This window comes from Limanda limanda, chromosome 13 (assembly GCF_963576545.1).
Source record: "Limanda limanda chromosome 13, fLimLim1.1, whole genome shotgun sequence".
NCBI lineage: Eukaryota > Metazoa > Chordata > Actinopteri > Pleuronectiformes > Pleuronectidae > Limanda > Limanda limanda.
The window spans coordinates 8,588,716-8,732,894 of NC_083648.1; the positions used below are offsets into that span (position 1 = coordinate 8,588,716).

At 42.0% G+C, this 144,179-nt stretch overlaps 7 protein-coding genes, 1 non-coding gene and 1 pseudogene across 11 annotated transcripts in view; 3 read left to right on the plus strand and 6 right to left on the minus strand.

Annotated features, from left to right (window-relative positions):
- Positions 1-7,824: 7,824 nt before the first annotated feature.
- LOC133018276 (voltage-dependent L-type calcium channel subunit beta-2-like) lies at positions 7,825-13,121 on the minus strand (annotated as a pseudogene).
- Positions 13,122-20,998: 7,877 nt separating this feature from the next.
- On the plus strand, positions 20,999-32,219 carry LOC133018088 (macrophage mannose receptor 1-like). The gene is made up of 31 exons (XM_061084391.1): positions 20,999-21,101; positions 21,503-21,859; positions 22,175-22,345; positions 22,576-22,731; positions 23,175-23,285; positions 23,433-23,570; positions 23,693-23,869; positions 24,023-24,174; positions 24,403-24,516; positions 24,806-24,921; positions 25,033-25,181; positions 25,275-25,474; positions 25,609-25,718; positions 25,861-25,936; positions 26,067-26,232; positions 26,755-26,778; positions 26,917-27,080; positions 27,186-27,247; positions 27,452-27,552; positions 27,700-27,842; positions 27,966-28,068; positions 28,348-28,475; positions 28,771-28,815; positions 28,910-29,003; positions 29,297-29,529; positions 29,849-30,014; positions 30,305-30,466; positions 30,575-30,691; positions 30,950-31,105; positions 31,450-31,479; positions 31,584-32,219. The coding sequence occupies exons 1-31, from the start codon at positions 20,999-21,001 to the stop codon at positions 31,829-31,831; spliced, it is 4,272 nt and encodes a 1,423-aa protein (XP_060940374.1). The 3' UTR covers positions 31,832-32,219.
- Positions 32,220-34,151: 1,932 nt separating this feature from the next.
- Positions 34,152-58,335, minus strand: cacnb2b (calcium channel, voltage-dependent, beta 2b). The gene is made up of 15 exons (XM_061084520.1): positions 58,288-58,335; positions 42,058-42,123; positions 40,767-40,889; positions 40,495-40,634; positions 39,959-40,020; positions 39,834-39,859; positions 39,441-39,521; positions 39,221-39,279; positions 39,009-39,118; positions 37,719-37,727; positions 37,171-37,322; positions 36,889-36,984; positions 36,188-36,361; positions 34,450-35,051; positions 34,152-34,269 (listed from the first exon to the last, which is right to left on the minus strand). Exons 1-15 carry the CDS (start codon positions 58,333-58,335, stop codon positions 34,152-34,154), a joined length of 1,866 nt encoding a protein of 621 aa, XP_060940503.1.
- A 4,758-nt stretch (positions 58,336-63,093) lies between these two features.
- tmem236 (transmembrane protein 236) lies at positions 63,094-65,843 on the minus strand. Its single transcript, XM_061085172.1, has 4 exons — positions 65,584-65,843; positions 64,731-64,803; positions 63,874-63,997; positions 63,094-63,734 (listed from the first exon to the last, which is right to left on the minus strand). The coding sequence occupies exons 1-4, from the start codon at positions 65,835-65,837 to the stop codon at positions 63,094-63,096; spliced, it is 1,092 nt and encodes a 363-aa protein (XP_060941155.1). The 5' UTR covers positions 65,838-65,843.
- A 1,207-nt stretch (positions 65,844-67,050) lies between these two features.
- LOC133018277 (collectin-12-like) lies at positions 67,051-101,165 on the minus strand. Its single transcript, XM_061084597.1, has 23 exons — positions 101,150-101,165; positions 100,388-100,438; positions 85,894-86,016; positions 82,668-82,754; positions 81,537-82,580; positions 80,531-81,112; positions 80,280-80,422; positions 80,030-80,139; positions 79,770-79,912; positions 77,175-77,276; positions 75,718-75,802; positions 75,453-75,528; positions 74,567-74,662; positions 74,324-74,470; positions 74,118-74,208; positions 73,704-73,893; positions 73,101-73,195; positions 71,982-72,070; positions 71,614-71,701; positions 71,435-71,489; positions 71,168-71,321; positions 70,646-70,767; positions 67,051-70,391 (listed from the first exon to the last, which is right to left on the minus strand). Exons 1-23 carry the CDS (start codon positions 101,163-101,165, stop codon positions 70,163-70,165), a joined length of 3,918 nt encoding a protein of 1,305 aa, XP_060940580.1. The 3' UTR covers positions 67,051-70,162.
- Positions 75,062-75,174, minus strand: LOC133018798 (small nucleolar RNA SNORD89). Its single transcript, XR_009682854.1, has one exon. It is a non-coding gene; the product is annotated as a small nucleolar RNA SNORD89 (small nucleolar RNA).
- Positions 101,166-108,103: 6,938 nt separating the features above from the next.
- clul1 (clusterin-like 1 (retinal)) lies at positions 108,104-111,308 on the plus strand. The gene is made up of 7 exons (XM_061085178.1): positions 108,104-108,206; positions 108,367-108,515; positions 108,600-108,770; positions 109,587-110,022; positions 110,202-110,324; positions 110,413-110,627; positions 111,126-111,308. Exons 1-7 carry the CDS (start codon positions 108,104-108,106, stop codon positions 111,306-111,308), a joined length of 1,380 nt encoding a protein of 459 aa, XP_060941161.1.
- Positions 111,309-111,767: 459 nt separating this feature from the next.
- On the minus strand, positions 111,768-136,854 carry yes1 (YES proto-oncogene 1, Src family tyrosine kinase). 3 transcript variants are annotated; one of them, XM_061083827.1, is made up of 12 exons: positions 136,642-136,854; positions 126,896-127,183; positions 125,603-125,702; positions 123,976-124,074; positions 122,934-123,037; positions 122,291-122,440; positions 120,260-120,415; positions 118,137-118,316; positions 117,329-117,405; positions 116,377-116,530; positions 115,632-115,763; positions 111,768-113,635 (listed from the first exon to the last, which is right to left on the minus strand). In XM_061083827.1, the coding sequence occupies exons 2-12, from the start codon at positions 127,173-127,175 to the stop codon at positions 113,427-113,429; spliced, it is 1,641 nt and encodes a 546-aa protein (XP_060939810.1). In that variant the 5' UTR covers positions 127,176-127,183; positions 136,642-136,854; the 3' UTR covers positions 111,768-113,426. The 3 variants fall into 3 exon arrangements, with proteins under 3 accessions (XP_060939810.1, XP_060939811.1, XP_060939808.1); XM_061083828.1 differs by having other exon boundaries at positions 136,630-136,854; XM_061083825.1 differs by having other exon boundaries at positions 136,462-136,854.
- Positions 136,855-142,390: 5,536 nt separating this feature from the next.
- Positions 142,391-144,179, plus strand: part of adcyap1b (adenylate cyclase activating polypeptide 1b) — a 2,660-nt gene continuing 871 nt past the window's right edge. Inside the window, exons 1-3 of one of the 2 annotated variants that reach the window (XM_061084797.1) lie at positions 142,391-142,494; positions 143,454-143,588; positions 143,986-144,090. In XM_061084797.1, the coding sequence (XP_060940780.1) occupies positions 142,391-142,494; positions 143,454-143,588; positions 143,986-144,090 (344 nt within the window). The remainder of the gene's footprint in view (positions 142,495-143,453; positions 143,589-143,985; positions 144,091-144,179) is intronic. The other variant, XM_061084798.1, reaches the window with a different exon arrangement.

Genomic DNA, 144,179 nt, shown 5'->3' on the forward strand with positions numbered 1-144,179 from the left:
CTTATAGTCAGCTTTATTCATCAAAATTTATTTTATTTTTATTATTATTATTATTCTACAAAATGAGTGGTGTGAATAGTAATAATCAAGGCAGGTGTGGTTATGGTCAAATAAAATGTCATTAAACACATTGTCTTTTAATACTTTTAAAAACATTTTTCTAACTCTGTCACGCAGCCGTGGGTCTGTTGGAAGGTCCGACGTAAATCCAACCTATTATTATTATTCATCAAAATTAGGGCTGTCAGTTTAACGCGTTATTAACGGCGTTAACGCAAACCCATTTTAACGCCGTCAATTTTTTTAACGCGAGATTAACGCAGAGCTGCAGCTTCAGTATCTGTGTTCGCCTCCAGTCTGACCTGCTCTCGCTTTTTGTTTTATTATGTTGCCAACTAAAATATATATTTTTTAGCTATTGTAGCGTCCCAGCTTACACAGGACACAGAACTTCTTCGTGGTTTAGTAACTTGTATTTTCCTCTACACGAACATGTGCACTTCTCTCTCTTACTCCGTCACTCGCACACATCAACAACACTTCACTTCGTCATTGATCCCCGATCCCAAAACAACCCCATCCTATTGGTCAAAACAGTCACATGTCCCACCCCGACCCCTTCACTGACCCTCAGGATATCAGAACGCTCCTTCAACACAGTGTTTTACTGAACATACGTCAAAACCAAACATAAACATAAACCCAGTCCTACCTCCCCTGTTCATTTCATTTAACCATATCAATAGCATCATATCCACGTTCATTTGGGCAGGTAAACGAGCCAGAGCCAATAAATCCTTGCTCGAGAGGAGCAGATCAGAGGGTGGCCTAGGACTGCCCAATCTCCTTGGGTACTATTGCAGGGTATATGCAGCAATCCTGAGATTAAATTCAATACTTTTCAAGACCCTTCTAATATTTTTCAAGACCCCAGCGCCACTAGGAGCTTCAACCGGTTACATCAGCGACACTTGAGTTTGAGATTGCAAAATTAAAAGAAGTTTGCAAGAACTTCTATTTAGCACTGTATCAACACAACAGAATTCAGATAGGCTGGGAGGGAATAAAGCTCAAAAGAACAAATTGAGGTACCAAGCCAAAAGGCACAATTTATTTATAGAACTCAGAAACGTATGTGTTTAAACATTGAACACGGACGAAACTAACTAATCCTTACAAATAGGATTCATGGCTTGTGCCTCAATTCAGTTGCTTTGTTTTCCAACAACGTTTCAGTTTTAACCAGCTCAGTGCGTTTTTCCTTTTACCTTCTCCTGAGGGTGTTTGACTTTGTTATCAGCTGAGCCATTAGCGATCCAGACTTTCCCTCTGCCTGCTCTGCCAGCTGATCTGCATCTTTTTGCAGGAATTCGCAAACCTCTGTTAGGACTTTATTTTTATTTTTCAGCTCTTCCAGCTCATCCACGACTGCTTTCCTCTTGAGTCCCTGCGTGTCAGTCTCTCTTTTCTTCCGTTCTTGTTCCAGGTGATTCCTATATTTGGACCTTGTGGAGGCTGCAGAAGCCAGGAGTTCCTTTGTGATGGGTACCTGCAGAAACCCCCCACAGACACTGACCTTGTTACAGATCAAGCGCAGAGCTTCCATCGACTCTTCTTGGATGTTGCAGGTTTCAACATGCTTGTTTATCGAGAATCCTCTCTCTACCGTGGCTTGTCCATGGGACAGAAGTAGCAGGCTCTGAGAGAAATTTAAAAGCTCAGGATAGGACTTAACTACTGAGTGCAAGAACACATCAACTCGATGCTTCAGTGGCTGAAAGGAGAGGAATCTCTCATCTCTACCCTCAACAGAAAGAAAGCTCTCGAACTGTTGGACGATCACATCACCTACAGAATTGACAGGGAAAAGAGAGAAGTAAAAGAAGTTATTATTCATAGGTCATTAAATTTCATTCTAGTAAACTGCTTCATCATTTATTTGACAAATATATTTCTCACAGCATCTGTGCACATAAAAAGGTAAATAGTGTATTGTAGATTTCTTCAGAAAGTTATTTCAGTTTCACAATGTTTACGCAAGAATAAACGCAAATTAAAAGGTCATGCACATTGAGACTATTCAAATACAGCCTTGGTAAATTGGAATATCATATTTCCTCAAATAACGTCTGGGGACGTGGTCGACAGAAACAAATAAAGGCTGGCCCTAAGTACAGGCCAAGTGGGGGCGAAAACTATACTGGTAACTCCTGATGCCTGTTAGCCTTGTGTGGTACTAAAATATAAGCAAATCTACTTATCAAACAGAGGGAATTATAAATAAAGGCATGTCTCTTTGACCCTGCTTTGAATAAAGGACTGGTACCCTAAGTCGTTTAGGTAAATAAAAAAATGGGACAATATTATAGGAAATACAGTTACGTATCAACTTCTACTGTCCCTAGACCATATTTTTTGTACCAGCTGAAATGCCTCCAGCCAACTGCTTGTCCTGCAGGAATGTTTGGACTATATTCTTCATCTTTCTGATGCACCACTCTGGATCTGTGTTCATCTTTGTGGGATCCAAGCAGGCGATGTTCCTGACCACTGGGAATTTCAGGGGGCTTTTCTCCTGCACTTTCTTTACCATGTTAGCCAGGCCCTGCATACATTCTCTCCTGAAGGTGAGCACAGAAAGCTCACTGACCTTGCTTCCTGGCTTGCTCTGAAGTGCCTGATTTATTTAAGGAACAGAGTGTAAATGATGCAGACAGTTAGCTTTTTATACTATATATACACTCATTGAACTTTAAGTAGATATTTATTTGAAACTACCCCGGGGGGGAGAGAGTGGCATACATGCAACCCTGAAAATGAATATATCAAAATTACCTTGATGGCGCATTCTGCACCCAGGCCTATGTCAGCATTCAAAGTGGAGACCCAGTTTTCCTTATCAGCTGCATCGATTTTGGTCAGCTTCAGGGGCGAGAAATCCTGTAGGAGTTCCCTCTTAACAAACCGCCTCAGTAGACTCTTAAAAAGAAATTGCATGTAATGAGTGACAGAACAATTAAAGAAATGTTCTGCTTTGTATCATTACAAAATCAGTAGTATATCCAAAATCTGTGAAGAGTTATGCAGTCATTCATTAAGTATGCCAGTTATTGAGAGTTGATTTTAAGTTGTTTACCAGTGATCTAATTTGTGCATGTACGACATCACTGTTACAAAACGTAATTCAAATCAACTCTCAATGACTATGAAACTAAAAGAATGTCTGCAAAACAGTTTACACTATTTGGATGTAATACTGATTTTGTAATGAAAATTGGCTGAGTGTTCCTTTTAATATAGATTAATCCAATTCAGTTAAATTACTTTATTAGTACCTTCAACAGCTCAGCCAAGTCTTTGGCCAAGAAGGGCAGCACTGGCTCATCTGTTTGGTATTTTGTCAGGAAGGGGTTGAAGGTCCTGGAAATCGCCAGGAAGAAATGTAGCTTGGGAATGATGAAGTGATCCCCTTGTGCTGCCTCAATGGTGTCATACGAGGCAGTTGCAGGGTTTGGGACCTTCTTCTGCTTGACAGCATCCACGTACATCTTCAGCATTGGCCAAACCTCAACTGCTCTCTCTGCCACAGGGACATTTTCGACCCATCTGTGGCCACAGAATGGTAGTGGGAAGCTGGAGGACAGAGTCAGGCTAGTGAAGTCCTCTCTCCTTGCAGGAACATTGTGGAAGAGGTAGTGCATTGCTCTAAGGAGCTTTTCCAGATGCCACATGATGAAGCCTGCCTTTACTGCATTGTGGAGGGTGTGAAGACCACAGCTTCCAACCAGGACCAGCTGAGCACCTCCATAGAGCTCAGCATGTTCTTTTTGCAGAAGTTCCACCAACTTAAAGTTTACATTGGGGCCATCCATGCTGATGGACATAAGGTGCCTCATATTCAGTTTAGCAACACATTCCTGTGGATGACAAGGCAGTAAGTTTATTAATGACAATAATCCTTGAATGTTTATTCTTGAAAGACACTGACATTCAGACAGTAAGGTACAACTATTGCCCAGATTTCTAACTTATTATTACATTAAAATTAGTTATTTTAAATTAAATTGTTGTAGCAACCATTATTTTGTGTTGCTCTAATTGCCTGAAAAGAAAATACAATATAAACCTAGATTTTGCTCAAACAAATAACAAGGGTACTGAACAATTATTGTGAAATTTGTGCAATTATCTTGTTTGTTTGTCTAGACCTATTGACCAAATGTGATAATATTTTACATCCAGGTCATGTTACTCTGGCTACTTCCAAACCATTCAAGTCAATTTTAATTACATAATTAGACAACTGCACTCCCAAAGAGTGGAAAAAATTGCTGACATGCAAAATTGTAACTTGAAAGCAATTCTAAATCGAAGAAAAAATGGTCAAATCTGTAGCTCCTTGCATGTGCGACCGGAGCGCATTAATCCCCATCGAAGCGATGCTCATCTTCTTCTTGCAGACCGTACAGTACGCCTCCCGTTCATTTCCATCGACGGGCTTCAGCCAGAGTTTAAACTGTTCGTGTTGCAGCCACGACCCCGCGAATTTGCACTTCCCCATTGTAGGAATATAAACAATTTAAAGCGCACTATTCGCAGGTGGCCGTCCTCTCCAGGCAGATTAAACGACTCGCGCTCTGAGCCCCCTCGAGCCCCGTCCCCGCTTGAACGCCAGGTATTTTTTTTGTTGCGCTGTTTTGAGGTCTAGAATAAGTGAATTCACATAAACTTTTAACAACTTCTGACAAATATGCTATTCACATCGAGAAAACAACACATCTGTAAGCTATTTTATTTAGTGGCTTTATTGTGGAAGGTTGATGAATAGTTCCTGTTACAAGCAAGGTGCTGGTGCGACTCTTGTTTTGAAGGGGGTTCTAACGGAAGGGGTTGTTGTCCAGAGAGAAGTGCGAAGGAAAAAGGAAACGGCTGCGATCTCCCGATTCAATAACCATCTCTCGTGTCATTTTTCGGCTGAGGTCTGACAGTTTAAGAGGGGAAAAAAATAGGCTAAACAGAGTCTTGAATTTGAAAAAGATTCAAGACTTTTTAATACTTTTCAAGGGTCTTGATTTTCCCTAAATTTATATATCAACTTTTAATACTTTTCAAGACCCCGCGGATACCCTGTATTGGGCGGCTAACGCACAAAAGATTTTATTGTGGTTCACCTCTCCTCAACAGGGCTGGTGCCAATTGGAAGAGAGCTCATGTTCCACATCCCTTCAAGCACTAGTATGTAGTACCCTCCCCCTCTCTCTCACAAATTTCACATCCAACCCCATTGTAATTAATACATTAAAAATCTGGACTCAAATCAGGAAACGGTTTGGATGGCTCTCCCTCCCTCAGACTACACCTCTTCGTAATAACCACTTATTTATACCAGCCAAGATTGACTCACGCTTTGCAACTCTAGAAAATAAAGGCCTGAGATGCCTGGGAGACTTGTACATGAACGGACTTTTTGCCATTTTTAACCAACTATGTTCAACCTTCAGACTAGGTAATACAGACTTCTTTCGCTTCTTGCAACTTCGCGATTTTGCTTGAACCTGCTCTTCTCAGTTTCCACAAGCCCCACCCCTCAGCGGCATGGATCTGGTACTCCAGGCTAAGTCGTTGCCTAAGGGCCATGTCCCATATCTCTATAATCTCTTATCACCAACAAACGATTCATCTGTGAATAAGAGCAGGACCGGCTAGGAAACTGAACTCCAGATAAGCATCTCCGATGCTCTTTGGAAAAAGGTGTTGAAAGCTGTTAACTCCTCTTCTAGCTGTGCCAGACTTTCTGTTATCCAATTTAAAGTACTTTTTAGGCTGCACTATAGCAAAGACAAACTCTTCAAACTTTACCCAGACAAGACATCTGAAACTTGTGATAGATGCTCTCAGACACCATGCAATCTGACACATATGTTCTGGACATGCTCCAAGTTGTTTAATTACTGGCAATCAATTTTTAAATCTATCTCTGACATCCTAGGTATACCAGTTAGTCCTTCACCACAGATAGCTATTTTTGGGGTGCCTCCGGATGAACTTGTAACCACATCCCTGCAGGAAAATGTTATAGCTTTTGCGTCCTTGATTGCACGTAGAAAAATTCTTCTCTTATGGAAATCTTCCCAGCCACCTTCCTTCAAATCCTGGCTACATGATTTATTATTTCTATTGAAACTGGAGAAAATCAAATTCAGCCTTAGAGGCCGCCCTAAGAAGTTTTATTCGCACTGGCAATCACTTCTGGATTATGTCGATAAACTCCCTGCCACTGAAACGTCCCCCTGATCCTTTGCTCACACCTTGAATAGTCCGCCGACACCCACCCCATTTGATATGACTCTTGGTACTCAACCTGACCCAGGAATAGTGGGCTGATCAGTTAAGCATGTAGAGACGCAGGCAGCAAACAACTTATATTACACCCCCCTTCTTTATCTATTTTATATTATTTTATTTATTTTTATTACCTTATTATTATTGTTATTGTTTATTATTTATTTATTTATCTTTTTCTGTATGTCGTGTTATCTAAAACCGATCTGGTATATTATACTGTTGTTAAAATGTTTGAAGATCTCTGGGATGGGTGGGATGGGCATGGGGTTATACAAAATGGAAATGAAACTGTCTTTGATTGTATTGTCCACTGCAAATGTGAAATCAATAAAAATGTTTATAAAAAACAAAACATAAACCCAGTCCGCTACACTATTAGGCTGCAGCTCTATGTTTTTATTTATTTCAAAATAGGGTACTTCTTATTTCATACATTTTCCACAAATATGGGGAGGACTCAAATAGCCCTACAAAGTTCTTTGTTTAATTTAATTTATTTAAGTAGGCCGACACTTGCCTGTGTATTTTGTTTGTTTGTTATTTTGTTGCTTGTCTGTTTGAGTAGCTAGCTGAAAGCAAAGAAGTAGTACGCTAACCTTTTATTGTTAACCTTACTGTTACGGTACATTGTTTCTGAAATAAGAGGCCTGACTGCTATGTTCACAGCAAACTTGAAACAAATAAAAATTTAAGCTATGGTTTAACTGCACTATAGGCGGAGTCCTTGTTTACCTGAAATGTGCACTTTATCATTTTATTTTGTATCGCCCTGTTTGGCAATGTTGTTTTCAATAAAATAAAACATTTGCATAAAGCAAGCCAATCCACTTTTCCATGTTGATAAGAGCATTAAAACGAAAGTAAAATTATGGGAAAAAAATAAATGAAGGGACATTTAGAATAGATAAAAATTTGCGATTAATCGCGATTAAATATTTTAATCGTTTGACAGCACTAATATTAACCTTTTGTGGCTCTAGCTTTTCCAATGTGGGAATATACTGGCGTTTTCTGTCATATGTGATCATATACTGAATATCTTTGGTTTTCAGCCTCGGTTGTGAGACATTTGAAATTTCTCACTATTTTCTGACCAAAATATAGCAATCAAACAATTTGAAAGGATTCATTGATAGTGGAAATAATTACTAAATGTAGCCCTTTTTTTAAACCAGAATACTTCAGGAGCTAACAGATGCAGCATAATTTTGAATAATGTTTGTGCAAAAATAAATACAGAGACAAATGGATTCGATGAAAACAATTCAGACCAAACTGTGCCCTACAAGTGCTAAAATCTATTTTAGCAAAGAAAATGAAAAGGGGACAAAGTGTGTGTGTGCGTGTGTGCGTGTGTGTGTGGCAAACAACATCAGGAAAAACTTTTTCTACAAAGATGACACATTCTGCCCTGTCCATTAGTGCATTATAACTTGAGCAGCATAAAACCATGCACCGATTCACAGTCGAGACTAACAGTCAGGAGTGTGTGTTAGAATCTTTGTGCCATTGTCTTCCGTCTCTGTCTCTACCTCGATCCCTATCTCTGTCTCTTTCCCTGTCCTTGTGCCTTTCTCTATCTCTCTCTTTGTCTCTATCTCTATCTCTATCTCTATCTCTATCTCTATCTCTATCTCTCTTTGTCTCTGTCTCTGTTACATTCCACCGAGGACGCACAACGCGGGGCACTATCCCGTACACAATCAACACAACTACCATCATCACCACGGCAGAGACAGAGACAGAGACAAAGACAGCCGATTGCGTTCATTGTGCTCCTGCTCATAGTCCTCTTCGACGTGTGGCTGACTGTTGCCACGGTGATGCTGATGGTGGTGACGCTGGTGGTTGCTGTTATGATGCTGGTGGTTGTGGCCCCGGTGGTTGTAGCGGGCCTCCTCCTTGTCCTCCTCCACCAGATCCTCCGCCTCCTCCTCCTCTCCTCGTGCAGGGGCCTGCGGGGGGGCCTCTGGCTGGAATCCCTACTCGGCTGTACCTCCAGGCCGCCGGGTGTCTGGCTGTGCTGGGTGTTACTGTGGTTCTCCATCCGGCGGTGGTGGTGATGGTGATGGTGGTGGGTGTGCTGGGGTTTCTTTGGGTCATTCTTAAGGAGCCGCTCCTCCTCCTCTTTTTGGCCCACCTCCGCCCTCTGCTCCTGGGCCTGGGCTGAAGGGGGTTCGGGGTCTAGGTGGTTCTCACGGGTACCCTTCCTCTTGGGGGCTGCTGACTTTTTGTTCTTCTGCTCATCCTGGAAGAAAACAATGCAACATATCATCCACCTATAGTCACACCACATACGTACTATACATGTTTCACATTTAAGCTGTCACACATTTGTATTTTCAAGTCAGTACACACAAAGTCAGATAGACACACACAGCGGCTGTTATGGAGGCAGCTGGCCCACATGTGCTTATTGGCAGCCTCACCAGAGGCAATTAGGATATTCTTGGTTGATAATACTCAGATTTATCATGGGACCTTGGAACGAACAGAGCAGCCTTTCTGCAACCGCGCTCACACAGACTCATTAGCTGCCTCAGGCTTCTCTGGATCAACTGTTTATTCTTTTTCTATTTCACAACATAATCAATATAGCTTTTTCTATATTGATAGATGTTTAGATGTTTTGATGATAAATGTAATTAATACATTTTGCCAAAAGGTATTTAAGGTCATAGAGGACGATAAGAAAATAAGACAAGCTTACATTAAAGCAACACTATGCAGCTTTTACTGAGCAACAGTGCCCTCTGCAGCCCTAAATGGTGATTGATTCTTATAGGTGGAGAGCGAACAAGTGTTTTTCATGCACAGAAAAAACAACAATGTGTTGAGTGAAGCTCTGACTGTGTCGTCCCGCTCTCTGAACTGAAATACCAAAAACCATGATCCCCGGCTTCCTGAACCAGAAGAGCTGCTGCTGTTGCATATGCATATCAACTCTGTTAAGTTTCCTCACTATATATAGGAGATAAATGCTGGTTTTTAATGCCTTCTGAGTTCGCGTTACTGAAGTGAAGGATGAAAGTTCAGCTACAGGAGGATTTGAAGGTATCTCACTCACCAGAGGTAGATTTATCTCCTTTCAGCTACTTTCCAGTGGAGTAGGATGAGGAGAAATGAAATGAAAATGTTAGATGAAAAAAATGAAAACAAATACAGACGCAGCACACTGCGATGTTTCTGTCGTTAACATTACTTTTCCGGTTTATCCATATTCAGCGGACTCTGATACAGATGATGTGAATGGGATGAGATGAGATGACAGTATGTAGGACATAATATTCTATAACTTTATTTGTGCACGTAGTTTTCCCACTGCATGTGTACAGCATGTTTCTGTGTTTGATCTACCGGCATTCCTGTAGGATTGGTGGGCAGTGTATTCTCGGCCAGCTGGGCCACCAGTGAGTTGGCAGCCTCCATTTCTGGTGGATGAGTGGCTCTCCACTAAGACTCCAGATAATCAGCAATGTGCTCACAGGCGTCTGTTAGCTGGTTTTCATCTAAGATGACGTCAAACATGTCCTTTAGAGAAACACAAACAAATAAAATAAAATAAGTAGAAGACCAACAACGAACCAACCCGTAACTGGCACAGTATTTTAAAATCAAAGTTCTTGCAGTGAGACTCAGATAAAGACATGTAAGAAAATTAGGTAATTTGAAAAAGGGGAGAACCAGATGAACAGTGACATGAACACTCAGTGAAGACTTTGAATTTGGAATCAAAGAGAAATATGTTTTTTTTTTTTTTTTTTGTAAAATTCAAATAGACTGTCACTGAAAATACTGAATTCAGCGTAAACACAATATTCATCACGTAAAGCTGCAACATCCTCTAAATTACCAGGAAAGAAATCTATTGTTTTGTCAATAGTAGCTACGGCTCTTCGCAAAAGTTGCATCTTTAATTGAAGAAACAAATCCAAATTTATACTTCCAGACATGAAGTGAGACATCAAACATGATATGACACACTATCGTTTCATCCATCTATTCATTCATTCAGCGTTCATTCACTCCCACTGCACCAATTTGATGCAGGAGCCACTAGATGGCACTCACAGGCGGACACTGGGCGAGCTTGTCTGCTGCCACCATCTGAACGTTAAGATGTTTGGTCTGAGACTTCCCTCTCGTCTTGATCAGTCGGGTCAACACCTACACAGCAGGAGTGGACTCAATGAAATGAAAGAAGGAAAGACCAACTCCTCGTATTCTACAGGAACGCAGGATTCATAATACTGCGAGAACTGAGGAACCAAATCAATCCAAAAGAAGGTGGTCGCTCACATTTTGGAAAAACGTTTTGCATCTAATTCTACAGGGCTCTCAAGTTAAGCTTACTTTCAGTGAGGAGATCTTGAGGTAGATGAGGATTGGAGCCAGGGAGGTCTTAGCCACCTGGAGAGGATGATTGACTGTGTCTGCATCAAGAATCACCAGCTGCAGGCTGCGTGCCAGCTCGAAGATACGCTCCACCTCGCCCTGGATCTGAGCTAAACAAGCACACAGTCAAAGAAGGACGTGAACATCAGGAAATCTGTCAGCTGTGCATCTTTCATTTCCTTGTTTACATGTAAAACTGGACGACACATCACATATGAGCATGTATTGATAACACACACATTGTGCAACTGCATGTCATGTTTAACTACGGGTACTGTACAAACACCTTTAAACATGTCTGCATTCAAGAGTTGATGGTGTTGTCAAATTGTTTTGTTTGAATCAAGATCCAGAGATGTGGATTAAAACTAAATAACTCAACTAAACAAAGTTTAACTGCCAAACAAAATATTTGGTTGGCGATATTTATTTAAAGTCATGTGTTGAGAAATGTCAATCTCAAGTTATACGATTTTCTGTAACTTCCAAGCACATTTAACGATGTTCTTCAACGGAAGGTGGAACTTATGATGAAAATTTCTTGTCAACAACGTCACATGTTGGTCTCTTCAACATAAAGGACACTTGAGATTTCATTCTGCATTGTTTCTATGTATGAATTTAAGAAAAAGTTGGTAATATTCATGTTTCTGCTGAAAAATTACTAAAATATCAATCTAAAAGGACAGCAACCAATATGACACAGAATGAATAGTTCATAAAAATATGTAGTGCCTCATTAATAAGATTAACAAATTAAATTGTGTGTAATTCAAGGATAGGCCACTAGAGGGACTTCAGTGAGGAGTTTCTTTATTCTAGTGTTTAAGAAATATAACAGACAATTACATCTGACATATTTGTAAACCCACTACAACAAATAATCTGGATCAAAGACAACAAGTCAAAACCGTGGCATGGCGATGGATGTTGGTGCTGGTATGAGGTGATGAGAGGAGGAACAGGGAGGAAGGTGAGGATACTCAAACACACATGGACTACCAGAGCTTTCAGTCATATATACCGGCAGCATCTGGGATGAGAGAGCAATGAGAAAGACAAGAGTAGAGAAAACCAATTAAATCTTTTCCCCTTTCATTCTGTCTCCCTCTAACCAAGAGGACCAGTTACGACTATACTACTGAAAGACATTCTTCAATTAAGTCTTTAGTGAGCTCATGTGAGGCTACAGCAGGATGACCTCTGTAGAATTCACTGTGAGCTAGTGGGCACGTAGATGATGTTTCTATCACGCAACAGACATAAAACTGATAAAAACAAAAACAATACAAAGATCTCAGGACTAAAAACTTGTCATGTACACACAAAAATGTCAACTCCATTTCCTGCAGCAGGATTTATACTTCATGCCCTGACTGACGTATATCATTTTCCTAAGTCCATGTCAGAAAACATCTTTGCAGAGTTCAGGTAAAATAAATCAAATCTTGTCAACCTAAACAGTGTTTCAATAAGATAAAGAAAAGGTCTGACACATTAATTTATTCCAGTCTGATTTAGTTTCTTGTTTCGGCCTAATTAGAGTTAGAGGTGTGTGATGTTTGCCACTCGGGAGAGTAGAACGAGTACAAGACAATTAAAGTTACTTTGCAGTAAAGTCCGACCATCTGGAAACTGTGTACTGATAAAAGACAGGCTGCAGGTTAGGATGAATTAAGGCATCATACATCATTGTTCACTTTCTCATCTAGGATCTGGTTTCCTTTTTTTATTTACCTTTAATCAAGCTCAGCATGATCTCACCATATACTTAAATGATTTTATATATTTTAATTGTTAACAATTCTCATCTGTAACCTTTCTATTCTTTAATCTGTGCTTTAATCATGTGTGATCCTCGAGTAACTTTTGTTTCCTATTTGTTTGCTTTTGCTCCGCCCTGGTGGTTCTATTTGTTTGTCTATTAGTTAGAATGATTATGATTATGATTATTACAGTTATTATTATTATCTCTTTCTTCCTGCTGCTGTGGTTTTCCCTCCACCAGACGACTGCTCTACCAGAGTTTGCTCAGCTTTGTCTCACTTTGTTCCCTGGTCATGAAATAACCTGCAAAAATCTCTTTGGCTTAATGATTGTGTCTCCCAAGGAGAAATCAAAGCTCTGATAAAAACTGCAGAGTGCAAAAGCTTTCTCTAAGATAGACTTTGTCTCATTTATTGTTTGTCTCTTATCTGTTTTTTAAAATGCTTTATTTTCCTTAATTGTTTCTTGTCTGATTTGATATCTTGAAAGTGTCTTATCTCGGGACTTCCTGGTTAAATAAAAACTTAAAGTGAATTAAAAATAAAATCAAACGTACCTAAATGGGAGCGGGTGTTGGACCGGTCCATTAAGGCCTTTTTAAACCTTCCTGGCATTCCTCTGTCAATTGGTGAATATGCTCAGTGTCTTATATTTGTCCATACACAATAAAAATGTTGAAGAAGATGACTGTTTGTATTTCTAAAATAACTGAACACAAACACATAATGCAATAGCTAAAAGACTTTGCTAAGATGAATCCAAATCTAATGTTGATATTCTAAACACAGGGACCGTGTGTGGTTTGGTAACATAAGCTTAGGAAAAGTTGAGACTTCATACCACAAAATGCTTCATCAGAGCTGTCTTTACAATCCTCATTAAAATCACAGACAAGTTCTGGAGGAAGACATTCTACTGATTTGCAGACGAACCCCCCATCAGGACAAGAAGACACAGAGACCAACAATACTGTGAAGAGATTATTTCTTTAGATTAAAAGAACTGTGACCATAATAATCAATGTACATAAAAATTTATATGAGTGCAAACTCTGGGGACTTCTTCCTCACCGTTACAACATTTGACCAGTCTGGCCATGAAAGGATGCACACAACATTGAAGACAAAAAGAGATACTGAAATGTGTGTGCTGTTAAGATTTGAAGACTCTTACCTGAAAGAATAAACAGCTGCTTCATATTCAGAGTCCAAAGAAAATCTGCAATCCTTGATGCATTACAGTTAATCTAGGTTGCCCTCCTATATCAACAGTTTCTCTCCCAATAATTGAGAGTGAAAGTGTTTCAACATTTGAGCTACAGCCAGGAGTCATTATCGGTAGTGATCAGCTTAAAGTCCAGTGGGAACTGCATTACATTTCCGCTTCTTGCCTTTATGGTTTTTCTTGAACAAAGTGTAACACTTACTACTAGTTGCAGTTAAGTTAACAGGACCAGTTCCTAGGTTCGGAGGAGCAGTAAAATATTTAAGCAATGGAAATAATAAATATAGTGAACACACCACAGACAATAGAGTAAGTTGAAATGCCGGCTTTTATATAATAATAGAAAAGTAAGTAGTTTTAGATAGAACAACAAAAAGGCACCATATAACACATTACAATACAACTAACAAATAACACACGTTACATACAAATCAAATGAATTAAATTCAAGTTCAATGTTTTTCTTTTAGGAAAAGAAAAGATTTACCGTTTCCTAATTTTGGTTTTAATAATTCTATTTTGACTTCTTGTTTAAATTGGTTTTTAAACTGTAACTTAATATTATTGTTTATTTTCTATTTGAGTTTTCTGTTATATCACTACAACAGAATTTAACAAGTTATATTAAGTTCTCAATTTATCTTCAGGCCTATTTAAACATCTAGTTTGATTTTCCTATGTTATACCTCAGCTAAACCAGTGAGTTGCTGAATAGCATTAGCACAGCACAACCATATGCTTAACCAACATACACAGGGAAAATACAATCAATATCAAGTATCACATTCAAATGTCAAAAGAACACATTCTAAACATACTGTGAATGTAATGATGTTAATCCAGTTCAGTGTGTGGTAACTGACTTGTTACAGTTCTTTCTTAAGACCACGTTGTGCAGTTTGTATATTCCACTCAGGGTAGAAACAGTCTGTAGATCTGAGATGCTCACTCTTACCACGAAATGTCCACGTGCACTTCTAGTTGAAGTAATGAAGGTTCCAGTCAGTCCTACCATCAGCTGGACTGGATGGATGCTGGTGAAGAAAAACAGGTGCTCTCCTCCGATGGAAACAGGACTCCATTCAGGGTGGTTACATCGCTGGGAAGGTGTGGTTACTCGCTGGGAAGCTCGCCATCTATTCCTCTGCATGCGTGGAGCTAGGTCGTTAGCTCGGATGCTGCCACATGGATGCTCAGCTCCACGTGTTTTCTCAGTGACTCTCAGTAACTTTTCAAATGTCAAACAAAACCACAGTCCACCGACGTAGACAGAAAACAACTCAAAACACTTTCAGAAATAAAATAAAAGTTTACCACAAAACAAATCCAGTCTTTTCAGTTAGTTTTAGCTCACTGGTTGCTAGGGATGGGAATCGAGAACCGGTTCCCAGTGAACCAATTCCTTGGAATCGTTAGCGAAATTCTTTAACGATTCTGCTAACGGTTCCCTGTGCCGTTGCGCATGCGCGAACTTTTTCATTCAGACGGCAGCAAACATGTCAACCAGGCAGAAGCGATCTAAAGTCTGGTTGTATTTCACACGACAAAATGACAGCAACGCCACTTGCAACGCGTGCAAAAGGGCTATTTCGTCGAAGGGAGGAAATACCACCAATATGATGAAGCATTTGAACACGCATGGAATGAAGTTACAGGTGTGTCATGTGTTTGATGCTTGCAGCAGCGCAGCTAACGATAGCGCTGCATCTCTTTCTATCCAAGGTTGTAACAAATCGCCCTGATCAGACCCCAGGGAAAAGTTACGCATTAAATTTTAAGGACACGGGCGGACCCGACCCGCTGTGTTCGTTGCACGCTGCCTGAACAAGTTAACATAAACGAAAAATCACTAATTGGACCGATAACCTTGTTATCGGTCTTACCAAACATTAACTAAATATATATATAAACGAAAAACACTCAAACAGGTTGCTTATAATATCCTGTATTCACACAAAACACAAATTAAACCCCACATACCCCTGTGTCCGCAAACATTGGCGGACCCATGAACATAAACAAGCTATTTACACACACTCAAACATCAATATTTTCCCACCCCAAGTCCATACATAATCCCCAAACAAACGTCCAAAACAAAATATCTGCAGGTGTGGCGAGGTGAGTGTCGCAAACAAATCAAAGTCCACGCTTTCTCACCCCCTTCCAGTGCCCAGAAAAATGTTCAGTCCACGATATAATCCCTTACAAAACTCCCAGGCAATAATCCCGTTCCAGAGAAAAATCCTTGCAAGTTGTAAATGATATCCAGTTCCTCGAACCTCTGGCCGCATCGCCAGCCCGCAGCTCCAAAAAAAAACACCCCTTGTCGGGACGTCACTTCCCCATATTTAACACATTTCCTTTACAAAAACCCCATATATACATAATCACACAAATAATAAACAATCACACAAATAATAAACAAATACATACATAGATCCATTTCCTCATTCCTATAGTTTTAAGGTGTCTGACCCATGACATATGTAACGTTTTCGTTCCATAAAGTGCACTGCGGTGACCTTTACAAGGTAAGCTCCTCAAACTTGTGTGAAGCAATTTGCCTTTATTGTGCGTAGTCGATCGAGTTATCTTCTGTCCCGTCGTTTGAAGCATACATTTTAGCTCCGGCATTGGTCTCCCATTATCAGTGATGGGCAGTAGCGACGCGACAGTGTCGCTCGGCGGCAACCCGCAGTAGCTCGCCGGCTACTGCGGCTTCGCTCGGCAGTAACGTCGCAGTAGCTCGGCGGCAACTGCATCGTCGCTCGGCGTAAATAAACCCGTTTGTGCTCTTTTTTCCCCCCCTTGCCCAAAAAGAATCGATAAGAGAATCGATAAGGAATCGAATCGATAAGCAGGAATCGATATGGAATCGGAATCGTTAAAATCTTATCAATACTCATCCCTACTGGTTGCAAACTAGAGTGTTTTTTCTTTTCTCTCTCTCTTCCACCTGCCGTTCACCGGTGCAGGAGAATCTACCTTGTTTCTGATTGGCTCTTGCAACTGTGCTTTCTTAAAGCAGCAGTGCACTTTATATAACTTTCAAAACTAATAATATGCAGAAGTATTGTATTACTTTTGATATTCATTATAATCTGTTAAACAATTTAATCAGATTAAATCATGGATTTTATAACTAATATAAACTTAACTCAGGTAACTTTTTATACTATTTATTCACTTATTTAGTGTTGTACTAAATCATGTTTCTTTTAACCTGGGTTACAAAAGCACCGCTTAAGATTACAAGAATGACCTAATGTCAAAAAGAAATGTCCCAGCTGTTGGTACAGATCTAGAATTTTACCGTCTCCTGTTGTAAATACAAGCATGTAAAAACTGAGGAGATGGTCAAGTAAAAATGAGGTTTACAGAGGGGAGTTAGTGTTGTTGTGAAATAGGAGTAGACTTGACGTTGGCTAATTATTAATAATCATGAAATATGATGATATAAAAGATTATTTATTAAAAATAATTAAAAAAAATGATAAGGCCATAACTTATCGTAGAGGGGGCACCACCCTGGTTACAGGGACCAACGAAATCAAGCTATAAATATCAGTCTCATATGATATGGGTTAAGTTAATAATCTTAATAGTTAATACTAATGATTATTTAATAAACAGTGAACGCTTCTAAGTTCGAGCACAGGCAATCATAATCCAGCTGTATTCACACACATATGCACAAATAATCACAGACTACAGATACTTTAATTACAAAAGCATTTATTAAAAAGGGGAAATAAAGTTAATGCTATTTAATGACTCATCATTTTTACAAACTCCCATATTTCAAAGATAACCACAGCAGCAGCACTTATCACAATTCAGAAAATACATGTAAAACCTTCGGTCTACCTATGTATGTCTGTCTCTGTGTGTGTGTGTCTGTGTCAAAGTGTCTCTCTGTGTATGTGTGTCTATGTGTGTGTATGTGAAATAAAGTTAGTGTTATTTAATGATTCATCATCTTAACAGACTCCAATATTTCAAAGATCACAACAGCAGCAGCACTTATCACAATTTAGAACACACATGTAACCTCTGGTCCATCTATGTGTCTCTGTGTATGTGTGTGTCTGTCTGTGTCTATCAATGTGTGTGTGTGTGAGAGAGAAAAAGAAGGGGGCGTGGCGATGACGCAGTCACGTGGTGACGTCACCTCTAAGATGGAGGCAGACAATGACTCAAGGAGTCATTAGGCCAAAAAAACTCTCAAAATGGTGGTGACTACAAAACAAGATGGCGGAGCCGCTTTGGAAGTGAGAGCCAGAATGGGAGGAGAGAGAGAGAGGAGGCGTGGCAATAATAGACTCTGAAAATGGTGGTTTAACTTAACGTTTTCCAAAATGGAGAATATGTTAACGACCATGTGGCCTGAACTCACAATGGTGGTCGCTATGTGACATGAACTGTATTATAAATACATATCGGAACGTTTGTGTAAAACAGGTTCAGGAGAAAAGAGAGAGAGAGAGCGTGCAAGGAGAGAACGAACTCTGAAAAATATGCCATAGATAAGTTAACAGTGGTTTCAACCCTCAGCCCTCAGGCGAACGTTGTGGGCTGAGGTTCTGATCGGTAAAATCACTGCAGACTCACACAGACGTTAACAACGCGGCCGGAAGCTTTTCTCGCGGCGCTTATTCACTGTAACACAAAACATTGCCGTCAAACCGGAAACCGGAAGTAGCGGCTCGGAGTAGCCGGCTCGTCACGGCTAAAACAATGAAGAAACACGGAGGTTCCGCAAACAAATAACAAAACGCTACGTATTAAAACTAACATCTGCCCAGACAGTTTAAGCCTCTCTTACTGTAACCATGGTTTCGTGGGGTGCATGCGCGTTCCGCGCGAATATCCCGGAAGTCCAGTGAACAGCTTGTGGTCTCTCAGGCGCTCTCCCGTGAGCACCGCAGCTGGGCAGGAGCGGATCAGTCATGCTCCGTGACGGGATGAAGCTTGGTCTTCTTCTTCAGGGATGTGCGGCTGCGTGGAACCGGTTGAAGAACGTGTGGGAAAAATAATAAAAGTCCGTGTCTCACTCGTCTCGCGAGTGAGATTCCTGTTTGGTCTTTTCAAGTTAAAACAGCGAAAATGTCCTTTCAAAATAAAACGCTTGCTGAGTCGTGTAGTAAGACCTCAAGAGGCCTAGTTGCAACTTGAGCAGTGGAGTGGAAAAGGGGACAAAGAAAGTCTCTTAAAAATACCGAGTTAACTAATAAAACCCCTAGGGGTTTTGTTGTAGCTTGGGCATCTGAGTGAAAAGAGAGAGATTTCTGTGGGCTCAGCCCTTTTAAGTCATGTTCCAGGTGACTCCCCCCTGGGAGGAGGGGTCAAGGGTTAGTGTGGCCCTCGGCCAATTGAAAGGTCAGAAGTCAAGTCTCAGGGAGCGGCTTACAGTGGGGTCCTTCGAAGGATCCAGGAAGTGATTTGCTTCCACATGGAGATAAGATCTCCATGCTGGAATTTTATGTGAGGGGTTACCCGACGCTGGTCTCAAGCTTTATGACCCATTGTCTGATGGTCAGCACACTGGGAGTCTCCCCCAACAGTGTAGATAGTATTTTCTCAGAAAGACACAATCAAACAGAAGCCACTTACTTCAATGTGTGTCCATCAGAAATATAAAAGGTTGAAAAGCTGTCTGTGTATCACATATACACACTAAACTGCATCTTATCTGACATTCCAGCTCCAGTATAAAAGTACCAGGAAAATTCAGATTCCATTTTCATAGTCTCGGCTCATGGTGTAAATGTTTGCCAGGCCCAGGGTTCAAAAGGGTGGTACTTAAACTTTGAACTAATCATGCCGGTGTTTTATGTGTAACATGCAATAGAGCAATCTCACCTCCCATTCACTATAAAGGATAACCTATCCTATCCACCACCTGTCCTCTAGATGGAGGATGAACTCACTCTGTAGCTGTGACGACAGTCATTGGCTAACCCAATTCTAACCCTGACCATAAAACCAAGTCTTAACCCTCAAGCAGTCCATTGAAGTTGTGAAGACTCTGCAAAATGGTCTTACAAAGTCAAAATGTCCTCACGATACTGGTATTGAACCAAAAATTGGCCTTCATAACTACAGATAGACATGCGCACACACACATGCACACTCACACGACAACAGTGCAAACCAACACCAACAATGCTTTATCATTTTGTACTAATCGGTTCTCTTCCTGTATAAGATAAGTTTTTGCATTCGCTAATTTTTATATTTCAGCACAGACCTCTTAAGCAAAAAGGAGAATAACCAAAGAGGAAGTGAGAATACAAAATGCCTCTGCCCCAAAACAGGATATTGTGTTGCTACACTCAGGATGCACAAAATGTTCCTAATCAGCAACAATGAAATATCACTCTACTAACCCGGTCTCATAACCCCACAACTAACCAGTGAATGCTTACACCGACAATAGAGCAAATACATGTTATCAGTCACACTTTTTGTCTCTTTATGTGATTGTAGTTCCTCCACAAGAACACATTTGTATTACAGTTTCGATCATGTTTTAAAATATAATTTAGTTCTGGACACAAACGCACACAGGGTAACAAAAACTGAAAATACGTTTTTTGCAATAAATGGGTCTTGTGAAGAAAATACTTTTCTTAGTAGAAAAGAGACAAAATAAATTCTTCTTCTTTGTTCGGTTTATTGGCAGGTGCACTAACGTCAAGGTGGATTACCGCCATTTACTGTGTCTTCTTCTGCAGATATTTCTCGATTGTCCTACTTTTACAGCATAAAATTTGAGAAGTAGAAAACGTGTATTTCCTCGGACTGTCTGGCTCAACAGTCATTGTATCATAAACATGCAACGGTAGATTCAATGAGACAAAACAACCAAGACAAACAAGTCAGTGCAGTTGTAGTATTCACCGTAAGCTTTAAGTGATAAAAGTCTATACAGACGTTGGTCTGGACAACTAAATCTGAAGAGTCATGCTTACGACGGATCTCTTCAAAACTTCTTTCTTCCTTCTCCACTGGACAGGAAGTGAAAGGGGCAACTTCTTGTCCTTTCTGGAGTGTGACATCTGTGCGAGAAAAAAAAAGTGAAAGTGTCTACGTTGCCCCTACTTCCCGCCCAACCCTTCCCCCCCTTTTTTTTTACTATTAGCAAAATGTTGAAATGTGCCAATCCGAAACATGACACTTTCTCAATGAAAAGGGAGTGCTATTAAGATTCCCTCCTTTTCATGGTCACGCTCATTAGTCCTCTGCTTGCAACACGTGGACGATGTCTGCTGCTGTGAGACTTACCAGAAGAATGCTCAACCCAAGGATAACGCTAGGAGCCTTCGTACTCTTCGTCCTAATATCTCACTGTTCAACAGCAAACGGTACAGTATGAACTCATTAGTGATTATGTATTCTGCATTTTATGCGGAAACCTTTGCACAAAACGAAATTGGGTTGATGATAAATTGATTTCTTATATCAGCCCTTTGGTTTTATTTGTATCTAGGATGCCACAACTGCACTGATAGACTGGTTTGTTTCAAGGATGCTGTGAATGCAACTCTGGTCTGTCAAAGTTGAACAGGAAGCATGTTTTTAAAGAGAGAAGCTTCACTATCTTTCTATCTGTCGTCAGCAATTCTTTTAGATTTATTACAAGGCAAGTTTGAAATACAAATAGCAAATAAACCTATGCATGTGGTGCATGCTGGTCCAAACATGATGGTGTGGAGCTTAATTTTAACAAATTGTATTCAACTTTATAAGTGTGTACTCTCCGCAGATTCCCAATTCTCCCTCACCAACAAGGCCACTGGGTTTTGCCTGTTGAAAAAATTTACCCGTTGCCTTGACATCCGCTGGACGACCGCTAATCGGCTTTTCGCTGTCACCACCAAAAAGTGCCTTGGAGCGCAGGGTAAAAGTGTTGGGAGCGAAGTGAGCCTCTACGACTGTGATGACAAAACCGACCTCCAGAAGTGGGAATGCAAGAATTACACACTGATCGCCCTGAAAGGCAAAGAGCTCTACATTGAAGTCAAAGCTGACGAAACAATTGCCCTCTCCAAAACGGTGGGGCCGAATAACCACCTCACAATCCCGGGGACATCCAGTGGTGCTTGCTCAAGAACATACAGAGGTATAGTATGGAAACCATTGCTTTGGAGGGCACTAGTATTGTAGAGCCATGACAGTGAAGACCACAGTTTCAATTTGCTCATATGAATCGTATTGATTCATACAGAACTGTTTAATTTTAATCAAGCACAACAATTTATCAAGATCCTTAACATTAAACTTTGTCTGTGCATGTCTGGAATTAATCAATAGTGAATGCAACTAGCAAATGAGTTAAGTATGTCCTCAAATAATGGCTAAACAATACACCCATGCAGAAATAGATGTGGCAATTTAAGCAGATGTTATTTGACCAAACTCAAATCTTTTCTTTTAGAACTTTATACACTTGAAGGAAATGCGTTTGGCAAAGTCTGCATGTTTCCCTTCCTGTACAAGGACCGGTGGTTTGGGGAGTGCACCACGTACGACTCTTCACAAAATCGACTTTGGTGTTCAGTTGAAACTAAATATGAACATGAACAGTGGGGATACTGCCCGACTTCTGGTGAGTACTGTTTTCAGGACCCAAATCTTGCGACAGTGACTAGGAAGGAATTAATGAATCTTGTATATGTAAGCATTATATGCATCTTAAGGAAGACTATTTTTAAATCACCACTTTGTTAGACCCCAAGCCCATTTCTTTATACATTTTTTGGTTTCTTTTGGATTATTCATTTAAATGTTAGAATAACTATAGCTTGTCGTTTGCCATATTTCTGTATCAATCATCAGTCACGGACACCTGGGCGAAAAACCTGGTGACAGGATCATATTACCAGCTCAACACTCAGTCAGCACTAACATGGCCGCAGGCTGAAGTCAGCTGCAAACAACAGGGCGCCACCCTGGTCAGTGTCGCAGATCCCAACGAACAAGCTTTTATCTCAGGTAAGGTGCCCCCCGGTGGATTTTAACAGATATTAAGGGTTTGTTTGCTTACACGCAAAACAGCTATTCTGGTGTAAATTGAAATGTTCTGTTAATTTAAAGAACCCTTAATCATCACATTGTGTTGGAAACACTTTAACTTTGACTTGAACTGAGAGAACAGCATAACAAAGAAAAAACACAAATGTTAAAATTTTCGTTCCGTTCGTTCCTGCACTGACACAAAGATCGTGTCTCTTGATTTCTAAAGCCGAAACACACAAAATGATATTATTCAACCGGACAAAAGAGACACGATTCGCAGGCCTATGATCGTTTGACTTTGATTTTGGTCTTTTTGTGGATTTGTTATTACGCAACAAAAAAAGGAACAGTGTGAAAAAGAGGAACAATTTCTTTAGCCTGTCTATTTCTTTTCCGTCTTCCCTCTCTACGACACACAGCACTGGTAGGATCTGGGAAACATAAACTCTGGATCGGGGTGGTTCTGGACCCAGAGCACGGCTGGCAGTGGTCCAATGGGAAGCCTTTCCGCTACTTGAGATGGAGTGAAGGTAAGTCTTACATGAAATCAGTTATCTAATAACATATAGTGAGGATACAAGCAAAGCATTAGTGATGTGATATAATGTATGTGAATGTCCACTACTCTACAGAAGCAAACTCAAGTTAAACCATCATATCTTTTTTTCCTTCTGAAGGAAACCCACTTCATAATCCAGGACACAACTGTGGATTTCTTGAAACTGTCGGCCAGCACTTGTGGCAAAGTTCATCCTGTGTGAAGAGACTGGGCTATGTCTGCTACAAAGACATGGTCCCACCCACTCCCCCCCAAAGTACACACGCATTTCCATCCCTCCTCTGGCTACTGGCATTTTGTTGTGATAAGCTCACTGTACAAGATCAGTCATTCAATCCCTCATATTTGTATTCCATCTATGTTCTTTTTAATCATCAGTTGAGCAAGGATTTTGTGCAAGCCCATGGATTCCCTACAGTGGTCACTGCTTCCACCTTCAGCGCTCTGTACAAACGTGGTCAGATGCACAGAGAGAGTGCCGCAAAGAGCGAGGGGACTTGGTCAGCATCCGCAATGTGGAGGACCAAAGCTTTGTCATCTCTCAGCTTGGATTTGGTAAGTGAGGAGGCCACGGGTATGAAGACAGTCCAATGTTCTCAAACCATCAAGATTGTGCGAGTACATTTTTTGCTGTGGGATGATTTAAACCAATAATGATCAAATTCGAAGTAAAAAGCATATACAACTCTTGGATGTCCATGTCTATAGCATCCGACGAGGAGCTTTGGATTGGACTGAATGACAGGAGGACAGAGGGGCTGTTTGACTGGAGCGACCACTCTGCAGTCAGCTTCACCAGCTGGGAGTATGGGAAACCGATGTCTACTGAGACAGAAGACTGTGTTCTCATCAGGGGGGAGGTAAAAAACATTATGTGGGTATAATGGTGCATATAAATCCTTCTATTCTTAAATGTGTACATGAACACATCATACATGGGGGACGTGTCAGCTCACATCATAATTTGTACTTATTCGGTTTGCACCAAAAAACTCTAAACATTAACGTATGAGGTTTAAAAGTGTATAGATTATCTACCCAGTAAATCTAAGAAATATTTATGTTTTAGTGGTGCTTTCTTCTTTCAGAATGGGAACTGGGCAGATCGATCGTGTGATGAGAAACACGGCTTTATCTGTATGAAGCAGAGTGAAACTGAACCCACTGGAAAAGAATTAGATCTGGACATAGGCTGCAAAGCGGTGAGTGAAGTTTACATGCTATATGAAAAAGCATGTGGATAAAGAGGGTGTGTGTTTAAGATTCAAATTGAAATGTAAAAAGTAACTGGTTGATTCAGTCATCATCTGTAAATTCTATATACCTATATGCATCTACAGATAATATAGCCGATTAAAATAAAGTAACCTTTGAACAACTTTAGAATTGTTTTAAAACACCTTGACTGGTGAACTGCAGATCAATGTCTTTAACAACAGAATGGATATTCAGCCCTTAAACGCAGTTTGATCCAAGCTCGATTTCCAACAGGGTTGGAAAAGACATGGTTCCTACTGCTACTTTGTCGGAGCTGAGACCAAGACCTTTGATGAAGCCAAAGATGGCTGCAAGAGCTCAGACTCCTACTTAGCTGATGTTTCAAATAGGTAGGACATTTTTTTTGTTTTTAGGAGTCATGTGATGCTAGTGCAATCAAGTGTTTGTTTTCTACAATTCAATCCCAAAAGAAACCTATAGACTTGTGTAAATATTTCCAGGGTGGATAATGCCTTCCTTGTCAGCTTGGTGGGGTTGAGACCAGAGAAATACTTCTGGCTCGGGCTCTCGAACCAGAAAGACCTTGATGAGTTTGTGTGGACCAACAGAGACTCTGTGATGTTTACACACTGGAACGCCGAGATGCCAGGTATGAACAAATATGAAACCCATCTTTAGTTGGTTGAGATGAACGGCAAACGCCAAAATTTACATTAGATCATTTTTCAATCAAACACTCAAGGTTACCGGCAGGGTTGTGTTGCCATGACAACTGGGATTTTGGCTGGACTCTGGGATCTGCTGCCCTGCACCAACCATGAAAAATACATCTGCAAACACATGGCCGAAGGGGCAGTTATAACCGCCCCACCTCCCACTCAAACTGCTCTTCAGTGTGCTGAAGGTTGGAGACGAGCGGGCACAAGAAACTTCTGCTTTAAGGTACATCAACAGCTAAATACAAAAGTCAGGCTACGGTAGACTAGTTAAATGATGATCCAACGATATAAATCCTCCACGATACTACTGTCCTTATCTGGCCGACTTAATTTCAACATACACTTCTTGTCTTGAAGTTTTTTACAGGGCCCCGAGCACTTGAGAAAACGTGGTTTGAGGCCAGGGATTACTGTCGGGCCATTGGAGGAGATCTGCTCAGCGTCCACAGCCCAGCGGAGCTATTAGTGTTATATGAGTCGACTAAATACAATTCGAACTCGATGATTAACACAACGCTGATATCCATAACATTATTTCAGCAGTGAATGTCACACTTTTTCAAATGTTAGATGGTCAGATTATTGATGTGTGTTTTTTAAATCGTACAGTAACCATGGAAAGGCCTGGATTGGGCTTCATGTTCCTGATACAAGCACCGGTTATACATGGAGCGATGGATCCCCGGTTAGTTGTGTTTTACAAGTTTTAGAACTAATTTCATAACTCAAACATATTTCAGCATTTTTTCTGTAGATGTATTTTATTCTTATTTACTATGAGTATGTATTTTTGTTTTGTTTTGTTTTGTTCACAGTTAAACTTCCAGCAGTGGCAGGAAGGAGAGCCTAACAACTTTAATAATGCAGAATCATGTGCTGAATTCAGAATTTATTTGACGAAGTCCTGGTTCTGGAATGATGTGAACTGTGAGAGTTACAATGACTGGCTGTGCCAGATCCGCGCAGGTAAAGTTGAGAAAGAATATGAACTAAATTTTTATACTTCGTCTCTTCTGAAGATAAATTAATTGTAAACTTTGTGCCTTCTCCCATTCTACTGAGCTTCCCACATGCTACATATTTCATGAACTCAAACATGTTAAAGAAAGGAAACAACAACCCCAAAAATAAACATACAATTAACCTAATACCTCTCTGACAGTGTCGCTCAAAAGTAAACATTATTATAATTGTAAAAAAAATAATTTATGGCACAGCTGTTTGGATTGCACAAAAGGTTACTATTGCTATACTAAACCAAATACTGTTACCCATAGTAACTCAAACCACGGGGAACCAAACTGACAATCAAATCCCCAATTCATGCTAATGCTGCTGTCATGGGCTTTATTGCCCCACAGGGCTAGATCACACAGCAAGTGTCATGTTGAATATTAATAAGTACTGTAGTGGTAAGAATGGTTGCTTTGTTAGCTTTGTTTTAGCTTTATTCTGATTGACATTGACAGCTGTTTGTGTCTGTGCAGGACGGACTCCAAAACCCCCCCCCGAACGCCACTGTAGTGGGTAAGTTGACATCATAAAGCCACCAACCCACAAAACATCTCGCATGAACACCTTTTCAAATAATTCTTGCTTTCTAGGACGGTTAATTATTTATTATGGAGTGAGGAGGCAAAAAAAAAAGTTCAATGTTTCTTGCAGATAACAACACCACTTCAGATGGATGGCTTTTGTGGAGAGGGAGTCAGTATTTCCTCAACAGATTGTATATGCCCATGGAAGAAGCTCGTCACTACTGTCAGCAGAGGCATAGCGACTTGGTATCTATCAGCACTAAAGAGGAAAACACCTTCTTATTGAAACAGGTCAGTATTTGGTCTGTTTGGTAAACAGCACTCAAATTTGGCATTTTAATAACAAGATTTTTTTTTTATTAAAGCTTCCGTGTATTTCTGTGTGTGCTCTCACAGATATCCAGAGAAGATTTGCAATATTATATTGGTATGTCTGTGGATCTTGACGGATCATTTTGGTGAGTATTAATAAACCCAGAGAAAACTCTTGGGCCGCCATGTAATTTTCAATGATTAAAGTCACAGTAACATTAAAATATGTTCATCCTTAGCTTCAGTAAGGTGACTTGATATTTACATGAATGGGGTTTATGGATGAAACATATCTGGTGTCAGGTGATTGTTTATGTGAGTACAAAATACATTTTTGTATGTGCCTAAAGGTGGATGGATGGCACTTCCCTGTCAGTGCAACAATGGGACGAAAATCAACCTAGTGCTGATGCCTTTGATGAGAACTGTGTATCCATGACTTATTATACGGGTGAGTACTCCAAAGAGAGCTTCAGAGCAAAAAACAAATGAAAGGAAGTCAAATTTAAGTTATCATAGTATATGAATGAAATAAATTAATGACAAGTAAAATGCTACTGGTGAAGTGTGACTCATTGTATCTCGGCTATGCTCACAGGTTTCTGGCGTTCTAACAATTGTGGCCAAGAGCAGCGGTCCATTTGTAAACGAGGAGGCTCAGCACCTGCCAACACTACCGTGGCCCCCACAGTTTCTCCTGTAGGCGGCTGCCCACTGGGGTGGACTAAATTTGACTCGAAGGTTAGAAATCACTGTCAGCCTTAATATAGTTTGATGGTGGAAGAAAAATGCAGACGCTTAATCAAAGAAACCATTGCGCTTGGTTGTAGAGTGACAAAAAATGTGTTCATTTGTTGTCTGCAGTGCTATAGTATCAATAGCCAGAGCATCAACTGGGAAGAAGCAAGAAAACGTTGCATAACCATTGGAGGAAATTTGGTCTCTATTCCTACAAGACGTGTGCAAGGTTTGGTCCATTTCTGTTTATATATTTGTGATGATCACAATCATATACAATAAAGTGTGAAAGTTCATTCTCGACCTGAGAAAAATAACTCATTCGGGGGGGGGGGTCTGCTAGAAAAAGGATCTTGATTTATGCTGTTAATTAATCATATTCCTGCTAATTGTACCCTTCTATTAGGTTTGCTAACCCTAACCCCATTGTCAGCTAACCCTAGCCGGGCCTCTAACTCTGACTGGAAAACAGAAACCTTACCTAACTTCTACGTTTGAAATCTTTCAGCATTTCTAATCACTACAATGGCTAAAGTAGAATCTGCAGATCTGTGGATAGGTTTGAATAGTAAAAAACATGAGGGATTTTACTGGACGGATGGAAAGCCAAGGCGATACACCAACTGGGGATATGCTGTAAGTATGTGTAAAACTGTCATGTACATTACCAGCTATAAATCCTATTTTTCTCTTAACTACAGTGGCTTAACTTCTCATGTTGCTGCAATGATGAAGAAATGGGCTTCAGGGTGTGTCAGTGCATCATTACAGTTTGGGTGTGTGTTTAAGGTTGAAATTGAAACAAGAAGCCCATTTTTAACCAGAGATGGCATTGAAACACTGGTTATTAGTTTAGTATTGATGTACTTGACAGATTAAGCAGTTTTTAACAGCATGCTAATGTATTCATTTTAAAAAATGTCTCCTGTAGAAACTTCAACGTCCTCCTGGGTCCTTTCTCCAAGGATTGACTAAGGTATAATTTCAAGGACCGAAAAACACTAATTTAAAATGTTCATGTTGGACTGAAATAAAATTGACATTTTTAAAACTCATCTGTACTCTACCAGGAAGACTGCGTTGTGATGAACAACAATCCTTTAGGGAAATGGTTGTTTAGGTCTTGCAATGACTCCAATGGTTTTGTCTGTCATCGAAATCTGGGTGAGTTCATCCGTGTTTTAAAAGTGACGATGGCCTAAAAGCTGATCATGCAACATTTTGTTTTAGTATAGTACGTCTTGCATTGAGGCCCCAAGTGCAAATGGTCTACAAAACCTTTCGTCCCCAAAAGTCAAGGTTTACTTTAGTTGCAGCCCATGTTTTAAGAGTAAAATTTGGAAGCATTATTTTGGAAATTGTTAGCAGTGATATAAAGACAAGTTTTGTAAATAATTGGCAAAATTCTTACGTGAAAACATAAGCTAATCGCTTAATTTCTGTCTTGCTCTCTACAGACCCAAATAGCCCGTCTAAACCAGAACCAGTAGTTCCTAGCATCTACGTAGCTCTGGGAAACGACAGCATCAAGGCTGTGACTCAAAATCTGACCTGGGACGATGCCAAGAGACATTGTGAAGGTGAAAAAGCCAACCTGGTTAACCTGCGAAATAAATGGACACAGGCCTATGTTGAACTGCTGGCTATGAATCTCAAAGCTCCTCTTTGGATTGGACTGAACAAGCAGCAGGTACAATGCTGCAAATGTATACAATTTCTGTACTATGGCAAAAAAACTCTCAGTTCCAGTGAAATCATACCTTAAAAACATCTTCTAGTAATATAACTTGAGCTACATCACAGATTTGATTAAGCAAGATTTTTAGCTTCATGACAGTCGGCATAAAACCTCCACAAGACATATGACTATTCTGCTACAACAATAATATAAAACTGTACATTTGTTTAACCTGTTGCTAGTGCTTTATAGAAGTGTATTTCAAACAGAAGTACAAACGTTGTTGAATGTTTGGAGCATGCTGAATAATGTGATCCGCACTTGCTTTCAGACGGGGGGGTATTTTAGGTATATTGATGGCTGGCACTTGAACTTCGCCAGCTGGGCTGAAGAGGAACCAAAAAAGGATCAACCTTGTGTGTACATGGACTTAGATGGAAAATGGAGGACTGCTTTTTGCAATCGGACCATGAATAGTGTGTGTATTCAGTCCACAGGTACATTTTGACCGGAAACATTAATTGATACAGTCCACCACTCATTTGAAGACTCAAACTGTGCAGGATTACATTGTAAATTCTGAGTTACAAACTATATAGGTAAGAATGATGTTTGCTTGTTCACCTATCCCTTAACTGTTACTGTCATGAGGTACTGTAGATATGTTGTTGTATGACAATGATCAAGAGTTACAGTATATGAAGCTTTTATGTTCACAACATCGAATGTCACTGTAAGAAATCCTGTTATGTGTTGATCTCATCATCACCATCTCTGTTCCTCACAGATGTGGCACCAACAGAATCCACCAAATTTCCCGGAGTTTGCCCTGAAGAGAGTGTGCAGTACCACCAGAGCTTTTCCTGGCTACCATTCAGGGGCTACTGTTATTTGTTTGTCTCAGAGGAAAGTTCATGGGCAAACGCAGCTAGCAGTTGTGTACGGCATGGTAAGAGACACTCAGTTCAGAGAGAATGTCACTTTCACAAGTATAGACTGAGAAAAAGCTGCAATATTTGCCCATTAATTTCTTGAATCTGACTCTTTTTGTGTGAAGGTGGAGTCCTGGCTAGCATTGAAGACCCCTCTGAGCAACAATTCCTCAAAAGCAACGTGGAAATATTTCTAGACAGCCACAGCTCGTTCTGGATCGGCCTGTATAAAACTCATAGAGGTATTAACACACTCAGAAAAAGATCGTTTCAAGAGATTCTACTAACTAAAAACGGTTTAGGAAAAGTAAATTAGACAAACCAATCATGAAAAACTTTCTGCTGATCAACGTGAGCTAAACTACGAAGTCACCAAATTGACTGATTGTAGCTCAAATACAATGTTTTCTAAAATGTAATTTACCTCTTTTATTTTGTTGCCTTGTGTAGCTAGCAGATACAGCTGCTTAATGATATGGATATGTTTGTGTTGCACACAGGGACATGGATGTGGTTGGATAAAACCATCTTGGACTACACCAACTGGGCTGAAGATGAGCCCAATTCTGACTTCGGATGTATCGGAACCTCAGATGGGACTTGGCGATCAGGTCGCAGATGGTATGATCGACCATACATCTGTAAAACTCCTAAAGGTATGATCATCACACCCACACAGTTTAAAATACAATATTTTTATAATCACATTACACAAGCTAATGCAGTAAGACAAAACAATAGAAAACACTAGCAGAAAGCTAATAAAAAACATATTTCAGTTTTTAGAAGATATTTGCTTTTTAGCCAATATTGGAGGATATTGCTTTCTGAGCACAGAGGATGTGTCAAGGTTGCCCCTGAATTTATATGTGCAGACCCTCACTACTTTGCCCATCTTAATGGAAAAAATCGACCTGGATGTAGGGGTGGAATAGATTAAAATTAAAAATATTCCATGAGATATTCATTATGTTACCATTCCTCTCCTCTTCCCCATCAGTGATGCCCACTGATCCAGGCACAAAACCTGGTAAGTTTCACATGTTTCACCTTCATTTTTACAGTGAGATAAATTCAAAGTAAAATTTTGTCTTGAATCGTTCGGACTAATCACCTTGGACTTAATCTGTGCAGAACCACACGGAGGTCAGGATCCTCGCAGTCGTGTCCACACCAGCTTGATTGTGGTGCTGATCATTACCATCGCCTCTTCACTGATAGCCGTTGGATTTTTCATCTACAAGAAGGCCCCCCGTTCGTTACCCACCTTTGACAATCCACTGTACTTCAACCGGGAACGATCTCAGCCAGATGTGGTGGACACCAATAAACTGATAGAGAAAGCAGAGGAGGAAACCCCTGAGCCTATTATAGCTCTGTGATTTATCGAGTAGCATAATCTAGTGGGACATACATTGTACTGTATATCTCCGACTGATGTATTACACATTGATGCTTCCTTTATGTTTCGCTATAATTTCTTTTTTTTTTTTACTATATACGGTCTATATTCAGTTATTTAACAGTTTGTCACTAAATGTGAGTTTCAGCTGAGTTGGCGATGTCTTACCTCATGGAACAGAATTTAGGCTCTAGGATGTCTCAATGGGAATAATTAGTATTTTACTTTTTCTTTTTTGATGTATGACTGAATGTATAGGAATGTCACGTTATGCTTATGCCCACCAGATGCTGGTCAATGCTTTTAATTTGAAATCTCCAAGCCTGTCACTGTTAAAATGAACATTAAACTTGGCAAAAAACAATAAATCTTCACTTGTTGCGTTATTTCTTATTCATTTCTTATCAGGTAACCAATGAATTCACTTTGGCTAATGGTTACTGACTGGTAGTTACTCGCATTTCAATAAAACCTCCGCTAGCTCAGGTGCACAGATACAACACATATCCTCTCCTTCCTCCATTTGGCCTCCATGTCATAGAAACTCCTGTTGCCATTAAAGCTGTATCATTGACAAATCTCCTGTCAGACTCCATTATTAGCATCACAGCGAGCTAAGCTAACGTTAACTCTCCGACGAAAATCCAACCTATTATTATTATTTATCAAAATGTGTGGTCTGAATAATATTTAGTGTGGCAGGTGTTTTTATCTTAAAATAAAATAAACTTAACACATTCTTCGTTTAAAATTTTTAATGATTTGCACCAACAGAATGCATATTTTTCAAAATCAAGGTCTGAATGCCGTACAAAACACACAAACAGAACAAAAAGGAAATGAACTCGTCGACTCAAAGCAATCATACACAGTCGGTCAAGTTGAGACCAGACAGTGCAGCCAGCTCTCTGCTTATCCCTATATTTACCTAACAAGGCAATAATGAAGTATGTACAAATGCATAGAGATTGTATTCAAGCACTATATTTGATCACAATTAGATGCATAGAGGATTCAGCATATGACACAGGTCAGTGTCACTAAAAGATGATTCATGCTTCCAGACACAGCAAATGCAGGTCAATAAATATGATTGAACACCAGTTTTAAAAAGTAGGAAGCAAAGAATGACTTCCCTTTGGAATCAAGTAGAAAAATAGTTTGACTTTCAGTACCAATGTTTAACATAAACAATTCACTTCTGAAGAGATGCATCTGGTAATAAATACACACGTAAGTTGATCCCACATATGTGACTTTCTAGAGAGAAAAATCCTAAAATCAATGTACGGAAGCCATGAACAGACTGAATGATTTAACTTTGTCATGTTATCTTAAGATGATGATTTAATTATTTGATGACCTATTCTGGGCTGCAACTAATGATAATAACATGAATGATAGAAAATGTCCAAAAATTCGGAAACGGTAAACATTCATGATTTGTGTGACCAGCAGTCCTAAAACAAAGTTCCAACATTTTATAGTGTTTAGCATTTGTGCTTGAAAAAAATCTATTTGATTTTTATTATCATAGTATTATTTTATTTTACTAAATAAAAATCTCCAATATAACACCAACAAGAAAATCTACTTGCGATCCTCAATAGTCGGTAAAATTGAATTATTGCAAGATTGACTTTTCAAAGCAAAAATCAAACGCTTCTTGATGGAGCTGCGAAAATTGTCGATCAACAGAATAAGAATCAACAATCTGATCAAATCATCCTTTCAGTTACTTCACGTTTAACCTTTTGTGGCTCTAGCTTCTCCAATGTGAGAATATACTGTTCTGTTTTCTGTCATATGTGATCATATACTGAATATCTTTGGTTTTCAGCCTCGGTTGTGAGACATTTGAAATTTCTCACTATTTTCTGACCAAAAAATAGCAATCAAACAATTTGAAAGGATTCATTGATAGTGGAAATAATAGTTAAATGCATCCCTTTTTTAAACCAGAATACTTCATGAGCTAACAGATGCAGCTTAATTTTGAATAATGTTTGTGCAAAAATAAATACAGAGACAAATGGATTCGATGAAAACAATTCAGACCAAACTGTGCCCTACAAGTGCTAAAATCTGTTTTAGCAAAGAAAATGAAAAGGGGACAAAGTGTGTGTGTGTCTGTGTGTGTGTGTGTGAGTGTGTGTGCGTGTGAGTGTGTGGGTGTGTGTGTGGCAAACAACATCAGGAAAAACTTTTTCTACAAAGATGACACATTCTGCCCTGTCCATTAGTGCATTATAACTTGAGCAGCATAAAACCATGCACCGATTCACAGTCGAGACTAACAGTCAGGAGTGTGTGTTAGAATCTTTGTGCCATTGTCTTCCGTCTCTGTCTCTACCTCGATCCCTATCTCTGTCTCTTTCCCTGTCCTTGTGCCTTTCTCTATCTCTCTCTTTGTCTCTAGCTCTATCTCTTTCTCTATCTCTATCTCTATCTCGCTCTTTGTCTCTGTCTCTGTCTTTGTCTCTTTCTCTGTCTCTGTCTCTGTCTCTGTCTCTGTCTCTGTCTCTGTCTCTGTCTCTGTCTCTGTCTCTGTCTCTGTCTCTGTCTCTGTCTCTCTCTCTGTCTCTGTCTCTGTCTTGCTCTCTGTCTCTGCCGTGGTGATGATGGTAGTTGTGTTGATTGTGTACGGGATAGTGCTCCGCGTTGTGCGTCCGCGGTGGAATGTGCTGGTGATGCCTGTTCTGCCGGTTGCGTTCATTGTGCTCCTGCTCATAGTCCTCTTCGACGTGTGGCTGACTGTTGCCACGGTGATGCTGATGGTGGTGGTGGTGATGCTGGTGGTTGCTGTTATGATGCTGGTGGTTGTGGCCCCGGTGGTTGTAGCGGGCCTCCTCCTTGTCCTCCTCCACCAGATCCTCCGCCCCCTCCTCCCTCTCCTCGTGCAGGGGCCTGCGGGGGGGCCTCTGGCTGGAATCCCTACTCGGCTGTACCTCCATGCCACCGGGTGTCTGGCTGTGCTGGGTGTTACTGTGGTTCTCCATCCGGCGGTGGTGGTGGTGGTGATGGTGGTGGGTGTGCTGGGGTTTCTTTGGGTCATTCTTAAGGAGCCGCTCCTCCTCCTCTTTTTGGCCCACCTCCACCCTCTGCTCCTGGGCCTGGGCTGAAGGGGGGTCGGGGTCTAGGTGGTTCTCACGGGTACCCTTCCTCTTAGGGGCCGCTGACTTTTTGTTCTTCTGCTCATCCTTGAAGAAAACAATGCAACATATCATCCACCTATAGTCACACGACATACGTACTATACATGTTTCACATTTAAGCTGTCACACATTTGTAGTCAATACACACAAAGTCAGATATACACACACAGCGGCTGTTATGGAGGCAGCTGGCCCACATGTGCTTATTGGCAGCCTCACCAGAGGCAATTAGGATATTCTTGGATGATAATACTCAGATTTATCATGGGACCTTGGAACGAACAGAGCAGCCTTTCTGCAACCGCGCTCACACAGACTCATTAGCTGCCTCAGGCTTCTCTGGATCAACTGTTTATTCTTTTTCTATTTCACAACATAATCAATATAGCTTTTTCTATGGTGATAGATGTTTTTGATTTTTTTATGATAAATGTTAATGTAATTAATTTCACCAAAAGGTAATTAAGGTCATAGTAGATGACGATAAGAAAATAAGACAAGCTTACATTAAAGCAACACTATGCAACTTTTACTGAGCAACAGCTCCCTCTGCAGCCCTAAATGGTGATTGATTCTTATGGGTGTCAGAGCGAACAAGTGTTTTTCATGCACAGAAAAAACAACAATGTGTTGAGTGAAGCTCTGACTGTGTCGTCCCGCTCTCTGAACTGAAATACAACTAAATGGAAGTTTTGCCATGATCCCCAGCTTCCTGAACCAGAAGAGCTGCTGCTGTTATATATGCATTAACTCTGCAACTCTGTTAAGTTTCCTCACTAGAGATAAATGCTGTTTTTTAAAGCCTTTCGAGTCTTTTTTTAAATTCATCCGCGTTACTGCAGTGAAGGATGAAAGTGCAGCTACAGTAGGATTTGAAGGTATCTCACTCACCAGAGGTAGATTTATCTCATTTCAGCGACTTTCCAGTGGAGTAGGATGAGGAGAAATGAAATGAAAATGTTAGATGAAAAAAATGAAAACAAATACAGACGCAGCACACCGCAATGTTTCTGTCGTTAACATTACTTTTCCAGTTTATCCATATTCAACGGACTCTGATACAGATGATGTGAATGGGATGAGATGAGATGACAGTATGTAGGACATAATATTCTATAACTTTATTTGTGCACGTAGTTTTCCCACTGCATGTGTACAGCATGTTTTTGTGTTTGATCTACCGGCATTCCTGTAGGATTGGTGGGCAGTGTATTCTCGGCCAGCTGGGCCACCAGTGAGTTGGCAGCCTCCATTTCTGGTGGATGAGTGGCTCTCCAGTAAGACTCCAGATAATCAGCAATGTGCTCACATGCATCTGTTAGCTGGTTTTCATCTAAGATGACGTCAAACATTTCCTTTAGAGAAACACAAACAAAGAAAGGAAAATAAGTAGAAAACAACAAACCAACCCGTAACCGGCACAGTATTTTAAAATCAAACGTTCTTGCAGTGAGACTCAGATAAAGAGATGTAAGTAAATGAGGTCATGAGAAACAGGAGAGAATCAGATGAACAGTGACATGAACATTCAGTAAAGACTTTCAATTTGGCATCAAAGAGAAATATGTTTGTTTTTTTTGTAAAACTCAGACTGTCACTGAAAATACTGAAATCAGCTTAAACACAATATTCATCACGTAAAGCTGCAACATCCTTTAAATTAGCAGGAAAGAAATCTACTGTTTCGTCAATAGTAGCTACAGCTCTTCACAAAAGTTTCATCTTAAATTGAAGAAACAAATCCAAATTTGTACTTCCAGACATGAAGTGAGACATCAAACTTGATATGACACACTATCGTTTCATCCATGTATTCATTCATTCAGCGTTCATTAACTCCCACTGCCCCAATTTGATGCAGGAGCCACTAGATGGCACTCACAGGCGGACACTGGGCGAGCTTGTCTGCTGCCACCATCTGAACGTTAAGATGTTTGGTCTGAGACTTCCCTCTCGTCTTGATCAGTCGGGTCAACACCTACACAGCAGGAGTGGAGACAATGAAATGAAAGAAGGACAGAGTAACTCCTTGTATTCTACAGGAACGTAGGATTCATAATACTGCGAGAACTGAGGAACCAAATCAGTCCAAAAGGAGGTGGTCGCTCCCAAATTGGAAAAACGTTTTGCATCTAATTCTACAGGGCTCTCAAGTTAAGCTTACTTTCGGTGAGGAGATCTTGAGGTAGACGAGGATTGGAGCCAGGGAGGTCTTAGCCACCTGGAGAGGATGATTGACTGTGTCTGCATCCAGAATCACCAGCTGCAGGCTGCGTGCCAGCTCGAAGATACGCTCCACCTCGCCCTGGATCTGAGCTAAACAAGCACACAGTCAAAGAAGGACTTGAACATCAGGAAATCTGTCAGCTGTGCATCTTTCATTTCCTTGTTTACATGTAAAACTGGACGACACATCACATATGAGCATGTATTGATAACACACACATTGTGCAACTGCATGTCATGTTTAACTACCGGTACTGTACAAACACCTTTAAACATGTCTGCATTAAAGAGTTGATGGTGTTGTCAAACTTTTTTTTTTATTATTCAAGATCCAGAGATGTGGATTAAAACTAAATAACTTAACTAAACAAAGTTTAACTGCCTGGTGGATGTTGGTGCTGGTATGAGGTGATGAGAGGAGGAACAGGGAGGAAGGTGAGTATACTCAAACACACACAGACTACCAGAGCTTTTAGTCATACATACCGGCAGCATCTGGGATGAGAGAGCAATGAGAAAGACAAGAGTAGAGAAAACCAAGTAAATCTTTTACCCTTTCATTCTGTCTCCCTCTAACCAAGAGGACCAGTTACGACTATACTACTGTACAAAGTCACCGCGGCAAAGACATTCTTCAATTAAGTCTTTAGTGAGCTCATGTGAGACTATAGCAGGATGACCTCTGTAGAATTAACCGTGAGCTAGTGGGCACGTCGATGATGTTTCTATCACGCAACAGACATAAAACTGATAAAAACAAATACAATTCAAAGATCTCAGGACTAAAAACTTGTCATGTACGCACAAAAATATCAACTTCATGCCCTGACTGACGTATACCATTTTCCTGAGTCCATGTCAGAAAACATCTTTGCAGAGTTCACGTAAAAGAAATCAAATCTTGTCAACCTAAACAGTGTTTCAATAAGATAAAGAAAAGGTCTGACACATTCATTTATTTCAGTCTGATTTAGTTTCTTGTTTCAGCCTAATTAGAGTTAGAGGTGGGTGATGTTGGCCACTCGGGAGAGTAGAACGAGTACAAGACAATTAAAGTTACTTTGCAGTAAAGTCCGACCATCTGGAAACTGTGTACTGATAAAAGACAGGCTGCAGGTTAGGATGAATTAAGGCATCATACATCATTGTGCACTTTAGGATCTGGTTTCCTTTTTTTATTTACCTTTAATCAAGCTCAGCATGATCTCACCATATACTTAAATGATTTTATATATTTTAATTGTTAACAATTCTCATCTGTAACCTTTCTATTCTTTAATCTGTGCTTTAATCATGTGTGATCCTCTAAGTAACTTTTGTTTCCTATTTGTTTGCTTTTGCTCCGCCCTGGTGGTTCTATTTGTTTGTCTATTAGTTAGAATGATTATGATTATGATTATTATGGTTATTATTATTATCTCTTTCTTCCTGCTGCTGTGGTTTTCCCTCCACCAGACGACTGCTCTACCAGAGTTTGCTCAGCTCCTTTCTCCCACTTTGTTCCCTGGTCATGAAATAACCTGCAAAAAATCTCTTTGGCTTAATGATTGTGTCTCCCAAGGAGAAATCAAAGCTCTGATAAAAACTGCAGAATGCAAAAGCTTTCTCTAAGATAGACTTTGTCTCATTTATCGTTTGACTCTTATCTGTTTTTTAAAATGCTTTATTTTCCTTAATTTTTCCTTGTCTGATTTGATATCTTGAAATAGTGTGTTATCTCGGGACTTCCTGGTTAAATAAAAACTTAAAGTGAACTAAAAATAAAATCAAACGTACCTAAATGGGAGCGGGTGTTGGACCGGTCCATTAAGGCCTTTTTGCCGGGGTTGTTGAGGATGGAGCGTTTAGCCAGAGAGATGTCTGCTGTGACTCGTGTGATACTGATTCTGGAGAGGAGGCACAGTGACGAGCATTATAACAGTCATGCTTTCCAACAAGTTATATTTTATCACAAAGGTGCGGCACTGAAGAATGCAATGAGAACTTACCTGCCTTCAAATCGATGTTTTAAAAAGTCAAATAGAGCTTTTTGCATCATATCTGTTACCTGGAATTAGACAGGAAACACGGATTTTAAATGCAAAGTCCCTTTCAAATAGAAATTCCAATATTTCTTTGAAAACTGGAATCGGGTCTCTCAGACATAACAGCATCTTCATAAATCAAAGAGGATTAGGAGCTCAGATAGAGTGTGTGATGGAGACTCACCTCTAAGCCCTTCAGTGATGGTCCCATTAGAACCACAGGACGCATTGTAGGCACTACATCATACATAGCCGTCTGCTCCCCCTACAGCCACAGGAACACAGGATTTATTCAGTACATTAGATGCAGTATATATATGTATAAGCACTGCAAGCAACACGTCACTAAAAGTCTTCGTACTTGGTGTTTCTGACCATTTTATTCTGTTAAATGATTTTTAAGTGAATTATACCAATTAGAAAATAAGACAGAAATCAATTAAAGCCTCCACATGTTTCTAACTCTCTTTACGGAATATGTCATATGTCATTATCACATACCTAAAGGTAACCCCGGGTCCTATTAAGAGATGACCCGATTGAAAAAGAATATCCACACAAATTAGATGTCACTTACCGGTTTCTTTTTCACTTGCTGATTGGCTGTGGATGGAGAAAGGTAAGAGAGGAGCCTGATGTTAACTCACCAATCTTTACCACTGACAACAAGCTGTCTCATTAAACAGTTCAGCTCCCACTGACCTTGTGAGGGAGGAGTGTATTTCTTTGAGTTCATATCTTGAGCGGGTTGAGCAGCTGCTTTACTGAAGTTGTGAGAGAAAAGTCCAGAATTAGCTCACGTTTAATCTTTTCCCACTCAAACAAAAAACACTGGTGTCTTTATAACTCCAACCCTTCATTCGTGATTAATAAAGGTCCCTTTCACTCTGTGCTTTCAGTATCTCTTTAGATCGACTCATGAGACACAGCTGTACAAAGAGTCCAGAGTAAATCCCTTGAAGTGAGGCCGTTTTACATAATGCTGAAATTAACAGAAGCCGAAGGGAAATGTATTAAAACACCTGTAGAATCACTGGTGTGGTCCCATCATCTGTTACATCTTAAATTAAAACTGATGTTTCTCTCTTTGTCAGTAGAATTGGGGTAAATATGATCAAGATAATGCAACACTGACATGATAAGGTTTTTTTGACTTGTTTAAATATTCTAGGAACGTTTTCAAAAAACGTAAGCTGAATACCTAAATAACCTATAATCCTACACACAAAGCTCCATACTTGGCTAAGGCCTTGGCAGCCTTCCTCGCCTGCACTTCTCTTCTGATGAGGATGGTTTCCAGGTTGACTGGACTGGGGACGAAGCCCACCACACCATCCTCCTTCACCGGCCGGCCGATCCACCATTCATTGTTAAACTTCTGGAGGTTAAAAACAAAAAGATCTGAATGTAAATGATGCCCTTCATACCTTTATTATTGCATTGTATGTCTTTTGTTATCTGGTGTCTTCTCTCTTTACTTTTATCAAAGCTGTGTGCGTTTGTTTCAAACCTCTTTGACGTGCAGGAAGTCTCTGGACTCGAAGGTGACGGCCTGGCCCGGCACGGGGACGTTGTCGTCGTCTGCTGGAGTGTAAGAGAAGTTGCAACGAACGGCGAATGCAACAGGCCGGTACTGGATACATGGGACAGGTGTTACAGGTTACATGTTACTACTAATGAATGTCACCATCATCTTAATCCATAAACTTCACCAACACACACATGCTCACTCAAATTCTAATTAAAAAAAGACAATGTAATGATTTTTTTTCCTCAGAGGTAATATCAACTAGTAATTAACTTATAATAACTTATAATGGACTTTGTTGATCAGTTTCAGTTACAGGATGCTGGTAATAATTTTTGCTGATGCACTCTCATGTCTTTGTCTTGAATCTAACAGAGACACTGTTAAAGTTATCTCTAAACCCCTGTGCTTTTTATGACACGTCAAAAAGTCTGCTGTGAAAAACCCAAACTGCCTCGTCCTCTTTGTGGCTCAGCAGCTAATACTTCCCCCCCGACTGGTGCTGTAATCCTATCACAGTCAAATGTCAGCGGCGTGCGGATGAGGCTGCTAATTGCTCCACTTTGAAAAGATGAGGCGGAGGAGGAGGCTGCAGGGTTGGGGGGGAGGAGGTGGGGGTGGGGGGCCAGAGGGTGTTTGCCGCCTAATTACAAAACACCAGTGGGAGAACATTAAATCTGCGGGGGAGGATTTAATTCAATATCCGATGGGACGTGTGTCAGCAGAGTTTGATATGAGCTGTGATGTTTGGATGTTTCTGTGTGTCATGTTTTTCGTGGTCATTATATCTATAACAACTGATTACTACATTTAATCAATGATATTGTGCTTATCATCATTACTCTATTTTATTTTCTTATTTCATTTTATTCTCGACCCCGATATATTCTATCCAAAATAATGGATTTCTTTCTTTTGTTCTATTCTTTTATTTTGAAATATATATATTTCCCATAGGCTGTATATAAAGATATTTTCTAGTAGAAGCAACGCAAACTAAGTAAAAAAGATCTAGTTAAGTATTTAACACATCAGAGCACTTATCCATATCCCTCATTATTATCCTTCTCCAGTTGTTGAGCACATAAAAGAGATGAAAAGGATGAAGACCCCAATAACTCCTTTTAACGGCCGAATATTGCTCTGCTAATCCAATGTCCTGTTGTCTGTGTTTGCTGTCTGTGATGTAATCACGTCCTTGAGAGCAGAGATATGAGTGTGCGATATGAGATATGAGGTCGGCCGAGACCGTGATGCAGCAGTGAAGAAGTACCTTGGCCTTCTCCAGCTGCACCTGGGCATTTCTCTCCTCCACGAAGTCCAAATCGTGACGCTCTCCCTGCAGAGGAGACACAGTGATGACAGTTAGATCACTTCATTGCAATGTGTTACAGACTCAGATTCAGGGACATAGTCTATTTGTACTAATCTGTTTAGAATCAATTGTTAAATAAATAATTAAATTCCAAATTCAAGTGGGATTTGCTGCTTGTCTTTATCATATAATAATAATCATCATCATCATCATCATATTAATCATAATATATAATAGTCATTATTTGCAGCACCAGGAGAGCTTTGAGAAGACTTCTTTCTTCTTAAGACTGGCTTGATCAATAAGACTGTATCACTGTTTTACCTATAGGAGGTCCAAAAAACACTCATTACAATTAGTTTGTCGCATCAATTCCGCAATATGTTCTTCAACCGCAGCTCTTATTGAAACTGACTGAGCACCAGCACCATTGAGCTTATGGTTATGTTACTCATGCCTCCTTGTTCTCTGTTTCTTTTCTCAGAGCCCTCCTGTCATTAACTGTCAAGACATGTTGCAGCAGATCCCTCCAGCGATGCTCAGGTTTAAGTGCCATGTGTCCCACAGATTAGATTGTCCCCTGAAAGACATGGTAATTAATGTCCTCTGTGTCGTAGCCAGGAGGTGGCACAGCCCTCTGCGTCAATCTGGAACTCCTGATACACACTTGCATCCCAAAGTCACAAATCAGCCTCTCTGTTGCAGACAGGCGGCTCAGTCTGATGCATATTAACAACACAGGCTTCCTGCATCCTTCAATATTCTCAAACCAAATCAATTGTTATAGAATACACAAAGTAACATATTATATTTTGTGCATATTAATGACATAGAACTTATTAGCTTTACTATTTCAGAATATATCTAACTTATATTTCAATGTTTTTGTTCTACCTATTCACACCTTTGTAACTTCACACTCCATTTGCCAGACACCTTTATCCAAAGCATCTTTCTGTGCCCACACACTCACATTGGACAATTAATAGAATTAAGTGAGCAGTGGAACGGAGAAGCAGGGGTTTGAATTTGTTATAAAACAGAGGATATCAGAGTAAAACGGATTGTATTTCATTCAAGAACTTACACACTCCCTGCTTCCTAAGTGTTATGTTCAGATAAACCTAAAAAAATACGTGTTGTAGGACATGTCCTGCTTTTTGATCGTGCATCTCTCTCTGCCAACCAACCAAACTAATCAATCAATCAACCAGACTTTAGCAAACAAAGTGCTTTACACTATTAAAACACGATTACAAAAGTTGGGTGGGTTTCTGTTTTGATGTTGACTTTGAATTGAAGCACCTGAGGGTTCTAGAGGTTCATAGGTTAAAGGTAAATCTGATAACTAGGTGAGACCAAGACCATTACGAGCTTTGCAAACCAATTATAACGCCAGTGCAGAGACTTTGAAATTGAAGTAATGTGTGCAATTACTTTGACTCTGACTTGGACAATGATTGATTATGCAGTTTTTTATTATCATAGACCAACAGCTGTGATAGAACTATCTTCAACTCCATGAAGACTTGTCTTTAATCAGTTGTATGACAAAAGTAAAGTGAGAGAAAACTGAGGGAGAGAGGTGTAGGAAGGGAGGTAGAGAGTGGGTGTGAAGGAGGTGAGAGAGAAAAGAGTCGACAAGTGAGGTGAGGACACTTGTTAAATGAAGGAAGAAGAAAGAAGACTAACTGTGTTTCCAGACTGACCCTGAAGCACATGGCGGAGGTGGTAAGACAAAGGCAAGGGGAAAATATATTTTATTTATATTATATTCAAGACACTCAGAATTCACTTTCCACAGCATCAAAAGAAAATAAAGCTTTCAAATAATAAATAATTTTGGGGGGGAAAATCCAAATAGAAACTGTAAATTACTCAGCTAAACTGAAACAAACTGAAAACGTCTGCAACATAGGAGAGAAACAATGAATGAATGAATTACTCTGTTATAGTTGAATGTAATACATTCTCAAGGAGGATGAGGACATGATGTATTAACCAGGTTGGCTAGTGTTTGGCGACTGAAGCAGAAAAGCAGGAGGATGCAGTGAAGACAACGTGACGAAAGAGAATTCAACATGACGGCAACGGAAAAAGAGGAGGAGGAGGAAGTAAATCTCCCATGGGGCAGAATTATGCTCAGGTATGGCTTTTTGTTTACCCATGAGTGGGGAGACATCTGTTCGCACAGCAACCGTCTCTCCTGCAGGCCAATGTCACCGGGGCAACGGGACAAAACGCCCTCACTGAATTATTAAACAGTAATGAGCTCAATACTGCAGGTGACTTAAAGATGTCTACTGTCTGAGAGGAGGGAAGCAGAACTTAGGCGGTTACATGAATTATTAATGTAATTTTTTCAAACCAAGATAAAAATCCATGCTTTAGATTTGTGAGTAGTGTGAAAATGTCAATATTTTTCATCTTATCTTTAAATGTATGTGCAGGTGTGAGGAGCATGGATGATGAAAAAACCTAGTGTGACGATGTCATGCAGCAGAATGGGATCATGTGAGTGGGAGATCGTCTGTTACCTTGAACAAAATTGTAAATTTTCTCTGAGTTTGAAAACTGTAGGAAACATTTTGGATAATTTAAGAACCCTCGTATGTCCATTCTTTTTTAGAAATTTAAATTAAGAGTTGTTATACTTCATATACTCTTAAAGAGTCGCCTGGGGGTTGAATTTTTGTTTCAGTCTTTTCTTCAAATTCTTAACCTCCCTCATCCCATCTCCACATCTTCACCTCCCGCTCCTTCGCCGAAGCCCCGCCCCTTCCCATTAGAGCGCCATCCCAGTCCATTAGATTGATTACGTGGCTTCGAGGGGTGGGCGGAGGAGGGCGGAGGAGGGAGGAAGACAAGGATGATGTGAACGAGTGAAGCCACGCTCTCTCCTGTGCAACCTGAAGGTGACTCCTCTCCCTCGCAAAAAAGCGTCTACACAGCTCCATCAGCACATGCCAGAGGAGTACATTAGGAAAGCAGCGTCTGATTGGGGAGATTGACTCCATCTCTAAAGTAAAATAATCAGAGCTATCGAGTTGCCAGGAGCCAGCTGGCGGCCCCGGACTGCTGCGCTGCCCCCAGAGAACAAACTGTTCTCCGCACGAGGACTCAGAGAGATAAAACTAATTTAAAGCACTTCATCCAAAATTGTCATATCCCTGTTTATTGTTGATTTTATTTATGAAGTTTATGGCCTTAAATGAAAAAATAAATATCTTTATTATACCAAAGAAAATGAAACGTATAAGAAACGACCTGTAGCAGAGGCCCAGATATTTTATGTAAAACACTTAAGAACACTCACATTACAGTGACACTAACACTCCCCCCCGCTCAGTCTCAGTTAGACACAGTATCCACTGCTGCTGTGCTTTATTGTATCCGTTAAATCACCTGACGTACAATCATCAGACGCAGCAGTTAGTCCTCACCCTTTATCTCTTTTTCTCTCATAAAACCAAACGTAGTGTTAAAAATAATATTTATAATAAAGCATAAATCTCACTGGAGGGGCTGGACCAAGGTTGTTTGTCAAGGGAGGAATTGGACGATGGAGGTGAGAAAGAAATCACTGTCACTTATCTGCTCGGACAACAAACGCTCAGGAAAGATTTATTCTTGTATCTATTCGTGTTTTAGTGTTAAAGAAACCTACTGAACAAGCTGGTTGGTTTTACAAATTCACGCCTGGAAACCTATTCCCCTGAGAAACAGTCTGAGGCTGTCTCTCAGGGGAATAGTTGATAGTGGATGAGAAAGACCCGAAAAAGACGGAATAAAAGCAACACAAGTTTTAACACTATTACACAGAATGCAAACAAAGTCAGATTTTAGACGAAATTCCTAGACACGAGTGTGCTTCACAGCTGTTAGGTTGGTGAATAAAATGTCACAAGTAATGAAAAGGAATGTACTAGAGTTGAAAGCTGTGACAGTGATGAATCAAATGTCTCTGCACTAGGGTAGAAATTGTCTCAGAGCTAAAATCCATCAATCCATCAATCACCTTCAGGTTTGGCAGCAGATATTATGTCCTGCACTTCCATCATCGACCCTGATGCACAATCCCTCAACAAATGGGGAGTCGTTTCCGCGGCAACCATTGAGTGAAATATGCAACCCTAGCATTAATGACTCCCACTCATGAAAATACTTTAATCTATATGCTGTGATCCTCAGAGAAATACACAAATAAAGAAAAACTCCAACTCTGCATCCTCATGGACTGATTAAAGCCGCTGAAATCGAGCAACACATGTAAATCTGTGGGAGATCCATCGCCGGGCTGTGGAATTGACAAATCTCCACAGAAAACTTCTGTATAATTGGGTCAGCTGCTGGTGTACCTCTCACATGTGAATGTCAAACGTCACTCTCGTTCAGGACGGCAACACGCTAGTGAACAAACACACACTAAAACAAAGAGTTTTCTCATTAACAAGTAGAGTGATACACACACACACACACACACACACACACACATTAAAAGTGATAAATAGTCATTTTAACCTGTCCTAGAGGAACAGGAAGGAATCCAATCTAATGATGTAATCAGTAACATCATATTTTTTTCTTACCCTACCCTACATAGTATGTGCATCTTCCTCACACAGCTCGGACTGATCCAGCTTCACAGCAGAGTCCACATGGACTCAGCAGTGAACTACGTGAACCGACTGAGAGAGCAGGATTCATCCCAGTGTCTGATGAAGAGTGGATGGGCACTGGGCAGACCGCAGGAGGTGTGTGTGTCTGTGTGTGTCTGTGTGTGTGTGTGTGTGTGTGTGTGTGTGTGTGTGTGTGTGTGTGTGTGTGTGTGTGTGTGTGTGTGTGTGTGTGTGTGTGTGTGTGTGTGTGTGTGTGTGTGTGTGTGTGTGTGTGTGATGTGAGATACAGTGTGCATGAGTGCTCTTGCGTCCTGCACCTTGCTGGCAGCTCCCCCGGTGCAGACGTGATCTATGTCTCATTTGTAGCAACGAAAAGACGACTATAGCTGAAGAGTTTCCACCTCACTGCACAGCGGTTCCAGTGGGAACCGATCCGAGATGCCTCTCGCCCAGAGTGTCTTGTAACGTAAGGTGAATTGAAAAGTTTGTGGAAACCAGTGAGCTCTGAAGTTTGCAGTGTGGAATCATCATGAGCAGAGCCATCCAGGAGCAGTTAGGTTTTTCACGCTGGATTGTAATTTGGTGCATCTCAGCTAGTGAGTGGCGAGGATTAGCTTCTGTGAACATGCGTGTAAATGTTCGTGCAGGGTCATGTGAACATGTTATTAAAATAACATTGAAACCAGGCTGTAAATAAATGCTCCAGTGGAAGATGAGCTATATGATCTAAAATCGTCGTAGCACAGTGCAAATCATATGAAAACTATAATGACACAAATCAACAGTCGCTTCAAAATTCCCATGTCACGAATCTTCCTCTAAGTTTTGATGGAAATCATTTAAGTAGTATTTTGCAGATCCTGCAGATAACAAGCCAGCCAAGCAGCCAACAAACAAACAGACAAATGGAAAGAGGTGATGGCAAAACTTCCTTGGCGTAGGTAAATATCTTGCACAGGAAAATTTGCTAATTGACCAATTATTCAGCCTGATAATTGGGTTAGAAATGTTCATCTGAGGACCACAGACTGTGTAGGTTGATGTGCGGATACATTCCTGGACAGAAGACTAATAACCTTCATTAAAACCTTGCTGCTGAGCCTAAGTGGATAAATCCCTGCATTAGAAAGGACAAAAACCGTGTCTGCTTACCAAACAGCCTTTACTACAGGTTGTTGTCTGTAGAGCAGGTCACTGATCTAATTGTGACTAATTTCCTGACGGCCCTCCAATGAGCTGCTGGCACTGAGCCCAGCTGTTTGAAAACTCGCCGAAGATCAGCGAAATCTTCTGCTTTGTTATTCTGTTCATGACTCCGTGTCTTAGTAATTACCAGCCCGTTGATTTGCATGCACTGCGTTCCAACCCGGTCTTCTGCCTGATCAGCTGCTCAGCATCATCTGTCAGAGGGACACTGGCCCTGCGCCCTCAGCCCCATGCTACCACAGAGCAGATATGTCCAATCTGGCACTGCCACCTTAACTTTGGCATGAGCCTCCGTCTTTGGCATTAAATGCAATAGGACACTCTACTGGATCTCCAATTATTTTAGTTTTTACGATTCTTAAAAATCCACTCCTCTGCTGTAGGGGAGGCGGGTTTATAAACTACACTGCAGCCGGCCACCAGGGGGCAGTTGAGATGACTTGGCTTCACTTTTGGGGAGCTGTCATGTCATCCATTCAGTCTTAATGTAAGCCATCCATGCTAATGTTTGTGAAATGCTGTAGAACTCCTTCTCGCTGAGATGTGATTGGACAGATAACAGTTTGTGGGAGGGGCTCAGCAAACAGTCAATACCTTGTTGGGTCATTTCTTATAGTGTAGTGTGTTCAGGCCATAGAGTGTGAATACAGATGGACGACATCTCCGCTCCCCAAAGGTGAAGCCAAAGCATTTTGAAGGCCTCCTGGTGGCTGGCTGCAATATAGGTCATAAACCCTGCCTCCTTCATGTTAGTGGATGGGGCTTATACCAAAAAAACAAATTAGACCAAAGCGATTAACGGCCAGATCCGGGATACTTTAGTGTAATTTCTGGAGAGTAGGAGGAAGACATGTCCTCCATCTTTATTTACAATGGTTCAGGCCTTTTACCTTGAACAAAAAGCTGATGATGCCAGAGTGACACAACATAATCTACATCAATGTATTGACTCCTCGCCCCTGCAGAGATAATCTGCACATTTAAAGAACCATAAAAAAAAAATAAGAATTGTCTCAAGGAAAAGAAGCAGCTGATACTAAATTAGAAAAATCTGGAGAATTACAGGGGAAAAGTAAATGTGTATGTTCTCTCTCTCTCTCTCTCTCTCTCTCTCTCTCTCTCTCTCTCTCTGGGTCATGATTGTCTCTGAGTAAGGAGATTAAGATAGCATGCGTCAATCTAGGATTTAGCGAGAGAGAGACAAATGCAACCTCCTCACAGACTGCCAACACTGCTGCCTGGTCTGCGTGTGCTCAGCCGCCCTGACGCTCATCAGATAGAGACACAATAGCTGCATTAATATCATCGATACCACTTAATTCCTGGCTTGCACGGCTCCTGTAAAAGATATGTTTCATCCACGTTTCCGAGATGGCAAGTCCCCCTGCTCCTCTGCACTGTGCAGCATTGTGATGCAACGTGATTAGGGTTGGATGAGGACGTGTGTGTGTGTGTGCGTGTGAGGATTATAAAAAACGTTTTGCAGCGAGGCTCCTATTGAACCACCACCACCACCACCACTGTCACCTCTGTCTCTCTTCTGCAATATGCAAAAGTGTCTGCAGCACATTTTTCTGTCAAGTTAAACGCAAAAAGTTAGATTTACAATAGGTGGGAAAATAAAAACAATAAAAGTGTATATTTGTTAATAGCCCTAATCCCAAAAGAAAGATCTTTACTTAAGTATTCCTCTGGAACTCTCCACTCAGCTCCAGCACTTCATTGCTCCACTTCCTGCCTGGAAGAGGAGCATGTATGTGGATGTAATGCCCCACTAACAGCTACTAAGAGGCTTTTCCTATTCTGGGTAACAAGTAGTGGGCCGGCACTAACCAACCCACGGAAATCCAAGACAGTAGGCCACAGGTTTCCTCGAGCCCCACTTTGTGCCTGCTATTCCTCTAAAGTGTGACGGCTAACGCGTTGGTTATTTCCACTTCCTGCAGATTCAAAACATTAATTTATAGTCTGGCCGTCTGGTGAATGTAGCCCCAGTGTTCACCATCCCTCAGCGGTGATTTGTTCTCCACCACATCCTGAAGGAAATATCAGGCTCTTTCGCTGCTCCACTGTGTTCATTATGTTCTTTGGATTACAGGAAATAAGAATTGCAGCTCAGGAAATCTAAAACTGTGCACTGGTCTTCATCCAGATGGTTAAAACAGTCTTTGAAGGATTCTGTAAATAACACCCCCCCCCCGAGCACCAGTAAATGCTGTTCAACAACCCAGTGGCTTTATTCAGAGTCTGACAGGTGGGTGTTTAGCTCTGTGACTTGAATGTTAATAGTAATACATGAGAAGCATAACAGAAGTGACTCTCTCTCACTGCATGTGGCATCACTAAGTATAATACCTTTTTCAAATACATCATTTGACTCAGTAATAACATGGAAGTGAATCCTCAATGCACTTATTATGGCTATAGCTCAACACCTCCTTCATACATGAAGGGAAAATAAATCCAAATGTGCAAAGTTTCATTTCCTGTACCTAGAACACAACATCACACAATGTTAAAGTAAGGGGCAAGAAAAGCGATTTAATCCATCTGATCTCTACAGGCCACCGGTTATGTAACCTATCCCTATGAAGCCTGGTGCTCCTCACTTGGACACATGGTCTAATACATGCATGTGGATATGCATCGCTGTCTGCCCCTGCGCATTGTGAGTGCAATGATGTGGAAAGGCCTCACACTAGGATTAACGCCCTATGTAACAGATGGTGCATTCTCCTATCCTTCCTGTCCCCACACACACACACACACACACACACACACACAGACACACACACACACACACACGCACAAACGTGCACGCAAGGAGACACACACACGAACACATACATATGGAAGAAAAAAAAGCAAGACCTCTTATATTTTACCTTTTTCTTGGGTGGCATGATGAGTAAAAGGAGTCCGCGCGTGTTATTCCACCCACAATTTACCGTTCACCTGGCTCCATGAAGTGGGACATGGACAAGTGTGCCATGGGCCTGGATCTACCTCAGGAACAGGTGGATGTGGCCGAGGATCAAATGTCCCCAAGCCCCTCCGTTCCTTTACGCGCAGTTTCGTGCGTAAAGGTGAGAAACGTCCGCGACGCACAGGACTCCGCCGGAGACGAGTTGCGTGAGGGGTTTCACTTTAAGTCCGTATTGTGTGTGTTGGGTGATGTTACCCTCTCCCGAGTCCCCGGGGTATTAAAGGCTTATTTCTCTGCGCGGCATCTGTTGCGCCGCACACCGCTCAGTCTGACCTCCAGCACCGAGGAAGGTGTCCGACTGCCCGGGACTGCTAAACCCTGCAAAGTGAGGGATGTCCCATTAGAGTAGCTGACCAGAGTTAGGTTGGCTCCCTCCTCTGCGCGTGTGATGTCTGATTAGTGCGTGCATGTGTGAGTGCGTGTGTGTGTGTGTGCGTGTATGTGTGTGTGTGTGTGTGTGTGTGTGTGTGTGTGTGTGTGTGTGTGTGTGTGTGTGTGTGTGTGTGTGTGTGTGTGTGTGTGTGTATGTGTGTGTGTGCATCCAAAGTTTCCGGAATCCGGGGTTTGGCTGCAGAAACGTGAGTATCACCATTGCTAGGCATCAGAGTAGGACGATGGAATTGGAAAGCAATGCCTTATACCTCTGGGTGCCACATTGACATCGTACAGTAAATCACAACAGACAAACACAGTCTTCATCATCCACCGAGGAAGCATGACTCTCTCACCCCATCGGCTCACTGTCATTATGTCACTACTTAAAAAAGTATCAGTCACACTCACGCAGAAGCTGCTTACTCAAAGAGTGTATTTCAGACGAGATTGATGTAGTTTTACTCCAATTACCAGATTTTTTAAAGATTTTAGTTAATATGTCATACATTCAGATCATAAAAAGCATTTATATTAACTCTACGCAAATGCAGTCTCATATTATTTGTGTAGTTTGATTTAATAACATTTGGACCAACCACAATTTCTTACTTATAAGTTCTGGGCCAATGAGAAACAACCAGACCGATCACTTTGACCTAATTCACTTGATGCTGCAATCTTTTAAGATCAAGTATCGTGTATGTATGTGTAACAAGGAGATGGACTTTGCAGTTAATTGTTTTTATCACTGAGGGGTAATGAGTTTATTACGGAGAAAAGATTCCTTGTGAAAAGTGGAAACGACAATATTTGCAGACTGATATCTCAACACCCAAATAAAAGAAAAATCTGTGGCTATAGCTTTTCTAACCAACTAAATGCGTAAGAAAGAAAACTTTTTTTTGTTTTATTTCGCATACATGAATTATACTTCCCCCATCACTGTTTAAGGTTAAGCAACCCTACATGTCCATTAATCAGTGCGGCCTTTGACCCGGGCAGCCAGGCAGAGGACGTCAGCAGACGGTCAAGCCCCAGAGTCACCAGAGGAGATCAGTGTTACATAAGGGAGAATGAAAAAGAAATGCAAAGCTGTAATCAGCTGGTCCGGGCTGTGACACTGACTTCTGGGTGAGAGACACACATCTGGACTTTCACACACATGCAGGCAACAGACACACACACACACACACACACACACACACACACACATTGCTATCCTTATCAATATCTGTGCTGCTTCAGAAAGAAAATAAATAATTCTTCTTGCCAGGTCCCAACATTTAGCCCATGACCTGGGATTGAACCAGACTCGGGGCTTTGCTCAATCTGCTCCCTGACACCTCAAATCTCCTCAAGCGGGGTTCCAGCTCTCCTCATGTGCCAACACCACACTCCAGCAGAGTCCAGAGCACAACTGTGGAGATGTTACATAAGGCCGTCTGATAACTCCTGTGCTGCTGAAGGATCTACACATGAAATACATCAAGAAGCTGAAATATTCTCAGTAATCCAAACCCACTGAACCAGTTCTATGGCCTGTTTCCATTCAAACATCATGACGCCCCATGCAAAGTATGTGAGCGGAAGTCTCTTAACCTAACAGATGTTAAATGATGCATATTCAGTCTCTGGGAGAGTTTATAGAATAGAATCACTGTCGGCATCAACTGTTGAGAAAACAAATCCACCTCAAGGATCATCTAGTAGGTGTTTGGAAGCTTTCGAGCATGCAAACAGAAATTCTAGATGTTTACATTTTCATTTCACTTCCACGGTGGAATCCTTTAAAGTTCTTGGAAGAAAGACAGTGGAAAGCAATAGTTCAAAAGTGCTCGAAAAACAAAATGAAATTCCCTGATTTGGAAGTTACACCTGACTTCTATTGGTTGGGCAATATTGTCCGACTGCACAGGATAAAAAATCCAATGGCAGAGGAAATATATTTACGCAGATGTTTCAGAAGAGCTGAACCTGGAGCGCAGGAAATTGCAGGAAGAGCAAATCCAAGCACAAGCAGAATTTGAGAGAAAGCATTACAAAATCTGAATGTGAGATTAATAAGTCCTGCTGTCAAACCGAAAAAAACAAAGAAAAAAAACATGCATGACAGCTCAGTTGAGTGATGAAAACAGTGTGATATGATTAAACATTCGATCATTGTTATCTGAACTGCTGAAGTTCATTTTGTTGAACTTTCTTCACGATAGAAAAGGTGGTTGACAGAACTATTTAACTCAAGGTCTGTTTATCTGCTTGCTCTGGAACTTTTGTCAGCATCACACACTCCTCATCAACAGAATGTGTTTGCTCTGTCGTCGTCCAAATGCAGACGTCAAAAGTTTCTCAGCCGAATCACAAAAGGTTTGACCCACAAGTGAACAAACTGCATGTGGTGGCAAGGCCTGTGTGAGGAGGCTGAAGGCTCCAGAACAGGTGAGTGAGTGAACCTTGATTCGAGATTGTTTCGTCAAATTCAGTTTCTGTTGCTTCATCGTCCACGGAGCCACTGACACATAATCTCATAAAGATCAAGCCTCTCATCTCAGTCCCCGCCCCCTTGTGCACATCACACGTGTTCATGGGCACATGCCTTCTAACACGTAGATAAACAAACATCTGCCGCTAAGCTTATGTGTGTTTATATATAGATATGTAGATATGTATGTTTGTGTCAAGCTGGGGCCAGTGGTGCAGGGCAGAGATGGATGTCGTGCAAGATTCCGGGCAAAGCTTCAGAGCTCAGCCTCCCAGAGAAATCCCACACATGCTCTGATCTCAAAAGACTATTAATGTTGGTAGCAAATGGACAGAACTGAAATTTTAGATCATATTTATTAAATAGATCATAGCATCGTAGCTAATACGTATCGATTATAGGATTAAGATCGCTAGGATTGGATTTTGTTCTTGAACTTTCGACTGCACAGGTGTTGGACACATCAAGGCAGAAAAAAGTAATGAAAAACAATGCTACTAGTTTTTCTGTTTTCTACATGAAATCCTGAATTACTCTGATGAAATATGCTTCATCTTTGCCCATGAAACAGATCTATGATTTGGTAAAGTCCAAACTGCTCTATGTGAAATTCCTGACCATGTTTATAGCAATCATGAGAGTAAAATACAGCCAAATATATCAAATTCCAAAGCAGATAAAGCTGACAGAAGTGAAAAAAGCACTCAAACTGAACTAATATAATCCACCAACAGCCCTCCCCCTCCTCACCCCGTCCACTCCTCCCCCAACCGCCCAGGCACAGAGGCAAAGTACTCACCCAGGAGACATTTTTGTTCTTGGGCACTTTTGACATGGCTTGCAGGCGGAGGAGGCCGAGGGCCCAACTCCTCCCGATGCACTCAGCGTCCTCACACACACATGCACACACACGGACGCCAGTCCACCTTCAGGAGCCGAAGCAGCAGCCTGCCCAGAGATGGAGACGCGCTTTTCATTTGACGTCCTCCACCGTTTCCCCCGTGCCAACAAACCTCACCAGATTTACATCTGCCTGGACCATCGCCCTCCAATCACACAACGGATAAACATGATCCAAAACTGACTCCAGTAGAAGGAGGAGGAGGAGGAGTGGGAGCGAGAGAGGAACAAAGACAAGATAACTCCACAAAGTGTCCGAGGCAGAAATAGAACACGCAGAAAAGTTTCCTCAGTATTCCCTCCGAATCCTCCTCTTTCTCCTCCTTGTCAGTGGCTGACTGCTCCCTTCAAATTCATAAACCCTTTATGAATATGCCACCAGACATCTGGCTGATGCTCCTCCTCCCGTGGCCGGAGGCTGGGGCCAGCAAACGGCCAATCCTGCCCTCCTAACATCTAGGAGGAGGCGAGATTGAGAAGACATGAATGGATGGGAACGCAAAAGCAAAGAGACAGAGGGATAGAGATGGAGGTGGATAGTGAGTGAGGAAGCAGCAGCAGGTGATGGAGTGGAGGAGGGTGGACAGACGACTGGAGAGGGCTGGTCAGTTCAGGGCAGGACTGATCCCAAACATGAGATTAAAGAAAATGTAAAAAAAAGCATGTGAGAGTGTATTGCTTGTTTTGGAACCTAGTGCTGACATTTCTGGCTAGTTGATTCCCCACTGAGGCAGAAGAAAGGCAGCAACAGGCGACGTGGACGTTTGTCGTTTTAAACACTTTGTGCGATTGTGTTCCTTGCATTTTTGTCTGCTTGTCATCACGCTGCTGAGCTCAGTGAGCGGTGGGTGAGAGCAAGAGAAGGATTGACAGAATCAGAGCTTGATGGTATTACAGATAAACTCCGGTTTAACACGCTCCCTTCTACAGACCCAACGACAAATACATACATCTCTGTCAGCAAGCCTGCCACTCAGTGTTTAAAGGAATAGATCAGTGTTTCAGGAATTCTTAAGAGAGTAAACTGGACTCGATACAATTCTCATGTCTACAGAGCTGAAAACAGCAGGAACTAAAACATAGTTTAGCAAAATTAAGTATACACTGTGCAGGTTCTCTTTCACCCAGAAATATGATAAGATTTTGTATGTATCTTTCCTCCTTTCCCCCCCTTTCCTCCTCTCACCTGGACTTAAGAATAAATAAATGAGTAGCTGAGGCTGTGCAGCCTTTCGGTGCTACACAGATTCACGTCTGCATTTGATGTACAATCCATCGCCTCGGGTGAAGTAGGAAATAGCCGTGTGAGTGTGGAAACAAGTCAATACCGAGCACAGTTACAAGCGTGTTTTGATTCAACCTCTATAATCAATGTTCTCTCCAGCACTGTGAGAAAGCTTCAGAAAGAGAGGAATAACGACCACCTCTGCACATGAACAATACCTGGAGGCAGAAAATTTCAGACAAAATGAAACAAAAACAAAAAAATGTAGAAAAACTAAAGCTATGAACTGAATTATTAAGAGTGTTTTCAATAAATGAATGGGAAAGTGATGTAAAAGTTGTTAACATATTTTGGCTAAATCATCTATCAGCTGACTTGTCTTCACACACTGAAGCAAACAGAAACAATGTCATGCAAAGCAAATGTGCAATAATGATAGAAAGAAATATGTTCATTGATATTAACCCGAATAAGTCAGTAGTCTGAACAGAACACTGCCATGTAAACATCTTTTACATCTTGTCATGCTCAGAATAAGCAATCATATCATTAAGAGTATTCTACTGAGCACCTTCAGTCCAACATGGTGAAATCTATTTATCTTTTGTGCACAAGAATACAAAATTTCCGAGGTATTAGCTCTACTCACTGTCATTCTAGTCACACCTGTGATTTCACAATGATTCTACCTCGGATATTACGTTTCACATTTTCGATTCAATTACTGTGAATTTATCATTGTTGCAATTACTGTTGTAGTTTCACTTTTTCCCTTATTTACTTTTTTCCTAACTGAGCGTACAGCAGTAGTTACAAAAACGAATTTCCCTGCAGGGATCATTAAAGGTTGTTCCGATGTTCCCTCCTCACACAGTTTCATCGGAGTTGTTTTTAGAAGCATGATTAGAGAAAACTACCCAGTGTTCTATGATAAAAATCTAGAAATAAAACATGAATCGTCCATTAAAATGTACATTTTCCTATTTTCCAGTCCAATTAGTCGCCTCATGACCTTTGCATTTATTCTCACTGGAGCCTCACAGCCTCCACGATGGGACCACTGTCCTAAAACAAGTGGTGACTTACTTTGATGGATTAATCCGTTCTAATCTCATTGATGTCAACCTGTAGTTAGCAACACAACCCAAAGTAAATCAGTGAATGAAAATAACCAATGACTGATGTTCTTTAAATGCATTTGCACAGCTTGAGGGTTTTTAAACTGGTGATAGGACAGAAAATCAATGAGACTACCATGGCTGTGGGCACCGGGTCCCACTTGAAGTCTCCCAGCTCTTAGTTGTCTGTGGCTTTTTGATTCTGTAAGCTTCTTTTCCTGGCTTGTTGCTGAGGTGGGCACACATCGCATGCAGGAGAACGGTACGTGGTAATCTGCGAGGCTCTGCGCTGACAGCCTATTGAGTGGAGAGACACTAAGCCTATTTCATGTGGGAATGTGGTTATACGATACGGGTCCTCTGCAGTCAGCGCCATCACACAATGCACAGCTCTATGACTGTAAAGAATCGGCTGCACCAGAGGTTGGGCAGACACACACACACACACACACACACACACACACACACACACACACACACACACACACACACAGAAGAGAAAAGAGCAAGAGACATAGTGATGAAGCAGCAAACGCAAGTGGAAGAAAGTGACAGAGAAGGGAGTGAACAAAGGAGGAGAGAGCTATAGGGGAGAAAACAAAGAGAAACAGGTGGAGGAGAGGAGTGAGAGAGTCCTCCCTGCTCCTGTCTGTCATTGAGAAGACAGTAAAACCTGGCTTGTAATGAGATAACTGCACCTGTCTGAAGGAGTGGAGGAGCGAGGGAGGACAGATGATTTGAGGGAGAACAGCTCCTCTAAGCAGCTGTCGTGTATTTCCCCAAAAAAAACACTATCTTCAGGGTGCAAAATATTATAAATATATCCATAAATAGTTCAAACTGTTGCCTCCTGAGGGGTAAAACACAAACCGGAGAGGAAAGCGTCAACAAGGTGTAAAAAGTCATGTTTTTATGAAGTCATGTATACTGGGATCAATGCAGTGAGCTGACAACGCCACTGTCCGTCCTGATCAACTGCAGCTCGGCTGAAAACTCACACAGTCCGGCACCGAGGAGCGAACACACAGGTTGCAGGAGTCCCACTCACAGCTGCTGCTACTGTGCATGCCTCCTTACTGCAGAAACCTGGATATGTGAATGAATCCCCAACAGTATTTGTGGAAGTGTTGCAGATTTACTGCCTGCACGTTCAAATAATCTGCGCTGACTCTGCGCATTTTATAGTTAATTTTTAGACAGATTATTATATCACTGTTGCTATGCAATCAAAAGAAAAGATGGGGATGGATGCTGCGAGTGATGCTGCGATGGTCACTTACATAGGTGGACTGCACTCTCCGCCAGTGTCCCAGTCCACAGCAATACATCAAGACATCCAGTTGGGGGGGTGAGGAGGGGACAGGCCGGTCGAGCCTCCGGGGATGGGGATGGGGTTGGGGGGGGGGGGGTCGTTTCAGGGCAGGCTCACACACAGGATCCTCATGGCACAGGTGACCCACCTGGTCTCCAGCTCTCCAGGGAGTTTTAAAGGCAAAGAATCCAATTTCCTGCTGCGTCCACAGGTTGTCGCAGGACAGGATCACCTTGGGGAGGGGGGGGGTCCGGACTCCCAGCGGCTGTCCCAGAGACTCAGGGTGTGTGAGGTATGTCTTGTGGGAAGTTGTAAGTGTGCTCACCTCATCCCAGAAGGACAGGTGCCCCCCTCCATGTGTTCATTTACCCGACTGCAGCTCACCCCCCCCCCTCTCTCTCTCTCTCTCTCTCTCTATCCCGGCTCACCTCCTCTTCAGCCCCCCCAGCTTGAGCCCCCACAAAAACTAAATGTCATTATCCCTGTGTGTGTGTGTGTGTGTGTGTGTGTGTGTGTGTGTGTGTGTGTCTGTCAGATGTATCCAATCAGAGCCCCTGCATCACTCCACGGCTGTCTTCCCTGTATCTCTGTCTCCTCCTCCCTCCTCCTAAACCCACCCTGGGAGTCCAGATTTGGAATCTTTTTTTTGGGGGGGGGGGTTCTCTGCAATTTCTCTCTTCCTCTTGCTCAAAAATCCCAGCTCTGAGGCTCCTCCTCCTCCAGTATCTCTGCCTCTCACTTCACCACGCTGCTTCCCTCTCTCTCTCAGGGGTCCTCTCTCCTCAGGGGCGTTCCTGCTTACCTGAGTCACTCTTTGCACCCCGGTTGTGACTCTGCATGTGTGTGTGTGTGTGTGTGTGTAAGTGTAAGTGTGTGTGCAGGCTGCAGCTGAAGCTCACCACTCTCCCCATCTCTCTCTCTCTCTCTCTCTCTCTCTCTCTCTCTCTCTCTCTCTGTTGCCATGCTAGAGCAGGTAACATTTCGGCTATAGCGCAGGAGACACACAGCCTGAATCTCAAATGCGCCTCCAGCTTCTCAGATTTACAAAGCCTCCACCCCTCCTTAACAGCAACACCCCCCCCCACCACCACCACCACCACCCTCACCCCTGTCATCTCTCTATCTGTATCCTCTGTTTCTCTCATTCTCTCTCATTCTCCTCGTCTCTCTCCTCTGTGTCTGCTCCGTCCCTCTGCTGTTGCTTCCTCTTGTGTCCTTTCTCCTCTCAGCCGGCTCTTGTTAAAACAATGCAACAACTTTTCAGGTAAAGATGAGGATGTACAGTCATGCTACAGCAGCTACATGAGGGTCAATGCTATGAAGCTTCAGTCTTTGAGGTTAATGTGCGTTTGATAAAAGCACGAAACACAAAGCACAGCTGAGCATCAGGTGGACGACGTCTTTAACATCAGCATTTTGATCATCTTGTCCCACTACAGTTGGTAAAAAAGTTATGGGATCACCAAGGATTCACCATCTGGGAACCATGAATCGTGGGTTTCGTTGAAAACATTAAAGAAATTCAGGCGATCGTCTTCTGAGGACCATGATTGTCTGTTCATTAGCATCGTTGGTAACTTTTATCTGTAGATGAATCAATGACAAATTATGAAATATATAAATATTTTTTTACTGAAAACGAAGTATATCCATCTATCCACTATCTATAGTGTTATACTTTTAAAGTTCATTGATGATCGTCACACCTACTGTTTCTCTACATACTGAATATCAAACATTGTTACTGTATAGATTTGGAGATTTTTCAAAGTAAAGTCCAACATTTTCACTGTGGAATAGATCATTTCAGGATTTTCACTGTGGAAAATATATCATTTCAGGATACTTCAAAGTACTGTAAAAACACTTTGCTCAATAAGTTCAGAGAGAGACTGATATGCCTGTGTTCAGGACCTCTCTGACTACCTACATACTACATATCAAACATTGTTACTGCATAGATTCGGAGATTTTTCAAATTAAAGTCCAACATTTTCACTGTGGAATAGATCATTTCAGGATTTTCACTGTGGAAAATAGATCATTTCAGGATACTTCAAAGTACTGTAAAAACACTTTGCTCAATAAGTTCAGAGAGAGACTGATATGCCTGTGTTCAGGACCTCTCTGACTACCTACATACTGAATATCAAACAATGTTACTGCATAGATTTGGAGATTTTTCAAATTAAAGTACAACATTTTCACTGTGGAATAGATCATTTAAGGATTTTCACTGTGGAAAATAGATCATTTCAGGATACTTCAAAGTACTGTAAAAACACTTTGCTCAATAAGTTCAGAGAGAGACTGATATGCCTGTGTTCAGGACCTCTTTGACTACCAGTCGCTAATTAACCTCCCTCCAGTATGCATGTCTTTGGACAGTGGGAGGAAGATGGAGAGTAAACCCGCACAGACATGGGGGGAGAACTGAAGGTCAAACTAAACCTTAAAACACCCTGATGAGCACATCACAAGAATGAAGAGAGACAGAGATGCAGAAATGAAAATTGCCGATGGAATGATTAACAATACAGATGTTTGTGTTGAAGACTAATTTCAAAGTTGACGGTGTTTTGGTGGAGAGCAGGAATGCTTTCATCCGCGTTAGTTTATTTCTCTGTCTTCTGGTAGCAGGATTATGAAAAAATGACTCTGGTAACAACATCGACAGAAACATGTCATATTGGTCAGGGCAGAGTTTTGTGTGCGGATCAGGGGGCGTTTTTTTTTTTTTTTTACATTTTTGACGATTTCTCTAAAATTCATGTATCTTGAAAATAATCGGGCATGATTAGTGGACTAAAGTTAGCAATTTGGTGCAGATCCAATTTAAAGATCCTGTGAATTTAAATGTGGTTTCATAAGGGGGGATTTTGAGGTTTGGCAGAGGTATGTGAGTTTTCATCTGTTTTATTATACCTTAGGGATTACATTTTGGGCAAAATGACTTGATGACATGAATATTTCCGCAGTGCACAAGCTGAACAAGAGGATACAAGTGGATAAATTAATGCAAAGCTTTTTCTGAGTGTGACAGGTTCATTTGACTACATAGAAAAAAGGCCTGTGCCACTTTTATAGCTGAACATGGACCTTACAGAGTCAGATAAGGAGGATTAAATAGAGGCTGTTGCTTCTTCACTTGATCATTCAGGTCGTTAATTCGGTGTCACGAGAATAAAAAAAAAGGGCTCGCCAGAGAGTGAACATGACGTGCTGTAAAATGGCCACAATAACCCGGGCTGGGCTAATGCTTTGTTGCAGATTAAAGTGTGAATCATTAAGGAGGAGACTGATCGGGGCTGTGGGGAAATTAAGGAGAGTTCATTTTAGTTCACATACTGGTCCATGGAAACAGCTCTGGCTCCTCTCTGTGATTTACAGCTACTGTCTGGTGCCTTGTCGCTCGACGTGTTTATCCTTAAAGTCTTTAACAAATCCTCCTCTCTCCCCGTCCTGAATGCATTGCCACATTAAGATGGATATAAATTTCTGTCTGAGGATCACTGAATTCATCACCTCGGGTGCAGCAGGACGTTTGCTGCTATTTTTCTAATTCGCCCATTTTTTTCCTAGAGAGTTGGGAGTCGTCGGTTTGGCAATTCCCTTAAACAGTTTGTCCTGCAGCCGCGGCTCATCCATCAGACAAAGACCAAGTGCCCCATAGGGTATAATTCTGTCAGACTTCTACTACACACCAGTATCTGTCTGTTGTGTCATTGTTGATACACCCACACACACACATATGCCAAGGTTACAACCGGTGAGTTACACAGCCACGAAAAACTCATAAACCAACACGTTGCCTGCACCACAGGCTGAAGACGAGGGTGAGATGCTAATTTTGCGACCGCCAAGGACGAGGCAAGGAAGTAAAAGCTGCACGACAGAGAGAATCTGTTTATCTCCTGGATCTGTGATGGAAGGCAAACACAGGCCGAAGGAACTGTATCGGAAATCACGAGAGGAAAAACAGACACTTTGTTCTTTTACGCAGATGAGAAGAGGAGCCGGGGTGATTCATCAGGTTGGCGTCATTACCATAAAAACGTCAGAGGTCTGATGTGAGCCCTGCTCTCTCCTGTTGGGGCTTACGAATGTGAACGTAATGGAAAAAACAGCATTAATGACCACTCGACCTCTTAGAGGGAAAGGTCACAGCAGATGTCCTATGAAGGGATATTTCTGCCCAGATAAGAAGACGCAGCTCAGCATGTGTCACTGAATGAAAGAAAGTATCAAAATTATAATAATCCTACACGGCTGTTTTGGCAGTCAGCAGATATACAACTCAAATCACTAAATAGAGAAATATTTATTTATTCCAGTTGATTTCCAGAGACTTGGAGAAGCAGTTTATAATATTTGAATTACACCAGAATTCAAATAAAATACTTTTTTATTCAGTAATGTTTTGTTTACAATGACTTTTTTCTCCCTTTTTTGTGTTATGTTAACAAATGTGATACAAATAAAAAGAAACAATTAAAAACGTAGCCGGAAAACATAAAATTAAGTATAAATATATACATTTGGATTCCAATTGTACACTGTAACCTACACATTACAGAATCATCTTTACATTGGGATATTTTGGATGCGTGGCCTCTCACTTCATTAACAGACATGACCATTCAACACAGGCTGCTCCACATCATCCACCACCATGATTCTCTCAGTGCTGCTTCCAACACATAAATATACCAACTTTTCAAGCACCCGCAATCAAAGCAAATCTGTCATCGACTACAGAATGCGCCATTCCTCCTCAGAACATGCTCTGCCTCCTGAATATCCTCAGCCTGGTCAAGAATGTAAAGTAGATAAACGTCAAGCTCACCAGCGCATTCTTCAGAGGGTACAACACAGGCGTCACATAACCAAACACAACAATCAGGGCGACCCGGAAGATGAAGAAAGGAAAGTCCTGCAGAGCCACTCCAGCAGAGGACAATAACGGGTTGTTAGGCGTGATGACCATGCGGAGTGTGGACAGGAAGCTAATAATATAGACAGGGAAGACCCAGGCTGAGTAGAAGATCGAGGGCTCTCCTGCTACTCTCATCATCTCCACAGTGTCCAACCAGAACAGGAAACTATCCACAAACACCTCCGACCTCCCGTCCCTCCTCCACAGGAAGCCGAGGTTACCCGAGTAGGACCTGTTGCGTGAGGATGAGGAGTACAGGTAGGCAGTGCTGGGCCCTCGTGAGCTGGGTGTTGAGTGGGTGGGTGAGCTGGCAAAGTCCCGCCATCTGCCCGACGTGCTGCCGTTTTTGGTCCCTGGAGAGCCTGGGGTCAAACCGTTCTGGCCTTCATCAGGCTGCAGCTGGCTGGAGACGGTGGTCACCTGCTCCAGGTGGGTGAGGACCGGGCCGTGGGTGTCAAAGTCAGGATCCAGGCTGTCGGCTGCAAGAGCGCATACACAAAAATGGTTAAATAATCAACATGGTATCATCTATAGTAGATTGATAATCATTACAGTTGCACATTAGGAGGTGTGCCAAAAGGCCTTCTGTGAAAATGTCCTCTCTTTGACAAGTCTTACATTGACCGAGGAGCCTGCAGGGGCGAAGCCTCTCTGTGATATCCACACAGATGAGGGAGAAAAGCACCAAGGAAACGGGCAACTCTGTGAAATGGTCCAGTCTGTGTCCGCTGTCCACCTGCACCTACAGTGTGACGATAACAGAGGAAAATAAATATCAATTCAAGAATCTAAACAAGAGCTGACTTGCCACTTAGATAATTATAAGGGATGAAGCAGGAAGAAACGAAATTGACATTTTTTATTGCAACTTTTGGCTCGAGCTCCTGCATTCGGGATTTTATGAACCTGTCCAATTTAACTATCCCATAATTACAGACATTAAGACGCTGCTGAACGCCCCGAATACAGAATACAATATTAGATGTGTAAAGGTCTTTGAGGTCAGATGCTCTTATTTGTGTCTTTGCTTGTCTGAGCATTAAAAGGACACATTTGAACTTGTGTGTCTTTTAACGATTTAGGGGGGAATTTAAGTTAATGTAAAACCTGGCAGGTTTACTATAGGTTACTGAATACCCCAGACTGAGTACAGTCTTGTGACAGGCCACACATTCCAATTGGCTTTTTCGTTTAATGATGATGATGATGCCAAAGTCCTCCTCAGTACATGCAGAGCAAATCCTCTGAGGCTCAGCCAATAACTAAATCTCAAGGGACTAGGGAGCAAGACAGGCGCTGCCTCTCCTCTCCTCCGTGGTGCACTGGGCCAAGTCCACCATCACTCACTGAGTCATTTTCCTGCTCTAAACACATTGTCTTACACGCGGGAGCCATAGAAACGAGTTGAGCCACAAATGGACTGTTTATGACAAATATCTCCTCAGTGACGGGAGGATCGGTCACGATGACGTTACCTTGGAGCTGGCGACTAAAACAGCAAAGCACGGTAATGTGCAAAGGATGAGATACGCCAGTGCCGTCGGTCTCCTGAAAAGACAACAGAGGTCATTTTAGGACACGTGTGAATGACCATCATCTGAATATGATGAATAATTTATTTTTAAAGGTGGACAGACGGTAAATCACAGTTATTCAAGTATAATTTGACAAATCTGAGTATGTGTTATGCTTCTTGATACATTCCATTTTTACTCATGTCATCTGTCTGTCATCTGTATCATTACAAGTTATCTACATAGTGTTTTCTTACATTAGTCACAATAAACCCCTTATCAGACGGACCTTTAAAACCACTGAACTGAGCAGGGCTGCATTTTATTAATTATCAATTCAATGTTTCCTTTTAAAAATGAAAAATACAGTTATTTCCTCTCTTAAAAACTATATTATCACTATTAATATTACACTGCACATACAAGACATCCCATTATTTTACAAAATATATTTTATTAAAAGGTGTTACCTTTACATCGTGAGTAAGTCTACTTATATTTACATTTTTCTGATGATATTTTTGAATTCAGAGGGATTTTTTTTTCACCTAGCCAATTGTTTTTACATTATTTCTACTTTCCTACAGTAAGTGGTTGGATGCAATACATTTACTTTATTACTATACTTCAGTACATAGAGTACTTTTCACTTTTACCCCATTAGATATATCAAGAATATCCCTTTCCCTGAAATGGTATGTGATTTAGTCATTTTCTCTCTCATAACCGGTCTATATTCCTCCAAATTAGTTGTACTAGATACATTATTTTACCTACATGTAAATACCTTATCCCACACATCTCATGTACTCACCACTGTGTGATCTCTGCGATTGAACCTTGCCTCTTCAGAATCACAAATTTGAGAGGAACCCACACCAGCAGGGTCACAGAGGTCACATAGGCCATAGAGACCGCCACCACGAGCCAGTAGGCCGTCAGATCGCGTCCTTTCACGTCACGTATGAGGCCGGCAAACCTCTCCATGATCACAAAGATCGGTACGACGAGGGCGGCAAACTGCAGCACCTCGTAGAGGACCAGCTTGACCGTCTTCCCCGAGGTCATGGTCCCTGAACACCAGCTGCTGGTCTGGACTTGGAGCTGAAGACTTTGACAATCATCTCCCACAAGAGGAGCCAGTGGAGCCGTTGGACTCTGCACACTGACATTGCTTACACTGCACCGGGGGCTGTATTCTTTTATTGCTGAGGTAATGAGGTGGTCATGCTCACCTTTTTATGGGCTCACAAAGAAGAGCACTCCCATCCCATAATAACAAGGGAGACAATTACATTGAGTCTGATGCTGGTCTGGAAACATCGTCCATTTTAACAGGGGGATTTTTCAATCAGTAAAATTATATGAAAATAAAAATGATTGTTTATATTAATGTTCTGCGCTGTTTTTACGCTTGCATCAAAGTTAACAATATTAATGATTTTTAAAATATTCAGGAGCTGCAGTTCAAAACTGCTTTTGCTCTTTAAAAATGTCTATCGGGACTTGTTCACTCATGTACGCTGATCTCCATCTAGTGGCGAAGCAGAGGACACATTTTAAACCTCCTGAACATTTGGTTTAAAGACCAATACTGTGTCTCAGTCCATAATATGAACTGGTTCTAAACAAGGGCGTAACATCAGGGTTCATTCAGCGGGACAGTTTTGATATCATAAATGAATATGTGATGTGCTCATACTAGTTATGTGACGAAAAGAATAATGGTGTTGATGTGGGCAACAGGACAATATCAATAATTATCGAACCATAGATTTCATCAACAGCAATATAAGAGATTTGTGTACTGTACAGTATATCGATAATGCTGCACAGTGCAAGTACAGCGAGGATCATGAAACACATGATTGATTCAACTGATTTGTTAAATGTTTGCCTTTTATCGTGTCATTCCCTGCTCAGTTTAAAACCAGAACCTTCAGTCAGGATATAAAAATCTGACCTTTAACTTAAGAAACAAGACATTTATCAAGATAATCATCAATATCATATAACAGGAAGAAAGAAGTTTAGGCTTAGCTTTCCAAAGGTGCAGCTTTAACAACAAACATATTGTTTAATGTTAGTAATACTACTCATGACATTTTAAAGTGTTGATTTTTTTGTACATTATATATCAAGAGGTATGTATTGATTTAAAGGATACAAATGTTCAGGGTTTTCATAATGTCCTGAGAATGCAGTGTTGAACATCAACAAATAAACACAATGCATTTCACTTTCTGTAAAAGTATCTCTAGAATCAAGAAAACGAGATACATTTCCTGTACATTTGGCCTGGTTTTATTGTGAATACCAATTTAATAAGTATGGTTAAAAGAATACATACAAACAGCAGGATACAAGTTTAGACAGAACCGTTACAATAATGTCGGTTTCAAACTTAGAAACAGGCAGCATCTCAATCCTGTACATTAATCGGGGGGGTGCAGACCCTGCGGTGCAACATGTTACATTGGGATGACGTGAGGGACAAACTGGCTTCTGCTACCGTGGTTCCAGAACAGCAGCTACTTCGATATTGTCGAAGCCTCTTAGATCCAACAGATTTAACACTAGTTCACCAGAGCATTGAAGGCAGCACAGGAAGGGATTCTTTATCTTTGAATCAAATAAGTTAATGCTAAAATAAAAAAACAAGGTCTGCATAATAAAATGGCCTCTTGTTTGCAAAGTCCCAGGTTCCAAGCACTCGAGCTGCGGGTTGTTTTAGCTTCTTAAGGCGGCACAGGGACGACGAGAAGCAGCACATTTGAAAGATAGGATCTCAAGAGTCGGCTCAACACATGATTTCATCTGGTTAAACAGATTTAAAACAGCTTCATTTAGCATCATTCGATATTATACAACATAAATAATTTCCCAGTCTCAGCCTTTTGCATTCCACTCCTTTTGTAAAAATCAACTCTTTTCCAATGACTTGACACTTAAAATTCACATAAATGAGTCGTATATAAATTTATGAGAAGTAGACTTTGTACTTTTGATCTTTCCTCAGCGTGCCACGGTCACCAATAGCTTATGGAGGATTTGGTTAAGAGAACTTTACAAATCTTGAACGTACTTGTCCAGGATCTGAAACCACATCACCTCCCCCAAAAATTATATTCATGTACCTGCCAATTGGTTTTGACATGGATCTGAACAAGGGTCCATTGCAAGATTTGTCTTTTCTTTGACACAAGTTAAATCAATGCATGGATCTTGAGAAAAAAAAAAAAATCAAGCATATTTAAAAGGAAGTGATACCGATGAGTGTGTCGGTGCAGCTTGATTGATTTTACAGGGACAGTTTGGCCGTAGCGGAGGTTTGCGCTCTCCTCTAGTTTCTGCTCAGCTTCAGATAGGGTCTGTTTTGGGGTTGAAAAGTTCTAAGATATGACAGGGTTAGGGTCTGAGATGCATGTGGAGGGGAGTGTTTTGATCAGTTTTCACATTACCATTCGACCCTACAGTACGACAAGCATGTATCAAACACAGAGAGAAGTGTCCATGTTCTCGTGTGAGCCATTTAAATATACAACGAAGTTTGGCAGAATATCACTTACTCCACCTCTGAATACATACATCCTGTACTGGTTCTCCATTTAAAATAGCTTAACAATAATCAAAACATACTTAAAATGCACTACAAAAAAGAAAAGAAAAAACTCCATAGTATTAATTTTTCAACACTGACTAAAGAGATGCTTCAAATACACTGGAGAGGTTCAGAGAGTCCCCCCCCCTTAGTAGCGTAGTCTGTGGTACGAGTCCGTTAGAACAGCTCCTGAACGGAGACACAGTGACTCCTACATCCAGCAACAAGGATGCAGAACTGCTCGTTTTAGAAATAAAGAAAAACTCTGCAGGATAATGTGAGGAGTCACTGAAAGAAAACAAGAAAACGATCTTGTATTTATCTAGCATGTGGGTTTTGTTTTCCACGGTTTTTCCCTCTTTGGCTTTTACACCTTTTCATTCATCTGTCACATACGACCGCAGAGTTTCCCTTTAAACCCACCTTGAGCTGTGTTAACAGACATCCCACCCATGAGGTCATCATGTGGCTTCACTACTGGTTCAGTACAGTATATACAAGAGTCATGTGCATGCTTGAATTCCTCTCATTTCTTTTCCCTCCAAAAAACAAAGTGGCTTCAGTTTTCAGTACTTCTAAAAATTAACAAAATATACAGAATGTAGTAGCCGGACGTTGATTTTTTTTAGCATTGCCAAACGTCACTTTCATGATATTTAAATAAAAAGCAAGGTAATGGAAGTCAACTCCCCTTTTTTAGTGATGCGATCAGCACCACAGTAGATTAGTGAGAAGGCTGTGGTGTGTGATGGTAAATCATCAAGTACGACTGATGATGTGTGAGCCAAGTGCTGTAAGTGTATCGCTGTGTGTAACTGCTGTACACTTTTCTGTAGTGTGTGTATAGGTTGCGCAGGTCCAGTGTGCATGAAGGAATGCCTTTGTGCATTCACTTATATTGGTACTTGCATATGGATTGTGATGTTGGATTGAAGTAGTTACAGTTACACTTGTTATCGCGAAACATTTTGGTTAGGCTTCATTCAACAGGTCTGCAATTTCTTAATTATTTCCTCGAAAGTTTTCTGGAATTTGGTTTCAAAGATAAAACACTACAGAAACTGGTTCACTTGTTAAAATTATTCAATGACTCAAATATTTTTAATCACACAGTAAACTAGCTGAACATGCAAACATGTGAGGCCTAGTCTATTCAATCCTAAAACCTGTGTACGGTTTGAGGAATAAACTGGTTAATGTTTTGTTTTCCACCCGGATTGATCAAAAACTGACAATAGATTCAACTGAACTAGCAAAGATTAATTAGGACAAAGTTAAGTGATTCTTACCAGGAAACTTCAAAAGAAATTTGAAAAATACGGACCAATAATCATATTGAATAGGCCTGTCACAAGGAAATGGTTAATGCCAGGTCTTGTACGTTAAAATGGACAATGCATATTTTGCCATTAGATCTAGATTTGAGAACACGAGGTTTGAGGGAAATCCAGAAATTAAATAAGTGCAACTGAAAGCTCCTGCGCGTCTCCTCCATGTTCATGTAAATCAGGTGAAGACACGAAGGAGAAGAGCGAGTCTCCATTTTCAGACCAAGTGTGACTTGGGGCGAATTCTTAAAATCAAAGCAGACTTTTTATCTGCCAGATAAAATAACACAGACTGGCAAATGTCAAGGTTAGCTTACTCTTGTTGGTATTTTCCATCCTTCTGGTGTTTCACGATAAAAACAAATCATAAAATATAGTAAAAGAAATAATCTCTGACCACTATTCGATCAGGCCTGGTGCATGTATGTGTTTGCGTGTAAGGATAACAGTGACCAGAGGGGGCCCTATAGCAAGGCTTTCTCCGAGTAGGGGGCCTGTGCGGCGTCTGTGGAAGGTGCTATGCTTGGGCCGGAGGGGTGGCTGTAGTTTTGCGTGTGCGTCATGCCTGTGGGGACCGTGCCTGGAGGGGGGCCGTGGCCGGCAGCTGGGTTGTGGTAGTGAATGTCTGGTGGGGCCATGCTGCCTGGAGCAGCGCTGTAGACTGGAGGCTGGCCCATGTACATATGAACATCACTACGGGAAAGAGCGAAGCAACATGAATTTTAACACTCCAGCAAAGTGGAATCGTTAAATATTTGATGAAAAATTGAATCATTAATACTGAAAACTCTCCAATAGAAGACAGTGTTCAATAATGTCCAAGTCTCCAATAAACAGCTGAGGCCAGAACAAATACAAAAATGAGAAAGAAGATGGAATGACAGAGATAATGTCAACAACTTGTAGATTATTTTGTACCAGGACATCAAGATGTATGAGGGACTCACCTGGGAGCTTGCTGACCAGGTAGGGAGCTTCCAGGAGGAAGCTGCTCCATGGGAACACTGTAACCCTGCACTGCAGGACCGCTCATGGCATATGAACCTGATGCAGGCTGACCAGGGTAAACCTGTGGTCAAAAACATGCACAGAGTTGCTAATGTTAGAATTACTTGACGAAGAGTTAGATTGATGAAATACTGAAGTATCAAGATTACGAAATCAGTCTCTTAGGTCTCCAGGGACTAAAATTCCATCACGATAATGTTGGTGAAATTTGCAGAGGCAAGTAAAGGTAAAAAACAAATAAAAGCAACATCCTTGTCTAAATATTAAACTGGCAGGACGCAGCAGGTGTGACAGCAACATTTCAACTCCTGAGTAACTCACAAACCATGTTTCTACATTGTGAGGTACGAAGGATGCCACTTCAGATACACGGGCAATTTGCATTCACAGTGAATGAAAAGAAGGTTTTACGAAGGTTTTCTGGAGTCGTGCAAAGTAAAAGTGTCTCAGGGTCACTGTACCTGTTGTGCTGCATTAGCGGGCTGCTGCATGTAGTACTGTTGGCTCTGCAGCTTGGCATACATGGCGTAAACAGGATCCTCATTCATCAGCTTGGCATACAACGACAGAGATTCCATCACCTTCACATTCAGGTCTGACAGCTCCGAGTGCTTCCTGATAATACAAACACATGAATACAGTAAGACTTCCTCAACTACATATTTAATCAGGGTCTGATTATATTATTTGTCATATGTTTTAACGTCTGATGGTCTTAAGTTATTCACCTGTCTATATCCTCCAACTTCTGGTCAATAAGAGGTCCCATTTGATTGCAGGCACCTGATGGAATGTGTATGGTTACCGATTTCATCTCTACTCAAACATAAATTACCACAGTTGCTGTAAACTGATCATTTCTCACACCTTTATTCTTTTACTCAGATTATTTCAGTCTTCAGTTTACCTTCAAGCTGTAATAACTCGGCGCTGTCGGACTGGTTGTCTGTGGGATCTGCGCTCTGGATCATCTGCAGTAGCTGGTCCATTTTGTCCTGGAAGTTGTAAATAAAGTTTCTATGATGACTGTTGAATGATTTCGTGCAGTTTGGAAATAAATTCCTCCAGGGGTAATTACTTCATGAATTTATTTATTTATCATTATAATAGAAAATGTGTATATAATTGTTAGGTTTTGATTCTGACTGTATTGTAACTAATTTTAGGAGCAGGTGATGTTTTAAAATCCAGGTGATGTTTTAAAATCAAATCTTGAAACATCCCTTTAGTGACATTTCAGTGGAGCTGAACGACTCAGTGAGCCTGTGCACTTACCTCGTCTATGTATGCAGGCTCTTGTTCCGGCTCTATGGTCTCCACCTGGATTTCCTCACTGAACTGTACTGTCTTCTTCTCTGTCTTCACTGTAGATGTCCAGGTAAGCAAATGCAACAATAAAAAACAATGCAACAGTAGCAATCAGAAAGCTGCTGCAGTCAACACCCGATTACTAGTGAAAAATATGTATGGTTACCAAATGAAGATGAAAGAGTTAGAATCTCATGTAAGCTATTGAAGAATAAATAGACAGAGCAGTTGCCTGCCTAAGGAATGCACCCATGCAGAATGAGTAAATAAACGAGGGATTAAAGATTTGCAGGAGCATCACACAAATCAATATGAGGACAAGCAACAAAAAAAAATTGTGGCTGTAAAGAAGAAGCACAACAAACTATCAGCACACAGCAAAGGTCATACACAGAGAAAGCCAAGCTGGATGATGAGCAATACACTTCGTTGGTTCTGACAATTTATTGAACAACCTCAGCTTCTATGCAGACTGACAAAGCATCTTTTAACTACTGACATGCACGGACAAGCTGGTACATGCATTCCTTTCATGTGGAGCCCAGACGTCCTCTGGTGTAACTACATCTGACAGGAAGCCGTAGAGATGACAATTTGCTTTGTAAGATGTAATGCCCGAGGCTAAAACGTTTTGAGGCTCACACAGTAGAATCCATTGTAGCAGCAACGATGTTAAACACGCGCAGGGATCAAGTGAGCGGATAAATAAAGAATGTGAATCACTTCACGAGACATGGAAGCAGTTATCAAAGCAACACATTGATCTGTGTCTACACAACAGGTCTGTTAGATCAGAATAACGTAAAACATGTAGGAAGCTCTTGATAAATATGTCCAAATCGCTATAATGACAATTCTCATATGACCACTAAGTACCAGGAGTGTTTTTGGTTTATGTTACCAATAACTCAACTGTGTTGTTTGTGTTTTACAATTGAACTGTATTGTTCTTTGTATCGTTTCACCAGCCGAGTGCAAGCGATAAAGTATTTTCCTCTCAGGGATCAATAGAGCAATACTGCTAATAGACTAAATGGAGATCAAAGAACTAGATGACATAACTGGTGTGTGTGTGTGTGTACTCACTCATCTCAGGCTCTGCAGTGAGGTCAGCAGTCACAAAGTTAGAGGGGAACAGTCCAATTCCCTGATACGTTTCCCCTTTCCACCAGTTGGGGTCACTTAAATAAAAATTCACATATGAAAATAAACTAATATATTCAATTTGATATGCTAACGGACCCTGTCACCTGTTCTGGGATCAGATAGGTGCTTCGGATAGTCTTTGTCAAGGCACCCCCACTCTGAGAACACACTGCCTGGCAGGGGTACTACAATTCGGCCTTTTGTTTACATCATCTCCCAGGTGACAGGGCCCTGCACACTCCATGACGTCATCATTTAATACGTTATTTTGTTAAATATTAGGCTCTTGTAATTCCAGAAAAGTAATTCCAGAGGTTTTCATCAAATGGGAACAGAATCCAAAACCTGTTCAGCAGCTTCGTTGAGATGTGATCACGCGAGGTTTTTTTTCCTTTGAGATGGAAGATTCCGGACACGTATCAATTGTTTGCTCAACAACAGAGCCATGAAACTGTCCGGAATCCTGTTATCTGACTAATCCTGGCATGCTGCGCTAACTTGCTTATTTGTGTGCGTTTGTGCGCGTTTGTGCGAGTAGTTCACCTGTCGTCCAGGATAGTGATGATTTCTCCAGACTTGAAGGTGAGCTCGTTGTCCTCAGCAGCCTCAAAGTCATAGATGGCGCGGACTTTCCTGCCGTCTGACTTGTGGGAGGAGAGCAGGCTGGAGGTGCTGGGGTAAAGGCCCGACAAGGACGTCTGCGGACGTTGCTCCTTCAGCGACAGCTCGATAGCTGCAAACATGAGTTAGATTGTTGCTTTGCTCTTGAAAGACCTTGCACCTTTTAAACCTGCCTAAATATTAATGCAGTTCATAAATCCAGTGTAAATTGTGATTTATGCAAATTCCAAAAAAGGCAAAGGTGTCAGTAGAATTTTTGAAGGACAAAACTCCTTTTCTCAACTGCCAGCAGAGGACTGAAAAACTGGTTATACATTTAGTTTGAGGACTTCTTACCTTTGGCCAAGTCTTCCTCTTCTTTCTTGTTCGATGAGGTGGACGGATCCTTTGCCACTAAAGCAGGACTTGCTTTTGCTTGCTCTGCAGCCTGTGAACAAAATATCCTAAACTTAGTTAAATCAAGAACTCAACAACTGAGCCTCAAATACAGCAGTTAATCAAAAACATCCTCCATTTGTCCTTTTTCCCCTCCACAGGCCTACCTGGGACCCCACTGCAGGAAAGGTAACACCCTGCTCACGTAGATTCTTGATCATTGCTGAGATTAGACTCAGCTGTGGATCATTGCGGAAGTCCTCCGCCCACTCCACCATGAGGGCTTTCAGCTTCTCACACACTTTGGGGTGGCCCTGGAGATATATTCAATCAAGAAGTTATTAAAACAAGGATGGCACACAATCACTTAATGAGGTTATCTGGACAACACACAGAAGGCGAAAACCTACCTTGTTTAAGACGTTACTGACTTCACTGGCAAACTCTCTGGAGCACACCTCCAAGTGGAAGATCTTCCCACAGTTTGAGACACAAGCACCAAGAAGCTGTGAGGACAAAGGGGTCAAAATATTCATCTGACTCACTAATTGATAGGCAACATTAGGCGACAAACATGTAAGGCAAATAACTGGAGAATTGATTCGGTCCCTGTGGCAGTAGACCATGCCACGGGGCTCTCACCACAGCAGCCAGAGACAAACCAATCGGATCTTATCATATTTGTTAACGCCAAACACAAATTCCCAACGCAAACTTAAACTTCCTGAGCTTCCTGCTCCGTGGCCAGCTCAGTGTCTCTGAGTCCTCTGTGTCTCCTGAGTCAGCACAGCCGCTGCCTTTTAAGCGTGAGGACCAATCAGCTAACAGCTCTCACCTGTGCTGATTGATCCTCCGCGGTGCTCCAGCGAATGAAAGGAGCCGAGCTAACGGACCCCGTCACCTGTTCTGGGATCAGATAAGTGCTTCGGTCAGTCTTTGTAAAGGCACCCCCACTCTGAGAACACACTACCTGGCAGGGGTACTACAATTCGGCCTTTTGTTTACATCATCTCCCAGGTGACAGGGTCCTGCACACTCCATGACGTCATCACGCTAATTAGTCATTTTGTTAAATATTGGGCTTTTGTTGTAATTCATGAAGAGTCATTTTAAAGGTTTTCTTCAAATGGGAATCCAAAAGCTTTTTATCTGATCCTCGAGATGTGATCCAGTCACACTACTAGCTCTCATTTTAATTAAGTGTTGATGAAGTTTGATGACAAGAAGAAAACACAACATCTCCATTAACTGAGCAGTTACACTTATACCAAACATGGCTGTTTGTTTCCTGCTTACAGTCAGCGCCTGCATGGCAACATGAGGATCCTTGTGGTTCACTCTTCTCATTATAGAGCGGAGACATTCTTTAGGTCTGCAAAAGAATAGAAATCAAAGGTTGGTGAAAATGAATTGCTCTGCCACAGAGAATTATCAATAGAGATGTTTTTCCTACACACTTTGTGTCTCTGGGTTCATTCTCCTTCCCTTTGAAATCGTGTTTAAAAAAGATGCGTGGGTGTGCATTCAGTATGTGTGGACTAGTAGAAGACAGTTGACTAACCCAGTGCGTGACTGTCCTATCTTATCACATATGTCCAGAATGAGGCCCCAGTCCTCAGCTGTGTTCATCTCACTGGTAGCTTTCTCTGCAGAAAGGAAGCACAGCAACAGCAGAAAACTTAAACATAGCAGCAGACACATTTTTCAGGACTTATTGTGCTTAGAGACAGAGTTAAAAAAAGGATGAACTGCATGAAAGATAGAGTATAAGGTAAGAGGGAAATGGAAATACATAAGTACGAGTAAATGTACAACATTTGAGTAAATGTAAACATTTGCTTTCACCCACTGGCCGTCTTTACCCGATACCATCGTCTGTGTTTAACGATGCACACCGAAATGCGCTTTGCCGTCAGGGCATTTGTTTACATTTTACTTAAAAAGGATGCATATTTTCTTAATTCAGGTCCTTTGGAATAATATAATTGTATTATTGTTGTAGTTATTTCAAGTTCATAGTTAACCTGTACAACAACAAACCTCAAATTCTCAATTATAAACAAGTTGGGCGCAAACATTTTGAGGATCTCCTTATGCTGAAATGTCTTTCATGTTTCAGTGTTTGATGGAATGCATTGAGTCAGGGTCATATGCATTAATCAATGTTTTGCAGAATATTCAAAATAACTTTATTCACAAAGACATTTAAATAACAAATAACATGTAACCAGACAGAGGATTTTCCTTACACCCTTTGTTACAAGTTGATTATCACAATACTCTCACAGATATATAAAATAACCAAATTTAACAGCCTGAAATTAACCATCCACGCTTATCATTGAATGCTGCAGCTTGTATATTAAGGGTCAGTGAGGTGATTGTGCAGTTGCCTCTTCCTCTGCACATGCTCCTGAAGTGGTTCACCACTCGAGCCACAGTAAAGAGACAAAGGGAAACCCACAGTAGCTTCATGGTTTCATGCATCAGCCCGCATCCGATTTCACTTACACTCAACTATGAGACGCCAGCCTCGTCATGTTGGTTACAGCCAGGTAGTGATGGAGCACACGGCTAGCACGCTAGCTAGCTTAGCAACAATTAGCTGATGACAACATTTGTGTCACACGTCCTTTGACTGTCAACCTGAATGATTAAATACACACTTTACACACAGCACAGCTTGAAAACGTAGTTTAACTCAAATTCAGATGTCGGTACTTTATTGAACGTTTTCAAAGAATCGAGATGCTAACTGCTGGTAGCTACATCCCATTATATGTGGTAGCTAGCTAGCCGAATGAGCTAGGTGGCTAACTGAAGCACAACAAACCCAAGAGGGGTGGGGGGAACAGCACCAGAATCAGCTTATATAGCATAAACCTTATATAAGGAACAATACATGCTGTGTGATGCTAACCGAGAGGCTGTGTCCCGCTGGACAACACAAACAAAGCTGAGTGGTCCTAGCTCCGGCAGCTAGCATGCTACACCCAGCCCCGGCTCCCGGCTACTCACCCACATCTTGGTCGAATGGGTTGGTCGCGAAGAGAGGCATCGCTGGTGTGTCGGCAAGAACAGATTTCCGCCGTCTCTCGTTATGTCCCCTCTCTGGTTTATTTCATGCAACAACAACGCATAGTACCGACACCGTCATGGATGTCGAGCCGAGCTCCGGGCGCAGTGACTCGGCTCCGGGCGCGGTGTCGCTGGGTGATCGTCCCGGGTCTAGACGAGCTGCGATCACCGACTGAGATGAACCAGCGGAGTTCAGGACAATAAATGAACCTTGAGCCACAAATCGCCTTTGACTTGAAAAAAAGAAAAGAAACCTGTCATCGTCAGCTGACTTTGATCACGTGACGTTATCTCATCCCATTGAAAACCGTTTTGTACCCCCCCCCCCCCCCATAATACACATGTGGAGGAATATCAGGGTAAACATTTAATTATTTAATTCTCGACAACTTGACTTGATATTTCATTCTCAAATTTTGTTTGACTCTTTTGCTCACCATTTCAACCTAATTGTCTGCCATAACTCCTTTTTCTTTCGCCTGCCCCTGGTGCTCGTGGACCACAGTGGAAAAGGTCTTAAACCTTGTCTTTGTTATTATAATCTGATAATATAAGAAAAATAAACTACTTGAAATTGGATGGAACAAATAATAGAAAGCCTTGACCCTGTATAACACATGTCTCTGTATAGGGTTTACTCTGTGCTGTTATCAGCAAGTCTAGACACCATTGCTACATGAATGGTGTTTCATACCACATTATCTCAAGTGTATTTATTGCAAAATATAACAGGAATAAAAGCATATACTCCACAGTTTATTTTTAATTTTATTGTGAAAGTGTCCTGGCCTTATCCAGACAAACTTGGTCATTTAATTAAGGCACAATGAGCCTACGGCTACTCAGTCCTTCAGCATCATATGAATCTGCAAAGGTCAATCAAATGACAATAACAACTGATTATGCAAATAATAATCATGTAACATATTCCACATATTGTATTAGACATATTGAATAAATCATCGTATATGGCTACATTACAAAACATCAACATATTTTTCATGTACGCCTCATACTGTATAAAACTGGCAGTCTAAGATCTAAGAAATACGTTCCTTTATAAAACAGCAGCACTGCTCACACTGAGCATCTATTATAAAAAAAAAAATGACATGAATATTTCAGTTTGCTGAAAGGTGAGATTTACATAATTTGTTATCTGAGTTTGCGGTTGTGGATGGTGAGCGGCTGCTCATCATTTTCCCGGAAGCTTATTTCGAAGCACAGTTCTGTATCTGTGACATATGTGATGGTATAAAAATAGTTGTAACTCTATTAACAATATTATCCTCTGACATAGATTTTCTGTGAGTTGAAAGATTGACAAGGCAGTTAAGTAATAAAATGATATGAAACTAAATTCCAACTAACAATGTAGTGTTTGTGAAATATTATTTACAGATACACCTGTACAACAGTGGCTACACCAAACAATGACAGAGTATAGCCTGAATATGATGAACAAAAATATAAACGCAACACTTTGGTTTTCGTTCCCATTGTTCAAGAGCTGAATGTCCATCATTCAACCATCAGCTGTCTCAGAAGGCGATTCCAAGAGTTTAGCAGCACTGTACATCGTATATGTGTCCGTCAACCACACGTCACCATGACAGCACGAGATCCTTTTCAGATACTGAGTGGAGAAACTGGACAACTGTCCCCCATGTTGTTGAAATGCCTGCACACATGCTCCAGGTGAAAACTTCCGGTTGTTTTTTTTCCACTGAATAGTGAATGTACTGTGATTTCTAACATTTAGAAGATCCTGCGGGTTGCGTTTATATTTTTGTGTAGTGTTGATTACCACATTCTCATGTTTCCTTCTGTACAAATACTACAACAATGCCTTAGTGGGCTGGCTCTGTGCTTGATTGTAATGCTTTGTCGTAAAGTGCCTTTGACACAAGGATCAACCATAGTCTCAGTGATGCTCATGTGGGCTGGCTTCATCAGGGACCTCTTTTCATCGAGAGCTCCCCCACATCTCCTTCATTATCTCTGCAACTTCAACTTCAGCCTTTTCACCTTCCTCCAAGAGACAGTTCACACTGTCTTAGTTGGATGCTATACAACTGGAACACTTACTGCGAAGAGAACAACAAAATAAAGCACATTAGACAGATTTAAACACTGTTATGATGCTCACAGGCTAATATATTTACAGTTATAACAACAGTAACTAATGTAAATATGATATAAATATCCAATACGATCAATAAACACAGCTAAAAATATGATTTGCATACAGGATGTCTGAAATATTAGATTTGAATCTTCACTATTAATGTGTATCATTTATATTTCATAGCATTTTATCTGAAAAAGCAGCTTTCAGGTGTCTGGGATCTCATGTTTGGATACATAGGTCTGTGCCGTGGGAACACAAGATGAACGTTATATCTCAGTCATCAAATCTGCACTTTTATCTTACTTAAAATGAATTGATGGACATGGGGCTAGGTCCTGCACACTGAATGTCTGTAAATATTAAAAACAGATTTAAAGTTCAGAAAGGTCAGAGAAGGTACTGACAGTCAGAGGCACGTTCACAGATGAACCCGATGCGCTCGGTGCAGTAGAAATCATTCCAGAAGGCATTACGGATTAGACCAGCACAGTCCTCGCCGCCTTTATGACCGTTGGTCCAGTTATCAGGCTGGCCGGGCTTCCACTTACTGATGGAGAGAAAAATCTCAAGTCAAATCATAGCTATTTTCTAACAGAATTGAATCAACAAATCATGGCAGAAATCCGTAAAACACATGGATCCATCTGCTGTAAAACCAACTCACTTGAAAACAGGTATGGTCCCATCCGCCCACTTCCAGATATTTTCCTCGTCTCTGTCCGTCAGGCCCAGCCAGAAATAACCTTTTCCGTTTATTGCATCTTTCACAAATTCCTATGAAAAAAGAGCAACAGATTTTTCAGAATAATTAACTCTGAAAATGCCTTTGTTTAGCTTTAGTTATTTAAGTTTTAACTGAATTGTTTCATTCTTTAAAAAAGGTAATATTCAAAATAACGTTTGGGTTCATGTACCTGCTCTTCATTGTCATTGATAATGAGCATATACGATGACATGTTGGTGCAGAATTGGTTGGCCTCATCAAATTTGAGTCTCTGGGGCTCAGAGGAGAGGTAATAGCAGCTTTCTCCAAACTTTCTGAACCCTGGTGGACAACCTGCAAACAAGTAATTACCAGAATGTCACACTGTAAAATTGTTGTAAAAAATATACTTATAATGAGCCACATATCTGTATTCTATCCTTATGTAATAATAGAACTCACCAGGCGTTGGAGTGGTGACCACTGGGGGCTGGACCTGCCGGGACACAGACCCTTGTGGTTCCTCGGTTGGTTTGGATGGTTCAGATGCTTTGGGAGGTTCAGGTGCTTTGGGAGATCCAGGGACCTGAGTGGACTGAGTTGGCTTTAATATTAGAGGAGGTGCAGCTGCAGGTAACCCTGGAAGCCCTGGAGGGCCGGCTGGGCCAATAGGTCCCACTGGCCCACGAGGCCCATCCAATCCTGCCGGTCCCACTACACCTCGGGGCCCCTGTGGGCCTTGTGATCCTGGCATCCCCGGCTTTCCATCAATACCGGGATACCCTGGATTCCCTGGGACACCTTTATCACCAGGGATTCCAGATCGACCTCCAGGCCCTCTCGATCCTTTGGACCCCGGAAGACCCCGACCACCATTTGCACCCTGAGGACCTGTCGTACCTGGAGGTCCAGCAGCACCTTTCTCTCCTTTGGTTCCCACCTGTCCTAGCACCCCTTTGTCTCCTTTATCACCCTTTTGTCCTGTCTGGCCCACTGGCCCCTGTGGACCCTTGTCTCCCTTGGTGCCCCTTGGACCCGGTGGACCTGAAACGTTATGACAAAAAAATAAGTGGTCCACATGTAAAATCTGTGCAACAAGTAAGAAAGGAAACAAAATTGACTTCTTGCACTTGATACAATGATACAATAGCATACTAGATGGTATCTTCCTAGTTATGGTGAAAGGTCACTCAAAAGTCATAGATCTCGTTCATTTTGATGCAAGTCATTTTTTAAGAGTAAGATATTGCAAAAGCTTTTCATGTAAGATTAGATCATCTTACCTTTATATATATTTAGAGGAAATAGAAAGAGGAAGGATAGTAAAATAATGGACTTATTGGTTATCCCTAATCAGGGGTATAACAAATAATCCTTTCTACATCACAACTTTGAACAATATTCATAATATAATCAAAAAATGGTTTCATTTCCAGGACTCTAACATAACCATTTTGTGTTTTCTTACCCTGCAGGATGGTGAAGTTGGTGATGAGCTGAGAGTGCTTGCTGTCCACGAGTTTCATCTCCTCCATCACCATAGCCAGGTTGTTGACCTCACTGTCCAGCTTGGCTGTCAGCATATCCTGCTGGCCACGCAGCTCTTTGCCCTCTGCCTGAGCCTCCGTCACGCTACCATTCAGCACCAGTAACAGGTCTGAATGTTGTATCACCGTCTCGGCACAGGACCTCAGGCCGGTCAGGTCGACGCTAATGGCACCGAGGACCTGGGAGGCAAAGCTCATGTTTCCGGTCACACGGTCCATGTCATTCTCATGTCTGTCTAATCGTACTTCTATCTCATCAAACTTGGATGAGGTGATGTTGTCGTGGTCTCTCTGGTGGTCCATCAGCTCACGCATCTTCTGGTCGTGTCCCTCGGTGAGGGCGGAGGTGTTCTGGATCTGACTGGCCAGAGTGCTGAGCTGCGTGTCCAAGTCATCAAGAGCTTCCTCGTTGGACCGGGCCAGGGCTGAGTTGTTCGCTGCCAAAACCTGGAGATTTTGCATCTTTTCCCTCAGCCACTCTGTGTCGGCCCGGTTCTGTCGGGACGTCTGCTGCAGACCCTGATAATCATTCTTCAGTTTCTGCACCGCCTGTCCAGCGTCTTCCACCGTCTTCTGCAGTGTGCCGAGCAGACTGCGTTGCTGGGCCTGGGTGATGTTGAGGGCACTGACAGTAACCTGGGCCTGGCTCTGCTCTTTAGCCTGGCCCTGTATCTCTGACTGGAGCCGTGCTGTGTCCGTTTGGAGGTTGTCAATCACACCACTGTAGGAGATAAGGGTCTGGTTGAGGCCACGCAGTGAGGCCGCGTTTCCTTCCAGAAAGCTCTGCAGGGACCCGTGGCCGTTCTGCACGTCATCGCCTGTGATCCGGAGCTCGTCCAGGACGTCTCGGTTTCTGGTTGCCCTCAGCGCAATGTCATTCAGTTTGTTCTGTAAGAACTCCAGGTCTGACTTGAAAGTCTTGATTTCACTTGTGGCATTAACGGACTTCTCTCCTGACTGATCATCTGAAAAGGTGACAACCAAAACAATGATAATAGAAAATAAAAAATAAACATTCCAGTCTATTGCATTCAAAATGTTGTTTTTCTTACCAATTTTCTTCAAGTCTGTCTCCACAGCATTGATCTTGCCTCCATAATTCTGCATGCCTTCGGTCACATTGTCCATTCTCTGGACCACTGACGATTTAAGAGGAAAGAGAGTGTAAATACAAATGAACATGGTGTATACAGACAAGGGGTTAAACTAAACAGACAATATTATCATGACAGCCTATCCCAGTATCAAACTGGAAGGTAGCATCATCACAGCATCCAGTTACTTGTCTAGAATTAATTTCCCAATGTATGTATAATATATTACATACATACATATATCTATATCTTAAGAAATATGTTTATGTCTTTTAGTCAGTACATCTATGAAGCATTGCATCCTTTGCTTCTGTATAAAATCTGAATTCATCTCACAGAGAGCTCTCACTGGACCTATAAATTCTATCTTTCTGACCAGCAGTGGGTGCTGTTGTATGTATTCCTCCTAAGGGATCTCTGAATACAGGATGTTGAACAAGGTGAAGAGTTTCCTACGACTTCAGTAGCCGGGCAACTGTGCATCTGTTGATCGATACAAGGCTCATTTTTCCGAGGACATTCACAAATTCCACTTCGGGATAAATAATGTTAAACACATGATGAATACCACAATAACACGCTGCGACCCGGGATCCACTTTCTCTTCCAACCCCCCTCACATCTGCAACAAGAATCCGTCTCCTCAACCCTTTGTTTTTCTGTCGGTGTGAGAGCGTTTAAAAAAAAAAAAAACTGGACTGGAAGACGATCTAATCTTTCACTGTTATCATTCCAGTAGTGACAAAAACAGGCTGGGGACAAACAAAAGCACCAGTTTCAAAGAGCTGTTGGTTAACTGCTGGGAGCTGGACAATCCTGCTCGAGTCCTTTCTCTGTCTCTTTCACTTCTAAATCTTCAAGAGCACAGTAAACATGTATATGTCTTACTTAACATTCATTTAGTCACTTCAAATCACTATGGAGAGCTCATATCTCAACCAACGACTTAAATTTTATTAGATTAAAGTTTTTAAGTTGGTCCAAAAATTGTCTTTTTTCCAGTGTACACGTGCCCACACCCCTATGAAACCATATGTAAATCCTCTAGATCCAGATATTAAGTAGAATCCACAGGAAATTCCACACACTCATCAACATCATTCCCCTAAATATATGCGTTTCTTTTTTTAATCAAGATTCACAAGTAGTTCTCTGAGAAGTCCCTGATAATGTCTGGATCTGCCCCCTGATCCGGATCTGCACCAGAATGTAAAGAGTTCTGCTACAGCTCATGCTCCACCCCTCCAAATATTTTTTCATGAAAATCACTTTGATCGTCTTTTCGTAATCCTGCAAACTAACAAACAAATGCAGATGAAAACAACATAACCTCCTTAACAGAGGTAATGATGTTATTTATACCAGAAATACCTCCCACACTCTTGATGACTGAAATTCTTTCCTATTCCCCTCTGTTAATCTTTACATTTCCCCACAGCCCGGAACTGGAGGAGCATTATGGGTTGTACAAAGCTGCTAAAATGAACAAGGCTTATTGGCTGCGTAATGTGACCCAAGTTATGAGCCATAATCCAGCCATTACCCAACATGATGTCTGGTAGATTTATCCTGATCCACTCTGCAAGAGCTTGGTGACACTGTTTGTAACACAAACTTTTAATTAAAAGGGTAATTTGTAGGGTTTAAGAGATAAGAAACATAAAATAGAAACAGTGCAGCAGGCTATAAAGGATGGAGAAGGAAAACCTAAACGACGGAAACAGCCAACACTGGTTTCTTGCAAACCTCAAACTATGTTGGACACTTGCAGCCATTTGTGAGTTAACCTGCGGTTCATGAGACAACAAATTGCTAGCAAACCATAAAATCTCGTCTAGAGGAGTCACTGCGTGGTCATCTGGCAGACATTAGAGCCAAACCATCACATGTGCTTTACACTACCAAAGACCCCTAACTGGAAACCCCAAACAGTCCTCACTCACAAGGACAGATTCAGATTTTAATTCAATAGTCATCCCCATTGGGCGGATTGTGCTTATTGTGCATTGGAGTACATGGTTCACCAGGTTGGTTCACCTGCAGAGCAAGGAGGACTTCAATGTTTGTCTTTAAGATATTTTGACAGGTTTTCTGTGGATGATTTATTACATAAACTGGACAAAACACAAAGAACATTCCATATTGGTGATCCCTGAAATAACCCATTCCTTTCTGTTTCTATTTAACATCACTGCCTTGGTTCCAACAGGGAGAAACAGAGTCAGGACACTGCTGCGCAACAAATGTGTTTCCCATCTATGGCTCAACTCAGAGACATATCAATTCAGTGGAGAGTGAACTGTGGATACTATTAAGGGACTTAGGCTGAGCTCTGACTCGGCTGAATTTGGTTTTCCCTCCTGCTGCCGGCAATACGAGATTTAGAGTGAGAGACAAAGACGGAGACAGACTCTGTGTGAGAGGCAGGGGAGAGAAGAAAATCTGCTGAGAATAGAGTTGGCTCTACATATTTCCACTGTAACATTCATATGGATCCATCTGCTATTATCTAGCTGTGTCAAATCGCAGAGCTTTTTTACAAATGAAACTATGCTTTTGTGTTTTTAACCATTTACATCCGGAAATATACAACATGCTGTACATTACACAAGTCTTATCCTACTTATCTACCTAATAGTCATTCTGCATTGAACATATTTGTAAATCTACAGTCACCTACATTACTGTAGGATAAAAATATCCTAACCTTTATAAAATGCACTATAGAGATGATAGAGATACAAACATGAGAAAACTACAGTATGAATGTCTTGTACTGTACGAGAGGGACTTTTTAAAGCAACACTGTGTAACTCTCACTGAGCAACGGCGCCCCCTGCAGCAATCATGTGGTGATTAAAGCCTATCAAACTGTGGATATATTACCCATGATCCCCAGCTTCCTGAACCAGAGGAGCTGCCACTGTAACAAATACACTAAACTCCGTTTAGAATTCCTCCTATTTTGATAGTTCCCTGGCTGAGATAAACGCTGGCTCGTCTTTTTAACTGATTTCCCTTGGACTTGCTAGGTTTGATCCTGGCAGTGGAGTCTGTTACGTACTTCTCACAGGAGATTGAGCACCATTCCCCCTATTCCTGGTCAGTGCGCCATGAATCCAAATTTGAAGATGCTATTTTGAAATTAAAAAAAACGTTTGCATTAACTTGTGTGTTGACTTACCTTTGTATCCGAGGACAGCCACAGCGATGGTGAGCAGTGCACAGAGCACGTAGAGAAGGGCAATGGCCGCCCTCAGAGCCCAGTCATTCTTACACTTGGTGCACTCTGTCCCCTCCTGAATTCCTACAACATACAACAGAATCTGCGTCACATGTGATCGCTCCGTTCACTCCAATGTTACAATTGCTTCTGGTTAATCAAATATTGTGCAACAGCAGCAGCGAGTTCGTATAAGTGAGCCAAAGTTTTTCCATTCAAAAATGAAATCACATGGGACAGTTTCTTTGATTTCATACCTAAGTTTAGTGCTGTAGCACTGACATGGGACAATCTGTGCCTTTTCTCCAGCCAAGTGTATATTCAAAGCATTTGTCCTCATGAGCAGCCAAGAAGACTCACGCTGAAACACATGTGTTGACCATACGACAGAGGAACCAAAACACAACAGCAACTTTCCCCTTCTGTGTCATTCCTCACTGCCATCCGACCTAAAGCCACGCTGCAGTGAAATGCTTCACGTCACAGATGGGGCATGTGGCACAATCCTAAACATTAGACTACAGTCAGGATGTTTACTGGACTTCATTACAACTGACCAAGCAGCCTCTGGTAAGCAGAACAAGAGGGCAGCTGGTGTTCACAACAGATAATAAAGATCGTCATGTCGAAACTTTAAATCACATTACATAGGAAGAGAAAATGTGGGGAATAACCTTTAATACTTTACCAGACAGGAATGTTATTAAATAAATGGTTACAGCACGGAAACACAAAAGGGATTGCTGGGATTTTTAAGTGGGAATTGGTCCAATGAGGTCAGAAACACAAGCATTCAGGTGATAACACAGACAATAAACCAGCCAGCAGTTTCCACGGATTATGTAGAATTAAAAACACTCGTGCTCTAAATCCGCCTGTTTGGAATGGGCTGTTTCCTCTCCTGTTTTATGAATAATAATAGGATGTTTTCTTGAAATAATAGAAAATACATGTTTATGCCTGTATATTTTTAGGTCTCTGTGTGTTTTTTTTATTCCTTTATTATTCAGATTGTGGTTAGACTGTTAAAGGTTAAGCCTGAATTACATTGCTTTGTCATAAGGTTTTGATAACAACATCTTCATCATTGAAACATTTGGGAATCATTAACCGAAGTGTTTTTAAAAGACCAATATAAAGTTATTGGAATCAGTCTTGTTATGACTTTGCTTTTGAGTGTGTTATATAAACATAATGCTGAACCACTGAGCCCACGTCCGTTTCAACAGACATCAAAGTCAGGTAAGGAAGTACATGAAAACATGCTCATTACTATTATGGGTTCTAGGTCTATTGTTTCCACTGAGGGATGTTATATAGTCCCAGCTGGACTGACATATTCATATGACTTCCTCCTCGAACAGCGTCAGGGGCCTCACTCTGTCCCTTTGAGTCATGTAACCCACGATGAGACTCGATCTGTAGCCGAAGGAGTTCACCAGCCTTCCCAGTCGGGGGTGGGCCGGGACCACCAGAACGGTACTGGACGTTTGGCCTCTCTGCTTTTTGGACCCACACATCTGTGCAAACATCACATCTGACCACCTCAAAGAGGCCCGGGCCGTGGACACAGACATGGATATCCAGGCCACTGTTGTCCTTATGTGTACTGAAAGCCCGTGAGAGCCCCCCCACCCCCATGGTCCTGACCACAAGCTGTTTTAAGGACAACATCACACCATGTAAACAGTCAGCCGGGCGTCTACAGGTTCTGGGTCAAGAGCAGGGCAGCGGTGGTATTTCTGTGTTCACTGGAGTTTGACCTGGAGGTATCGTGTGTGTGCTCCTCATGCCTTCAGGGTCACTGAGTTTCAAATACTTTCTCACAGTCAAAAGCTTTTTCTTTAAGGATCCGTTCTAATCACACAACGTTGTGTACGAACCTCCTGCTACTGACGTACAAGAACCAGTTCCTCTCGACACGTTGCTCCCACACACTTTGTTTCCTCGACTGTGCGACACAGTGTTTCATAAAAGCAGAGCATGAAAAGTAAAAGCGTGGCTGCAGAACTATTTCTCTCGTCAATTGGCTTTTTAACACTGTGGCGATGACTCAGCTCTTTTTCTGATTAAATCCAGAGTTGCCGAGTCAGAGTGTTGTACTGCTGTGATATTATTGGGTACTAAGATCGGAAAGATATTCAGACCGGGCAAATATAGCTAGTTATGGTACTAGGATTATTAATTATACTACCACAATACTGTTATAATGTTCTGACCCTGTTCAGACCTGGTATTATCATCCATCCTTTATGTGCAGTTATGAATAAACCCAAATGGATTCTCCATGTTTCTTGAGATGTGATCATTCAGACCATCTTTGGTTGGGTCCGGGACGTATGTGTCCACATTCTTTTCACTTTGTGAACACAAATGCATCCTGCGCTGCCGCATTAAGGACCGCCTACTAATCTGACGTCTTCTCTACCCCTCCTTCTCACTCGCTCAGTCCGACACACACCAACAAACACAAACACAGTGACGTCGCACTCATATATGCTCAGAATTGGTAAAAACAACATCATTTGGCCTTCGTGAACAGAAATGACGAGCTTGTGCATTTGCATATAGACCAAGGACGTGAAATCCAAGTGGTCACAGGAGACACATTCAGGACTCATTTTAATACCAGCTGTGAACACACTTGAGATTGGATCTCTCAGGACAAATTTTAATATACCGGTCAGAACAGGGCCTCTCTTAGCTGTGCAGTTAAAGAAGAGAAGAAATAGCCACAGTATGTTGCTTTATTTATAGATCATTTAAGTCACACCCTGAAGTCTAATGTGTGCAATAATTCATGTGGTTATGTTAGTAATTAACACTCAAAGCTTAATACAATGATGAGTGTTAAAGGGGATTTAGAAGTTGCAATAGACGACTTGACAATCTGCCCCAGACACAGATGGAAAGAAGTTGGCTCACAATGGAAACGTGTTTAGGGCTGTCAGGACTATGCCCAATGTCATTGGCTCCAGGATAAGCACTACAGATAATGGATATAAGGCTGGGATGGATGTCAGGACTAAAATCCAAATGTGTATTTAGTCTCTGGACAAAACTCAAATGGTCGCCCAGTTAACACTGTCCCTATTAAGCACGCACAGTGTTTTATAACCTGGCAGGCGGGGACAGGTTACAGACCCAGACTGTCATGTTCTTAAAGCGATGATACTTCCACCGAGCAGACACGGAAATTCATCCTGGGCACAGCAGCCAGTAGCTCGGTCCAGGGTGACAACATTTCCCCTCCGCTTGACAGAGGAGGGCTTTCTGCTCCCTCCAAGAGATTCTGCTTTAACACCAGTTCTGTCAGCGATGTGGCAGACAGGGCTGATGAAGAGAAAACACTTCCAACGTCTTACACAGAATCAGAGAAATACACTGAGACGCTATGATCTGTTTTGTCAGGTCTGAGACTGACAAAGTTCTGCCCACTATCCAAACACATTTCAACAAAAAACAATCAGATATGTGCAATCTTTTCAAAATGGCAACGAAAGAACCAAGGAATATAGAAAATTAAATGATCAATTTCAGCTCAGTTGTAGTTGCTGTGCGTCATGTTGACCAGTGTGACCTCGTGCTGTCTACACATGGACTACTGCAGTACATAAACACGCTGGCACCAACATATCATGAGCTGAATGAAAACACATTGCTGAACCAAACTGCCGGGTGCAGAACATGGGAGGACTGAGGCTGTTCAGAAAGTGAACAGGGTCCAGGATGTCCCAATCAACAGGCTGGAATCCTGCCACGTAATCCCTGAGAGGTACATACATGTCAGAAGAGCCCAAACAGAGCAGAGGTACAGTGGAGGGCTATTAACAGCCAGTGCAGGTGCAGTAGTGACTGTGCAGTGGAGCCACTGTATCAAGGCTCTGCCAATATGCTTGACCAATAGTGAGTCAGTCTCAAGATTCAATCTTGAGGTTTCAGCTGGTTTTTATTTCATCAAATAACCAATTCAAACCAAATTTAGTGGAAAAATGAACTCACTTCTGTGTCTTGGCTCATGCACCATCCACTAAAATGGAGGAGGCAGGGTTTATTACCTGTACTGCAGCCGGCCACCAGGGGGCAATCTAGATGATGTGGCTTTTCAAAATAAAAAATTCGCTGAAACACTGCTCTGGCCAAAGACTGTATATCAAGATGGACAACATGAGGGCCCCTCCCCACAAAAAAGTGAAGCCAAAATGTCTTGATCACCATCTGGTGGCCGGCAGCAGTAAAGGTAATACAACCTGCCTCCTTCATGTTAGTTGATGGGACATGGACCTAAATAAAAAATGAACTTACACCTCAAATAATTGTTGTCTGTTGTTCTTATCACACAGATGAATGGTGTTCACTGTGACATTTCATGATTGGCAGCTAAGAATGAGTTGCTATTAATCAAGATCCCCTGATCGCTACTTAAGAGACTCAGGCCCCAAACGCTCAAGACAGCAGCGCTCGTTTCCAGTTTATTTTGGCTACTGAATAGTGGGAGGAAGTGGAGACATGTTGTCCATCTTTTTAAACAGTCTGATTTGGTAGACTGAGCCTTTGGAGAGAAAACTGTCAGCAGCTTAATGATATCTCTGCATATTGTGGTCAGATGCTTCACAGTAGAAGCTACAAAGGGATCCGTGTTGTTACTCAGAAGAGGTTGTAGTGAGTTGTGGTCACAAGAGGTGGAGAAGGAAAGAGAAACAGAGAGGAGGATGGGGGCCGTCCAGTGTGGTGTCTGCAAAACAGCTGTATTTCATTTGGACTCCGAGTCAGTCAAAGAAAAAAAAATCTCAACACTTATGCCCTTATTCCATGTACCTGCCATTAGACTGGCCTGCATGCCCCGTCTCCCTCCTGGCTGGCAGTGGAAATTTCCATGGCAACACAAAGAAAGCCTGTACGGACTCAAGCCTTTTTGTGTGAAGACCCTTTGTGCAGAGTGTTAATACTATGTTATATACAGTAACTGGGTGGCTACCGCAGAAATCCTTTCACCTCCTAACCTTCCATTTTGTGTCATGTTTGAAATCTAAATATGATCACAAGCCAGAAACCAGTAGTCACAGACAGGCTATGGCTCTCCTCTCCACCTGGATGGAGCCGAACATTACAATTCTTCCACATGATGCCTTTTTGTGTCACATTTCTAACGGGAACACACAACATTATCTGGCATCTGTCTACAAACTGTCAAGAATACAATTACATCTGGTTGTGGTTCAAGTTACAGAAATTTCTGTAATTAGCGTGAAATACTGAAACAGATCAACTTGAGAATTGCTGCAACAAATCAAAACCACACATAAAAGTAGACACAATAATCACAATCAAACCTCCATCAAGTATGTATATACACACACAGATGTCTCCTTCACATCCCTGCTGACCCCCCCCGCTTTGGAATGGACAATCACTTCTCATTGTTTAGCAGAAAGTCTGTATTTCCATCCAGAGTGTTTTGTTGTCAGCGGATGTGTTCGTGTTCCTCACTTGAATTTGGGTAAATAATGTGACTTTGTAGATTCATGTTTTTGTCTACTGCGACCCACTCTAACCTCTGACTTCATTCTTTAGAGGGTGTTGAACCCTGGGCTAAGAAGTTGCCCCGGGGGTCGTGGTGACCCCCTCTGGCCCTCATAGCTACCCCAGTAATAACAGTAACCAACTGGAATGTTAACAAGTAAACACTCTCCAACAGGGGAAGTAACTACTGAGACAAATTACTCAGACATTAGCTTCCATGAATTGCTGAGCTTGCCTTGCATGCCTGGCCTGTGATTCTTTTTTTTTTCTCCGCTTGCTGAGAACAGGTTTATGACACTTTTAAACGGGCCCGGTCCTCTGCAGCATCTGGACCTTGTTACACTGGAGCCAAATCAAAAGGAGACATGCAAACATTTGATGCATCAGCCCTTCATGCCAAGTATCCTGAGAAAAAAGGGGCAAAGTTGGCAGTGAGCTATTTTGAGTGTTTTTATAAGAAACCTTCTCAGCTGGTATTCACTTCCTTCAAGTTAGTTTACAGCCACAGGTCTGTAAATGAGGTTGTTTTGATTAAAAGAAAATGTGGACGGCTCCAAGTCTGAACAGGATGCGATGCCCTCTTCATTACACACATACACACACACACACAGGCAAACACACACATGCCGCCTAAAGCTGATGCAGCTGAAAAGTTCCCTTTGAAGGACCTTGGCTAAAGATCTCCTCACGCGTCCGACCTTGAGACTCAGGTATCATGTCACTGATTGGAGGGACTTGGACACATCTAACCTTGCACGTATTTCGCTGTAGCATCAACTTATCTAATCTATATATATTTTCATTGACGGTACCTTTCAGATTTTGTGGGGTGGCATAAATAACTAACACTGTGGAGGTAGTAAATAACTAGAATGACAGTCAGTAGAGCGCATACCTCTTCACTGTCCCCTTAATTCCCTGAGAAAACAGTGAAATGGTGAAGAATGGCCTATCTTGCAATGTGAAAGACAATGAATGCAACATTTCTGAATCACCCTGACACACACAGAACCACGTGTTCCTTTTATATTTTGCTTTAATTTGCTCCTAAATAGTTCTAAACGTCCATGGAAGGTTTATATAACTGCAAGTCTGTGAAGCACTCTTGCACGATTATGGAGAATTCCAAGTTCCATGGAGGATGTGCCACATCAAGAGAGAAACACTTGGAAACAATATCCACTGACACAACCGTGCAAACAGAGAATAATGGCATCCTACGGTGAGACAGAGCGCACTGATGCGGGAAAACTTTATGAGGCATTTCTTGTTAGCCGAGCAGGCTGCTTTTTCTTTTACCCCAAAGTGCTAAAAGGCACAAACGGAGTCTAATTGGTAGCGAAAACAGTCAGATTGTCTATTAAAAGAAGCCGTGAACATGGAGTTGATTAGAGCTGGTTTTGTCGAACCATCTGCGTTTGGTTAGAGGAAGACAGACATGACATATAGGTCATATATCGTAATCTCAAGAGACAAGCTTTCAAGCACGCAAGTGCGCCTCATAAAGGAGCAGGGCCACTGTATTTGGGGATATTTTGTGAGGCAGGATTAGATACCAAGAAAAGCCTTTGTGTTGCAGTCAGCAGTTTCCGTAAAAGACTGAAATTCGGCCTCAATGTGTGCGTCTGTACTTTGGCAGAGCTCCGTGTCGTTAGGAGATAAAGAGTTGGAGTCACATCTGCTGGCACAATCAGCATCAGGGGGAGAAACGCAAACTGCTGATGGAATCTAACGTGTGATGTAGATCCACCGTGAGCCTGAAAGCAGAGGTGGTGTTGACAGGGAGGATTTTCTTTTTTATGCAACTGAGAGTTAATATTCCAAGTGAAGCTGTGAAGTGTTACTCAACTAGCACCTGCATCTACACGATTAAAGAGGAATGTGTTTAAAGCAGGGCCATGCAAGAACACAGTGCTTGTTGACTAATGAAAAGTTGTATTCCACAACTAAACTTCAAACATATTACAACATGTGTCATGCTGGTGCCGAAAAAAACCAACCACATGTTGGTAAAAGAAAAAATCTCAACATTAATATACCAGGGCTCCACTAGACAGGCTTCATCCATACTGCTACGTTTTCCTTTGAAAATGGCATTTTGTGCGGTTGTCTACGTCATCAATTCCAAACCTCTCTTCAGCCCCGGAGTTTTCAAACTAGAAAGAGGCCTGAAGCTTTTCCAAACTTCTCAGTTTTATCGTTTTTTTGACTCCAGGCGTGTCCGTGACAGAGTTGATGCGTCTTTTGAATGATTTACAGAACATCCTGACAATTTATTATAAACACAAATTTATGGAAAGAAAGAAAATGGGGATTCAATACCAAAAATACGTTCCAAGCAGCTCACACTCCAGCTCACTATCTAATAATGAATCATATATAACAGAAACCCATATGCACCAAAAACGTATACCTCAGACTAAAGAGCACTTATGCTTATTTGCGATAACAACGTTCTGTTGAAAAATATGTTTCTCGATTACCGCAATTTAAATGCACAAACGCAGCAAAATATGGAAGCCATAAACTAACTTTAATGGCATGAGTGGAGAACAAGAGACCCCCTCAGCTCCTCCTGCTCATGTTGCAGTGTTGGCATGTAGGAATGAGGTCATTTCACGTAAAACAGGACCATGTGAACCTCTCAGAGGATGAAGGGGGGGTTGGTGGTTGCTCCTGGCTCTCTTTCAGCACGTCAGTCACACCACATAAACATGAGCTTTGTCTGTCGAAGTGTCAGATTCAACGAAATGCAGCAAACTAAAGTCTCAGTCACAACAAATGCTGAATTTAGCAGAGATGTAAAGTCTGCCAACATATGACAAATGGTTGTAAAAAAACAAAGTGTGCATGAGGCTCTAGTGGAGCAAGGACTTACAGGATGTTGTATTTTTGGACTGAAACCTCCACGAAGCAACTTGCTGCCTGTCTGACATCATTATTTATCCAGATGCCATTTGTATCCAACTAATTTTACTACAACACCAAATCAATTCACCAACAATACAACCATTTTATTCATATACGGAAAGCCTGGTTCTTCCTAAGCTCAACCGCAACACACCAACATGAACACAAATAAACTGAGACGTGTTTTCTCACCTGGGTTTAAGAATATTTCATCATGAGCCCAAACCCACTGCCCGGGTGCAGAGAGTAACCCTGGAGCTAACCTTGCAGAGCATCTGTATCTGTGGTCACGCCTGCCGGGTGGCCCGTCGTGGAAGCACTTAGGAAACCGAATCAACAACAATCATCACCGAGCCCTAATTTCCATCAGCCTGTGTCTGTGCGTGCGCTCCATCCCATCACCACACAGCACTTCCAAGCTCCATCGCCCCTGAGAGCCAATAAAACCACACACTGCGGATCCAACTAGTCTGGTTTCCCTCATGGTGAAGGATGCTGACCACAGAGAAGATGCTGCCTCACTGTGGTCCATGTTGAAACAGGCAGACGCATCATGATGTGCGTTATTGAACTTCTTATAAGTTAATGCCACATTCAAATTGATCCCCATAAAAACAACAGTGGCCGTCAGTAGAGCACAAAGCTCCGCCAAGGCCCCACAGTTCAGTTCAATTCAATCACACCGCACCAAATTGGACACGCTTACACATGCCAGTCGTAAATATGCCAGATTTTTCTCATCCAGAGCCATGAATTATTCCCCGGGAAAACGATTACAATGTCAAAATACCTCACAATATCTCAAGAAAGTGATAAACATATAAAATATATACAAAAGAAGGATATCCATATAAACATAATCCTACAAACTAACAAACGAATACCAGATGGGAACATAACCTCCCTGGAAAATTAGGAAATGTAGTTATTTCCTTTATTTGAAAGACAACAGTTTAGTACTTTAGGACGAAGAAATTAAATCCCATTCACCTCCACAGGACTGGAGCGGTATCAGAAATCTAAGAAATGCACTTTACTAAACCTGTCCAAGTTCTACTAAACTGTTCGTGATATTCCAAGAGGTGAGAGAGAGAATGTGGTTGAACCACCACTGAACTACTGAACTAAACTGTTAAACTCTGCAGTTAATCATGTGGACATAAAAGTTAATCTAACTATGTTCAGAGTGTTTCTGTAATTTACTTCTGCAGCAGATGAACAGATGTGAACACACAAACACACACGAGTGACTGGTGGTTGAAAACGCTGCGAGAGCTGAGTCGATGGAAAAAGCTCTGCACGGCTGATTTCTTTGTGCAACACGCAGACGTTTTTCTGTATCTACCAAATATAAAATCACCGGAGCTTAAACAAGAAAAACACTGTGGGGTGTTCTGGTTCGGGGCCAACGAAATCACAGCCGGAGCAACCAAGGCAGCCGCAGCCAGGTCTGCGAGCCGGAGAGTGAGACGTACCGCGACTCGTAGCAGAACAAAGAAAAACACACGTTTCATTCTCGCTGTCTGTTGCTTTCCAACGAGAGGAAGCAGCAGGGTTGATCTTGGCCGCATCAGGAGCCAGAAGACTCACATCGAGTGAAATACTGCTCTGAGCAGAACCTCTTCACCCAGCCTGTCGGACAGATAATGGGAGTGAGATGCTTCCAATATTGAGTGTGTTGTTTTTGCGACTGAGCCAAAACCTGCTCGTGATTGGAGAGCTCAGCAAACATCAATTATGTGAGAGAAAACACCCAATCAGACGACAGCAGGTTGCAGGCAGGTCGTTAGCGTTGACCAACGTTTCCCTCTGGCACACGAAGCAGGTCTGATGAGACGGTTAAGCTGAGTTTCATCAAAACAACTACGGCTAAATATAAACCAGTGACTGACAGAAGCTCTTCTGCAACTCTACAGCTGAGTTGCTGTTAAAGAAAAATATCCTTCTCATCGACATTAGCTGTGTGAGAATTCAGGGTCTTTATTCTTCAGGGTCTTTATCCTTCAGGGACTGCATTTGAAGACTGTCCCAATTCATGGCTGCTTCAAACGCAACCAACAAATACATCCCATTATCCCTGACCAACAAAGGATTCAACAGGTAGATCGTTCTTGGGTCAGGCTTTCCCAAGATTCATTGCAATATGCAAGTGCAGCCACTAGAAGTAGCTAATTGTGTTTGAGTACACATGGGACAAGCAGGTGATGCATATGGGACGTCCTCCATAGACCAGACCGTCATGTACACATTCTAAATCTGTGCATTAAACTAATGGTTAGAGTTGAAGAAGTCCAAGAGGAATTGTTAGCTCCAGTCTACTGTATGAAAGCGAGACACACTGTGTGCACCCACCACCAGCAATCACTGTTCCCACAAACTGGAATCGATTTTCTTCTATGACGCAAAACACTCAGCGACTCAGAAGTCACTCGCTTGCCAGAAATGTGGAAGTCAAGAATTGTTCCAACTAGGCAGACGTCCCCTGACACGCTGGACCAACTACTTCACGACAACGCTCTTCTCAATCCCCTGGGAAGCCGAAGTACAAACCTGTTTTCGATTTCTCTCAATACTAAAAGCAAAATGGACAAAGGCTGATTGTAGAAGCCAATTTCATTCTAATTCTCTACAAGAGACCTTCAATGAGGAGCTTGGACTTGAATGTGAAATTCAATGCATGGAAACACATTGTCTGCTCATTGTGGAAATGAGCTACCAGTGGAGCTGCCAGTATAGAAGCAGTGTGGGAGAATATTCGGACTCACTGTGCTTACATAAGGGGCACGTGCTTCCTGTGCTTGTACTTTGGCAGTAGTAGGTAAACTACTCCTGACATAAATGTCCAGTATGATTAGAAGTTGTAGGAATACAGGAAACATCTATTCTGCTGTTTCTGCACAACTGTCGCTAAGAGAGCTCTACCAAGAGGCCGCCCTTCACCTGAACGCTCCCTACATGTTCCTGCTGTTGTAAACGCATCTGACTCGGACAATCTCCTGTTGCATTCTTGGAAACTCCAGTAAACGTCCAGACCCAATTGTGCGGACACTCTCCAGAGTTTATATCTTCAAAAAGCTAAAGTCATTCCGCTCTGAAATACTTTCCCCCCCCTGAGTCGTTATTTTCTCTTATGATATTTTATCCTAAGCGAGTCTCATGTTCAGCAGATGTGAACACATTCCTCTGCTGATGGGTCAGATGAACTGCACCACACCTCATTTCTTATCACCGCCTGCCACTGAGTTATTATCAGTTGCATGAAGACTTAAACAAAGGGCTGCTCTTGGGTGCAGGGGTCAGTTCACCCGACTTACAGCTGACCTCTGCCTGCCTGTCCCGGCACTAACAGTGATTTGTGCCTCGTCTGGGACGCATTCCTCCCTATCTGTAATTGGACGATCCCGGACTGACCCTCTGTCCTCCTGGCCACTCACAGTCCTTTAAAACTTGGCAGATCTGCGATAAGATCAACAACAAGTCCACTCAGCAGCGTTCTGTGTTGTTTTATCTGTCTCCGCTGTCGTTTCCACATAAACGTTGCGACGCTTTAATGTTTTCTGCCGCTCTCCTCCGCCGCATCGCTCCGCTCTTTATTGAAAACACGAGCGAGTAATCTTTTATTAGGACAACAGAACACGCACTGCTTGCATGCAGGCCCTGGAGGGGGCTGTGAGTAACAGGCAGGCACTTTGAAAAGATTCTCTTCTGGTAATAAAGTCCCTGTAAATTAGAACCACTTGCTGTTTTGCTCCAAAAATAAGTCGGGGGAGGAATGCGACTCCTCATCTGAAAATGAAACTGAAAATTAAATGAAAGACAAATGTTTCTCCCGAGAATCAGACAAGAAGTTGTAAACAAAAAGTGAACACAGAGGAAGATTAGAATAGAGAAAGAATTTTTAAACTATTGAAGCGAATAATATATAATAGTCTCCACATGAAGCTGGACTTTTCTCTTTTCCCCATCCCCCTCTTCCCTCACTGGCTCTTTGCTGACACAGCACAGTCCAGTCTTGAAGGCCCACAATGCCTGCTCCCTCTACCTCTCTCTCTCCCTCTCTCTCTCCCTCTCTCTCTATACACTCGAGTAAACTTCCAGTTTGGACTCAGGAAGCAGCGCAGCAACTTCTCAGGTTTGGACTCTCTGTGGGAAAATAGACCTCTTGTGGAAAGCAGATGTCAAAATGAGTCAAGGACAATGTTGACATGGGAGAAGCAGCATATTTCTTTACCAAGCATGTGTAGCGGAGATGTTAAAGGTTTGTAAAACACACATGTTTTTCTGTGGAATAAGAATCAAGACAGTGCCCTTGAATTTGATCACCAAATTAAAAGCACTCATAGAAATCAGTCCCCTGTTAAGTTTCTTATGTTTTGACATGTTTTAAACCAAGAGTTTGTGAGTATGTTATACTGATGGGATTAATTATAACAAAGTTCTTATCAAGCCGTTATTTCAATCTGGATATAAATGAAATTACACAAAGCATTTTGAATCCACACACTCATTTAGGTGTACAGATGTGTAAAACGGTTGTGATGACACACAATGTGGACGCACACGTCCTGATATATGGCTGCGGAGAGCTGAAGTGACACACACACTCTCACGCACCTCTTAAACCACAGGGACTGGGAAGAAGCTGAGACTATTTCAACCTGGAGAGTTGAAACTGGATCTCTGCTCTGGGACAGAAGCAGGAGAGAAACTGATTCATCACACTGGGGCAATGACAGAGAGAAATGTAAGCAGCAATGAACAAGAAACAAGGGCACACTGCGTCATGCAGAAAGGATCAAAAAGGTCACTTCTTAACACATATAAAGGTGTTTGCATTAAGAAGTTACACTTGTTGCTTAATGGTCAAACACAAAGTTAGAGATAAGTTTCAGAAGTTACAGAACGTCTTATTCAACCTTTAGTGGATGTAAAGTATGTTGCTGTGCTGATTTCTACAATCCTGTCAGTCCACGTAATCATCCATCATCCTCCCACAGTTTGTTTTTACATGTTTGTAGAAGACGGCCAGGCGGAGACAGTCTGCAGAAACTCCAGAGGCTCTCACTCCGACCTTTACTTTCACACATACACCTCCTGCAGAGAAACTGGGTATGACCTCTACAGCTTTAGAGTAGAAGTAGTAAATTCATGATTTTCCCTGTTTTCAACAACCACTCTGACTTAATACTGCAGGTTCTGGGCTGACCTCCAAAGACAAAGAACCAAATCGACCATCACATCCTGTGTGAAGGTTGCGTGTTCTCGCTGTCTCTGTGTGGGTTCAGTTCTTCAGTTCAGATAAAGCAGAATGTGACTGTTTGTTTGAATTACTATCGATGATAAATCTTCACAGTCTTATGAGACCAAATTCAACCACTCAGGCGAAAACTGAGCATGAGGTGTTTGATTATAGGTTTTGTATATTTTGCAGTTTTGCTTGGTGGAAATGACTGTGGCTGGAGTCAGGAGAACCAATTTAACTCCAGGAATGTGCTAATGTTTCAGTTCTGAATGTGCTGAGTTTTATATATATATATAATAGTATCATTTTGGGAACCTGTCTGGAAATTCTGGCCGCTGTGGTTCTCGCCGTTTCTGGAAACCCGATACATTCAGGATATTAGAAGAAAAGGAAACGAGCACGAGCCGTTATGGGACTAATTCTTTTGGTTTCAGATGAAGTTATCTTGTGTAGTTTTGAGTGAAACTGAAGAACTCTGAGATAAGGTTGTAAATTCAGCGCGAATGGTCAGGAACACCCAGGATGCTGCGGTTTCCCTCTCTCCTGTACCCCACTGCTGTTATAACAGAGAAATCAAAATAAAGGCAGCAGCCAAAAATAAGTTTGATTCTGAGAAATGAGGCATGGTGTCCTTTCAACCAAATGGAATTATTGTGGTTGTACTGTATTTAAAGAAAATATCCTATATGCAGTTATATGGAAAGTTGATATTCTTTCGTGTCGTGAGGGATGTGAACTACACTGCAGCTGCTGGGAATCAAAAAGTTGCCTGATACTTACCAAACCTCTTATAGCCAAAGGAATGCACCTCCTCTTCATCAGCAAAGTCGTCTGGAGGGGAAACACAGAAATGAAAGGATAAGATAAAGATAGGAGCAAAAAAAATGAGTCACGCTGTAGTTACAGAGAAAAACATGAGACTGGGATAACAAGTCATATTATTCCAAGTGTCTGTTAAAAAACATATTTAAACAGGGCAGTTTGAGACCACTTAACTGGTGCTAAATAACCACTTAATCACCATATTGCATTTATATGTAAGTGTTTGCATTTGACACAGGCAAAATATCCATTGTCTGATATCGTAGAGTATTTGTTACTGTGCAGTAACTGAATAAAGATCAAGCCAGCAAACACGATTGATTATTATTGATACAAAAAATCTGGATGATTGTCAAGATCTGCACAAAATTTCAGCGATCTACACACGTCTGTTTTTAATAAAGATTCCAGCTTTATTTCTCGTGAAGTTCACAAAATGTCCAATAATGTCTTCCATCAAGTTTCATGGGATTCCATCCAGTGGTTTTTGAGTAATCCGGCCAACAGATTTCTGCACACTCAGCAGCTCTTAATCACTGATGAAGACTGTGACAGGCTGTTGAAAGCTCCAGTTAAAAGCTTGTGAAGTGGAAATTAACTACAAAATAACTACAAAAGTGAATCTTCTGGTTCTCAAGGTTCAAGAATGAAGTTTTACAAACTATTTCTTTTTTCTGTCATGGCCGTAACAACACATCACTTATCTGATCCCCGTGTTACAGGCCCCTGAATCCATTCTCAGAGCCATAAACAATAAACTAGACCCTGTCTCCCTCGGATTAGACTCAGCTCCTGAATCTCTATCTTTCACTTTGAGGGATTACTCCCAGATCTCGTGGCCTGACGTCCTCTGAGCGCTGTCTCCTTTCAAGCAGCTGAATGTTGGGAAGAGTTCAAAGCTTCTCTCTGCGTCATCATAAAGTGAAAAATAAATAGAATTCCCAAAGATCACCAGAAATGAACCAGAGATGAACGGACATCGTCTCATTAGAGCTGTTTTGTGTATCTCTTTCTGATGTTGACTTAAAAGTGTAAAAAAAAACGGTATAAAGTAATTGAGTCAACATCTAATAAAAGAGCAAATGAGTTTAGATCAAGATTTGAAGAGTTTTAAATGAAATGGGAACCTCAGGAAATTGTTTTTCGCAACAGGCTGTTTCCTGTTTGTGTTTACGAGCATGATTGTGTCTCATTACAACAGCAATGTTACCGTATATGTGTGTTTGGCTTTGCATGAGCCATTCAGGGAAAATTGGTCCATCACATTTGACCCAAGGGGTTGAAAGACAAGTGAAGCTCAACCACGTTGGGAGGATTTCTGTGGTTTAAAACACTGATCCAGTGACTCTGCAGGTCAAAGGATGTTTTTGACTTCCTGATTAAAACCGGGCTTGTGTTTAGACGCCTGCACTTAACTTGAATGACTTTATTTCATGAATTAGTTTGGCAGGATTTCCTCCTGAAATAAAGTCATTGAACTGCTCGTAAAAAATGTGATTTATAAAGTAACAAGACTTCTAAAGTCTGTCACTTAAGCTCAGCTTTGACCTCAACATCCTGTGACCCTCGACTCACAAATCCTACAATATGTCCTCATTTGTATGAAAAGTACCACAGACATGTTTTTTATCGGCAGCATGTTTTCTATTTGTTTGCGTGTGTTTTGATGTAGATGTTTAATATGTTTTAAGTTGCAGTGTGTTGAGCTCGAGGGCCACTGATGCACCCTGGGAATAATGTGCAAAAATAAGTCCATGTCTATAGAGAAGGTGCTTTTAACCTCATCTCATGATCGGACAAGGAAGATCTGTCCGCTGATGAGGTTCCACAGAATCGGGCTTCAGGCTCAAGTACTTATAATTCTCCAAAACTCTCCAAAGAAAGAGCTGAAAAAGTCAACGCTATCGAAATAAAGCTCATCTATATAACAAATCATTAACTCCTCTGCAAACCTTCAGTGACTGAAATGCAGATAAATGTTGAATATCATAGTGTCCAGTTGTTACAGTAGCTACAGGAAATGACTCAGAGATTTAAATGCAGTAGTTCATATCCATGTCCACAGTGAGGAGAGGTGTTATTCTAACACAAACCACAAGGTGGCAGAAGTCATGTGGTGTTTTTTCTAGGTAACAACAGATTGATTTATGTGTGTGTATGTAGGTGCATGTGTGTGTGTGTGTGTGTGTGTGTGTGTGTGTGTGTGTGTGTGTGTGTGTGTGACATGAATTACCAACGTCAAAAAAACATCAGGCCACTGCATGAGAACCACATCTGGACAAGGGTAAACTGTATTTAAAATCGTGAGCTCTCAACCACTGACCAACTTTGCTCGTGCACTTTTTGTTCTTTTGTGTTTTCCATGTGTTGAAAAGCTGCATGTCATTGGATTAAGAGTCTTACACCACAATACATCTACTCATGTGCAGCACAGACGTCTGGGTCAGTGTTTTCTTCACTGATTCTGGTAAAGAAACATTTATAAAGTTTAAATTCTGTGAAATAATAGAATATGTTATTATATAGCTGAATAAAACTCATGTCCTGCAGTGAAGTTACACGGAGGATTAGTCTGTGCACAGTGGAGGTAAACTTCTAACGTGCAGCACTTAAGTCTCGGTCTGTTTTTTCTGGTTAAGAGTGATTCTGGGTAAGACACATTTAAATAAGATAGGTTATGTTTTAAAGCTCAACTTTGAAGAAGTATGTTTAGATAATCCTATATGTTATTATATAAGAAACTAAAACTAGTGTCCTGGTGAAGTTAGACTCGGGATTAGTCTTTGCACAGAGGAGGTAAACTTCTGATCTGCAGCACTGAAGTCTGGGTCAGGTTCCTCCAGTGATTCTGGGTGAGAAATAAGCAAATAAATAAAAGAGGTTGTGTCTTAAAAGGTCAATTTTAAAGAAGTCTGTTAAAACAATCCTCTATTTTATTAGATAAGAGACTTAAACTAGTGTCCTGGTGAAGTGTGTGTGTTTGTGTGTGTGTGTGTGTGTGTGTGTGTGTGTGTGTGTGTGTGTGTGTGCACAGAGGAGCTGAACGTTTGATGTGCAGCAGCAGCAGCCAGATGCACAACAATCCCGAACACAGTCCTGTAAGTGAATCCAGATGTGGTGGCCCACGCATTCCTCGCGTCTCAGGCAGAGAGCAGGAGTCCAGAGGTGAGCAACAAAGAGCCGGAGGAGAGGAGCTGCTCCTGCACGCTGTCACCAGCCAGCCTGCAGAGAACTCCACCATCTCAGAGAAGCTGAAGGAACCTACCTTTCATTGTGCTTCACCAGACTGTACCGCTGACACACTGCTGCTCGGAGTCACAGCCACAGCATCGCAGAAGCATGAGCCCAAAGTCTGCAGACGTGTCCAGGTGGAGCCAGAGTCAGAGGCTGCTGCAGCAGAGAGGAGAAGAGACTGGGTTCAGGCAGAAGTTACTGAAAAAGAAACTCCCCGGGATCCTGGCGCATGTGAGAGAGGAGAGGCTGAGGAGAGGAGGTATCCAGGTCCAGCTCAGATCTGCAGCTGCAGCTTCAAACTCCACAAGAATCCAAACGTGAGAGGAAGTGGCTCTGCGCCCCGAGGGCTGCACCGAGGAACCACGTGTTCCACTCTGGATCCCCTGCACCCCTCTGTGTGCGTGTGCGTGTGTGTGAGAGTGTGTGTGTGTGTGTGTGAGAGAGAGAGTGTGTGTCTCTGTGTGTGTGTGGTGCAGGATTTACCCATGATGTTGGGACCTACATCTATTCAGTTACATTATGGGGACATAATCACAGAATGTTAAGATGTTTTAGAAAAATAAAAGCATCTCATGTGTTGTGTTCTTATTCTGAAAGATGCTGCTGTGATTTCTGTCTCTTTTACAGCTGCCAGGTGCTCCATGAGGGAACGATTGGGATCACTTTCATTTATTATTAGTAATAATAATCATGAAGATAATAACAATAATTTTAATCTTTTTATATATGACTTTTTAAAAAAGGGCTTTACAAGATGAAATGCTAAAAGTTTTATTTCCAAAACTATACAAACAAAAAACTGAAAAAGTATTATTAACAAACTGATGAGGAAGAAAATAAAATGATTAATGATTTAATCTACATATTCGGGAAAGGAGTGAGAAGAAGCATGAACTTTAACTTGACAATTAAATGCCAAACTACCTTTAATCTAAAGGAGTCAAATAAAAGAAAGAAAGAAAGAACATTAGAAGATAATTGAAATATTCAAGGGGTCACAAGAATGACATTGAATGAAAATAGACGTTATAAGATAACACAAGCAAGTTCAGACTATGAACACATGCAAAAAAGTGTGATTTAAAAGGGGAGAAGGAGATTGTTCCATAGAGAGGATGCCCAAACAGAAAAGACCCGGTCACTCTTTATTTTGAAAAATACTGGTTGAGTAAGAAATCATGCACATGGAGAAGAATGAGAGAACATTTATATTTATTTGTAATATATGCTGTCATTAAACAATGACGTTTACAGAAAGAAAAAACAACTATGATGTGATTCTCAGATGATCTGTCATGTAACTGGTTTGCTGTGTTAATGAGCCTCATATTCTCCTGTGAGCTTCTTCTCTGCAGAGTTTAACTGTTTCATCCGTTATTCTCCCTCCTGCGTTGAACAGTTTATCCTCTGCACCTGTTTATCTCTTCAGGCCTCCACACTTTGATCACACAACAGAACCACATCACCAGCAGCTGGTTCTCGGCTGCAGAACTTTCAACAGGCTTCATTAAAACACAAAGAAGTTTCAGCATCACTGTGACACAAACTTAACTTCAGCTGAAGGTCAGACGGTGTTTTTGTGTTCAACATTAATGAGTCACCTCTTGGAGCCTCAGAACCTTTTCTTTTACTGTCAACTGTTTCACGTTTAGGTTCAGCCGTGTCAGCCGTGGGAGAACGCTTCTCCCCAGTGTTATAGGAACCAGGTGTCGAAGGTGTTCGAGAGGATGCACACTGGCTGGTTCTGGTTAATATCCACTGAGGATCCTGTTTTCTGGGTCACAGAGAGTAAGAGAGGGCACATGACTTTGAGGGAGACGAGGAAAGAGGAGCCCTTTCCCCCCCGAGTCCCTCAAATTCCATTGTGAGCGGAGACACCAAACAGCTTCCTTCTGAGAGGAAGTTTCAAAAATATCTAACAGAGTGTTGACAGATATACACAAGACTTTTTGAGACCTTTTCAATAGAACTTGCAACTAGAAAGGCCCTTTTTAAATTCACTAGAACCAGATTTTTATTAGGATCGGCCTCAAATTGCACACACTCATAAAAACAGGCCTGTTTTTGATAAAGATCCATTAATTAGCCTCTGAGAAATCAATGAAAATACTGAAAAATGCCCCATGCAGATAGAATATAGATGTGGGCAACTACAGGCCATGATGCAGCATGTCTGGTCGTCTTGTGGCCTTAACTTTTAAATTGTAAAATAGCAAATGGGACCTAAATATCCCCAAACAAACGTGGACCTGTTTGGGTAAAACATGCGGTGCCCCAGGTGAGGTGTAATCTAGACGTGAACCTAAAGTGTCCCATGTGGTAAATAGTGAACGTGACCCTTATAGCACAAAACAAACTCAAGCAGTCTCTGGTTGACCTGATGTGTTATGGCTGACTTGTGGTGCAGATCTGGCAAAGAGGAGGGAGAACACAGAAGTTGTTTTGACATGACTCAGGTTTGGTCGCACAGTCACAGCAGCTCAAAGCGTCCGAGCTCTTATGAGATCAGCACGAGGCTCAGGCCCAGAACCGTCTCCTCTCATCACGTGATCCCTGTGTTACTGAGTTACTGCCTCTGAATAAAGATCCCACACTGACAAACAAACCAGAATCCATCAAACACCAGAAACAATATGAGTTAATGATCAGTTCGCTCGGATGACACGGCTTCTGTGCACATTAGGGCTCTGCTCTGTGTGGGTGTGTCGCATTAAATATTTCCCAATGGGGGATGATTTAAGACGTGACACATTATACAGCCCATTATATAATATTGATGTATTACTTTAACACTCCTCAACATTTGAGGGGACAACAAAACACACTGGTGTTTTGCCAGGTTAGCAATATTTTCAATATTTGTACAAAATAAAAATACAAACATGTTTCATTTAATGTTTTTTCTCCCAGAGATGAAGAAGAAAACTTCTCTGCATCTGGAAAACAACAATTTGGTACGAAGCTGTTGTAATATGCAGTTTAACCTATTTATTGTCTTTATCTAATGATTATGAGTTTGATCTCAACTGTGCACAAAGAGACATTTTGTTCCTGGACTAGTCTTGTGTGACACAAGCTGCTTCCACTGCCACATATCAACCAAGTGCATGTTTCCAGGATGTAAACAATGTGTCTGACATGACGAAGCATCTTGTCATGCAAAACACTCCGACAGCAGCAGCAACGTGTCCAGCCTGGATTAACAAGCATCAACATCAAGTAAAGACAGTAATAGGATTAAGCCCGAGGGGAAAGAGCACAAATAGAGCCGGCCCGATCAGGACACCTTCATACTGTCAACAAGGAGCACTTTGTTTATACCTGCAGGACGAGAAGCAGCTTCTGTCATCTGCTGGTGAGTTTGATCTGTTGTCATGGTTACTGTTAGGCACTGCTTATTAGATATCTGTCAAAGTATTGCTTTTAATGTGTTTAATTTGATATTTTTTATATGGTGATTTGCTTTTAAAACGTGAATTAAAGGTGCTTGTTTCTCTGCACTTGTTTTAATAGACGATATCTGATCTGGACTCTTTTGCATCTTTGAAATGATGTTCAGGATGAAAGTGTGTATTTAGGTCAAACACATTAAGACAAGTGCATCTTACAGACTATTATAAATCCATGTTCAATATGTTGTGAGTATGGAAACAAGCTGATTATCTCAACAACTTAAACCCATAATTAAATAAGTCACATGAGTACATCCTCATTTACTGTAAATCCCTGCTGGATGCAACTTGTGTAATTTAGTGTGGCTGAACTGGGGCAGCGCCCCCTGTGGACTTTACTTTAAATACATGATGGGTAAAATACATGTGGTTTCTGGGGAGCAGAGCTTGATTGGTGAAGACTCTACTGTATCTTATTGGACATTTATTTTCTTAAAAATGTTTTTTAATTTGAGTGAGGATCAGAAAGAGACATTACATTCTTCAAGAAATTATTTCATGAAATGTCATCATCATAGAGGTAGTTCACACCACAAACAGACAAAAGTGGAACTTTCTCATACATGAAATAAAAGTAATAAGTAAGTAAATGCTCTATAACTTTCTAAATATTCACCTCCAGATGACACCTACTGGGATTATTCCACAATCTGTTTTGCTCAAATGCACTTCTGTCGAACCTGCCTTCAAACTGTCTCTGCTCCAGATGTTGTCTGACATCTGATGGCTGCAGTTTGCTCAGACAGATGTGCAGCACCACCATGTGGCAGACCAACTTATGATCAATTGAGGATGTTTCCATCAGATCCTCTTCGATTTCTGGATCAGATCAGACGACACCAGATCCAAACACGTGTCCATATGTAAAAGATACGTGTATTAATCTGTGTGTGTGTGAATGTGAGTGCACACACAACCCCAGTAACACATCTGTCGTGTGCTTTCAGAGTTTGTTTCCTCCATCATCATCTCCCACTGTGACCTAATGATGAAGTTCCTGCTCGGCTTGGTGGTGGTGCTGGTGACACTGGGCGTCCTCCACTCTGCTCCTGAGGATCAACCCACAGACGTGTCAGAGGAAACTTTAAAACGTGAGTCTGAACAGAGGAATCTGGATTCATCTGCAATTTATACAGTCAATATCAACACACTGCAAACACTAGACACAGTTTCTCTCATGTATATGTTGTTAATAATTCAATATACAGATGTGATGCTGTACTCAGGTCTTGTTGCTCTTCTCTACCGCAGAGTTGACTGAGGATGGAGGCAAACTGGTGGACGAGGAGGTGAAGCGAGCTCTGTATGGAGTGAAGCAGATGAAGGAGGTGATGTGGAGGAACGAGCAGAAACACGAGCACCTCATGAAGTCGCTGAGACACAGCAGCGACAAGAGGAGGGTGAGAGTTACAGTCACCTTCAACACAGAGACAGGTGATAACTGTGTGGAAACTGTACTGAGTGCTCCTTCTGTCTGCCACCAGGGGGCAGCCCAGCTCGCTAAGGAGGTGAGCGAGAAGCTGCAGGAAGCAGAGGAGCAGTGCAGAGACTCCCTGCAGGCTGAGTGGGAGGAGTGCAGGCCCTGTCTGGAGAAGGCCTGTAAGACTTTCTACACCTCCACCTGCCGAAGGGGGTTTTCTACTTTCAAAGCCAAGGTATGAAAACAACAACTCTGAACTTCACACTCTTTTATCAAAGCTGCGCAAGATCAGAAAACGTTCATTTGGATGGAATCAAATCCTCTTCAGTTAGTCTGTGTCATCTTCTTCCATCTTCTCTACATTGTCCTCCATCTTCTCTGCATCTTCTCTCCATCTTCTCTACACCTTCTTACATATTCTCTCTATCTTCATCCATATTCTATACACCTTCATCCATCTTCTCTACATCTTCTTCCATCTTCTCTACATCCATCTTCTCTCCATTCTCTTCCATCTTCTCCACAGCTCCTCTCCATCTTCTCTTCATCCTCTGCCATATTATCTTTATCTTCTCTACATCCATCTTCTCTCCATTCTCTTCCATCTTCTCTACATCTCCTCTCCATCTTCTCTTCATCCTCTGCCATATTATCTCCATCTTCTCTCCACCTTCTTTCAGTCCTCTTCTACTTCTTCTCCATCCTCTCTCCCCTGTCTGGGGTGTTTCAGGCGGAAGACACATTAACATGTCGACTAAAATAAAAGATTCAGTGACTAAAATCGCTTCATGTGATCTTGTCACTTTTTGGTGGATTGTTATTATTATTATATGATTTCAAATATGATTATAAATAAACCAACAGAAGCAAAATTAATGATTTAAAATGAGAAAACACAAAATGTGCCACAATCACAGTTCCTTCTGTTATTCTTTGTATTTTCTTCACATCACTACTTCCCAACATTGTATTTTTGTTGCATGTGGCCTCTTTATATGCAGCTATGTATCATTTTGAGCTCTTAGTTACTAAAGTTATTATCATATTGTAGGTGGAGAATTTCTTCCACAGGGTTTCCAGTCGCTTTGGCTCCCGTGAACCTCTCCTGGATGCAGGGGACATCCTGGTCAACCAGGGGCCCGAAAACACAGACACGGAGATGGACAACATCGAGGTCTCCTTCAACCGCCTGATCACCAAGGTGGACATGGTGGTGAACCACAGCGTCGCCCTGGTGACCAGGATGAGCAGCCGGCTGGACCGAGTCCTCCGGAAAACCTTCCTGAACAACAGCCACGTGCTGACGGAGGAGAGCACCACCGACCCCTACTACCCAGGACGAGACTCTGGCTTCCTGCAGGGCGTGGGCCTGGAGGAGGTGCTGGACTCCTTCTATGACTTTGGCAAGAGTGTGGTGGAGGAATTCGGAGCTGTGGTGACCCAGGTGTTCGATGACCTCCATGGGGCAGTGGAGAAAGAGAAGAGAGGTAGAGGGGCCCGACACTGACTGTGAATTTGAGCTCTCAGCAGTTTCCATCATTGGTTGGAGTAAAAGTCTGGAAATTCTGGTGCTAGTGGGTCAGGGTGGAAAACTAGTGGGTTGGAGTTAAAACTGGAAAAAAATATGTTCACCACAACTTTTAATATTCAACATTTTTCTCTGCAGAGAGGAAATTCTTCCCTCGTTTCCTGCGGAACCAGAAGTTGTGCAGGGACCTTCGCAGACAGACCTCGGAGTGCTGGCAGCTCCAGAGCCAGTGTGAGGTCTGTCAGGGAGCCCTGCTCACAGGTGAAGTACCACCACCCCCCCCCGTTATTACTTCAGCTACAACCCTCCTCACAACTTTCATCTGATCAATCCTCCTCCTGTTCTCAAGAGTGCCCCAGTGTGCGGGATCTGCACGTGGAGCTGGACGAGGTGTCCCAGTTGGTAGACGTGTCCAAAGAGCAGTACGAGGAGATCCTGTCCATCGTCCAGCGTCACACCGAGGAGACGGTGAACTGGCTCAGTGACATGGCTGCTGAGTTCAGCTGGGTGTCCCAGGCCCTCGGCAACAGCAGTGCCCCTGGAAACATCTTCAGCATCTCCATGGTAGCAGGAGGACAGAGAAACACACGGAGTAGAAACTCTCTGTTGGAGATTTACACTAGAATTAATCATGTATATGATGAAAACCAAACTAATCTATAACTTTAAATACTTGGGAGAAAAATCAAAGATCAGCTGTGATTGACAGTTACCTGGCAACTGCCTTCAGAATCTCAATCAGATTTAGGTGGCTACCTCTAGGTACATTTATAACCTGAGTTCACCTAATCAACCTAATCTTTGTTTTACTTACTTTGTTTATCTTTTATACTGTTTTTCCTTTTTTGTATATATTTTTTGGTAAATCTACTCAAACAGAGACCAGCTCAGATAAAAACAAACACGGTTTCATATCTCATAAGAAACAACCTTCCCTTCTTACTTTGGCTTTAATGAATACTTAAAATAAAAAAGTAAACACAACATCCGCCAGTCATCATCCAATAAAAGCCAAAACAGTGAGCTCCATAAATTCATGACAATACTTCTTTCCCTCCGCAGGTGGCACCAAAGAGCCAGGATGAGCAGAACGTGTCTGTCACTGGGACCAAGGTGGAGGTGAACGTCCTGAACTCCCCCCCACTCCTCCTCTCTGTCCCCGGGGAGCTGGAGCTGCAGGACCCGGCCTTCATCCAGTACGTGGCCCAGGAGGCGCTGGACAAATACAAGGAGATGGTCAGGTGAGACGTTTAGTGACCCCGGAGACTTTCCTGTCCGAATTCATTATTATTATGTTTCTATTCTGAATCTTAATTGAAATTAACTGTGAATAAACACAAAATTCTGACATAAATATATTTTGTCTTCACAGTGATGATGAATAAATCCACAGCACAGCTACTTTTACCTGCACTTTATTTATGAACAGAACTAGACTGTGTTCCTGTGGAGTAGAAATAATATTGTTGAAATGTAAATACATCTGATATGTCACCGACAGCCATTTGTTGAATGTAAAAAGATGTACTGCTCACCTGTTGTCAAATGGTGTAAATAAATAAAAACCTGATTAAAACTAAAGAAAGTGTGACTGAATTCAAAGAATCAAATGCAAACATGTTCAACAATATAAGTCTTGAATGATTCATAAATGCTAAACCCTCTGAATCCGGATGAAGAGGAAAAAGAAACTTGAAGGAAAACTTTGAGTAAAACTTTTATTTTTTCTGTACAAAAATCATATTAGTTACCATTCTCAGTATTTTCATTATTATCTCTCCATTAGTTCAAGTCACCACCTTTTAGGAGCGATCACATATTAGGTTCTTGTGAGCAACGCACAGAAAGAAATAATAACAAAAAAGAAAAAAGGAACTGTTCACATCTTTGTCCAATTCTTGAGCTTTCTTGCTGAATGACATCATCTCAAGTCTCTCATCACACAGTGGAAGTACCTCTAAACACTTCAAACTCCCAATCTCTATAAAGCTCTAAAGCCCCATCTGGAGCCGAGCGTGTGCAAGGTGTTTCGTCTGCTTCCATTTATTTCTCGTTCATGAAGTGATCCATCATGTTCACTGCTGGGGGAATAAGAGTTCTGGAAAAAAACCATAGGATAAAAATGGAGAAACACGTATTCTTGGTTAACATCGCTGGGTGTTTGTTTTTTTTTGCATAGTTGCATTGACAAATTAAGAGATTTGTTTTTTTGCGGAATTGGGTTAGGATACAAGTTTTCCCACGGGCAGACACAGAACCTGACGTGTGAAGAGTTGGTGGGATTTGACCGAACAGGAGGAAATACAACAGCATGAAGTTAACACATCTAACAGTCCCCTCGTCCGTCGATCACTGACTCATCTACTGCATCATTAAACTGTGTAGACGTGTGCGACGTGACGACAACTGGGTTAGAGTCTGTTTACAGAGTTGTGCACGGAAAAGACAAAAATCTCCACCCGACTTACATTTCACAGCTGAAGTGTCCATTTCAAAACATTTATAAAATGCTAAATGAGAAATCTCCTTTTTTTTTAATTTGCATCTGTGAAACATCAAAATACATCTTAATGATTTTAAGTCCCCTGGTTTAAATGACAAAATGTAGAAACATAATAAACAGACGTGATTCTCTGCTCGAGTGTTAAAAAGAATCATTCAAATCACTTTCATCTTCTCATTCGTCCGTCTGATAACACCTGCTGAAACACACACTGCCTGCACATCCTGCGTGAACATCTGATCTCAGTTCATCCTTACATCCATCCCCCCCCATTGACTTCACCTCACCGTTCTCTAACGGCGCTTTACAGTCGCAGCACATACTTCACGACTCAACCACAGCTGTTGGCCACTTAAAACCAACACAGTCATCGCCCAACCAACCACACTCATGTTTGTACATACAAAAAGATCTCGACTCCAGTATCGAAGCATCGTGTTTGTCAAATAAAACAAAAATAAAAAGGGGGAGAATTGGAGCAGATCAGGGAAATCTATCATTTATAAAAAGTAAAAAATTAACTGTGCATCTGCAAGTAGATTTGCAATCGGGAGACAATCCCTCTCTGTTGGATCACAGTGTTGTGGCCGGTCCATGTGGATTCCTCTGATCAGCAGGGTTCCCAGAGCTTAACGTACCAGCACCGATCTGCACACTTGGACACCACCTGGGACAAACCACTACTTCAGAAAATGCTTTATTTTTTCCTTGCGCTTGCAAGTGAGCCAGTGTGGTTGTGGACTAGTTTGTAAAATCTCTTTCTCTGCAGCTTCAGCCGAGCATCCGCAGCCGTGTGGAACTCTTCTGGTGTCCGATGCTTCGAGTCTCTGCAGCGACAGAGACTTTGTCCTGAAATCAGACTAGAGGTTGTCCCCCGGCTGGTACAGTGGCTCCGTGGCTGTGAAGTAGTCTTCCAGGAAGGACTGGATGTACTCGAATGTGGGTCTCTCATCCGGCTCCTTCTTCCAGCAGTGCCTCATCAGCTCATGCAGAGACTCGGGGCAGCCCTGGGGGCAGGGCATGCGGTACCCTCTCTCCACCTGCTCAAGCACCTCTCGATTCACCATACCTGGGGAAAAGAACAAGAAATAGGATGTAAATGGATAGCAGGGATTTTGTAAGTTCACAAAATGAAAGTTTGATAAAAAAACTTGCCCGACAAATCACCCTGGGTCATTTGAGTAGAACTAAGGAAATAAATTTTGCTGATGACCGATTTTAATTTGGAAACAACCCAGTATGCAGCTGCAGGCATCAGAAGATGTTGGCTTCCTGCAGCAGACAGTGGGAGAACAAGCCCACGCAACCGCTGTGTTAAAGAAGAAAACTCTTTGTGGAAGTTGGGACATTATTTCCTGGAATAATTGAGGTCAATTTTAAGGTTAAAACCCAGTGATTTGTAGAAATCAGTGCAGTGATCAATCGAAACCTGCCTGTTTGGAATGGGCGGTTTCTTGGTCACTGGTAATGATGGTTGACGTTTGCTAACTGAAACTGTGACCTGCAGTTATTGAGCAGCAGTATGTAAAGACCTGCTGCTGGACTCGGTCCAAGCAGAACCCTGGAGCTACAGCTGCTGCACAAAGAGCTGTTCACCGGTTTATAAAAGGTTCAGTGAAGCTCGACTCAGTACACAGAACCCCGAGCTGGACAATCAGTTGTCGTGACCACGTTGTTGTCGAGATCAACAACCTCACTAATGTTTGACGAGTCCCAGTCGCAGACCAGAGGGCCGTCCCCTGCTATGTTTAGAAATATTGAAGGAGTCGTTTGAATGAATCTCACAAAATCTGACGCTGCACTTCCTTGGGCCCTTAACAACACACATGCCAAGTGTGAAGCCGATAAGATGAACGGTTCTCAAGATATCAGAGCTGTATACATACAGTCCGAGATTTCTGGGATTAGTAGATAAGATAAAATGTCTATCTCAGTGTTCAAATATCTAATAAAACATTACCAGCATCTAACTTTGCAGCTGCAGCAATTTCAAACAAATACCAAACAGCATGTGTCCGGCTCCTTCCTGCCCGGGGGGGAGAACCCCAGTGGTGGATTCCTTCCCAGGACGGGAAGACAGCGATCTGAACCCTGTGACCCAGAGACGGCTCCACGGGGAGCTTAACTGCGGCTAAAAGAGGTTATGACACCGAGTCGGTGGTCATGGTCGCATCTCTTCCCCCCGCCGCCACCAGCCCCCCCGCATCTCACTGTGGGAGAGTGGGGATCAGATTATCTCACACTCGCAGAGAGGAAAAGCCCGCGGCAGCGACTGCTGAGGCCAGGATGTGGCGGTGTCGGAGGCTGAGGGTTGTTACGGTGATTTATGTCTGAAATCCTCTGCTTGTCATATACAGGAGAGTGTATATAGGTATCTATATATACACCCGGTCTAAAATAGATAAAGATGATGTGTTCCCATGCTTGGTATACCTGCCTTCTGCTCTACCCGGGGAACCAAAATAGAACTCCCCAAAAATAACGCAGCACGTCAGGACCAGAGCCGCAAATGTTCCGTGAGTCATAGAAGCGTTTTGAGACGGGGATCGGGGGGTTCATCCCTCAGAACTCTCTGTGGTGAATTCATTAAACTGAACGGTTTGCACTGAGGCCGAGGAGGCCAGAGGAGCCAGATGGCCGTCCGCAAGAGATGGTGGTTAAGTCTGCCATATGGCACAGCCTGTAATCAGTGCCAGTCAAACCCTGCCCACACCAGACAGGCTGCAGTGCCGCTCAAAAACAGCAGGGGGCAGAAATGGAGCGGCAGGGAAACAGGGAGAGGAAGGGGTACTTTCCCATGTAGTGACAAATCATTGGACATCTGCGTTGACTCATATCATCTATAAGCAGTTCTGTTCTATTCTGATTTGCGTGTGTGAGAAAACACTATTAAAAGCCACTGAATCAGATCAGCACGTTGAAGACAAAGTGAATTATTCCCGTTTCCCATGAGGGAAACTCTGATGTTCTACGTTCATGTGTCTTCAGGAGCAACGTCTTGAAGATGATGAGAAGCTAAAACAGGAAATTCAACAAAGAAGGTGAAGGTAAACTTATATCCTCACCTGGGTATGGTACTCTGCCTTTGGTCACCAGTTCAGTCAGTAGTATACCAAACGACCAGCCGTCCGATTTGATGGTGAAGCGGCCGTAAAGAGCCGCTTCAGGAGCCGTCCACTTGATGGGGAATTTAGCTCCTGGTGCGGAGAGAAGGAGGAGTCAAGGAGGTGGAATAGATCTCAACAACCACTTTGGTTTATCGTGGATTCAGTAGCTGAATGTTTCCTCAATTCATTAAATATAGCACTTTTTGTAGGAAAATGGTGTGAATATCTTATCAGAGAGTTTGCTGCTAATTATTTTGGCTACAAATCAAATTAAGGCCATAATTAGACACAACAAGTGATTAAAGAAATGTGTTGGTGTTGTGGTCAGTGTTGATTAGAAAAAGGGATAGAAACTGGTGGTGGGGCTGTAAATAATCATCCTGCTGATTGTTTCCTGTCATTATTTCACTGTTCAGTCAAGAAAATGTAATTCCTCACAATCACAAGTCCAATGTCACATCTTCAGAGAGCAAGACAACTAAGATCTTATATTCAGTTCATGATCACATAAGATATTAAAGACAATCAAACATCAATCTTTCTTTTAAAACCAGTCTGAGGCTGTAATGACGATAAAACATGAATTGAAGATACGTGGTCAGATTTTTAGCATTCAGTACATTTGTGATGTCTATTTGTTCAAATTTTTGAAATCTATGTGCAACACACACAAACCCACACACAAAGGCACACGCACACCGACCTTGTCTGGCTGTGTACTCGTTGTCCTCGATGAGCCGAGCCAGGCCGAAGTCGGCGATCTTGCACACCAGGTTGTCAGCCACCAGAATGTTGGCAGCTCTCAGGTCCCGGTGGATGTAGTTCATCCTCTCGATGAAGGCCATGCCGTCTGCGATCTGCCAACAGATTAGACAGAGCCGAGAATCAGACAGAGAATCAGCAGAGAACGAGTCCAGGATGCAAATAAATGAAGCCGTCACTGTAAGCTCATTTATAGGTTTAACAGAATACAAAAAAACTCATCTAAATATTAACTAAAGACTGGTTACAGTGCGTTGTCTTTTTAGGAAAAACACTCTTCATTCATGTAGATCTGACCCAGATATGAATGCAGAGTACAAACAGTGATATCAGCACATGTGACAAGAACAATTGAACCCATCTCTCCGACCTCCTCACACTGGCTGTCAACTCCCTCCGAGGCGTCTCAGGGACTCAGCCTCGTTCTAATTCTCAAACACTTTTCCACTCGGCTGAGTGAGGAGAGGGTGGGGGGGGTGGTGGGGGGTCCCGCGGAGCGCAGAGAGGTGAATTAAGAGCAGATCACAGTGGGCGACTGAACCAGTGAGCTTAAGTGGCCTCTGATGAGCAGTGTTTAAGTGCTACAGGCAGTTAAGTGGAGGAGAACGAGTGGAGGCTCGTGCAGGAGGTGAGGGAGAGGAGGGTAGAGATGTCAGAGCTGGATATTAAATTAATATGACGGCCAGATGGAGAACAAACAGAAACCCTTACTCACAGGGACTGAATAGTTGACTCACAAACACACATTCGTCCACATGAAAGTCTCTCTGTTTTGCTGCTGATGCAGAATCATCCTTCCCTCCGGCTGCGTGAGAGCAGCAGCCGGGCAGGAGAGGGGGAACAAGGAGCTGCTGCGTCTCTGTTAATATTCAGATGCTGCGTTTTGTTCCTACCTGTGAAGCCATGTCCACCAGCTGCGGCAGCTTCATATATCCACCATCGCCCTCCTTCAGGAAGTCCAGCAGGCTACCTGTGGAGAGTCAAGAAGACGACCGTCAAGCAGGGACAGAGCGTCGGTGTGTGTGAGGACGAAATACAAATATAAACTCAGTATTTTGTTGGTATGCTTCTTCTTCACAAGCAGAGATGAACACTTGATAACCAATAAAACATTTAGCACATCTGAGGTAATATATTAAAAATGAAATAAATAAATGTGTTATAGAAGCACAGCACATGAGTATAACATTGATGGATATTGAAGCATTGCTAACTATTTATATCTCTGGCATTGCATTAGTGTTTTTTTAAAAACTTTTTTCTCATCTTATTCTACAGAACAATGCCACGTGCACTATCTCATGTGTGGAGACATTTCACCTCATCCAATGTAGAAGGAAAGGCTGTGTACATTTGCAAATACTGTGCAAAGACCTATGTTAAGAATGACACAACGATGCAGAAGCATATAGTCAAGTGCCCAAAGTTTCCTCAGGGCTCAAATCATACCATGACAAAACAAAATGTGTATATTTATGTCTGTATATGACAAGGTTAATACAGTTAGTATAAATTACCCACAACATTTCCAGTTTATTCCCGTTAATTCCTGTGAATTCCCGTTTATTCCCGTTAATTCCCGTATATTCCTGTTAATTCCCATGGAAAGTTTCCAACTTTGCATATTCCCGGAATTTTGCAACCCTACTTGTTTCCCAATCATCTTCGAGTGTTTCCCTCTGCGTGTGATCCTGTTCTTACCTTTGCCCATGTACTCGGTGACGATGTAGATGGGCTCCTCGGACACCACGGCGTACAGAGGCACCAGCTTGTCGTGTCGAAGCTTCTTCATGATCTGAGCCTCCTGCAGGAAGGCCTCCGGGGACATGGTGCCGGGCTTCAGGGTCTTGATCGCCACCTTGGTGGTGCCGTTCCATGTGCCTGAATAAAAAACCAAACATTCACTCGTGTTAGACGTACACAACAAATGAAGGCACATCATTCATTTAGTTAGGGGACATAAACACAGGACATGAGACCCTTGTTTGGACATTATCACTAAAAGCTTGACAGTTTTGTTGTCTTTCAAAGTGCACATCTTTGTCTGCAGCTTCTACCGGTCGTTCATTGTGAGATATTTGTATTCTCTTTGATTTTGTTTGAAGTTTTGCATCCGTCATGTGCTAGAAACGTCATCAACAGTTCAGAGTTTTGCATTGCAGTGTATGTATGACAGCAGCTTTTCACTGTGACACTAAAACACTGACTCTACTTAAAAAAATACTTTTTCTTCCTCCTTTTGTAAGTGATTGAAAAAGCCAATCCTAAAATCCACTGCGAGGCCACTGATCTCTGGCAGCGTTCCCATGTGCAAAGAGCCACTGGGGAGCGAAGGGACACAACAGTTTAAATAATCAGCCACTTCCTGGTTGAGAGCCACTTACTCACGCCCTGCTTACATACAAAGAGCTGAGCCGGGAGATCTACTGCTGCCGTCATAAGGCTGACCTTCATGAATGAATCATATTGAACTAGCTGCGTACACACATACACACACACACACACACACACGCGCTGAAGGACAAAGTAGAGCAATGATTATTGGTAATAATGATATGAGGCGGAGACAGGAGAGCAGTGGGAGCCAAAGCCACGAGCACACACGGTGGATTTAGAAAGCAGAATCACGCATGAGCAGAGGAGGGATTTGCACTGCGCAGAGCAGAAAACCCGTCGAGAACAAACAGCGCAGGGAGCGACACACAGGGATTTCTGGGATGGCTCGGTGGAGGCTTGCAGGTCGAGGCTCGCTCCAGGCCGGGCTTAATGAAAGAGTGGGAGATGAAAGAGGAGAGCGGCGTGCGCTGAAAGGCCGCTCGTCTCACACAAAGCCCGGGGAAGTGTAGGAGGTGACCTGTGATCGCTAAGATCTGTGTGTGTGTGTGTGTGTGTGTTTCTGTGTGTGTGCGTGACAAACCAACAGCAATCAGTAATCAGAGTTTGCATCAGTATGTGGGTCAGTGTGGCAGCAGAAGAGCTCAAGGCCGAGGTCCCTTCCACTCCATTTCATGAATCATTCCATGAACACTGCTCACATGCCTTTAATACTTCTGGATTGTTTAACATTAAATTTACATCAGTCATAAATAATGCACGGCGGATACTGTGTTTCTGGATGGAAGCACTAATAGCCATGTACGCATATTGTATGTACACACTTGTTTTTACTCTTTAAAAATTCATGATATGTGTTTGTGTAAAATAATATATACAACAGAGTGTAGGAATGTTTGTTGTGGATATATGATTTAATGTATGTATGTAAAACGTAGTAAGTAATAAATCCTTTGATACACATTCACACGGACGAAGAGTGAACTATTGGATGTTATCTTGTTAACATGGAGGTTCGTTCATTGTGTTGTTTTATTTATTCATAAGTTGTTGCTTGTAAGGCAATAAAACTGTCGACTTATCGCATGTGACATTCCGTGTTGACCTTCGAGGGAATTGTATAAATATGATATTAGCTGCGTCCTTCCATCTAATTTTAATCCAACCTTCTTCTAATGGAGCATAAGTGGCTCCACAGAAAACATGCAGCCAGCCAGTTAACAGGCCTAAGTGGTACGTCTATTCCACATTCCCAAAAGTAAACTGCACTTACGTCGTCCAGTCAGTGTATGAGAGCACAAGTGGTCTTCACGAAAATAAAATTCCTACACAGCCATAATAATAGGCAAAGCTTTTACGAGCAGTGTTTTCTTTTTGGTCAGATTCAAGCAAAGACCACATTACAAGACTGTATGCATAGCAGATGTGAGTCTGTGTGTTTGTGAAACACGCGATACACTGTGTGGTGGAGTACGGCATCGGCCTCTTACCCATCCAGACCTCTCCGAAGCAGCCCTGTCCCAGTTTGACCTCCAGTCGGAGGGAGTCTCGAGGGATTTCCCAGGCGTCCTTGGCTAGTCCCTGAGTCTGAGGCTTCACTGTCGGGCACACGGTCGTCAGTCTGTAGCAGAGACCGTCCGAATGTTCTGAGAGGGACAGACACAAAGGGCAAAAAACAGAAGGTTAGGTTTGGAGCTGGTCAGTGATCAGGCTGTTAAACAAGTACACAACCACTGAGTAGAGTTAAGTGCATTTTAACAGTCAAACCACAGTAAAGGGTCTTCAGACATCATGAATTCAACATTACACTTATAACTGTAGTGGACAACACCCAAAGTACAATGAAGAAAATTCACAGCTCTGCCGAGCCCCAATGCTTTTACTGTCATTCCTCACAGAATAAGCATTTCATTCTTTTTTATGTTCCCCTCTAGACATGATACAATGTCCTGGTTATTTCACCATAACGTTGTGAACCGCGTTGAACCCGATTTCACTATTAAACAAACACAAGAGATAAAATGTGCTGTTTTTGGTGCAGAAGCCTTTTCAGATACAGAGACCATAGCTGAGAGCGACAGCACAGAGCTTCTCGTGAAATGTCCCCTTATTCTGCACAGGGAGTGAGAATGAAGGGACAGTCTGTTATATTCAACGGCTCCACAGGTGACATCCATTCTTCTCAGCTCCTGCTCACGTCTGATGAACTCCAGAGGCCACACTTCCAGGGACAGAGCAGAGCTTTGAATGCACCAGTCGTCAGTTCTAATGAGCGTCGCAGTCAGGGAGTCAATGACAGGAATTATGTGGAGACGAGCAGGGCCGGGTCAACAATGCAAAGACCGGGAATTGTTGAAAGAGTCGAAAAACAAAAAGTCCTTGTGTTTATTGGAATCTGCTTCTTCGAGTCGGACTGTTATTCTTGCAACGATAAACAGTCTTTGCTACATCCAGACACTTTCTTGTGAAAGACCTCTGGGGGACTTCTGAGGACAGCGCCCTGCTTAATAGAATCGTGCAGCAGTTTATACTAAAACATGTTTTGAAGTCAGGTCTCTTTTTGCTTAAGGCTACATTAATACATCTACGATTTCGATCTCTGTTCAAATGAAAGGTTTGGCTCCGTATCTGGCCCCGTCCACACTTACGCCTGAAGATGCACATCTCGTTACCACTCATACACACTGAGCATGCGAATGGCAACGTAAACAGACAAGGAACTGTCACAGATTGCTCAAATAATCTCCTACGCAGTTGTATAACTGTAAAATGCAGAATTGAACTGCACAAAGGCTGGAACACACTGGGATCCGAGGCTAATGCAGGCTGAAGGGTTCACGTCAGAGGAGTGTGATGATTCAGCAAAGGTCCTGAACGAAAAGACCCAATCAGCAAGCAGTTGTGAGTTTCTGTGAAATGGTTTCCAAACCTTTTTGATCACCCAGACTAAAAGGCTTCTCTTGTGTTTCCCAACTTCTTCGTTTTATTGGCACTAACACTCTGCAGAAGTGTGGATGCCGAGCGGATTCATAGCAGAGCTAATGCGGTTTCAAATGAGAAATGAAGTTGTGAGGATATAGCCTCACATGGTGCTTCTTTCTGGATATGTCCCACACAGTGAAGATATTCAATGCAACAATTGAGCAGAAGAAGCTTCAGCAAAACAATACTCTAAAACTTTTCCCGACATCAGATCTGCAGCTGAATAATACATTTTCCTCTGCCAACCCTGAGTCTGATGACTGAAATATCAAATTAAACAAGAGCAGGAAACAAGGACGACATATATTTTAGAGAACCTTCAAAAAGACAACAAACCCCAAACTATCTAAACGACATCTTTGCCTGAATCACACTGCAGGTTAAAAAAAACACGAGTTCGAAAGGACAAATAACCAACCTGCTCCTGGAGCCAGAGCATCTGTCACCGGTGTAAACAACACTTTGCCTAAATGCTACCTACTGTACCTGCACCAGAGTGAGATGTGTGTGTGTGTGGATACTGTGGACGAGCTGCATACCTGTGTAATGTTTCACCAGCTTCTGTAGCATGTCGAACTGGGCCCGGGTGGTGATGTAATAACCACCGTTGTCCAACTTGCGGATCTTGTAGTGTTTCACGTTGTCTCCCTTCACCTCATCCCAGTCCCGGATAGACAGAGAGTAGGCACCTGCAAAATATACAGCGATCGGAATTGTAAGACACACACATGTAACTTGAGTGTAACCAACATAAAGTACATGTCATTACTTTCCTTTGATCGTGAAGCAATTTGGCTCAGATCCTGTTGTTTTTAATGTGCTATATAAATAAATCGGACTGTGCCATGTAAAATCATTGGGGTATATCTTGCCCAATTACCCAAGGACACTTTGGCATCGACTTCAGGAAATGTGCGATCACATTCGACTTTTCCAAACCAGCTAAGTAGCAGCTTGGCAGCAAGCAGCCACTATAACAACAAGTAAAGCAGCGCACTCCTGTCAATTTGATCAGGTTACCTTCATATCTATATACAATCTGCACAGGAGACGCATTTTAAGTGGAGTAACTGGACGGCTCTCAATCGCACACTGACAAAAATACAACTGGCATAATTGTGCTGTATTGAAACTGCAGCATTATAATCAAAGTCCTGCTTGAAACAGAAAGAGTTCTCGTACCTTTAGTCGTCTCACTCTCTCGGGCCAGGAAAGTTCCCCGCTGGTTCCCTGGAACCAACAACAAGCGCTCGGCGTCTTTGCGGCCCATTTTACCAAAGTACCACCTGTCAAGAGAGACAAAGTCCTGTGGTCAGTCCCTGGAGGAGCCGTCAGTTTGATGCATGCTGTACGAGCAGGAGGACTTTCTTATTAAAGTCGGGAAAACACAGTGATATGTAGTGAATTTCCCCAGTGTGTGGATCAATACAGTTTTATCTGAAATCGTGGCATAGAATTGGCAAACTTAAACATAAACAATACAAATTAAACATAGTTGATATAACCTGACTTTAAACATCAAGGTTATTTCATGTGGCTTGAGCTCGAAATCCCATTCAGTGTAGTTTTAATATATAATTTAGACCATGCGAATGTCATCAAAGCTGATTACTATCTTTGCTCCAGGCAGCAACCCTTTCTATTACAAATGAGAAATCTATAAAAACCTTCATCACCGTGATGAATAAATGAATAAAACATCAGGGCTGCCGTCCTTTAAAGAGAGAGATTTTACTTTCTATTTAAAGGAAACCCTACAAACCCTGTGTCGTTTGAAAAGAGCCGAGTCTCAGCTCACAGGCATAGTTTGTTTTTCAGACTGATTTTTGTCACATTTTTGGACTAAAGGCAAAGTTTACTCTATCCTTTTAATAGTTTGTATTAGAAAAATTAACATCAGCCACTTATAGACTACTGTCTTAAAGCTGCACATTCCCTTAATGTTTCTGTTGCACCGGTTCAACAGCAATGGGAACGCTACCGGCTCTCACTGTCAATACAGGGCTCCATTGTCTTTACACTCCCTCCCTCCTGTGTGTCTGTGTGATGGGTTAGTCACAATGTGTGACTGCCCAGCTGCATAATGTGTCTTACTCAGAGAAGACCTGACTGAGCAGGGTGAGAAACAGGAATGGAATGAGGAGGAGAGAATAAAAGAGATTAATTGAAGTGTTAAAGAGAAGGACACAGACGTGGAGTTAGGATCATGACGTTGAGCTCTTACTCTTCAGCCTGTATGGAGTCGGCTGGAGCCACGTAGTTACTGGGGATGTAACCTTTCTGTCCGGTGTTGATGGAGCGAGCCTCCCACCAGTCGCCCTCCCTGGAGAGAACAGCCAGGCACAAAAGCATGAATGAAAAATGAACCTGCTCTAAAAGCTAAAAAGAGATGGATGGTACACACATAGACGAAGATAAATAAAGAACAAGGTCATATTACGCGTCATTCAACCACGTCAGGTATCTGAGTCATCGTGTTGGGGGAGGAGCTCATCTGCCAATTCAATTAATCCACAAACTGCATCAATAATCAGACGTCCCTCAACTGACGTGTTCCTATATATTACATTATTAACGTGTGGATGCTGATGAATCAGAGCCTCTCTAAGTTTTGCTTTTTGTGAAATAATTTTTTTTCTCAAAGGCTGTTTCTTTCATTTTAGGTAGACGTTATGCATGTTTAAGTTTTAAGGCTTCCTGAGTGTTTATTGTTAAATTAGTTATTTGATGCAATAAAAACAGGTTGAAACGTGAAGATGGACAGATGAGACAGACCCACGATTAGCTGAGCTTGCAGAATGGCTCTAAATTATTTCCTAAGAGCAAGATGGTGACACCAGATTCTGGAATAATTTGGCTTTTTATTATTGTACAAAGGAAGAAAACTGATAGTGTTGTACATCTATATTAACAATCTATGGTTTGAACCTAATCTTATTGCTTTTTATGGAATCTATAAATATAATTAGTCAAGACATTGTAATTGAATGAATAAAAGGTGGTAAACGCTTCTGGATGACGGCCACAGACGGACGTTAAAATATGTGAAAATCTGATTTCTTTCCTGGCGTCTTTTACAGCAAATGTGTGGGTTTAAATATGAAGAAAGAGAAAAAGAAAAATCGGTTTCTCTTCTCCACCTCTTCTCTGAGAGCAGACGGCAGATTCATGGCTGTAAAGGCAACATGAACAGAGACAGCGGTTTAAGTCTGTATATGATGGATGAGGAGAATAGAATGTGGAGCACCTGGAGCTAAGCCCATTTTCACACCTGGGAAATAAATTCAGTCAGTCGGCGTTACGGACGGAACGAGAAGAGAAAAACATGTATTCATAACCTGCTGTTGTTTTCTTTTAGATTGTGAGAGCATAACTACAACAAAACAGACGTCGAATGACTAACAACAGCATTGTATAAATTTAAATTGCATAAATAAATTCTTCTCATTATTCCCTTAAAGAGGGAAACTGAAGAAAATGACTGATAGAGTAAAATATTCTGATGACCTTTTTCAGATGTTTTTAAATATATATTCAATTTGTTTCTGCTTAATGCTGCAGCAGCCATATACGTTTCAGCCGACAGTATCCAAATATAAAGCAGAGAAGGAAACTGTGGCGGGAGAAAAGCGATGGGGACTAAACAGATGGCCCATTAGAGGAATCCATTAACCCAGACAGATTTCAGCCTTAATATCAGACCTGGATACAATGAGGGATTTAACTAACACACACGCGTGGCCACTGCACAAATGCAAGCAGGAACACAGACACACACACATACACACGCGCACACACACACGTCGGATCAGCTGGAGTCTGTTGGTGTGAAAAAAAGCAAACATGCTCACGTGTTGTTGATGATCTGGAAGCGATCCCCTTTTTTAAAAGACAGATCATCGGACGTCCTCGCCTCGTAGTCGTACAGGGACACGAAAAAGGTTACACCGCCTGGAATCAAGAGAAACTGAGCGTTAGAGGTGAACAAATACGACAACTAGTTATTCACACAGTGCCTCAAATAGCTGCTTCCTTTAATATAGCCGTTGACTGACTCATTTGTTCTATACCGCTTTATTTTTATATTAAACACTTGATTAAATTTCTCAACGAGTCTTATCTTATTTCAGATTTGATAATGAAACTGTAATTCTAATATAACTCCGTCTGTGTCACAGAGTACAACTGTGTCCCACTTCCTCACTGACGTCACTTCAAGTCTGTGAATCAAAAGGATGATTTCATCTTTGGTTTATAATAATGAAAGGAGTTGGTTTGTCCGTGGTCTGAAGAGCAGAGGGACGACACGGCTAATATGTTTATCTCGGGGAGATTGAACAGGCGAGATTAGATGCACAGCAGCTCCTCAGGTCAGATTATCCTACTTTAAAAAGCAAGACAGGGACTGAGAGCATGTTTGCGTGCATGCGTGTGCTGCACTTTGAAGCATCATTCTTCAGTGTTGTGTACGTTTACTGCATAATTCACCCGTCCAATCTAAGGTGCATTAACCACCCAGAATAGCAGGAGATTACGTTCGATGTCACCGAGCGTCATTTCCATCCCCGACAAAGCCTTAATGGAAAAAGTCTCACCGAGTCAAAGACTTGCTGGGAATAAAAACTTTTAACTGAAGTCATTGAATTCAGAGCATGCGATTGTTTCCTTTGGCTCAGGAGGGGCCACGCCTGCTGCACTGCTTCCCATATTACTGACTTATTTTGGGTTTCTGTTCGGCCTTGATGTTTTTGGCCGACTTGTTTCAAATGTTTAATTTGCATAACATCTGCTGCTCGTAACATCCTGTGCATAGCAAATGTTCAGCCGGCTTTTTTATCCGAAGTTGTTCACTGATGTTCGCATAATGATGACACGGAAAAGTTTGAAAAGGGGAAAGGAAAATAACATTGGATTTCAGAAAGAACATTCAGTGTAGGCAATGTATCTACTTCCTATTAGGTTGTATTACAAAGCAGAACATTAAGCTTCAGTCTTGTCCTCTGTAGGGATAAGGAACCCAATGTTTTATGAAATTATTTGAATGATAACATGATAATAACTAATTCAATCATGTCTAGCAACATTTTAAAGCCAGATTCTCCCGTGTTCCCCCCTGAAACCTTTAATCCTCTCATCAGACTGACCTGGGATGACTCCTGGGAAGGGGCTGCTCACGGCCACCGAGGTGAAGGAGGAGGAGGCGCCACCGAAGGGCGTCATGACCGAGGAGGCCCCGCCAAAGACTGTGAGGCCGGCTGGACTGTTGTAGCTGTTGTTGTGCGGCTTCATGGCAGGCGAGTGACCCATCAGGGTGGGGTCCGGCCCGTAGTGGCCCAGGTGGGAGTTTAGTGGCGTTGCATTTGAGTTATCGGATCGGTACTTCAGGGCCGGGCCCTTATCCTCTTTACTCCTCACGCAACCCATCGTCAAGCCTGCAAGAGAGAAGAGGGACAAGTTCCATTTAGTTTAACTGTTTGGTTGCATTTATATTGATTAGGTCATAAGCAGCAGCGTCACACACGTTAGATTCCTGCTGCTAAAGCTGCGTTTCCACCGCGGGAACTAGGAACCTTTGTAGGAACTGTTTGTGTTTCCACCAGGGACCAGGGTCTAAATTAAGAATGCACCTTGTGACTAGTGCTGGTATCTTTCCCAGCGTTGACTCAATAATCACCATCAACAGCAGCACACTTTAAATCTCCACCATGTTGCACGGTTTACATAGCGTCATCATTACCGCTGCCAGGTGGACTGGAGGGGAACTGTTTGCTGTAGCGCTTGGTTGTTCACATGACAGCAGTGGGTGGGAACCTTTCATTCCTTGAAAAAAGTTCCTTGGATTAAACGTTCCACCCACTTTTGGTCAAAGGGTGCATAGGAAAATGTTTTAACCCATATGAAATAACAACTGTCACACCTTGGTTAACATAACAATGTTTAACTCTTCTAACGTGGATCGGAATTAGACTGGACACTTCATAAATCAGTGACAGCTAACAATGCCAGATTATGTGCTTTGTCAGGGGTGAGAAAGTGAGACATATTTGTGATATTCTTCACACTAGCCTGAAGCTCTTTGGAGGGTCTTAGCATTACTACCACCGAGAAAAAACAAAGACTGAAGGCCAACGAGTGACCTCACAAGACTTCACAAGTTCCAACAAAAGCTCAACAAGCCGAGGTAGAGACTAGATCGTATTGCGGCCCACGGCCATTTCTCCCCTGAGATCATTCCATTACTGAGACAGCTTTCAGGTCTTTAGAGTTGGTGCCCTCCCCTCCTGAGCTCACTGATATATGAAGACCGGTGAGTGTGTGAGTTTCCTATTCTTCAAAGATAACTATCAAAATTCGCCAATGCGAAACAAAAGATAAAAAAAAATCGGCCTCAGTATTTGGTTGGTCTCTGTCGGTGTTTGTCTCAGATTTGGAAAGATCATGTGAGTGAGTTGTTTACCTCACGTCTTCCCAGGGAATGAATACTGTACATCAGTTAATGCACAAGTGTCTGTATGTGTGCATCTTATCATGAGAATAAAGCATCATCTACAGAGTCTGCTCTATCAACAGGACACATGGAAACAAGCTGCCCCAGATGAAGACTCAACACCAGGACTGATCCTCGGTCAATGATACACGTTCTGACCTGTGTATTAACATGTTACAGCAAAGCTTCAAATATCTGTCACGGACAGGGTGGAGCACAGACCTCTGTCATGGAGGTGTTTTAAATCTGATTAAACCCTGTTCAATATGCAATATCTACAAGAAATCTCATTAAATACCGGATAGGGAACGTTAGGTTATAAATATACAGATTACATCATGTATAAAAAGAATAAAATAAAACGAAATAGGCATAAACTACAATTTTATTGAGTAACAAAATAAGTCTGACAGTGAGAGTGATGAGGCCCAACACAGGATTAATAGCTCAAACACCGGATTATTTTCCTGCACGCTATGGTAGTGAACACAGATGACTCCATGCACTCATTCAGAGAGGTCTGTTTTCTACACACTACATTCTCTATTCTTTTATGAAGTCAAAATAGACTAGAATAGACTCACATGCCATTGTTTCAGTATTGATACTAAGATATTTATGCAGGAAGCATGTGGAAGTTACGAGTTGTGGTGTCATGACAACACTGGCACTGATTGGCAGAAAAATCATTATGTGAGCTGGTTTCTCAGGAGTTAGTAGAGGAGATCATTTATTTATTCATGTATATATTAAAGTCCTGTGCTCCAGGTTTAAGTGTCTTTTTCCTACTGGTGTACTATGAAAATCCGGCCGTGGTGGTGTGAGTAAATTCTTCGTTTGTGAAAACCAAAATGAAGAACAAATACAAATACTCCAAAGAGGTGAAATGCTGAATACAGATTGTTTCTTAGCTCTGCAGATTAATGGTGGTCTTAATTTAGCAGCACTTTCATCCATCAAACTAATAAACTCTGGTCAAGGAAACCATTCATTAAGTCACTGCTGGCCTTGACTCCCGAAGGGCAGAGCTACAACTAAAGCTAATGAGGCTCAACAATCAATCTATGGATCTGCTTGTTTCAGATGGACGGTGCATCGACGTCCTCACATGAACAAACAGTATCGACTGACAGTTAAAGCTGAAGCAGCAGAAACACCGAGATGAATGATGGAGGGAACAGGATGAATGGAGGAGGAATTATTATGAGGCTGAAGAGCAGCGGGGATTGTCTGAGAGGTAAAGTGACGCTGCACAAGTCAAGAGAGAAAAATAAACGGTCATCTCAGCTCAATTTAAAATGTTTCCCCTCTAAGGAGGAACAATATCATCCATCTACTAGAGCTGAGTCCAGCATTGTGAACAACAACCAATTACAGCATGTGTGGTTCTGCAAGACAACTGCTGAGAGCCATGGAGTTGGTGTAAAATGACAATAATATAGTTGAATACAATTTCTAATGCAGGTGTTTGTGTGTCAGTGAATTCTGAAACACACATTTGAATTTGAATGAGGGAACATGCACAGTTGCTTCGTGCAGATGTCAGGCACGAGAGAATTAGGGAGCATGTTTCACATGCCTTGCTGGTTTTTGTCAGGTCAATAGGATTTTCTGGATAAAGCTTCACAAAAAAGCCCAAATTGTAATATTTTCTAACTTGAGTAGAGCTAAAACGATGAGTTAACTACTGGGTTACCACAACATAAACTGCACTATTTTGAAAGTGTGTCACCTTTCTAACAGGAACAACAACACACCCTTGTTCCAGTGGCTCCGTTACAATTATGAGATTTTCGACAGAGCCATTGTTTATCATGTAAACAAACATTAGGTCAAGTAGCGATGAAGAATAATACCTGTTTTGTTTGGGCTTAACTCCAGTAATCTGAACTCCCAGATCCTCGCTGTTATAAACTAAGCCATAAAAAGAAACATTTGACCTCGGCTATATCACAACATCACAACAGAATGCACTGACAACAGAGCAGAGGTCAACATAACCCCGACCGTCACCTTTGACCTCCTCCTGTCCCACGTGTCAACTACTGCCTGCTTCCAAATGTCCTAAACCCTTAGTACCTGACCCTGAAGCTAATGCTACTGCAAACTAAAGACCGACCCGAGAGAAAACACGTTGAAAGAGGGAAAATGTAGTTTAAAGAGGGGAAGAATGTTTGGAATCCTCTGCGGTGACCTGGAAGTAAAAGCTCCAGACTCTAGGTAACTAGTCCTGTTTAGACCAGCTGACCTGAGAGCTCTGATCATAAGTGGACAGAGTTAAGTACACATGGGGTTTTTAAATGTGTCCTGAATGTGTCTCCTGTGACCACTTGTTACCAGATCTTACCTGCCCCCCCAACTCCAAATGCAACTAATCACATACCTCATTCATTTGTGTCCTCGAAGATCAAATTATGTTGTTTATACCCAGTTTGAATATATAGAGGAGCCTGAATCTCAGGATGTACTGTTTTCATACCAAGTCTGAATTGGGTCTCTGATGAAACCAGATTCATAGTGATTGTGATGCCTGCAACAACAGCTCCTGTTGTTCCAAATGAGCACAACATTAACTGCTTTAATGTAAAGCCCATCACCGTGATTAACTCCATAGACGGGGAGTCATTCCTTTCGTGCAGATTAAAAACGCTCATTGAGCCTCCATCAATATTTCTGGATGACTTCATGACTCCTGCAGCGGTTTCCCTTTCTCTAAACGACTCCTCTGATTAATGTTCCTCAATTCTGTCATGTAATTACAGGCTGAGAACTATGTTAAAACCTCCCCTCTCTTTAATAATTGGCAACCTTTTCCCATTTTCTGTATAATGCACCCAGAGGATTTGCTCGTAAAATGGCCATGAAAAGATCACAAGCCTGAGCGAGCCCACAGGGTTGGCACGTGACCCGGCACGTCAAACCTTTCCTCCTTGGCAAAAAATACAGGACGTGGCCTTCGGGGAAATCCAAAAGGAAACTGGGGATATTGTATTTATAGTAAATGTCACTTATTATCAATAACTCAATAAGGATAACATTAATACAGAAGGAATAAGAAGGTCTTGTTTTTAATGATAGGTTCACTTTTCTGGCTGCTACAGAGACTTTACAGCTCTTATTTAGAGAAAGCCACAGTCCATTAACAGGAAGAACATTTTGCTGCTGTTCGTACTTAGGCCCTGGTGCTCGCTTATTCCCCCTCAAAGAGCTACTGGGTAAAAATGTGGCACATGAAGAATTTCAGTAGCTCAATGAAAACATGTCAAATCCAGGGCTACAAGAAAAATTATGTCAGTATTCCGAGGCTACAAACAGAGTTTGGTGCAGATTCGGACAAACAGGCGAACCAAGGTATTTTGTTACACTTTTTTGGTGAAATAATCGAGATAGGGTGTTAGCCTTGCTTGTGCTGTTCACCCTCCTCGCACACTTCTAGATATAAATGTAGTGCTAAATAGAGGCTGCTTAGGCTGAACTACAACATATTTTATAGTTTGCACAAATCTGTCTCTAGAACGTTGAGCTGTGATATTCTTTCCCCAAATCACCAACGTATTGATCACGGTTGTAGTTAACCTCGATTTAGAAAGTGGTCTTTGATATAAATACTTTTTGGTTTAAATAACAAAACCTTTTAGATCAGGAATCCACCAAGCAGCTTTGAAACCACCCAAGGAGAAAACCTCACCTCTGCCCGTTCAGGACCAAGAGAAAGGCTCTTTATTCGGCCCCATCTACCTTTTGTTATGGACAAAGAGAAAGTACCTAATGGTGCTCCCCCCACAGACTCACAATCCCATACACATGCTAACACTGAGCAACGCGAATGCTAATAAGGGCACAGACACGCCATCGTTACAGTGGAGCCGAAAACCCCCGGCAATCAATCAAACCAAGTGCTCCAATTCAATATTCACAACAAGCAGATGCTTCCACACGCTGGGGCAGATTCACAGCCACAGCTGGTGTGAGTGGACAGTTTTATCACTGCAGAAAAGTTAATAAAATCATGGCAGTAAACGACAAATTCTATTTCATGGATGACTTTATCCAAAACACTCCACAGAGCGTCTAGGACACATTTGCAGCATAAGTTTGAGTCCCGAAAAGAAAAATCTTCCATGAAAATACCTAAAACTGAGAAACAAGTCTGGGAATATTTGTGGCCAAGACAATGATCTTTTGACAAATTTACCAAAACTATTGACGTCTCAAATCGACTTCAAAGAAAATCAATTTACAGGCAGATTAGTGAATATTCTCTCACAGATGGTTTTCTAAATGAGGCAGTTCTGTCCACACTGAGTTAATCTGGAAGAAGTGTGTCATTCCTTTGGTGGCTCCACATCAACACAGTAAACACAACTCTGAGCCCATTGGCTTAAAAACACAAGTTAGTGGAACATTTTTGACAAACTTCACATAACTACAACCCCAAACTCTTATTAAATCCCTCATGGTCCGAGAGAAAAAGTTATATGACCATGCAAAAGACATAATTAAGTTTAAAGCCAGCCTGGAAATCTGGCATAGAAACGGAAAAAAAAGAATCCATATAAGCTCCTACACATATTTGTGAATTAGTGCCATACTGTACAAGCACACACACACACAGGGGAGTGGTATTTGCTCCAACAAATGCTGGAAGCAGAGCCCATCCAAGGACATGTGACATGCAAAGCTGTGACAAACTGCCAGCGATGCCGTGTCAGATTGAGGAGACACAGGCTGCCGCTTCCCACAGGGCCGAATACAAACAATGCCATAGAGCCGCAGGAGGGACGCTCGGACTGGAGCTGGCATGCAGGCGACGTTCAGGAAGAACAAAAACATCCCAACACTACAAGTTATCAGGCCGAACGGTTGACTCCATTTATACAGAGAGACCAGTCTCCGATCATGTTTATAACCCAGTTGTACAGGCAAGTGTTGATAGTTTCTCATGAGAAAGAACCGCAGGAAAATTGGATTAATCCAGAGGGAATAGACGAAGGCCAAAAAGTATATCAATATTTTTTAATTAATCATATCAGTCAATAAAGATAATAATCACCATAAATGTCACATTATTATTTCTTTATTGTTTACAGACTAAGTGAAGGTTGGGGATATAAACTCTTCTTAATGAGCAGAGAATGTCAAACGTTTAGCAAAACTGAGTATTAAACGGGTACCACACAATTACGTGTTATGCCTCCTCCCTGTACGTGCACAATGCAATACATGTAACTTCTTTTATACCACCATTGATAAATATTACATTGGTACAAAACAACAAACAAAAGCTTTCGGTCCCTCTATATTTAGTTCTGATGTCGTCCAAGCTGCGTGTTATTATTTGAGGTTATTTTTATCATGGAAATTCCAGAATTTCCTCAGAGCCGACCTGATAATACAGAAGGAATGACTGCAGCGAAGTCCGTGTGATTTCACATTCAGTAACAGGAAGTGAGCCGCAGCTCTCGTGACCGCTCAGATAAGATGATACGATCTGGGAGAGGCCCTTCGACCTTTGAGCTGCTGCCTTGTGTAATCTGTGAAGCCACTCCAAACAAAACCGAGGCAAACTGTGCTGCCACAGGAAGTAGTTAAACTCTGAGTAAAAATTAACAGAGGTTTTAACTAGATTTTCAAGTTTAGACAATTATATTTAGGGAAAGTTAATCTTAAGCAATTTGATGAGAGACAAGCAACTTCCACACGAATTTGCTTTCATTATTAAAACATTAAAAAATGAAAACCACTCTCCATCTAGAATTCTAGCTGCACACCAGAAATAATCTCTGTCCAGACTGAACTTCCAAAATTATTCCTCATCTGGGGCTAAAACATTAAATTAACTGACACAAAAATAGCCGGCAACTACTTGAATAATTCATCACCAGTAAATACATAAAAAAGTCAAATATACTCTTGTGCCAGCCTCTTGAATGAAAGGATTTGTTGGTTCTCAGCTCCATCTCATTGTAAACTGAATATATTTGAGGTTTTGACGGCTGGCTTCACCTTGGTCTCTATTTTTAGACATTCAATAACCAGACAACTAATAACCAGCTGATTACTCAATAATGAAAATGTTTGAGAGGTGCAGCCTACACACCCTCATTAACTCAACCCATTGTATTTTTTTTTTTGTTTCCAGTAAAACGTTTTTGTCAGAGCGCCCACTGACGTCATTGAGCATCCCAGTGAGGTGTGGTCAGGTCTTTGCACTGTGGCCGCTCCCAGCTGTGATGTAACGTAGTGCTCTCGTGTCACGGTGCATCACTGGGGCGAGATAAGAGCTTGCTGCTGCAGCTGGTCGACAGGGGACGAATATCTAAGTATTTGTAATTGACAAAAGTATGACTTTGTAATTAGTATCAGCAACAGTTTAACCCGTTGTAATTTGTTTGTGAAGCCGTTTTCAGACTTGAACCCCAGGACCAAGTGGTTCTGGACTTTCTCCAGCTGCGGCGTAGCTTCCACGCAGAAGCATGAATTGGGCTTAAGGCACCAAAACAGATTGAGTCACCATTTAGGATGTAAAATGTAAATCTCAAATTACACCCCGTGCAAGTTGATATGATCAAATTGCCGGTTTGGTCCACACAACAGTCGCATCGAACACTATAATGATGCTGATTTGTTTTTCATTGATCCTTTCAGCTCTACAACAAACAGTCGGAGAGATAAGTATCTGCCTCAGTGTTGCGTGAGGTTTATCCATGACTTGTGCAAACACCAGAACATGAAGTCTACAACCAAAGCGCCTGTAGTCTGAAACATAAATCCAGTGTATAACACCCAGAACTGAGTTGTCAGACTTGCAGTGTAAATCACAGAGAGATGGGACACTCCATGGGGCTGTGAACCGTCACTGATGCTTAATACAGTAATTGCCCTGGCACACTCGCTGAGGCGCAGCTCGGCCTTATCTTCAGGGCAGTCTGCCATCTCTGCCAATCACAGTGAGTGGAGGGGGAAGAGGAGGAGGAGGAGGAGAAAGAGGAACTTCCTTCCGCATCCATTCATGCCGTTGGGGCCACCTGCTGTGCCTGTCAAAGGGTCCAGAGCGAGGCTGGGGTGGAATAAAAGCCATCTTCAAGCTATTAAAAACAGAGGAGCTCTTCTTGGTCTCTGTGCCCACGGATACACAACATCTGAGAATCGCAAAATTCATATATTTGTTCCATTTCCTCAAACGTAAGAGTGTCTCAGTCAGATTTTGACATTTACTCAGCATCTCATGAGTCTACTGTAACGATAGTGTGAGTCTTCTTCACGCTGAGAGGACTCTGGACGAGAACCCGAGGATCCTTCATGTCTCCAGTTAAAACTCAAGTCGCTGAACCGCGGCCAACACCACCTGTTAGTGCTCCTCACTCCTCTGCCAACAGCCCTCTCCATCCCAGCTGTGTGTGTGTCTGTGTGTGTGTGTCTGTCTCTGTGTGTGAGGGAGACACGACTGTCCAGTCCACTGGGGCTGTACTAACACAGGGATTACCATGGAGCAGGATTACTGTGGAACCAGAGTATATAAGCACACCATCAGACCCGTTCACACAGAAACGCTGAATATATGAGCATGTACACACACTGCAACACAACACTACTACTACACTACACTGTGTTTTAAAACCACTGTACACACACAAACTACAGATTTAGAGTAGTCTGAGAGGAACATGTAGGAAAGCACAGGAACAGGCTCCCAGGAGTTTGGTCATTTGGGAAACTGCTGTAATACAATATGTCCAGCAGTAAAGGCCCAGTCCAGCTGAGGCCTGCAGCAGCTGATTGTGTGTGTGTGCATGTGTGTGTAGGAGGAGGGGGGGGGGGCATTGGGTGAGGCAGACAAGAGAATTACAAGTGTATTGAAGTTATGTGAAAGAAATTCGAACAAACTTTAAATGAACGTGTGCAACCTACAAGGAAAGTGTTGTATGTGATTCCTTGTATTGTTGATTTCATGAGTAAAAACCGAGCAGAGCTCCAGACTCCAGTCCTCAGCTTCAGGGAGTTTTCCTTTTTCTTTATTCTCGTCCTTCTCCAAAAGCAAAGACGCACACAGATCTGCTCCTGGATCAGCCACAGCCACCCATCCAGTGTTTGAACCGAAACCGAGGAAACTTCTCCTGAACCCTTTGCCCAACTTTCTCCCGAGTGTCCCGGTGCTACGAGGCCCAGCTGCCCTCCGCAGTCCCGGGACAAACCCCAGCTCCTCTCCCACGCTCCTCTTACCTTGAACCGGTTCCTCGGCTGCATGCGTCCTCTGGAGCCTTTTACGCACGGAGTTTAGTCTCTTTTTTCCACAATCCAGAGAAAAGTGAAAACCCTTCCGACACACGCACGGGCACGGGCACGATCCTTGTCTCTCTTTCTAACGTGGAACCTCAGCCTGTCCCATACCGATTCACTCACTTCTCCAGCCCGAAGTCCTCCTCGTCCTCCTGCTCCTCCGCCTGCCGGGATCCTGGAGGTTTCCTCCCGCAGCAGGACGCAGGTCGCCGGGTCGACACCCACGGAGCTCGGAGAGAAGTCCAAACTGTGAGAAGATCCAGGAATCGGTGCCTGATCGTGGGTCGAGGTTTCCCCTGGAAGAGGCACAACAATAGCCGGACGAGCACCGAGGAGCCGACGAGGCCAAAGGAGGAATCACGGTGCGTTCAGGCGCTACAATAAAGCTCGGACTTTCAGCTTTTCAAGCGCCAATTACTACTAAAGTTCTTCTTTTGAGTAGTTGTTCTTGCTCTGTTGATGATAATGAAGCATCAAGGTCCTTCAGGACATCTGGGACAAGTCTGCTTTCTAAACTAAACATGGAGAAGCAACTTTTTTTGTTGTTTATGCTCCACGTGTACGTCTCTCTTTGCAACTGCATGTTATAAAAATCTAATAATTACAATGCATTGTTACTTTTACACCTGTATTTCTGATTGTTTTCTAGTTAACTCAAGTAACTTTGTCTCTAAATGATTTTAAATTGTCGTGCGTTGACTTTACATTTTGTTTTAATGCCTTTTACACTTAATGTAAACTGCTTTAAATCGTGATGTTGTTTTTTTCATTCCCTAAATTAATAACATCCCAGTTCCACCATTCACCTCTAACCTAGAGTAGAGTCCGACTTCCAGTTTGAGAAAAATTAGGGTTGCAACTAACTTTTGTTTTCATTGTCCATCTCCTGAAGAAACTTTCTGAGACTAGTGGACAAAAAACCCCAAAGACATTAGACATAACATCATGTGGATCATTGGCATTATTTCTTAAAAATATTTAAAATTAGTAAGCATTTTAATCGGCTGAGTGATTGGTCCACTCACCATTTCAGCTCTGGCATACATTTTAAGAAAAACTAGACCCATTGCCTCCTAGCTGATGTTTTGAAAAAGTGAATTAGCACAAAATATTAAAACAAAACATCTTTCACAAAACTCTGAGAAGTAAATGACTGAGGAAATGCTAATTTCGTATTTCTAGTTCTGTTGTTTCGTTTTCCTGAAGTCATATCAGTATTATTTCCGATAACACCTGAACGTCGCATCATCTCCTATTGAAAGGTTTTCCCCGTGTGCACAATATGGCCGACATCCCAGTCTGTGATTGCAGGGAATATCCTCCATCTGGTTTCGTTTTAAACATCTAAAACTTTTAAACGTTTTAAACTTAATTCTCCACAAAATGTAATGATAAAAAAAAAAAACGTAAAAGTTTTTTCAGTTCAGACCTCAAAATGTAAAAAGTGTTTGGCGCTGTTTGAGTGAATTATATTGACAATGTGCAGGGATCTGGCGCCCCCTAGCTTTCATAAAGTGCTGAGTGTGGGTTTACGTGAGTATACATTTGTTAAAGTAAAGGCAGCTGCAGCACAGACCGTGAAACGATCTGCACTGAACACATGTTGTTCAACAGGCTAACGTTTCCTGAATGAATCACAGCTGAACTACATGTCTTTATCATTGATGTGGGTGGTGGAATGATTATAAAATGTTGCTAACTGCCTTTGATGGAGGAAGTTAATACTGAGATTACATCTAAAACCACTTACATCAGCAGAAATAATGACAACAGCTAAACCACTGCAGGCTCAGTATGAATGAAACCTTTTTTCAGAAGTGATTTGCTGACCCCTATTGACACCGAGTTGCAGCACTGCAAGTTTGCCCAGACAAACACACGCACAGACACATACGCACACACACAGACACACACACACACACACACACACACACACACACACACACACACACACACACACACACACACACACACACACACACACACACACACACACAAGCAAACGCTCAACTTGTTTCTACTTTTAGTAAAGGCATCACTATAACTTTCTTTAGCCTCTGTGTTATTCTTAATCAAATCATAAAGGCTTAAAAATGAATGATCTAATAAAATAGTCTGAAATCAAGAATCACTTACTGGCAATTTTTTACAACATTTTTTCCTGAATCATGGTTTACTTTGGTTAGTGGACATCGTTCTGGCGTCATATTATTTTTATCACAAAAACTCACATTTATAAGATAATTGAAAGGTTGCAAGACGGTGGAAGATTTTAAATAAATAAAAACAAATCAAAATAGAATGACAATCATTAGCGTCCTCCAAGACCAAACCACCCTAAAACTGTCTTAGAAATATGTTTCTTACGTCATGAAACAAACGTTATTCCCTGAGAAATTGATTAAAATGTGGACAAATGCTCCTTTTCTCAATAAGGAATCCAATAGTTTTTTAATTTATACCTCTGCCCACCGGATATCGACCAAAAAACCGAAGGCTCTCTCCTTGAAGCTGTCAAATCCTTTCATCAAGTTTTGTACAAATTGGTTCAGGACTTTTTCTGTAAACATAAAAACAGATGAGGGTGAAAACATGACCTCCTTGAGTGAGGTATTTCTTATTTGTTTCATTTTTTCATTCATATCTATTTATTCATCGTGATCTAATCCAAACAACTTCTCCAAATTAGATGAAAGAATGTATCATTTGTCTACGTCTTTTAAAAAGATGAATGGACGTGTTTACTGGTCTGAAGCCTCTATCAGCAGGAGGACATCATTTGTCTCTGTCTTTCAAAATCACTGTTCAAATAAATCCGTTTAATGATGTTACAGTAAGCAGCTGCCATTCTTCTGAGGGGAACAGTTTACATAAATTCATAATAAAAAACAAAAAAAGAGATCTTAAACTTACAATACATTTCAGAGGAAATGCATATTATAATATATTTCACTTGATTTTTTTCCTTTTAAACTGTAAAATATACCAAACAATATTTCAATGTGTCAGACTTTTCTCTAAAAGTATCCCCTTTTCTTGTGAAATATAGATTTTAATGGTTTATCTCTTCATGTCTCCTAAATGAAGCAAATTAGAAGTTTAGATGTGGAAAATCCTCACTTAGCGGAGCAGCTCTCTACTCATATATGAGTCATATATAGGTGCAGTAAATTCAACCTGTGACCAATATAAATGTTTTTAATAGGCGAACGATCAAAAGGGTTGGTACCTCTGACTTATAAACAAATGTTTAACCCACGATACTGTGTGATAGCAGACCTTTTCCCCCCTTTGTTTCCCTCGGCAACCCAAAACAATATAAAAAAGATGAATACCTTCAGGTTATTGTGAAGCTATGATCACATATGATTTTTCTTAAACTCGAGTTTTGATAAAGAAAGTTCCTTAATGAGCTAAGAAGGCAGAGCAAGTTGATGTGCTTTAAAAGCAGAGCAGGCAGGGGTGATATGTTCTCATGATGATGAAGGGGAGGGGATTTACTCCTCTCCCTCGTGTGAGGACTGCAGGATGCTGACGAATGAACCCCCGAGCAGCTCGCATGTTCCTCTGCTCGCCTCATGATGGCGCCGTTCACTCAGACCACCAGGCTTGATATCAGTATTCTGCTCCAGTTTAAACATATGGGGGTTTAAGTTAAGATCCTCAGAGCTAAAACACACACCAGTTGAGGATGCACCCCCCCCCCTCCCCACAGTGATGGCTCTGTTCGTCACGCCGCGTCAGAGTAAACAAAACGCTGACGTGAATCTTCCTCCTCTCCGGCCAACTCCTTCAATTGGCTGCTGCAGCCATAGGTGTGATTCACAAGGAAAAGGTGCGTGATCCCGTCGAGGCCCGGCACAGGCCGACACGACACCGCGTTTATATATCATGGCGTCCCTTCTCCAAATGCAGTGTCCTATAAATCCCATGTGACTCACCCTGCTGCAGACCAACACCGTTATACGTCATGAATATTCATATAGAGTTCACCCTTGGTTTGGTTACACTTAGAGCAAATCGTGAGAAAAAGCCTCAGACTCTTTATCACAAACCCTCACAGCGCCAAGGCCAGACTCTCACTTCTACCTTTCTCTATATTAAATGTCAGAACTATGTGGTTTGAGTGTCTGGATCGTTTCTGAAGCCACGTAGACTGATGGCGCTCTGATCCTGCATCTTGCGTCACCAGCCTGCGTTCAAATCAGATTACGCACCTCGTTCATTTCCACAATCCGACGGACAGGCCCTGGGCCTTTTAACGCTGTCATTGCACCGCCATTGGAGTCACCACCAGCACCAGCACTTCCCCATCTTCATATTCACTGAGCAATAATTAAAACCCATTAGGAAAAGTGACCGTGAAGTCAGAAAACCGCCCATTTGAGAGGATTCATTTCAGCACCGGACAGCTCCTGACTCACCAGGGTGCTGTGGCTTGAACTTGGTGGGCGGAAGTCTACCCCCCGCCCCTTCCTCTTCTTCCTCCTCTTCCTCCTCTGTCGAGACCATCCAGTCCCATGAAACCGACACGACCACTCCCCACCTCAGTCATAATCACAGAAAGCTCAATTGGACTTATCAATGACGTGCGGGGTAGGGGGGGTGGTGGGGGTCAGGGGGCCAAAAAGATCAGTGGCGGTGAGACAGATCGATTAGTATTGGTCATCACACCGTCCTGCATGTGTGAAGTTCATGTAATAGCTCTATGCATTCACAACCGTTTCTGCTTCTAAAAAAAGACGAAAGTTTGGAAGTAAACTTCCATCTTAGGAGGGAGGTGTGTGTGTGTTTGTGTGTGTGTGTGTGTGTGTGTGTGTGTGTGTGTATGTGTGTGTGTGCGTGTGTGTGTGTGTGTGTGTGTGTGTGTGTGTGTGTGTGTGTGTGTGTGTGTGTGTGTGTGTGTGTGTGTGTGTGTGTGTGTGTGTGTGTGTGTGTGTGTGTGTGTGGTGGGGGTGAGTCTGACAGATGCATCGATGGGGAAGGAACTGTACTATTATATTCCGGGAGGAAGACTTGATGACGTCTATAGCATCCTTAATGTGACTTATTGGAGGGAGGGAGGGAGGGAGAGGGGGGTGGGGGGAGCGGAGCGGAGTGGAGGGGGAGGCTTACGATGCACGGATAAATATCCAAGGCGATCACAGCACAGGACAAAAAGTTGTGGAGCAGCGACATGTAGACGCGGGCACTCGAGGCACTTTACCACCGAGTTTTTTTGTTTGCCCGAGCCCACTTCGGTCCGAGCGAGTCCCGGTCCGTGAGCCTGAAGGTGAGCGAGGAGGAACCGAGGGGGAAACATAAGGAGACGACGGGTGTTCAGCCAGGGAGAGAAGTGCCGTGAGAAAGACTCTCTCTCTCTCTCACACACACACACACACTCACACTCCAGCACCGCAGCCGCGCCCGGATCACAACCCGCAGCCAGGCGCTCTCCCTGCTCTCCTGCTATAGGTATGTGTGCCTGATCTGAGGATCGTCTTTTAGAAAAAAACTAACAAACTCGGGGGGGATTCGTTGATTGGAGAGCGAGACAAAGTAATGGGAATTATTCAGGTTTTTTTTCCTCCTCTGCGCTGCATGACGATCTGCTGCTTTTGTGAATGACTTTGGCGCTGCATGCCAGGGATTTAGCGTCAATATCACAGTTCAACTTTTACGATATTGGAGGAATGAAAGAGGCAGAAACCTTTTTTTTTGTTATGGCTAAACGGACGCTGCTTTAATTTATAGAGGTTTATGTTCCATCCAGGGTTTTTTAGTTAGTATAAAGAGAAGTAGCACTGCATGTGAATTTGACAGAACAAAGAAAGAGCATGATGAGTGACTAACCTGTCTCATGTTACTGTTTTTTTTTCCATTTTCTAACAGCATGGCCACATCGAGTAAAGCGACTTTAATCTTGCTCATCTACGGAATCTTAATGCACTACAGCGTCTTCTGCACACCTATCGGACTAAGTTACCCTAATATCAGGTAGGTGAGCTTTTCCATGTGATAGTATGGATCCATTGACACTTTTTAAAATGCAGCTGAAACCTGTTTTGTTCAATGCATTGGGATTTAAGCGTGAGGTTGTGGGAATTGTGCACTTTATTCCAAATAAGTGTGCGTAATTACGCACCGAGGCAATGCGCGCAGTTTCCTTTAATTGAGGATTGCGAGGGGCAACGGAAGGCGGATGCAGCCATCTCCACACACGCACGAAATGCAAGTCGTGTGTGGAAAATGATTATGGAAATTGCGTAGAAGTATCTGTCCGGTGGGACGGTTCACAGAACTCCCCTTATTAAAAATGAGAGTGCAGTCAATGCGCTGGATAGCCCAGGGGATGACGGTGGACCAGCGTCACCAAGGAGAGGCGAGGCAAAACGAACAGGAGAGCGGAGAGCTTTATTCTCCTTTTTTCTGGGAAAAGCATAATCCATAATTTGGGCGTGGTTGTTATTGACTCCAATTCATTTTTTCTTTCTCTGCAGCATTCTTTTAATAAAAAATCTTGGCTCCACGCCTGCGCTAAACGTGATCATTTTCACATCCATTGTTTCGATTGGTAAATAATTAATGAGTCCTGTAGCCCGTGTTCAGCGCTGAGGCACCAAGTTGGAATTAAAAACAGATTCTCCCGATTAAATAATGCATTTAAAGATTGAAGAAATAAAGATGCGCAGATTTAACACATTTTAAATCTATTTGGGTTGAATTTAGATTATTCGTTTTCTGGATTTATTTATTGACACCCACAGGTTCTTATTATTTTCATTTTTTAATTCTTTCGTTGTCTTATCTGTGGCTCTAATGTATTTTAACCTCCCACTGATTTTATAAGCAGATGCAGACATTTTGGCATCCCTCCTCTGCCGCGTCCCACTTGTGCACGGATCCGATTTGTGATGGATGCTCTGCTCTTTTCTCTATATATTATTTATTTGCAGACTTGAAAACGACGCCTTCGATGAGGACGGGAATTCGCTATCCGACATGGGCTTTGATGGCGATCAGATTGCTATACGAAGCCCACCCTCCCTAAACGACGACGCGTACACGCTATACTACCCGCCAGAGAAGAGGTAAACCACAGAGCTCCTGAGCTGCTGGACACTCACTGTTAACGACTCTTTTGCTGTTTGCGTTTTCCCCAGAGTTCCTCATGTTATCTGTTCAGTGTTATTTTCACTCCGAGTAGCCTAAAATGTGGATTCAAAAACTGTTTAACAAAAAAAAAAAAAAAAAAGGTGGCGGGCAAATGAGGATGGATAAAAAAAAAGCTTGGTGCGTAAAAAATGACCATGTGGCTCGGGTTTAATTGCACCTTGCCTGGTGTGATATTGGACCCGAGGGAGGGGGGTGGGGTGGTGGTGGTGATGGTGGTGGGGGGGACATTTTAGGCTACTTCTGATCATTTTTGTCTGCGCTTTTAATTTAAGTCACTGATGATCTATGTGTTTTGGCGTTTTATCATCTCAGAGCAGAAAGGCATGCTGAGGAAGAATTAGATAGAGCCTTGAGGGAGATCCTGGGTCAGTTAACAGCGAGGCATTATCTGCATTCTCTGATGACAATTCGTGCAGGGTAAGGGCATTTCTTATAAGCGTTCACCTGCAGTCATCTTTTTAATTTCTCTTCTTTTTTTATATATATATATCTATATATATAATGTT

Bases quoted from the DNA above. Each gene is read 5' to 3' on its own strand.
- LOC133018088 (XM_061084391.1), top strand. From the start codon at position 20,999: ATGTCTGCTGCTGTGAGACTTACCAGAAGAATGCTCAACCCAAGGATA. The intron at 22,732-23,174 runs GTAAGGTGCCCC...TACGACACACAG, and splicing joins CGAACAAGCTTTTATCTCAG to CACTGGTAGGATCTGGGAAA. The intron at 25,937-26,066 runs GTTAGTTGTGTT...TTTTGTTCACAG, and splicing joins CATGGAGCGATGGATCCCCG to TTAAACTTCCAGCAGTGGCA.
- cacnb2b (XM_061084520.1), bottom strand. From the start codon at position 58,335: ATGTATTGCTGTGGACTGGGACACTGGCGGAGAGTGCAGTCCACCTAT. The intron at 42,124-58,287 runs GTAAGTGACCAT...TCTCCTCTGCAG, and splicing joins GGAGAGTGCAGTCCACCTAT to GGAGAGCGTCACGATTTGGA. The intron at 39,522-39,833 runs GTAAGTGACATC...CTGTGGCTGTAG, and splicing joins AGCAAGTGAAAAAGAAACCG to GGGGAGCAGACGGCTATGTA.
- tmem236 (XM_061085172.1), bottom strand. From the start codon at position 65,837: ATGACCTCGGGGAAGACGGTCAAGCTGGTCCTCTACGAGGTGCTGCAG. The intron at 64,804-65,583 runs GTGAGTACATGA...TTGTCTTTTCAG, and splicing joins ATCGCAGAGATCACACAGTG to GAGACCGACGGCACTGGCGT. The intron at 63,998-64,730 runs GTAACGTCATCG...GTCACACTGTAG, and splicing joins TTTTAGTCGCCAGCTCCAAG to GTGCAGGTGGACAGCGGACA.
- LOC133018277 (XM_061084597.1), bottom strand. The intron at 82,581-82,667 runs GTAAGAAAAACA...TCACCTTTTCAG, and splicing joins GACAGACTTGAAGAAAATTG to ATGATCAGTCAGGAGAGAAG. The intron at 74,663-75,452 runs GTAAGCAGGAAA...TTGTCCTCACAG, and splicing joins TTGCCATGCAGGCGCTGACT to CTTCTTGGTGCTTGTGTCTC.
- clul1 (XM_061085178.1), top strand. From the start codon at position 108,104: ATGAAGTTCCTGCTCGGCTTGGTGGTGGTGCTGGTGACACTGGGCGTC. The intron at 108,516-108,599 runs GTGAGAGTTACA...GTCTGCCACCAG, and splicing joins ACAGCAGCGACAAGAGGAGG to GGGGCAGCCCAGCTCGCTAA. The intron at 108,771-109,586 runs GTATGAAAACAA...ATCATATTGTAG, and splicing joins TTTCTACTTTCAAAGCCAAG to GTGGAGAATTTCTTCCACAG.
- yes1 (XM_061083827.1), bottom strand. From the start codon at position 127,175: ATGGGTTGCGTGAGGAGTAAAGAGGATAAGGGCCCGGCCCTGAAGTAC. The intron at 125,703-126,895 runs GTCAGTCTGATG...TCTTGATTCCAG, and splicing joins CTTCCCAGGAGTCATCCCAG to GCGGTGTAACCTTTTTCGTG. The intron at 118,317-120,259 runs GTAAGAGGCCGA...TTTTTTATTCAG, and splicing joins CTTCGGAGAGGTCTGGATGG to GCACATGGAACGGCACCACC.